At 37.0% G+C, this 124896-nt stretch overlaps 1 protein-coding gene and 1 long non-coding RNA gene across 2 annotated transcripts; one reads left to right on the top strand and one right to left on the bottom strand.

Moving 5' to 3' along the window:
• Positions 1-3245: 3245 nt before the first annotated feature.
• On the top strand, positions 3246-108093 carry LOC110471443 (uncharacterized). The gene is made up of 3 exons (XR_013339602.1): positions 3246-3488; positions 107135-107235; positions 108060-108093. It is a non-coding gene; the product is annotated as an uncharacterized LOC110471443 (long non-coding RNA).
• NOX3 (NADPH oxidase 3) lies at positions 6564-44762 on the bottom strand. The gene is made up of 13 exons (XM_021532112.2): positions 44718-44762; positions 43953-44048; positions 43640-43750; positions 41768-41852; positions 33313-33458; positions 30102-30283; positions 27243-27372; positions 23987-24079; positions 22706-22959; positions 19098-19260; positions 11910-12056; positions 8954-9078; positions 6564-6690 (listed from the first exon to the last, which is right to left on the bottom strand). The coding sequence occupies exons 1-13, from the start codon at positions 44760-44762 to the stop codon at positions 6564-6566; spliced, it is 1704 nt and encodes a 567-aa protein (XP_021387787.2).
• Positions 108094-124896: the final 16803 nt, after the last annotated feature.

Raw genomic sequence — 124896 nt, 5'->3', positions numbered from 1 at the left:
TAAGAAATAACCAGATACCCCTTTGCAATCCTAGAAAATTCTTGAAGTACAGGCAAGGTGACAGAAATCAGAAATGTGGTGTTGCCTCAAAATCGTCATAAAGATGATGAGTGCATCCCAGGAAGCTGAAGCAGAATGTTGCTTATTTATTTAGCTTTATTATTTTAATTGTATATTCTTGACAATACTTGTTTAAAGAGGAAGTTTAATACATGAAAATTTTCTGAACTGCCCTACCTGAAAATGAAATCTTGACTCTCCTGACAGTGTAATGCTGTGCTGTCTAATATTTAACTGGACCCTGTTATGGGACGCAACAAGTATTTTCCTGTGTTCTTTGCTCAGAGTAGGATATGGCTTGAGTCTATCATCAAAATCTTGTTCAGATATTCAATAATATTTCTTAGTATTAACCCCAAACTTTGTTTATTTTCTGTTAAATATTTTTTGCTTGCTTTAGATCTCCTATTTTAACACAGAAATCATTCATTGTCTGCTAGAGGATCCATTTTTCATGTGCATGCTTTATGCTATCTAGGAATGCAAGTATGAATCATACTGGTCCTGAGAATCAAAACATTTGCCTTTCAAACCATGCTGCTCATTAACAATAGAACAGAAAATTCAAATCAGTTTTATGTTCATTTGGAAAGTTCACCTATATTTTTAAGGGTCATGTCAAATATATGTAATAGTCTATAAGAGAGGGAGATTGCTGTAACAGTTCAAGGTATGGTCTTTGTCCTGAAAGCCTGTTTAATCCTTGTCCTGACACTCTTTTGAGAGCTTGAGGCAAACCACTTAGCATTTCTGTGACTCAGTTCCTCAACTAAAACTGGAAGTAATAAATTTTATACCTGATAGTGGCATTGTGAGAAAACAAACATTCAAAGCATTTTGAACTCCACTTAGACTTTATTCATGGCTATCTATATGTACAGCAATAAGACTATTGTATTTGCTACATGTATAGCATGTAGCAAAGCAATGACTATTTCATTATAAACAAGTCAGACAGCTTAGAATTATTTTTTTTTTTCTTTGAAGTTCAGTGTTAAATATTTGCAATATATCATTCAGCACAAGTATTGACTAACACCCAAATTCTATTGTCCTCATTTTGGCAAAAACTCTTGTTAATTTTGTTGTCTGAGTTCTAAAGTTTTGATTCTGCAGAATGCTGAGCAGATACAGTTTCTTTTAGTTTTGCTAAAAGCACTTTCAGTTCAGCACCTCCCAAAAGCAGACCATTTTTAAAGCATTTTCAGTCTCCTTTATGAAAGCACAATGTTATAGAAGGATGATGGACTTGCTTAGATAGATGTTGGGTGGCCAGCATTTGTTGCTATGCTTGATGTTTCTTACTATAGAAACATGTTTGTAATGCCAAACACATAAGAAAATAGTTGATGTACATTCCTGTCAGAGAAACTGTATTTGAGCATGTTTGTATTACACAAAGTCCAGTTCAGTCAAATCTATCTGTTCTCCCCATGATTTGTATTTGAAGTAACTTCAGTGTTGACCAGTATCACAGAATACATTTGTTTGTTTTGTCCTTTGATATTATATTCAAAGTTGTCCAACTGTGCCTCTTAACTATCTTCCTCTTGCCAGTGTGTAAACAATCTAAAAAAGGGTGATCTTAAATGGCTAACTCTGCATTGGTATGCATTCTGAATAGCCCACTAATTTTATTAGCAGCACAACAACTCAGAAAATTGCATGGATATTTTACTAATATTAGTGATAAAATAGTGGGCATTCTTCAATCTTAACATTTTTATCTAAATGTAATGTAATTGCATGGTAATATATAACTAATGACTGTGATATGTTGCAGGTTGATTATGTGCCTGAGACCTTTTGAATTCATCTTTCCTTTTTTGAACCTTGATGAATTCCTTGAAACATGAGAACAAATTCATTGTGCTTGTTACAGTAAGAGGGAATTGTGTATGTGATATCTAAAGCAGATACGTATTTGCAAATTTCCTGTGTGCATCCATGCTGCAACTACTGAGTGTTAGCTTGGGCTTGTGCACACATCCTTATCTTTGTTCACAAAGTCCCATTTAGTTCAGTTTTTTGACAGTAATGATTTCTGTGAAGGTCTTTGCTGCCTTAGCAGCAGGAGGAAAAACATGTGCAAAGAACCTATCTCAAGCAAGGGCACAGGAGGTTCAGCATTAAGACAGTGATAGTGGGGAATGGTCAGTAGTACACTGAATTCTGATTCAGAGGACAGGCTCTTATTTGGCCCCCTCCTTATTTGCATATATCCACAGAATAAAATGTTCACATGTTCAGATCTCCATATTCATCATTTGGCCAAAATAAAAGAAGATAAAAGCTCCCCCCAAGCCCACTTTTCTTTTCTTTTTTTTTTTTTTCATAATAAAAGCTGCAAGACCATTAAAATCCAGGCCTTTTATTAGAGTGTGTAAGTGCAATCTTATCTGTGTACCTTAAGGCGAGTGTGATTGTAAGTTATCTTTCATATTCAGAATTACTGTACGAGAGAATTGGTCTCTAGACAAGTATCAAGACAGTCTGGTAGTGCAATAGCTGAATAATAGAGATCAGCCTTCAGGACCCAGCCTTAAGCCTGACATCAGTCCTCTGTGCATGAGCTTCAAAGGAAACCATATTTAGTCCTCCAGGATAGTAAAAAGGTTGTTTGAAGTTAGTAAAGCACATGTGTAAGTATTGGCAGGCTAAGGGCTTTTATCCTCAATGAATACAAATGTCTTACCTTGTTAGAAGTCATTATTGTTTAGAGATAATAGATGCAAATATTTGAAGCTGATAGCCTTTGAAAAAATTTACTGGTTAGAGTAGTTCGTTATATTATACAACTTTTGTTTCCTTCTGTGTATTCTGAAAGGATGCTAATATATCTTTTAAAGAGTTTAAGCTTTTTTTGTCCTTTCTTGCTTTTGTGAAAAAGTGTGTTTCCATGTCAACTAACACGTTTGTTCCCATATATTGAGACCCATTGTGTAATTGAGATTTTTTTTCACTGCCAGATATGACTTGTTGAAGGACAAGTAGACTCCTGTTAAATAGACCTAACTGGTTAGAGTTTTAAAATGCAAATCATCAGCCCACTCTCATTTGAACATATTCAGTAACATGTAAGTAGACATTCTTAAAAAAATGTGGCTGCAGCTTTAATGAAATGGACACCCAGTTTTATTCTGCAGAAATGCGGAGTTTCTCAGACAATTAAGTGATCACACAGGGGGAGTCAGAGTTGCTGCTGCAGAATAGAGGATCTGACTGAGGTGGGAAAGCCTCAACTCAGCCAGGTTGCAGCACTAGGAAGAGTTAGGACAGCCAGTCCTTGATAAGATGTCTTCCACCTTGTAAGTGGTCACCAAGGTGACTCCACACGTGGTACGTGATTGCCTGAGAAGTGTCAGGAGACTCAGTGAACTATTGCACCTTTCAGCCCATCACCTTCTGTACTGCTTTGACCCTCAAAGGTTTGCATTCCTCATTACTTGGTTGACTGTGCATGTTTCATTTAAGCTTTTTGTATTTATAGAGCAAGCTGGGTGGAAGCATTGTCACTTTTTTCTTTTTCTTTTTTCTGTTCCTGAAGAACTTCAGGTAATTTTCTATCAAGAAAAAAAAAAAATCTCTGAAATTGTTAACCAGTTGAGATTATAAATCTACCATATAATTTAGTTTATTATTTTTCTGAAGACAACTAAGCTGCCTTTGAGGCAGTTCTTATAAAATCTCCTGCTAATCAGAAGCACTTAAACCTTTGAAAAGTTTGTCACTTTTTTGCAGTTAACAGTATTTCCACTAAACCATTTGATTACACCTAAAAGCAAGAAAGAAGCAGGAGAGCCCTTGTAATAATGTTGATATGGCACAGACATCCTATGATGGATTTTCTGTTAAGAGTGACAGTTTCTCTTCAATATTTTAGTGTAAACTAAGGAAAAAAATTACTAAAATAATTTCTACTACAGACAACTTAGGAGAAGGGGGAGAGGGGGGAAAGCCAGAACATATAAGCTCATGTATTTCAATTTACAATTCCTAGTGAATAAACTTAAATTATCATAACAAAACTTCAATCATTATAATAGCACTCTTTTTATTGTAAGAGCCAAAGTAATTAATCTGTATATTTATGATCCTTGTCTATGATTAGTTTTCTGTCACAGGATGTAGTGAGTCTGTGCTGTTATGACTATATTTTATTTAATAATATTTTCCTACACAGTGCTGAACACTTCCTGCTGAAGCAGCTGAATGGACAAATCCATGAAGATATCTTTCATTTTCCCTGACAGTGAATGATGTTTCCATATATAAACATAATAATAGAGTCGTTACATATGCACTCAAATTATCATAGCTGCTGTGTGCTCAGTGTTATTCAAAACAAGGCAGGAAGCCAAATTTTCCTAGTTCCCATTTTGATTCAAATTGCATTTGTAATAAAGGGATTTTCATTCACCCTAAATGCAGTTTCATCCTCATCCAACAAACCTCCCCACTTTTTTTTTTTTATTATTATTATTTTTCCTTTATTCTAGGTCACTCAGTCTTGATGCAAGAGAAATTCTTCTCTGGTGGTGATAACAGCAGTGCTACTCAATGAACTATAACAAGGGCTCTAAATGCATCTCCTGTAGCATACCACAGTGATTTGCAAAAGTGGGAATAAATCAAAGCAGTGAAGAGATGCCATGTTGAGCCAGAAGCTAAATGTTACATCTTGTTGCATGAGGCTGGGGGGAGAACAGATCCTGTTTTTCTGGCAGCACAATATCTTTGTGCTTGTTACCTCCGATCCAACCCCATTAAGACAATCATTCAGAATCTGCAGGAAATTGTCACCTCTTTCTTTCATGCAATGGCAGCTGGTATTGGTGCCTACACACATTTCTCATTTCCTTCAAGATTTTCAACACACACAAAAAAAAAAAGCTTAATTTATATTAGAAAATGTGTCAGCTTACCCTGAGGCTCAGCATGGGCACCAGGGGAAAAAATAAAAGATAAATGCCTCTAGGTGAACTGGCAGAGGCTCTAATTCTCTCCTCACTCTGCTGCTAACACAGTATGCTCTGCATTAATCATTTCACATAGTCAGGCATTTAAAAAAAACTTCAACTATTTTAAAACAAAGATGCGTTGCCCTAAATTCTACAATAATAGAACTGTATATTGTCAAAAAATTTCAGTTCACACGTGCCATAGCCCCTAGTAGAAGACATTTAAAGCAATATTGGAGTCTTCTCTGGCATAATTTTTATTGTTCTGTTTCTTTTGTCTATACAGTTATGTCCCCTCTCGTAGGTATTTTTTGTCTGTGTGTAAGGATACATACATAATGTTGCCCTCTGTTTGTCATTCAAATGCTGACATATGCAAGATGTTTCCTATAGCCCATTTTTATCATGTGGCTGGATAAATGCATTATGTGATGCTAGTGAACTGTTACACCTCAGTCCAGCTCAAATATGGAGCGTTTTTACTCTCTGTGCTGGGATAGAGGGAAATATTTTTTCTCCCCTTTTTAGCTTATGGGAATGTTGTGTGATGAGGAGGGAGTAGATGACCAACAATCAAATAAGGAGGTGGTGGACTGGAGCACCAAATAAAGCATACAGGTTGATGTGAACAGGAGAGATGTCACAACAAAAAAAAAACAGGGCAGAAGGGGTCTACTCCTAAGCATCCACACAAAAGAAAAATGCATCCATAACTGCTGAGCGAACTTGCCATTCTTTATTTTTGCATAGTGATGGTGATTGGGAGAAGGTTCCTGAGGGATGGAAGAATGCTAATGTCGATTCTCTCTTCACAGAATCAGCTCTGAGCAAGAGGTTTGGAATAGAAGCCAGGGGTGCCTCCCACCTCAGTTATTCTATCATGAAACTTTTTTCACAGTTTCAGTTGCATGTCTTATGAAATCTGTTTAATGCGTGCAAAAAATCTCTGGAGTTCCCTTAGCCTATTAAACCTAAGTACCTATTAGTCCATGGGATACACAGACACCACTCCCATGGAAATGTCAGCTTTAAATGGTGCATAACTTGGTAGAGCAAAACAAATTTGCTCCTTTAGAATTTGACAGAGTGTATAGAAATAATATAGCTGTGGCACAAAAGGTAATGCCGATATAGATGTGTGTGCAGTGGGAGTATAAAACCAGAAAACCAGGAAGGAAATGCTTTCAATGGGCATGATTTAAACAGCAGGGATGTATTGCCTGCAATCATACACAACAGCAAAGTATAGTTCTAAATGTCCATTTTACTCATGCCTTTTCCTTCAAAGGTTATAGTTTGTGTGTGTTTTCACACAGGTGTAGAGGGATTCATGGCATCATTAAGTAAACAATGAAAAGGTTAAGGAAAGGGTCCAAATCTAGCTGGCATAGGATGGCATTTTTCTACTGAAGTCAATACACCTATTTCAATTTCTAATTCTTAATATCTGGCCTGAATGATGCAGAATGAGTAGAGGATGGGAGAAGATGGGGATAAAATACACAGCCTGGTAATATCTATTATACAGTTAAGAAGTACAGCCTAGAAACTTTCTTTGTTGTAGTGAAACTGGACTCCTCTTGGATCAACTGATGAATATGAGTGGCATGTCTTCTGCAGGATCTTAGAGAGCGCCTTGGGTCCACAGAAGAATACACCAATGCTGTTGCTGGAATCACAATAACAACAAACATGAGAATAGCAGTAACAAACATGAGAAATTGATACACTATGCTTTTTGGCTGCCTTCAGCTTTGCATCTTTTCAAAGGGCCTTTTAAGAAATACATTTGAAACATCTTGTGTTACTGTATAATTTCTATTATGTACTGTATAATTTGTGTTGCTATATTAGATTATAATAATTTTAATACTTTCATGTTTATTATGTCTCATTACATTATTTGTTAGATTGCTATATTAGAGGATACAAAATGTTTTAAATGGTAACTCTTAAGTTTTGATCTTTACAGCTTTTTCAATCAGAGAGGCAAACATACTGCTTGCGCTGAAAATTTTAAGTGCTTTTTCTCCAGTTGAGTTAATTTTTTCCTGAAAAATTATACAAAATGCTGATTTACTTCTGAGTTTTCTTCTCCTGTCCTCCCCAACCCTGCCCCTGTGCCACCTAGTCTAACACCACCTAGTCTAACACTTTTCTGTCCACAGCCAATTTTAAAATGGCTGATTTAATAACAACATTTGTTAAGTTACTTCTTATAAAATAAGAACATGACAAATGTAACAAGCAATTGTGTTCATACATGCACAAGCACATAAGGAGCTGGTAAACCTGGTTGTCTGCTAGAAACTAAAGGGTTTGCCTCCAAGTACACTACACACTGTTTGAAAACATGTATGCATACACAGATTCACACATCTGCTGTGCTGCTGGGGAAAGCTCAATCTGCAGAAATGCAGAGGAAGTGACAAGGGATAGAATGAGTTTAAAAAGGTTTGCTCATGTAAAGGAGAGGCTGTGGATATGATTTTGGTGCCCATGCCATAGCCCCCAGAAGTCATGCCCAAATTGCTCTGGTGCTCAATTGCACCAGGGTTAACCTGAAGTGATGTATTCCTGCTAATCTGCTAAAAGACATTTTTGCATCCAGGGGGAACTCTGTCAACCTGGGCCCAGGGACCCAAAATTTAGTCAGATCCTAAAAGCTGATTGTTTGAAACTCTTCCGTTTGACTCGTTTGACTCTTGGATCTTCTATAATTCAGAGCAAGAAAAATCTTCTTTTCTCATAAGATCTTCTTTTCTCATAAGGAATACTTATTTCATTGCAAGGTTTTCTTTGAAATGTTCAACACTGACCATAAACATGGGCATCTAGGCTCACAAAAAAAAGTGGAGATTTTTCTGTCAGTTTAGGACTGGCTTTCTAGGGAACTACCTCAAGATCCAGTAGAGAAAGCTAATGCCCATATCCCCCTTGAGCAGCAGAAAAATAATTTTTATCTCATCTGTATCTACAGTTGCGGAAGTAAGTAATATTAAAAAGTAATGTTTCAACTATAACTTTGAAAGTTTTGTTTATATAGTAGAATCCTATGAAAGGTCTTTCAAAAGTCACATTTTCTATCTTGGCCTTTTTACGCTTTTAATCTTCCATATTTCCTGATTGTATTTATTTTGACCTCCATCAAGTGAATTCTCTATTACTGTTATTTTTGCAATTTTATGGTATTCTTGTAGCTTACTGTATTCTCTTTGATCTCCTCCCTTTCGGCTTTTTCTTGGGTCTTTTTCATCTTTTAAAAGAAGTTTTCTCCTTTTTCTTTTTGTATTTCTTGCATCCAAGTGCAAGCCTGTATTTTGCATTAGCAGGTAAGTGTTTGGAAATCACAAAGTCACAAAGATTCTGGAATTTTCTACTGCTGAACACAAAATATTTCAAATTCTTGCTTCAAAGGCTTTCAGGAACAAAGAAGCTTTTCTCAGACCACTAGCAAATCCACCAAGTTCAAATGAACTGTCTTTGCCAGCAGAGATGAACTAATAACAGAACAGCATAGTCTTGCAAGAGCGGCCAAATATGTTAGGGGAACAAACATATCCTTGACATCATAAGAAAAAAAATCACAGTTTATCTCTTTAATAACCATCTTCAAGGGAAATTAATGCTACTTTGTCCTTTGTGCAGAACAGTAATTGGATTGTGTGTTTCAATTATATCTGGACAAAGGCCAGGATATTGAAATACTTCTAAATATTAGATTTTCTTGTCCAAAAATTAGATTTTATTGGCATTCTCTTTCCGAGATTTCTTCATTAAAATCTTCATTAAGCATAAATCTTCTTTCCACACAGCAAAAAAGAAGAAATTGTTTTAAAAGGGTCATTTAGAAAGGTTTGCTCTCCCCCTCCTCCCACTGTTTATGCTGAGAGAAGAGTTACCTAACAAGGTTAGAAACCAGCCTGCCTTACCTAGGATGGTTTTCAGCTAGTTGCTTGAACTCATTGTCCCAGTTTGGCCTTCCATAACAGGTTTTCTGTCTCAAACCAGTAATTACATCCATCTTGTCATCACAATGTAGGGCTATGTGAGTAGCCTAAAGGCAGATTTACAAGATAATAATTTTAGTGTAAAAAACATATACTCCAAGTAAGAGGCAAAAGTAACAATTCTGGGAAATATGGAATGAAGGAAAGGACACTCTGCAATTATCAATTGGGAGGAGAGGGAGAGGGAGAGGGAGAGGGAGAGGGAGAGGGAGAGGGAGAGGGAGAGGGAGAGGGAGAGGGAGAGGGAGAGGGAGAGGGAGAGGGAGAGGGAGAGGGAGAGGGAGAGGGAGAGGGAGAGGGAGAGGGAGAGGGAGAGGGAGAGGGAGAGGGAGAGGGAGAGGGAGAGGGAGAGGAGAGGAGAGGAGAGGAGAGGAGAGGAGAGGAGAGGAGAGGAGAGGAGAGGAGAGGAGAGGAGAGGAGAGGAGAGGAGAGGATGATGAGGGGTCTGGAACACCTCTCTTATGAGAAGAGACTGTGGGAGCTTGGCCTGTTTAGTCTTGAGAAGACTGAGGGGGATCTCATTAATGCATGTAAATATCTCAAAGGCAGCTGTCAGGAGGATGGTGCCAGACTATTTTTAGTGGTGTCCAGTGGCAGGATGAGGAACAACAGCCATATGTACTACTCTTGTGTAGGAGTAATATTTCCACTAAGACTACCATCATTCCTGTCAGTATCAATAAATTAACTGAGGAAAGTAAATTTAAAAATGGACTTTGCATTTAGTCCAGGCCCTAGCATGAACTAAGTATCATAATCATCTTTTGCAGAACTGGTTGCTAAAATTTAGATCCATTTCCTAGGAATACTGTATATTTCTTCTTCTAATGAGTCTTACATATTCCTTACCAAAACAATTATTCTTGTTAAGCAAAGTTGTTACAAGAGGTCGTGTTTCTAAAAGCTTCTTGTTAGTTTGAGCCATTGTCATGAAAGATTTGGAATAGTCTAAGAAAGAACTTAAAGTGTTTAGTAGGAGTGGGAGGTAGAAAACCACAGAATTTTTGAATTGTTTGCAGCACAGTTGTCCCACTGATGGGCTGTTCTCATTAAGTGAAAGTTTCCCAGGATTTTTGATATTAGCCTTTGCACCTGTTCACAGTGCTAAGGGTGCCTAGGAGTCTCCTCAGGGGTACTGCAGAGAGTTTGTCCAAGCAGGGGCAGATCATGTGTGTTATGTGCTTAACCATCTGTTCCCAGCATGGAACCTGCAAAGAGGTCAAAGCATTGAACAAACATGTCTGAGGAGTAGACACGTGTCAGGAAAGGAGGGTGTGCTGGAAGGTTTAAAATGCCCATCCTCCTTGAGTTCAACTTCACTTGACTGCTGGTCATCTATATAGTGAGATGGAGAGAATGCTGAGAATGTTGCTTTATTTTTTTGCTAGGGGAGAAGTAAAATATCACTCAAATATTGGTGCAGAGTGATGAGGGGGTGATGAGGATTTTAGCAAATTCGAGGAGCGATGAACAGGAATTTACTAAAAATAAGTCCTGTAAGACTAGGGAGCTTTGCATGTATCTGAAGAAGATGATTTTACTCAGCATAATGTCCAGATCAGAATGGGAGAAATATCCACTGAAGAACATTCCTCTGACAGGAATCAGGAGAGAGTATGAGGTTAAAGGGAGGAAGAAGTCCCTCCAGAAAAGTGCAGGGCACACAAGTGAAGAGAGACAGACACCCCAGCAAGAAGAATGGTCACCCTACCTGACTTTTGGCCTGATGTTTGCCCATGAGGGAAGTGAGGTGATAGTTGAAAGATAAGGGCAACTTTGTGTGTTTTTGGTTCCCCAATAGCTTCTTTAACAGCAGGATTTATGTAATACCCTGTGATATTGCTAATGCAGAGCAGTAGTTTCTATAGCTGGCATCTACTTCACAATGGGAGTAGATTTTTCTGAGTACAACTTTATGCACATACCTCATTACTTGACAGAAACTCTAAGGAAAGCAGAAAGAAACAATGGGGATTTTATATCAGCAGAGGCAGAAAAGGAAAAGCTCTATGAAATCTGTATTTTTTTCATCTCTACTAGGCAGTCCTTCATTCAATAGAGACAGCAGGAAATAAAACAGTAGAGCAAAGACTTCCCTTTTAGAGTTTTTACCTGACTTACCACTGCATCATCTGAGTGATCCATTAAAAAGGGAAGAAAGAAAGAGAGAGAGAGAGAGAGAGAGAGAGAGAGAGAAAAAATTAACACATTTGTGTCTAGGTAAAGACTAAAGAGGTTGAATAATATTGACCCAGTCTAAGAATTAAGTGCCTGAGGTGGTATGATCCAATGAAATTATGAGATGGCAAATTTAAAGTTAATCAGAGAAAATGTCTTTTCAAACAACATGAATTAGACCATGGAGTTCGTTGCCAAAATTTTCCAAGTGGAGTACTTTTCAAAAATGCACTGGATATATATATATGTGTGTGTGTGTGTGTGTGTGTGTGTGTGTGTGTGTGTGTATTTATGTATATATGCATGAATTACTACAACAGAAGTTGTATTAAATAATAAGAGTAAATGAAACCTACATTGTTTAGACAGTCCTCCACATTTCAGCACAAAAATGGTAGAATCTAATGAAAGACTTCCTAAGACATAGATAAAATATCCCTTGATGAGCTCCTGAAAGCTCTCTGTACTTTTCTGTGAGACACCCGGTAACCATCTTTGCCCAAGACAAGATGTAGGATTGGAGGAATCACTGGCTTGATTTCTCCATTCCTGCTTTCCTAAATGTGAGATGTAAACAGACATCTTAGGATCTTTATCTTTGTCTCTCTGCTTCATCCATCATTTATTCAGCTGTTCCGTATGTTCCCATACTGGAAAAGGAAGGTACATTAACTCTGACTTGTAACAGTTTCATTATTACCTGACTTTCATCCCAGCCAGTAAGAAATATATGATAGCTTAGAAAATCATTTTTCCATTTTTCACCCATTTTTGTTTCCAAATGGAACAGAAGATCAGCAAACCACTCAAATGCTGATGGGTCTCGACAAATCCAGTAAAAATAAACCTGTCAGGTAAAATAAAGAGATTTAATAAGAAGCAAACTTTCCATAAAACTTTGTAATCACTGGCTCAACTCATTAACCATATAGTGTGTGATTCTTCTTCACATTAAATTTATAGTAGACATAATTAAACATAATTTTGACATTTTAAAATTTTGATTGTCATCTTAAACAATGAGTGAATATATTAATGTGCTAGTGAAAGTAGGCAGTGGACAAGCTTCCCATATATCCTTACCAGTACATCTCTGCTTTGACTTTTAATACCTAGCCCTTCATTTCTTGCAAATAATTTGATTATTATTTGGAATTTTGTATTTATTTCATTTCAGTTGTATTCAGCATCAAAGCAAGGAATTCCTTGTTTCTCTAGACCTTATGCTATAGGCTAACTCTTGATTTTGCCAAAAGGTACTTATGTTCTTCAAGTCATATGCCCTGTATAAAATAGGTGAGAAATAGTCCCTATTTCATTTTTAAAAATGCATTTCATGTTTAATTTGGAGCATCTGGTTCCTAGAGAAACCTGAAACTAAATTTACAATTGCCAAAGGGGTAAAATGATCAGTTTTCTATTCTTTGAAACCCTCCTCTCTATCAAAATTAATACAATTTCTCTCATCCTGATTTATTTAGTTTCACTTTTCATCTTTTTTGTTTGTTGTCTATTGGGTTGGGGAGCCTCTTATCAAAGTTTTGTTTTATGGGTAGAAATTAGAGAATGGGATCAAGTCATCCTATAATTGTGTCTATGGCAAACCAAATGTTCCTGGGATCACTGCCACCGAGAGGCATCCTTTAATCATTCCCAAGGCTTATTTTTCCTACTCTATTGTAGTAAAACAAAAACATAGCTGAGTGTGGGGGTTTTTTGTTTGCTTTTGTTTTTTGGTTTTTTTTTTAAGAAGCTAATTTATTAATATCTCGGCATAAGGTAATACTTGCATAGGAATAAAATCTTTGAAACAACACTGTTAGTCATTGTCCATATGATGATGAGTCTATTGCAAGAGTCCTTCCTCTGGTATCTTCAGCTGGAACAGTGGGAGTCCACAAGAACCTTTTTCTGCCCAGTTTTTATAGCCAGCTGGCCCAGGGATCATTGTGACCACTCCTGGATGTGCATGATCTATTGTGATCTGTTGTCTTAACTGCATATAGAGCATCTTCTGACTAATTAGCTGTTTCTAGAAGTCTGTCCTGTATGACCACTTCTGCAGGAATGGTTTCTGATGACCATTTGCAAATGTCTTGTCTGTGTACAAGTGAATAAATTTTGCAACAGGAATTGCCTCAGGACTGATGAAATTCCCTTGTCAAGATCTTACTAATGCACTGAAACTCAGTCACTCCTAGGCCCATCAGGAATTACCTTAGAGAGTCTTCAGCACATCTTGATTTCCCAGTTGGAAATCTCCTCTAGCAATGCTGTGCTGTGTAAAGGACTGGGACCAGTCCATCCCCTGGACTGGTTTCAGCTCAGTGCCTGGTATGAAGCCAATACAGATGTGGAGATAACTCAGCTGTGAGTTCCTGTACTACCCAGAGGATGAACGTCTGAAATTCCCAGGCTGTCTGCCCAGGCACTACCCTGAATCTGAAGCACAATTATAAGATAAATCTGATTGCAATCCCTATTACTCAAATTCTGTATCTCTTGCCTTACACTCTACCATTATTTTGACCAGATGGTGCCAAACCTTGAATGGGCCTCTGCAGGCTGTGTATTTTCATAATTTTTCCAAAGAAGAAATTCAAAAATGTGAAGGAAGTCTAAAAATACAAAATTTCAGATGTGAATGGAACAGCAGGAAGGACTATGTATAAGTTTATAAAAACGGAATGATTGGTACTTATTGTGACTGGGATTCTTATTTTGTTACAAAATCCTTTCAGTTTCTCCAACTCATCTCCTTCTCTGCTCACCAGCCCCTCTGTTTTTTATTGTACTGCAATATCAAAGGTGATCTGGAAGGTATGTTCCCAAGGCAATCATTAACCCTTTTGCACAGGATCAATGAGGTAAAAATGTGTATTGGACACTTCTGAAATGAAAAACCAGAGAAAGAAACCTGAAAGCTATAAAGAGATTTCCCAAATATATAATATATTAGGTTGTCAGACCTCTGGTAAGGTGGTGGGAGAAAAATGTGGTAATACCATGCTTCAGTGGAGATTTGGTGAAAGACACTAACAGTAATTTGAGATGTTTCCTAGATCTGAGTGTACTGTAAGAGACCATCTGTGGTTTATGTAAGAAATATAAATGATGTATGATCCCAGAAACAGGGATAAGGCATTTAGGGTTAAGTAGGGTATTTTTACAGCCCAGGAATAAGACTGTCTGAATAGAACTTCAGTACTAACCATCTTGTTTGCTTTTTCCCCTTCTGTTTCAATATTTTGCCTTAAATATGATCTCATTGCTTTATGAAGGGGGTTGCTTCCGATTTACTGGCATAAGTTATAAGGAAAAAGCCAGCCCACTGATGTTATAGAATTTCATATTTGTGGCCAACAACAGCATTATTTTAAATTACCAAAACTAAGTAAGGTTTATAGCCTTAACCTGTATGTGTGTTTTTTGTGTCTGAGTCCTAAAGTCCCCACTTGTTCTATATACTCAGCACCTCGAAAATCAGCCCACTGAGTGCTGTCAGTCTGTATCACACCATTACTGTTGATTTGTAGTGAGAAATTTCTTCCCCCAGACTCTACTTGATCATCTTATTTCTCAAGTCTTTTCAGCAGTTCATTTAATGGAAATGTATATTTAGTACATGTTGTGGAGAGGAGATATGGATTTCTAAATGAGTAAAGAATTGTTCATTAGGTAGCAACTGGGAGCTTGTGGGCAGGACTGGGAGATAAGCACATTCTGGGAAGGAGGAAGAAAAGCTAGCCAATGACTTGAGACAATACAGTCTTCAAACTGGGGAACTGATTTCCAGAACATATTAAAGGACTGCTTTTAGCTGTTTGCAGGCCTGGCTGTCACAGGAACAGCCAGTCCAACTGGTTGGAACAAGTCACCTCTGGCACACTCCTCTAAGGAAAGGATGCAGCTTTCTGAAGCTGCAAAAATTCCTTAAGCTCATCCCACGGCACCCATTGCACTGCCTCTGATTTTCATGTTAAGAGGTGGCAGGCGTTTGGGGATGAAGAAAGACTGTCATTATTAGGAGTATTTTTGGCTGCGATTATAATCTTAGAAAGAAAAGAGATAGTGAAGAAGGATGGCCTATGGGTAAAAGGAATTAGTTTCCCTTAGATCAAAGAGGACTTCTAGTCTAATATGTTAAAATAAATGGTGTTTACAAAAAATTCTTCCTTTCTTTACACTGGCTGCCCATAGCATAGCACAACATATTACATATATAATTAAAATACAATAAATGCACCAAAAAATTAATCCTTATTAAAACAGTAAAATAAAGTAGCTCCAGTGTATTTATATCATTAAAGATTATTCTGAATCCTGTTTTTTTCTTGTAAGCCTCATACTATTAACTGACTGCAATTAAAAATCTGGTTTAGATTTATGTTTCATTAGTCTCCACCCACCCTACTGCCATCAATTGCATTTATCAGCTTGATGGCTTGCCCAAGTAAACTGTCTTAAATTTTCCAAGTGCTCTTTTTGCAAATTGAGTTAGATGCAGTATTGCTATTAATCAGATCAAAGCAGGGGTTTGAATAGCTGCTTATTTCTGTAATGCTCTGCTCCCTTGCAATTAATGGATATTTATCCTTCAGTTTCACACGTCCCATATTTTTTTTACAATGGACAAGAGCAAGAGCTGTGTTACCTCTTTCCTGGAAGGTAAAAGAACATTCTTTGTAAATCAGTTTCCATCATGAGGAAGTCATTAATAATTATCTGTTGATGAGCATCTGTTTCTCCCTGCTCCCTGAAGGCAGAGTTGGAGCTGGAGCTCTGGGAAAAGCCAGCTTTTCACTAAAGGGCTGTCCAAGGAGGACACCCCTCATCCCTGACTCTTGCTGCTCTCTCCTCGGCATGAATACCCCTACAAAAACCTCTTACACCTGCAGCTGGGCACCTCCCAGCAAGCATCCAGTCCTTTATGCTCTGTTGGCTGTAGCATACAAAAACAAACAAACAAACAAACAAAAACCCAATGAAAAAAAATCAGAGATCATGCAGGAGGTGGGGGTTTGGCAGCCTACAGGAGACACTGACTTAGGGTGGCAGCAAACAGCCTTTCCCATAAATGCATAACAAGATTCAAAATTATATTCCTAGATTTGAAGCAAAATACTTAAACTGTTATCAAAAAAGTCAGAAAGATGGTTACATTTGACAGAACAAAGAGCTTAGGTTTTTAGGTCTTTAGGACAAGATTTTTGTGCAGAAGGACTAGAGACTGGGGCAGATATTTACCTCAGGTGTGGAAGCCAGTCCCAAAGCAAATGGAAGAGGCTGACTGTGTTCTCTCAGTATGTAGCTGAACTTACTGCCACAACATGCTATGGTTGTCTAAGGTCTACATGGATTCAAAAAACAATTAGACTACATAATGGAAGAAAAACCCACAAAGGGATATTAAAGACACAAGTAGAGCTCTTTTATCAAGGCGCTACTGAGCTATGAGTTGCTCACTGGTGAGGAAGTGTCCTGTAAAAACCATCCACCATCTGATTTTTCTGGTCTGTATACTTTTCTCTAGCTGTTCATGAAGAGTCACTGTTGCAGACAGGATATGGGGCTAGATGGATATTTGGCATTACTCAGTAGGACCTTTCTTATGTCTTTTGTAGGGAAGAGAAAGTGGATGTTTGCTAACACTAGGATCTGATGGATCAGTACAATTTTATCAATTTCAGTAGCAATTGATCTGAAAAAATGAGACCACTAATGTGAAAAAAAAAAAAAATCATATTATGCATAATTAAAGCCAGTAGAAACTTTCCAGCCATGACTGGTAGTACATGCAAAAAATGATGGGGAAATGAGGGCTCTAAGGCTATTTAATTGTGAAGAATCAATTAGATAAATGTGTACTCCTTTTGATTTGTTGTTTTTTTTTTTTAAATTATACAGCTGCAGACATTTGGAAACTATGAGTATTTATATCTCAACCATATGTGGGCAACACTAAGAAATATTAGTTCAATAACCATAATGATAGCTGTACTCAAATCAAAATGAAGTTGTTAAAAAAAAGAAAAACCTCTTATTTATTTCCTTAATAGACATTTCTATGGTACTCATCATGGCAAAAAGGGAGTGCTGAATACTTTGAGGAAGATTAAATTATTTGTAATTATACCACAAGTAGAAGCTTTTAACCAATGGAAAAAAAAAATGGAGCTACCCTGATATTAATCTCTCTCACTGAGATGACTGCTAAATTTTTTTAAGTAATGCTGTGAACTTCCCCATGACCTTTCATCCACACTTTAAAAATATTTTACAAGCACTGATGAAATTTAACCTCAAAACACCTGTGAAAAATAAACATCACTATTCCCACTGCACCAATAAGGAAGCCAAGATATAAAGAAAAAACAAGTAGAAATCTTGATAATTTTGTACGTCACAGGAACTCAATAAAACTGAACTCTATAGCACAAAACCCATAACAGATTGCATGATGCATTTATCTTTGCAGGCACACTTAGCTGAAATTCTCTCTAATTCTCCCTATGAATGAACACCTTCAAGTATTCCATTGATGCACAGTTAAATCCTGTTCTTTCTTCCTTAAGATAGCAGCAATGACAATAATAACAACTTTTACTTGTATACATGTAGAATATACATAACCTACATATATAAAGTTTGCATGCATATGTGTAGCTCTCCTTCCAGTGAAAAAGATCATCCTGGTACAATCATAGTGTTTGCAAATGCACTTCTTTTTTCAAATACCATGTATTTCCATTTTTATTTCCCTCCCTTCTCAGTGCTTTTTCTGCCTCAAAGATCCCCCCTGGCAATTTGGACCTGTCCTCAACTCCTCAGTTACTAAAATCCCAGATGCTTTTTCAGTGGCAGCTCGTCATTAAGATGCCAGTTTTAACACTCTTTCATTTAAAAAGATCAGCCCCTTGGTCCTGCAATCAGCTCCATATGTATTGACCCTTTCAAAGGTCTGTCCCTTCCAATACAATTTCAATGTTTGTCCTTAAATATGAAATGTTGAACAGTTCCTGATTCAGCTTTTACACTGGAAAATGGCCTGAAAGCTGTAGGGTCCACAAACTACCACTTGCTGTGATGGATATGGAAGAGAATTTTTAATAGATTTTTTTTTATGCTATCTTCTTGCCCTCACCCCACTTCACCTATTATCTCTTTATCACCTATACTCCCCAGTGCTGCCTCACATGCCATTAGCAGAAGGTAGGTCTATAACAGGTTAGAAAATTATGAGTATGTTAATTAATTTTGTGCCATCTTTACCTTATAGATCTGAACATATTTTTTCAGTAAAATAATTAAAGTAGTTTGAGGGAGTAATATGCATCTTGATATATGCATTTTATCCGGAGCTTAAATGCCTTTTATATTCCCTCTGTGCTGGTTAATATCCCGACTTTGCAATGTGAGAAAAGCAGCAAATGGTTGCTGAATGCAGCCTTCTGGACCAGGACATGAAGGACCCTTGTGAAATTTGCACCTGGACAGTGAGCAAGTGCTGCCCTTCACTTCTGACTGAGATGACATTGAAGGATTTATTTTTGATAAGAAAGAGGATATGTTTCTCTTGTAGCTCCCTAATTATCTATCTAGCTGTGGAAGGCATTCCACAATTATCTCCAGTTACTATTGAAAATCTAATCCTTCAACTTTTACTAAAAACATTGCAGCTTGTGCTACCTTCTTTCTTGGGGAATGACAGTGAGTTCAGGACACTTCACCCCACAACAGTTCCTAAGGCAACTAGAAAGGGAGAGACTGCTTCTCAGAGCAAATTAAAGCACTCAAGTGAGCCCCTAACTTTGAATTGCCTTTCTCTCCTGGATAAGTAGGCTCACTTGTGGAACTTTTTAATGAAGCAATAAACTTTTCCACCTACCTTCTGCAGTGCCACTACTGTGTTAGGGTTGCAGCATTTGTACCAAATGGATTTTAAAATAGAGGCAAATGGTGTGACTCCAATTCCTGCTGCAATGCACACACTGACTCGGTAGTGGAAGATGTCTGTGGTTGCAGATCCATATGGTCCATCCACAGCCAGTCTACAGCAAAAAAACATTTAGTCGGGAGTCAACAACACATAAAGTGACAGAAAGGTTAACATTTGTTGGGCTACACATTGTCAAAACTGAATTTCTGTTAAAATAAAAGAGAAAATACATGTCTAAGATGGCACATAAATTGTCTGTACAAATACATTTAATTTTCAGTGAGTGCCATTTAATAGCAAAGCAACTGTCTTTTCTGAAATGAGAGAAAAAGAGCACCCATGTGGATTTGGGGCCTGGCCATCTATTTAAGCATGCAATTGCAATTTTCTGGCTTTCTGAAATGTGATTAGTCATATAATTGCATGTCCAAATTTAGCTGTGGAATTTGCATATTTAATTATGAATTACTGAAAAGCATCCTGTTTTAGAGCTTTATTCGCTATATTGTACATATCAAAGTAAAGAAGAACAGATTATATTAATCATTTTTAGAAGTTCTGTATTTGAGTTAAAGTAATAAAAGAGAAGGCAAGAAAAAGGTCATAGCATGCAAGAGAACTACTATTTTCTCAGCTCTTTCTGAAAAAGCAGTATTTCAGGAATACATTTTTGGCATAATACTGTACTCAGTATCTGATGTAAAGGCAAAAATGCATATGCAGACATGCTTGTTGATATTACTGCCTCCTGTAATCAATGTTCCTGATGCCAAGAAATTAATTTTGGTCAAAATCAGAGATGAAAAATATTATTGAATAGTAAGATTCATTCCTTTAGCAACATGAAATGTAAATACACAGAAAACTTTGGAGTTCTCTTTCCAGCCCTCTCTTTATACAACATACATACTTGGAAGATGGTTTCACCAACACCAAGTGCTTTGGGAAAAAAAAAAGGTTTTTTTCTTCCCTTTAGATTTTCTATTGCTTTGTACTCTTTACTGCATGAATCATCCTTAAAATTTATCCTTAAACAGTACAAACAAATAGGCACACATAATAAGTGTTTTAACAGGATAAGAAAGGGGGATGCCCAAGCAATGCTACACAAAAATATAGGGATACAATGTATTTCAAATTTTATTGTTACTTTTTTAAAAGCTCTAAAAAATATTTGACATTTTATTTCAATATTCAAAATGCCCTGCAAGTGCAGTAGCAAACAAAACAGCTACTCTGGCATAATTGCTGGAAATTTGACCCTAGACATCAAGAATTTTTTTTTTAATATGAACAATTATTTTGATTATTGCCCAGCCCAGTATGTTTTGAGCATTCAAAAATTCCTGTAAAATAAGGTTAATTTATGGTATATACCTGTAGTGCCTAAGAACAGCTTTTAGATAAGCCTCCTATGTAGTTCAATGTGAGACTGGAAGCAATTCTCATTGTTGTCAGTAGATTGAGGAAAAATTGATCTGGAAGAAATTTCAAGGATTCTAGTCTGTTGCTGTGCTATAAGACAGGTTCAATTATTTCTGAATCATCCCTTGAAGAGATTTGTCTTGTCAGTCTGCTCCTAAATCCTCAGGTGACAGAGATCCCATCATTGGTTTGAATGCTTTACTCAGCCATAGCTATGCAGCTTAGCCAAATACAAAGCCTCAGAGAAGCAGGGGGGAAAGAGGAGAAGGAGAAACTGAGCTATGAAACTCATTCATTTGATCTAGATAGTATGGATGAAGATAGGAAGATAGTACACAAAGTGACAAAAAATGTTACATTTACATTTGCCGAAGACATGTAGAAAATAGAGCTATGGACTTTCTCACTGTGGACTGTACATATTCTTCCTATCCATTTCATTAGAAAAGAAGTTAGATTTATGGGGAAGGCAGGAGAAATATTTAGTTTTGAAGAAGTATCATTAAAAGATCATCTGTGATCATTTTTAGAATTTAAACATTTGCTGATCACCATGATGATTGTGTAGTACCTCCTGTCTGTAAAAACAGTTAGCTTTTGGAACAATGTATTAAACCAGCAATTAAGTAAGCCAAAATCCTGAAGAGATATAACATGGAATTTAATTATTTTCACATTAATAGTCTATTCTATGGTTTTAGTTCCCAAATTTGTCAGAAATCACAAGTATCTTTGCTACTTATATATATGTATGAACATTTCATTTTAATCCTCTTTAAATAATTAAAAAACACACACTTTATTCTTAACCCTATCTTATTATTCAGCTGCTATGTCTTCTGTCTTCCACACAGTGTCTGCTATATATTATTTTTTAATACAGTCACCAATTTGGTGTGTAACTTTAGATAGTGAAATGTGAAAAAGACCAGTCTTTTGCTTTATGGCTATTAACTGTTGAAATAGTCTTTTAGTATATTGCAAGAAAGAAACTGAAGAATGAAATTAGGCACCCTAATGAGATTAAAAAGAGGAGTGTTTATATATGACAGTATTGTTAATTTCAACCCTGCATTGTGGCAAGCAACATTTGATAACTTTTTTCTCTTCCTCATATTTCACACTTGCTGTCAATCACTTTGAACAATTTTTTTCTCCAGTTCTGCTGAAATGGCAGACTTCTCATTCCATTTGACTTTTAACAAAGGCACTGATTACATTTTTAATTCTTATTAACTGATACAATGCAAGGACTGGACCAGATTTTCCTGTCTGCGCCGAACTCCAATAAACCTCTGCAGCTCAGTGGTGTCTATGAATTTTCCAGGGGGAAATCAGTCCCTGCAGTCCCAGGCCCTACATACTCCACTAGAATTTAAATGATCCTGTGCTGGACTCTTCTTTGCTGAAAATCTCCCCTATTCCTGTAAGCAGTGCAGAAGTAGATCTACATGGTTGGAATCCATTCTGTATAGAGCCAGGTCGTTGGCTGGAGTAAGTCAAGATGGCTCCTTTGACTTCAGAGGATCCCCACGAAATTGGAGCAACAGAGAATCAACTTTTTGCTTGTATTATGATGTAAAAAATACATAATTTGGATAGAAATAACCTTTATAAAGTGAAGCAGGGTTTGGAAAATAGAGACAAGGTCAAAGGAGACTGTCAGAAAGAAGTAAGGTTTGGGCAGATGTTTCACGAACCGCAAGATATCTAAGTAATTGAAAGGGAAAAACTGGAATTTTGGATATTAAGTGATGGATACCATAAGCATAGAGGCAAAAATCTAGCAGATATCTTCCAGTGTCATTTATTAAACAACCATCTTCCAAAATAGATATCTTTAGGTGTAGATATAGGTGTTAGACATCCAGATGGTAGCAACAGAGATAAGGATATTGATATGGACTTTAAATCTTGAATTAGTCATCACATCCTCTTGGTAGCTTCTGGCCCCAGTTCATGGTTATTTGTTTGTGATGTTTTTAGCATAATGTTGTTGTTTAAGAATCCAGAACTACAATCTAATAATGTATCAGCAAAAAACACATGCACAATTAATTAAAGTTAAAATGTTAACATTTATTTTAAAATGTAGAAATAACATTTTAAAATATATAGTCTCTTATTCAAACCTTGGTAACATCCACAATTCCTTCAAAGATTTTTCCTCTGCTCCAAAGGCCTTGAAAAGGGCTGCAGTCCAATCCCCTACGAGCCGTATGTGGACGCTGAAGTAGTCCTCCTCAGGAGCTGAGGTGAGGGTGAAAGGGTGCCACTCCAGCTGTGAGACAGATGGGCACTGTAGAAATATATATTGGCCAGCTCCCATTTTAAAGCCATGTTTCTTCATGTGGAGTTCAAGGACTCCAGAGGAATGTGTCACCACCTAAAGAATGATAAAGGGACAAATTTTATTTCCATTCAGAAGGGTAATTGTTTGTTTTCATTAGATCACACATATCCTAACCTGCATGTTGCAGTGTTGCAGCCCAATGGCTTGAGAGCATGTACTGTATGTATTGTGGGACAGCCTGACTTCTGAGTGCAAGATGTAGAGAAAAGGCTGTAACAATTCAAAAGTTTGACAATTTTCTTGGTATAACCTGTGCAAAAGTATTTCTTAATTGATTAGAATAATTCCTTAATTCCTAGTTTTACTCTCATGTAACTCTGCTAACTCTGTGGGATTACAAAGAAAAAAGCACAGTGAGCTCAATTCTAATACACTTTTTTAGAGAGGTATTCTCAGTTAAGCAGCAGTTTTGCATGTCACATGTAATATACTGAGATTCTCAGATCACAGCCACTCTGTGAAATCAGCAACAAGACTTACCCAACATCCCGTTCCACTCACACAAGATACACCTGATCCTGATCCCTGGCTTGACACATGTGGACTCAGCTGCTTCAGTAGCAACATCCTCAGTCTAGTCTGATGTTATTTAAATAGTCACTTGGCACACAAGTGGGGGAAATTGTTACACTGGTATTAGTGGAGCTTTAAGCTATATGTGCTAACTGATCATATAACCCTTCATCTCCTTGGAAGCCTCCAGATTTTAAAGTAAAAACTATATGCTGCTACTGAAGTCAAGGCAGTCTCTGGCATTAACTGCAGTGGAAGACAGTTTTAGTTCATTAAAAAGGGAGACCACAAACAGATTTTTGTGTTATGGTGGCGTGAAATCCGGTACTTCATTAATCAAGTTTGGTCCCATATGAAATATTGTTATGGATTTGCTATTGGAATAAATGCAAAATGTACAATCAATACTTGGCTGAAAACATTGAAAAGTTGTTGAAGCTAGGAGTGAAAAATGAGGTTCCTAATATAGAGAAGTTACCTAAAAACAATAAAAAAGTCATTGACATAATGGGGTTTTTTTTGCAGATATGTGAGCCTTGTTACATACCTTAGTAATGACAACTTCCTGCTGAAATCTCCAAAACCTAACAATTCTTTCACAGATGTACAACACCATAGGACTTAAAAGCCACTTCCAAGCCTGTAGAAAATTCCATATTAAAAAGCAATGTTTATTTGAATGTCTACAAAAATGTTTTGCTTTTCTGGTTTAAATCAGCAGGTAGCCTAAAATTAAATTACTTGATTTCCTGTAATTTTTGGTTTGTCTTTCTCAAGAGAGTATTTGTGTTGCTGCTGTAGCTGTTCTGGCTTTCTTGTGGAATAGACATATGGGACTCCTTCACAAACACAGTCCAAAAGAAGTGCTAATATCTATCTGTACTCTGGCCAAAAAGAATCCTTTAAAATCTTTTCCTATTAAAAGGCAAAGGATTAATCTATTTAGGTGTTGTTACATATAGTTTAATTGGACTTGAAGCTGTATAGATACATACAGTTATACAATATTACCCATAGAATTACCTTTTTTTTTTTTTTTTTCCCCCAAAGTCTGAAGTATTTCAAAGCAGGCAGATAGGGGTAGGTATTATTGTCAGCTATGAGTTTTCTGATGGTGTATGAGAAAACATTAAGTCCTAAATATTCAATTAGAGAAATGGGATATATTTCCATTTAATCCATTAGTCAACTCTTTATCAATAAAAGAGGTTTTTTGATCTGGGATACTGAGTTGGTCATACTTTTAAGTATAGCAGATGATTGCTGTGTTTGTACTTGCTAATCCTGTGTAGTAATCACTGTAACAATCAGAGGTATGTGGCTATTCAAATATTTGACCTGATCATTTCACTAAGTTGCACTGGTAGCTGAGATAATTAGGTATTATTTTATATTGATGATTTAAAAAGAATGTTTTTTTTTCCCCGGGAAGAGATACTGTTTTGTTTCCAATTCCCTTAATTACACCTCTAATTCTAGCAAACTGGATACTCCACAATCATGTGGCTTTTAAAATTGCCAAAGAGTAACTTTACTTGCTGAAACATTGACTTTGCTCCACAAGCTGGGTAGCAAGGGTTATAAAGTATCTTTACGAGAAGCAAGCCATAAAATGATGCGTCTTCCCTGGAAAGTGCTAAGAGGATGGAATGGCAATTTCCCAAGGTTAATTCTTGAAAATTAAATAAAATAAAATAAAAAAAAAGCACAATTTAATAATGGGAAGAAACCAGCATAAGTCACCAGACTCTCAGCTAAAGCAGAAACTCAACACATCCGTTGTCCCTAAATACTACAGGTGTCTCTGCGCAGTGGGTAGTCTCATGTCTTGAATACATTTGCATATATCAAGGCACAATAATGATGAGATCTGTTTTTCCTCCTTTCCATTTGTGCTACCTGTAAATAAAAGCATGTGACAGGAATGCTAAGGTTGCAGGCTACCCTGTGCAAGAGCTCAGCTGGGATTTTAAATGTGCCATCACTCCAGTTCAATGGAGCATTCAATCCAAAATGTCTCTTGGCTGGGTTGGGACAACGGGGCATCCACCATGGGCTTCTAAGCTGCACAGCTCCTGTCTGGCTAATCAGAGCATCAGTATTCTTGCCAAGCAGTGTTTCCTCCTGTAATGAGAATGAACTGAGACAGGGCTGTGATGGCTCAGGAAAGGCTGTGAGGACAAAAGTCCAGACACCATGGGTGCAAGAGAAGTGCTCCATCATCCCCAGTAGGAGCCAGACTGGGCTGCTTCCTACCTGCTGGGATATGGAGCTGGGGAGCAGGTGTGTCATGAGTGAGAGAGGGCCTCTGTTGTTGTAGCCCTCCCCCAGGCACCCTAATCAGTGTGTTGTGCCCTCTGGTCACTTCACAGTATCCCAACCATGCACAAACATCCCAACATGCTGTCCCTTCCCTGCTCCAAGGCTGCCCCAGCTGCACCAGCCCCTGCCAGTGCTGCACAAACCTCGCCATGGCTTTTTAGCTTCTGAGTGAACCTGTGCTATTTGTCTGTGGTGTCTATCAGGCATCTCACATTGCACATCCAGCAAGGCACCATTCGTATAGATGATCTATATGCCATATGGTATTATCACAATTCATTTAAAGTAATGTAACTTTGCAAGTATGGCCCTGAGTAGGCACGAAAGTGTGACAAAATAGGTTTAACACAGAGAAGTGGAAGTTCTTTCCAGTTAGTTTTATGATAATAAATGTCAAGACATGCTGTTGGAAGCAAGCTTGTGTCTGTATTCATGGTGCATAGCCATGTATTGATTTTTATGGTGACATTGTAGCTGAAATTTTTAGAGAGGCATTCATTTTCTCATTAATATGCAGGTTGGATAGTGGCTAACAATAGTTTAGTTTAAGAAAAATCTATGTCAGCCATTAAAAGAGCTACCAGACACTGAATGCTAATTTTTCTCCTTTAGGATTTCCTTTGGTATGTTTTTTCTTTTTGGAAGAAACAACAGAAACTTGCATATGAGCAATCTAAATCTTGAGCTGAAAATGTTAAATGATTTTGTTTGTATGCAAGACATCTGACATACTGTACAAGTCTGCTACTTAATTACCCCCTGTGGATTTGCAATCTTGTTCTAGCAAAATCACCCTTCCGTGGGACATTTTTCTTGCCTTTTGCCTTTCCCTTTCATAATTCATTGTTTCAAATTCTCTCCTTTTTACCTAACTTGAGACATCATGACTGGACAGTATGAAGCATGTGCCCCCAAGCAAGGACATGATTTTCTCTGCACCTTATTCTCCCTTGGTATCTAAACTACTCATACTAAAGTACTCTCAGTTAAAATAATAATATTAATTTGCATCCCTAGCTTTAGAGCTAGGGATTTTCTGTATCTCTGCCCTCATAATGTTTTCACTTAGAGGCTATCTTTGTGCAATGAGCACATCAAGGATATTAGTGATATTGAATTATAAAAAAAAATGCATACAGCAGATCAGAGAGAGTACAATTTTGACATTCAAACCCTTCAAAAAGAATGTTAGTTAGTGTTTTATAACTAAAGCATCCTCCAGAAATAAAAATTGCTGTTAATTATACCAAAATTATATACAAAACTCTTCACCTGTGTGTGTCAGTACTGATTACAGAGGAGCTTGGGAGCACTATCATAATACACAGCGAGAGATCCTGGAACAGGAATGTGAAACTACTCTCCAAACATGACAGTAAGTGCCAGTTACTGGCACAGGCTCCAGCCCCCTGCTCTCTAAGACATTTGACCTCCTAAGAAAGGACAGTAAGTTAAAAGCAGAAGACAAAGATCACTCTTACCACAGGTTTGTTGCCAGAAAACTCTGGCAAAGGGCACTGAGTGGCGTTCTCCCATTCCCAGTAGTGATCTTTGCAGTAGGTGACATTGTGAAGCAGCAGACTCTGGTGTGTCTGACCTCGGACAAGCTGACTTAAAACAAAAAATGTTCATCGATGATATGCTTCTTTCCAAGCGTTCTGTGTTTCTCTAGGTTTTGCAGTAGTAATCAAATGCCAGTTCTGAGATAAATGAAAGTTTGAGAACTGGCCATTTCATTTCAAACCTGTTCTGCTCTCCTGTTCAAATTATCTTTCCTTTAGTTTTTCAGTGAATTTTTGACCAAAGGCAAGAAGTGCACTGTAGTATTGGTGTCCATCAGCACAGCAGAAATGGAGAGAACTCTTGCATAGAAAATGTACATTTTACTGTATGTGGCAATATTTGATTTCCAGGTTCTTTAGAGTAGTCTCTTTGACCTCCTCTGTATTTGAGCATCTGGTAGTGTTTAGGAAGGTGACAAAATTTGATAGTGACAGACCTTCTTCTTCTATTGCTTTCTAAATGTATTTTTTAAATGTTCTGAATAAAATTGGAGGAGTGTAATTAGATGTATACTGTCTAAATATTCTGAAGTCTACCTTCCTTACTTCTGAGAATGTTAATAATGTGAATTTAAAAAAAAATATCTCAATCCTGACTGTTAAGTTTAAATGCATTTCTCCTAGTGTTGACTATGGGCAGAGAAGGAAGATTTTTATGGGGAAACTCTGTTTGTTTCATATTTTTTCTCTAAATTTTCCCTTCCAAACTTAGGCTGCCTCTGCTGCCTGTTCAGACAGAATGAAAATAAGTTAGTTTTGAGTGAGGTTTGTTCAACCACCTGGGAAGAAGAAGTGAAAGGGGGATGAAGCCTTGGGTTTTGACTCTTTCTCATTAGCAGGGGATGTTCTGGGGCAGGAGGAACCTCTGTTGTAGTGCAGTCCCAGCCTGCAGTGAGCAGAATGCTCATTGAAGGTATTGATAGGGCTCTTCAGCTAGTGTCTCAGTTCTAGGGCAGTCTCTGGCTGAGTAGTGCTGGTCAGCTGGTTAGCCAGAGATGGTTTAGAAAGCTGAATGTTTTAAAGGGTTCATTATAATTATTTGAAGTGAGATTCTAAAAGTTTTGCCAGAGAGAGAGTGGGGGCATTTTAATCAGGCCAGGACAAAGTCTATAGCATTTGCTTGCAGCTCTGCCTTTGTAAAATGGGACTAATTAATTGGGCCAACTTCAGGAACACTCAAAGCCAAACTGGATATGGCAACTCTCAAACCACAAGGAAAGAGGTAGGGAAAGTAACACACCACAAACCATTGTGCTGGCCAGTTCCCTGCCTCATGATGAAGCATCCATGTATCTCCAGAGAGCAGGCACATGGCTGTGTGAGCTAGGAAGCCACTGTCAAAGAATCATGGTCTGTACATACTTTAGTAGTGGGCAATAACATCTCAATATTTCATGAAATAGACATAAAAAGTCTATTATGATCACAAGGATAGGCTGATAGGGATTTTAGCAACCTGGTCTAGTGGGAAGTGTCCCTTCCCATGGCAGGGGGGCTGGAACTAGATGGTCATTAATGTTCTTTACAACACAAGCTATTCTGTGATTCTGTGAACACAAAATGACTGCCTTTGTACAGCTAGCAGCCATGTTCACACAAGCTAGCCAGCAGGAAAAGATCTATGGAGCAAAGCAGTCTTTGTTGAGGGCCCTTCACAGGACATGACTTAAGGCTACCTATGGCTTAGAAGTAGATCTGGCTTGGTCCTATGAATGGATTACTTGTTAGCTCTTGGAACACAGCAATGCATTCCTGTCAATGTATTTCCACCCCAAACACTGGGTTATGCAGCTCAGGGACTGTACCATGGTATGAGCCAAGTCCAGGGAGTGAGTAAGACCATGAGATTTACATCAAAACTGCACTCCCTGAATTAAAATGTGAATGTAGATTAATATGAACACTATCGCACAGAAATGAGAGAAGGAAGTGGAGGATAGCACACCAGAGAGAAGCAGATGATGCCAGTGGACCTAGAAACAGAAGACAGAAATGTTTTCAGCTCTAAGCACCTTGCTCCTCTCACTCTGCATTGACAGAGGACTTATCAGTCCCTGAGCTTCTCAGGGAAGATCCCGTGCATCTGTCCCTCACTGTAAGAACCAGAGTCCTCTACTAAGAGTACAGACCTTTCTTTTGTGCTGAGAAACAGGGAGACAAACAGCAACCAGGCAGTCATCTCTGTCCATAAAAGTCATCTGGCTGGGCTAGTCATAAGCCTGACTTGTTTGTTACTGTAATCATTTAAACGTGGTTTGTAGTACAGCACCTAGCACTACTACAAAATATGTCTGTATGGTGAGGAAATTTGGGGTTCTGGTCCTTCCAGTGAAATGTCAAAATCACTTTACATTTATAGAGGCAGAGGAGAATGGCCACAGAGACACCTACTTTAGGGTAGATGACATGCTGAAAGCTTCTCAAGCTTCCACAAGGTCTCTTGCAAAATGCATTACAAGAACTATGAGCGTAAGGTCTATCCCTTACTAATTTGAACCTACAAAGTTTTGATTCCTGATTTGCAATGTTCCCAGTTCCCAAGCATGAAAGTTCATTCATTGATAAGGTACAGCTTGTAAGATGGTAGAAAAGTTGGTGAATAAACTGAAGAATGCTTTCATTCCTCAGAATGTATTTTAATTTCAGAAAGGTTTCATTTTGTAATCTCACCAAAGATCCCAGCAGTTTGTTAGTAGAAAAGCATGGGATTGTAGATTTAGATGGTGTTTCATCTTGAACTGTGTACATATACGCCATGTAGTTTACACAAGTACTTACCCCATACCATGGATTATTAAACCAGTGAAGAAAACCACAAAGAGGTGGTGGGTGTACCAGAAAACCTCATAGCATGACCTTCTGATGAGCTCAGTGGACGAAGTCATGATCAGAATTAAAGCCACCGTTATCACAACTCCAGTTATTCCAGCTATTGTGGTTAGTAATTGTCCTATTGTGCTCTAGAATAAGAATACATTATTAGTATTGGTAGTAGTAGTCATTGGTGTTATAACTGTTATTTTTATTACTATTTCTGTTACTTTTATTATTGTTACTGTTGCTGCTATTACACATGAAGACAAAATCTTCAGCATAGGAAAAAAAACAGAACAAGACATGGAGGCAAGGCAATCCTTCATTTTACCAAAGAACCATATTGAAAGACATCCCTCTGCTTCATTTCTTCTTGGGTTTATTCCAAACAGGTATTTAAATATTTGCTGCCACTTACTTGTTTCAGGAATTGAAAGGAAGAAATTAGACAGTCTCATTTGTACTTTGATCAATTTTACTTACTTGCACACTTAATGAAAGTGTGTCACAAATAAACAAAAATTATTAGAGAAATTAGAAGATTAAACCTAGAAGTCTAATAAAGAAAACAGGACTAGAAAACAGCTTATTTTTGTGAAGTGATAATGTGAGGTGCTAAGACACCTGCAACTGTAGAGGTGTGGAACTCTTTTGTGCTTACTTTACTTCAAAATTTGTGAGGCTGTAGCAGCCCAGAAATGGTACACAAATGTGGTATACTCTCATTTACTTAAAAATACATCTTGTTTAGCTGTTCCTTACATTTATTTGTAGATACACTGCATAATACTTAGGTTTATTTTTAAAAATACATATTTATATTAACATTTTTATACTTGTGAATGAAGAAACATTAATATGCTGGGCTGGAACATGTTCCTTCTTGTTCATGAGCAGATGTCATCACAGGTCTGGTATATCTGTCTAAACCCACCAAAATAAACTGAAGTGAGAGTGAATATGTATTTTGAACACAACTGTCAGATGTTGCTTGCAGTTATAAAGTGTAAATCGTGAAGAACAGCAGTAAAAATCTCATACACAAGATGAGAATCAAGCTAAGTATGCCATCAGAGTGTAAATGAAGTCCCTATTTGGCCTACAAAGCATGTATATCTGTTTTCCCAGTGGTGATGCACAGGAATGAAGAGCTCAGCACATCTTCTGGATCCTCATTTGGTTCTGCAGCTTATTACACTAGGAGAAAAAAAACACAACCCTCTATTGTATTTGTAAAGTGCACTCATTTGATATGGAAATCCTGGAGGTGATAAAATTCCACAATGCCATTTTTACAGTCACTTTTTACAGTAAAATCATTCTTTCAAATGCTCACACTTGACAGCACACAGTACATTTTCAAATGGGCACCTTGAAGAGCGTGTTCAGATCCTATTACATATTAACAGGATTGATCTAGGTGATATTTTGAACATTTCCACTACAATGGCTAGTTTGGATATTGAGATGAGAAAAGGCAAAATGTCAAAGACAGTACATGGCTTCAATGGCAGTTGGATGAAACTGAAATAAAGCCTGAATTGTTGATCTAAGAACTTTCTCCTCTGAAGTTAGAAACAATCTTTTGTTTGCTTCCCTTCATAATTTATTAATTCTGAATTTAGCTACTGAGACACAAGTGAGCAATAAAAGAAATATAAATATTAGAGGTTAGAGTAAAATCTAGGCTGCAAATTGAAAGGTAATTGTGGAGTGTACTGCTGTGAGAAATCTAAGAATCTCAAAATATCCTAACCTTCTTCCTCAAGGGTATGTAGGATCTTAATGCTAATTAGAGGCCTACCTTACAATTATATCATTATGGGAATGCTTAGTGGGAAAAAAAAATGCTTACTGAATGATGGTAAGTTCCTGTTCAGAGCTGGGAGTTTTGTTCTGCTCCTGGGGAGTACCTCATGGCAAAGCAATGGAAGTGGTCACTGGGTGTTCTGAAAGACTGGAAAGCTGAGACCTTGGCTTGCTGTCCTGTTCTGATAAACCTGACTCTTTGTCAATGCTAACATGAAGACTTTTGCATTCATAACATTGACTGAAAAAATTTGCTTGATTGTCTTAAAATTTGAAATTGTTTTCAAATGCTATCTAAAGTGGAAAAGAAATAAGCAAAATCAGGACAAGCCTTGCAGCTTAAAAGCCCTGTTGAATCCTATCAATGGTTGTCTAACCATCTTCTCACTTGGTTTCTTGTTTCAGTGGAAAACATCACTGTTCAAAAGGACACCAATCCATGGTGCTCAGGCAGTCCTTATTTCATGCCGACTGTGTGGTGAGCAGAACAATATGTGTGGGAGTCTCACTGGGGCCATTTCAGCCCTGTAATTTGTAACTGTGAAACAGGATGCACAAGGAAGCATCTAACATAAATGTGATGTGTGCTGTAATGGAATACGGGAAAATAACTGATTCACCTTTGCATGGTTTGCACGCATTCTCTGCATTCTCAGCTTTTTTTTATGTTGTGAATATTATAAGGGAGAGCTTATAATGCTGTTGTGGGTTATCCAAGAATAAGGACAGGGGGCACAGTCACTCTCTTCCCCAAAACAAGCAGAACCATTTATAGGTTGAGGATCCTGTAGCTCTGCTAGACTCTGAAGAGCACAAAGCACCTCTAGATTCCCCCTACACTGCTTCCTGTGTGCAGCAACCCCCTGGATGGTTTTGAAGGTGCTCTTCCCTGAGCAGCCACACTCGACACATAACAAGGCAGAGTCAGCCCCCAGACCAGGAAGGTGCTGCACCACCATGGGGAGAGACAAATCGCAAATGCAAAAGAAATATTGTGAAATGCTATAGCTGTTTGGTTATTTTTCTTTCTGAAAAGAAGTTGTGCTTGTTCCATGTATTGATAGTTTAGTTTTGGGGTTTTTTTTTAATTCTTTGCAGGTTTATTTAATTGCCTGCTCTTCACAACACTTTATCCTCCCCCCACCAGCTGTCTCCTGACAAACTAATTAAAATACTATAGATATTTCTTTGAGCTTAGTAACCTGAAAATTGCAGCTCTGAGTAAGTTATTTCAGCTGAAATTGAAGTTAACCTTTGGCAGCACCTTCTCGCTCTGGTTAAAAGGCTTTGAAATATAGTTTTACCGACAATAGAATCCACAGAGGAAAGCTTTTTAGATGAGGAAACCTAAAAAGTGACATCTTACTGTTTCATAGGTCCTGATTGGGTTCAAGTAGCTTTCATTTGGACTCTTGCCAAGACCAGAAAGTTTATTCCGTAACTCGCCAGCTTCTTTTGACTGGCTGGAATGATACCGCTCAATGTTGATGGAGTGGGCAACAATATGGATGGCTGCAGGAGAGAAAGAGTGTTGTGAAATTACAGGCACACTTGTATGTGCCCACAGTGCCAGAAGGAACTTCATTATGCACACTGTGAACTATTTGAAAAGCTCAGGCATAAATTGAGAGTTTTGCATGAATTAAGCTGACAATAAAAAGAGAATTTTATCAACTGCATGTCTAATATGAAGCGACTGCTTCACAGTGGAGAGGATAGGAACAGCACCAGGCTCACCTCCCAGCTTTACAGTCAAATGCCCTGCAGTCTCCAATGTCATCAAAGGAGGATCTCTTGAGAGTTGATATAAAAGTGTATGCCTGTGACTTTAAATTGTTCAAAATTAGGTAAACTCATTAAAATTCCTATTTTTAATTAATATACTACTCTGTACTATGGCCTTGCTACACAGGACACTAAATTGACCGGTTTAGGCATGGACCAGTTTGCAACTTACACTAGAGATGCTTTCAAAATCTGTCCCCTATTAACAAGTAGCTGTAGCATTACTTCATGCAGGTGGGGCCTGGGGAATCCATGAGAACTATGATTTAAAGGGAGAAGAGCAAATCGCAGTGTTAGATCTGATTTGTCTGGAGTATCATATATCTCTAGTAGGCCTCTACTTCTGGCCTGCTCCCAAAAGGTATATGAAATGGTCAGTTGAGAAAAATGCCTTAGATTGAAGTAAAAAATCCCCTATAACTATTTTCTTGGGTGGAAAGATTATAATTTCAAGAGTGGAAAAGGAAGGACTTTGTTTTATTGTTGGCTTACATAGATAAAGTTGTAATCAAGCTAGGTGCAGAGTTTCATTTTTCAATATGAGAGACTCTCAAACCACTACATGCAACTTGTAATTAATGCAAGATACTAAATGCCAAAGGATGAAAAAATGACAATGAAAGATAATTATATGTTTACAGCACAGCTATTTCTAGTTTTTATAATTAGCTTCATGTTATCATCTCTCCTTCAGTGGTTATCTGTTTCTGTCCCTGACCATTTAAAAAACATTCTAAAAGGTAGTATCTGTAGTAAACCAAATATGATCTTCCCTGAAAAATATTCTCAAAAAATCTCTTACCCTCCCCTCCCAAAGGACCTTGGTATTGCTGGTCATTTATGTGCCAAACCACTTAGTGAGCTCACTCACTCCACATGCTGGAGTCCAGCTCCTCTTCAGCACCAGGGGACAGCTTGTGTCCATGGGAGCTTGAGTTAAAGTAAGATGCTAGTCATGGAAATGCTTAAAGCAGCCATTGCGAGAAGGTAAAATACAGAAATAGTCTCTCTCCATGTGTCCACGCTGGAGAGAGGCTATTATCTCTCTGTACTTCTGAGGTGATCCTGCTAGAGCAGTAGATGTACTGTGGTTGGTTGATTGTCAGGATGCACTTCATTCAAAATATAATCTTAACTTAGGGACTCCCCCCACCACTTCTTGATACCTCATTGCCTCATGCTTAGATATTCACTGGGAGATGAAAGACCTATTTAAAAATCCTTGTTACATTAAATTTAAAGAAAGTCTTTAAACCAAATCACATGTCCTAGTCACTGGGTTGACTGGTTATTATTCTCTTTTGAGCTGTCTCTTGATGAAGCCCTTAATAAAAATAATCCAATATTTATTGACATAGGCATCCCAAGTGAATATCCTGAGCATCCAAACTGCAAAATCAACCTCCCATTTCTCCTGAATCTTTGGCCCAATGAATAATAAATTATTTATACAAGCTGGAATAGTTTCAGCAGGATGGAGACCGAATCCAAATGGATATGAACTGCAGAGAGATAAAATGAGCCTGGAAATTAGAAGACAGATTCAAGCCATCAAAGGAATGAGACTCTAAAATAACCTTTTGATAAATGGGATAATGGGATCAAGCAAGCTAAGCAGCTTTCAGCCAAAGGTTGGTCATTTTATGAAACGGTGTGCATGACATTACTGAGAGCAGCAGAGGGTACTGGACTCAGTGGCCTGGCATGTCCTGCACGTGTTGTTATGGGTTAGGTGCTGCATGTGAAGCAGCCTTGCCAGCATCAGGTGAAGGATGCTTCCTGAAGCCTGTGCATGAGAGTGTGCTCCCAGCACTCCAGCAGTTCTGGGAGCACTGGAAGGAAGGTGACATTGGACCACAAGCAGCAAATGAGATGTGTGGATTTAGACTGCCAAAACACAAGAGCCCAAGCTCTGAGCTGGATGGTTTAGGTGGCAGCTGTGTGGGGGCTGTGGCAATCTGTTCCCCAGTGTACAACTGATGCATAAACAGTATACAAACACTGTTTATATATTTAAGTGTAACAGCACATTTAAGTGCTGAGTGGGAAGGGGGAACTGTTCCTACAAGGGGCTTCTTTCAGAACAGATGTATTGGCCTAGTAAGCATGTTATCTGATCCAGCTGGAAGGGAACCAAGTCGCTGCTTGATGAGGACCTGATTTCTTTGACATCTGAAAGAGCTCACTCGTAGGACAGGAGTGTGGGGTAACAGATTTCTGTCTTTGGTAAGTTGTGGAGTTACATGCTGCACATTGGCTGGTAAGAGCTAAGGGAAAGAGGAAAGAAAACTTTCAAAGGATGGAAAACCCTTGCAATGAGCCTCTAAGTGGACTTCTACTAAGTAGTTTTATTTTGGCATCTATGAATGATTACTGTAACTTGGGCCTCTTGCCCTCTATACCTACAGGATGCTCTTTATAACCCTGGTATGATGTAATAGTCCCCATAGCCTACGGACCAAGAGAGTTTCACACAGTTAGGATCCACAGTGCTGTTTTACCAGAGCTTGCTTGCAGTCTGTCAGCTGCAGGTTTTGGATTATCTTTGCTCATTTAGAATTGTGACACTGACTAATTGTGGAAGTTTGAATCTGTGTTCATAGCAAAATGCACTTTCTTCTTTAACCTTCAAAACAATAGATTTTTTTTAAAGTGATACTGCAGACTATAAGATATTCACATGAAATTATGACATTTCTGTTGTTTAGAAAGCTTCAAAATCTTGAACTTTCCACAAAGTGCAGGATTCTACATGATTTGCACAAGTTCTAGTCATGTCAGCAGAGACAGGAGATCTAATGCTATCTGGTAAATGCTGAGTGTTGAGAGTGAAATGATGTGCTAGTTTTCTCCAGACAGAGTTCCACATTTCCTAACAGAGCATTTCTACTCTTGGACAGAAGAAAAATTTGTTGAATGGATATAGTTTCTCAAGGAGGTCTTGAAACTATAGTTGATGAGGAGTTCTCATGTTGCAACTTTCTCCTGGAAGAAGAGATCCAGTTCTGGCAACCTAGCCTAGTAAGGTTTTTCTGCAGGCTATCAGAGGACACTGTCTTTTCTATCTGCACATTGTTCTGTTTCCCTGCGTTTCTGTCAATGGAAATATCATAATAGATACTTTGGGATCCACCACACCTTCCCTTCTGGGTGGCATTCTCTCCAGCTTTCATCTGATGGGTAGAGTATATTACAAGTGTAGAAGACTTCCAGAATGAGCAGGGCGAGAGTTGTTGTTTGTTGTTGTTTTTATTTTCAGTAAGCTATTATGTGGGAGATGTTAATGTACAGAGAATAATGATAAATTAAAAAATACCACAGTCAAACTAATGATATACTGAATATGTTGGTTTACCTGAGTCTCCCATGATCTTAGATATTGCCTGGAGTGTTATTAGATTAATACTTCTGATGGGGTTTTTTTTGTGCTGCTAGCAAAAAATGATGCAATCTAAAAATGAATTATAGCTCGATGGTAAGAGTAATGCAAAGATATAATTCCATTTTCAGTGTGGTTCATTTAATGTATAATAGTTGTAGCAGAATAAAAATTCTGGCACCGAACACATTGCCATTAACTAAAATATTTTACATCCCTAAAGTGCATTTTCTGAAGGTCTTTGCATCTGCAGTGTATAGAATTTACTAATTCCAAAATTACATATGCAGATTTCTGAAATCTGAGCTTACCACAGTTGGTAGTTCTTTCCTCTGCACCACTTATCTGAGTTAACCATGAGGGCAAAGTTTAAGGGACTACATCTCAGAATTATCGGTTCAATTTTTTCCTCATTCTGCATGTCCAAATATAACATATGGAGTAAATCACCCAATCTTTTAAACAAAGCTCTTTTTTATAAGAGTTTATGAAGAATGAAGGATTTAATGACATCTGGAACCTCTGAAGCACTTAACATACATTAATTTGTATTTGACCCTGAGATGTTCTATCTAGTCCACCTCTGAGATCAAATAAAAGGCTTTATTGGAAGGAGAGAGGGAGGAAAAGGGTTGCTATTAGATCATGGTGTTTACTGTACATATCCTTAAATACAAAGAGATGTAATTAAATTATCTTGAAAGTATGGTCAATTTAGCTACTCTTATTCAGCCAATTGTGCCTTCAGTGAAGCATGCACAACTTTCATTGAACTAAACAGAAATTTCATGTGTTTATCTGAGGACAAGATTTAACTCTATCTTTTTCTGCATGCCTTTACAGGATAATAAGCAAATTGGAGCTTGCTGCTAGCAGTTAAACATTTTTTTTAACCAGCCTATCATGATAAAGTCAAAGGGTCAAATCCTGGTCTTTCTGCCCATAGCAAAGAGAACAACTTTACAGGCAGATAACCCAGATGTGGAGAATTCTGCCCCTGACCAAGGCTGGGGTTCTTTTGCCACCCATTGTCTTGTGCCATTCCTAGTTATTCTGAACCCCCAATCCAACTTCATGATATCTTTGTGGACTGTATAAAAATTAAAATAGTGACCAAAAATGTGCTTGCATTTTATTTTGTTTTTAAGAATGGTTATAAACATCAAAGAAGAACATGACTTGGACCATTTTCTAACTCAGCTGGAAGCCTACAATCTTCAATTTAACATTGTTTCCTTCCTTGTACTCGCACTAAGTCTGGATTTAAACAAACTGACTGAAAAACAAAAAAAAGATATTTAATAGAAGTTTGAATTTCTGTAATTTCTGGAAGTACAACACTGAGGTATCAGCTAGTCCTCTTTTGAAGATAGGCATCTGCTCCCCTGAAAACTTAGTAATTTACACAAAAATGTGGCCTAGGTCACCAAAGCCATTCACATAGTTTACCAAAAAGTTGTTGAAAATGGAAAAGTTTCCTAGTAATTTTAGCTATATGTTTTTCAGTGTCAGAAGCCAAGCACGCCTGGCATCACTATGCTTCTTTCTGCACTTTGCATGTTTTTAAAGAACACATTGCTGTAATTTTTAAGGAGCAGAAATCACCATTTCAAACGGCCTAACTCCAAACAACCTTGCTGTCCTTCCCCTGTTTTCCCTTAATTGTTAAACTTTATTCATATCATAATTCAAAGATTGATGGAGAAAAATATCCATATGACCTTTCTGCTAACACCAAAGAAATGCAAGTAATTTATTCTTTAAGGTAAGCCAAACATATCAAAGTAAATAAAGGAAAATGCCCCCAACACTCCCCACTTCAGAAAATGTATGATTATTTTTTGTACGATTGTACGATTTTTTGAGAGGGTAAAAACAGTAAGAAGTAGGTGTTGTAGAAAATATTATTACTATCTCTTGTGGTGTCTTTAAGTTTCAGGCCACTGTGTTTCAACTGAAAAGTCTCTTTCCAGTACAAAGCACAGAATTATTTGCACTGATCAAACTGAGAATGCATGAAACTCTGATTTTCTTCTAGCAGAGTTACGGGTCTATAAGGAAGATTTATTAGTGGCTGAATAACTTCCAGACAGCTCTTATCACAGACAGGCATGCAGAATGCAGGAAGCCAAACTAAGCAGAATTCCCTTTACTGAATTTTCAATGACGCCTTTGATTATAGATAGCGTTGTTTACCCTCTCTCTTTCTTCCAACTTCCCTCTTCCACCAGTCTCTAATTATATTCCTTTATGACCTGACCAATTAAAGCCTGCTCTTGAATTTGTATTAGAGATGATGAAAAATTAAAGGTACAGATGTACTCTTTCCAAGGCCAGGCACACCTCAGCTGAGCTAGCTGCCTGTAAGAAGGCAGAAAATACCAATGTTACACTGACTATTTTTAGCACACTATTAAATAAATATGCTGGAATAACACCACCTGGCAAGCCAAGATGAATACATGTTGCTTTAATAATAAAGGAGTTTACAATTTTATATTGTGAGGCTAAGCTTACTGATCTGATCTTCAAATTGGTTTAACTTCTTGCTACCACATTTAGTCTATTGATCATACAGGGTTGAACATCCGTTTAACTGAGAATTACTAAATTGCAATAGACTAATAGGAGTTGACTATGTTTTTGTGTAATAAAAGGCAATATAGCTAGTACTAGGATAAATAATGTGTCAGTTGAGAGGAAAATGGCATCTATTTACACATCATTTTAACACTGTTAGATTTTATTGAAAAGGATTCAGTGTACATGTGGGTACCACTCTGAAATGCTGCTTTTCTGTCACAATGTGTTCTGTAGACTTTATTTTTCTATGAACTTAAAATTGAATTTCAGGAAATTGAGTTTCTGGCCATTCTTTACGCAAGTCTAATGCTATTCAGTGATGTAGTGTTTTTCCAAATATGATAAATGTTTCCCACTTGACTGTTAAGGAAGCAGGAATTCATAGGTTGTCTTGCATTGTTTATTAGACTTCCTTGTGTTCTGTTTTCTTTCTCAAAATCTCATCAACTATTATTGCATTTTATATTTTAGAAAAAACAAAAAACAACCTAAATAACAACCCAAAAATGAAACTTTGATTTCTCCCTATAGAGTGATTTAAATGAGAATTATATGATCATGCTTTCTGTCATTTCACATTGGATTCTGTGTCTTTTTCTTGAAATTAGTGAAACCATTAAAGTAATCACTTTTCTGATAGACTTGCACTTCCCAAACTGTCCACATTAATGCACTAGCAAGCATTTTAATATTAATGTAAAAACCAAAAACATAAAAGGTTTGACTCTGAAGCTTTTCTTTCTCTTTGGAACATGACCTATTATACACCAAGAAAAGTTGTTCAATTTATATTCCTGGGTTGATTTATTAATTAAAGAAGCAATGTTGCACTCTCTAGGAATCTGTTCTGTAGTGAAACTGAACTCTGATGAATGAGTGGACATGACAGAAAAGTAATTCATCAGAATACACTGCAAGATGAATGTATATATCCCGTAGCCTTCCCCTTGGAATTCTTTAACACAACATACAGAAGACAAACTTTAGCTATTGGTTCCTGTTGGCAATCCTGACTTCAAATTCTTGTCTCACGGCATGAGGTCATTAACAGCCTAGACACACAAAAGCAGCTCCCTCACTCAGGCTGAAAAAGATATTGGGACCAGAATCCACCCTGAGAGCCTGGGGGGGGGGAACAGTTACCCTGCAGTGTCTCATGCTTGCAAAAGCCCTGATTAATTCCTCTGTCTCCTTCCCATTTTTTAACAGAACTATCTATCTATCTATCTATCTATCTATCTATCTATCTATCTATCTATCTATCTACCTATCTATCTACATCTACCACAGATATCTCCATCTCTGTGTGCTCATGTCCTTCACACTGGCTTTTGTTGTTGTACGTCCTTTTTTCTCAAGCTGTCTCCTGTTCCCCTCATGTCCTCTGAATTCCTACAGATTTCTCCAGGTCCTTTTACTACTTAGAGAACAGGAAGGTGCCATGTCTTTTTCCCAGCCAGGTGAACAAGCACCTCAGCGAGTCACTAGGAGCAACAAAATAGATAAATTTTGATCTCAGGTTGTTGTTTTCCCCTCAAAGAGGCCATTATTTTACTGGATCAGTCACCTACTAAAAAAAAATATCTAGAAATCCTTTGTTTTTGAGACACCTGCCTCTCTCAAATTCAGATTAAATTTATTACCTGGTTGAAAATTTAGTGAAGATGTATGGGTGGGCAGATTTGTGGTGTGACTTATAAGCATAATTCCTTATAGAATCAGACAGTAATGCTATGTCATCTCCCCAAACATCTACCCTCAGGGACTCAATGAAAGTTACTTACACTAAATTTTAAGGGCATACAATTTGTTCAGATTAACTAAATGGCAACTGGTGTTTACTATTCAGATTGAAAGTTTATTTCCTTAACAGTCAAACTCTTCTCAAGCAAAAAAGATTACAAATGGTTAATCAGATGGGACTCCTACACACATTTAAAGCTGCAGTCAACAAATGATTGCACTAAAATATCACATCTCAGAGCTGATGGAGATTACAGCATTAGGCAGAATCACTATGAAATTCAAAGCAGTTCAAAGGCAAAGAAGAAAAAAAAAATGAAAAAACTCTTACTTGCATTTAACGCTATTCCATAGGCAACCATCTTGTGAAATGTGATGTTTTTGTCAAGCTGTCTCCTCAATGCTCCTCCACAGTACTTGGTGAAAAAGCAGAACTTGTTTTATATCATTCCTATTGATGTTTACATCTCACATTTTGGAGAGGAGAAGAGTTCAGTACATTTGAAAATGGAATGCTGAAGGAATTCAGTGGAAGTTTAGGGTTAGTTTTAGGACTCAATTAACTTTCCTGAGTGGCACTCCAGGGTTTCTCAAGCTATTCATCCTATATAGAGGCTCAGAAAAGGGTTTGATAAAGCTCTGCTACACTTAGCTATGATTTGTGAGTGGTTTATCTGAGTTGACATTAACTCATTTGCAGGTATAAGGCTGGGCCACCACTGCTTTGTGAGCTTAGCATAACAGAGCTGAAGTGCTGGCAAAGCCAGCTTGCAATGAAAACATTTTCTCTGCTTTCAGAAAATGCACACCCCAGGAGGGGGAGGCTGTCTAGACCTCAGGTGGCTGCACGCTGATGTGTTACTGAGCCGTGCCCCCATTATTGGAAGGGCTCGGCACTGGTGTGCTCATGGCCGGCTGCGTGCCCCAGTGCGGAGCCAGCCTGGGGCCAGGGGCTGGCTGCACTGAGCCAAAAGTAACACGCTCTGCTGGAACCCAGACAGCGCTCATGGACAGAACACAGTCTCCGAGCGGTGGTGTGGGTGTCTGGATTGCTCACATGACCTGGCATGGCACCACGCCAAAGATCCTGGCATGTATCCATGCTGTTTCCCAGCTAATGAGTATTCAAAAAATCTGGAGCACCACAGTGTGTGATGTCAAAACACCACACCTCCTTGGAGAGGCACTGGATCCAGCCTGGTGCTGGCCATCCTGAAGCAGTCAAGTTGCTCTGTACCATGCTCCTCAAGAGCAGAATATTGCTCAGAATAGCCAAATATTATCTGTGAGAAGAGTTCCAGTTCTCTGAGCTTTTATTCAGCATCTAAGTGGGCATGCATATATCCTGTGCTGATTCATAAACTGGTTCAGAAGGCTAGGACACCTTTTCTCCTTTTTTTTGGTAAATGTTCAACTCTTGAACTCAAGCAATTATATAAGTGTTGATTCCCAGCCTAAAGACTGCTCAGCATCTAAGCCTAAAAATCACAGAAACAAAAAACGGCAGAACTGAAATAAGAAGTATCTTACTATAAAATAACTGTATATTACCATTTTTAAATTCCTGTTGTTCCTGGTATCATGAAGTGATCAGTGATTTTTTTACCTAAACATATGGCATTGGGATTCCTCTGACTCTAATAATTCAATGCAAGTTGAATTTATATTTGATAGAGCTAAAACCTTAAGTACTTCCTATGTGTCATTCCAAGGTTAGTGTGAATGCCTGTTGCAAAAATGCATTTACCTCAAATGAAGACCTGAATGATGGCCACTCAGACCGAAGAGTTTAAACATGTTTATTGTTATCCTTAGAACATTTTTATCTAGCTGAACATTTTATTTCTCTGATTTTCACTTTGCATCTACAGAGAATGCGTATGATGGATATGAATTTTCCCCATTTGGCCAAGTGGCATTATTATGTCCCTTTTTTGTGGCTTCTCACTTTTCTCTTCATGACACCATGCTATGCAGCAGCTGCCAAAATCAGTGTTGCATTTAGAGCACTGTGTTAAACAAGTCATTTGTTTCTCTTCAGTCATGAATACTGACAATTTAAATGGTAATAACTAGGCAATAGTGTACAGGCTTCTCTATCAAAAATTAAAATTCCTTGGAAAATGTTTGATATGGATAATACTGCTGAACAACAGAAATAAAAAAGAGAGAATAATATGGCTATTTGAGAAATGGTACTTACAATGCTTGCTCCTCTTAAGAATGAAATAAGGTTTCTACAAACTGGTAACAGGATTAGCATGCAGTTAAAATTAAGGCACGTTGCAGAAGCTCTTGCCCAAGCCAGGGTTGACTGTACATATAACAGCATAAAGAAATTAAATTACAAGCTTGGTATAAGAAGAGCAAAATAAAGAAAATACTATATAAATATAATGTTCTTATATGGGAAAATTACTTTTGAAGCATCAAAAGTTTTATGAAGGATGTAAATAAAATTAGACTATGAATACATTCTTCTTGTGAAGCCCTTTAACCATCAAACTCATACTTACTCCCAGCATAATCCGTGTATAAATGTAAGCATTGTCATCTTCATACCAGTGGAAGGTATCAATAAACAAATAGAAGTTCAGTCCCAGCCACACCAGCTATGAAGCAGAGAGGCTAAAGATTAATGACATTTACAGTATTTCTAAGTACATATAAAACTGGCTATGGTTATAGTTTTGAGAGAATCTGAGAGATGTTTCAAAATCAGTATGCAATGCAGTTCTTGATCACAGATGATAGAAATCAAAGGTACTTGCTGGAATGAAGCTGTATTTTAGCAAATTCAGGGTTATAGTCCTACCCCCCAGATCTTGAGTAAATTATATAAATGATTTTTACTGTGTCATAGTAAACTTGCTTTTAATCACAGGCCTTAACCTGGTCTCTAAAAAGGAAATAAACACTAAAATTAAAAAATAACAGAAATGGTGGGAATTAAGAGCTAAGGAAATTCCTTTCTCTGCTTCACATATACAATTCACCAATCCATCTGAAAATATACCAGAATATAATTTCAATTATAATTGTAAACCCCTGCTCCCTTTATCTGAAGATTAAAGTACATTGACTTAAAAATAATTAAAATTAAAACACCAAGACTTTAGATTGTTTTTAAGACTAGTTATAAAAAGGCTGCTGAATATTTTATAGCAAGTTTTACATTAAGCTTGGGAGTATTACTGTAAGCAAACCATAAAATGTCTTTTAAACAAGCTTAAAATATTTATATATATCCAATTAGACTTTTTAGTGCTAAAAATACTCACTAATAACAGCACTGAGAGTTTTTCATTGAAAATCCAGCATCCCATCCTGAGTGTCTCTCTCTATGTAAGCAGTAGGTGACTCTTGCCTTTCAGTGTAACCTGAGTTCTCTGTCCATTCCTTGGGCTTTTCTACTGATCCTTTTGTCTTTAGTTTTTAATAAGCACCTAGTAGGAGCATGAGTTCTTTCTAGGAATTTTCTAATTAAAGACTGCCTGACAAGAACAGATCACCCGAGTGACATGTCTCATGATCTGTGTAAATAAAATGCTGGTCATTTTCCAGTTCTTTTTCTCTCCAGAGTTATTTCTCAGCAAATGAGAGATGCTGTCATTAAATTGTCCTCTTGTACTAGCATGTATTTGGGTGGGGTTTTTTTCTTTGTTTTTGTCTTTTGAACAGGGTGTAACAGTTCTTCATGGTTTGTCTTTTAATTCAGTAGCAAATGGCACTATCCCTGATGTGTGTATAATATGAGTGTGTCCTGGTGAGGGCACCGCATTTACCCTTGGTTCCCCCTTGCCAGAAGCTGTGCAAATTCTGCTTGTAGTAATCTCGTTTTTTCTCTAGTAACATATTTTCCTTAAGGCTTTCCTGACTTGACTGTGAAGGAGACCTTTCTGTGACAAAGTAACCGAAAATTTCTGAAAGTTGAAATGCTATCAAGCTCAGCTACTTTTTAAACCAGTGCTAATGGCTGTTTATATGGGTTAGCAGAATCATGAGTCTGTTGTTACAAATGCTTTCAATGCAAGCATTTATGAGGGATTTGCTTTGAGCTTTATTTTTCTTGGATGGTGCAATTAAGTATTATTTAACAAACTTCATGACAAGCCACGTGCAATAATTGGCTGCTGTCCATTATGTAACTCGATATAGGCTGTCCCCACAACCACCCCCTTTATAGTGATTTGGTAGTGCAGGGGATAACAAGCTAGTGAATCTTGCTGTGTTTTTCAGGGGTCAAAAGATGAGGAAATAAGGGAGAAGGGAAGAAGAATGTGCAGATGGTAAGGAGAAATACTAGTAAGGTCAGATGCCAATTTTAACTACTTAAAAAAATAGGAGGGAGAGAAAATCCACTATCTGGATTAGCTGCACTTCAAAGGGAAATGCAGCACTGCGATGTTCGGCTTTGAAGTTCAGCCGATCCAGACAGCAATTTTCTAAACTGAGTTAAAACTGGCATCTGAAATAGATTTTTTTTCAGAGTACAGCAGATTCATATGCTGGTTTAGGCTCCAAAATTTGTCTGGATCAGCAGCTGTACTTCAAAGCAGCACATCTCAGTACAGCATTTGACTTTGAAGTGCATGTGCTCCAGATGCCAGTCCTCTTAAAGGAGCCAATGAATCAACTGCACTTTAACTTTTGTCTGTTGAAACAACTATACTTTTTCTCATATATAATGGTAATGTGTGTGGTCTTGAGTATGGCATCTCACAATAAAAATATAAATTTAACAGAAAAGCTCTTTATTACTTCATTTTGTACAAAGGAACTGGTCAACAACATTTTATTATACTGATTTGCAGTGATCTCGGAAAATTTCTAGCACAAACTATTCAGACAAGACTCAGGAAAAGACATTTTATTGATTAAAAATGTAATGGTATTCCATTTTGTTATTGTTTTATCATTATGAGCTACAACTGTCCTAAAAAAGACAGAAAAATTATTAAAAAGCATTCATTCCAACAGTTGGGTAGAAAGAAGTGTTGGCCATGCCAAGTTCCCATGCAAGAGACAAGCAATTCTGTTATTAGCTTAAAAGGTCAGTTTTTGCATGGGAAAAGGTTTATGAAGTGCTGAATTGTTCCATGTAAGTATCTCAGCATTAATGTCAATGTTTGTATCAATTACTGCTACAGACCTCAATCACTGTTAGTTCTATTCTATTTGACAGCAACCTCTATCTGAGATTGTTAGTAATTTTTTCAAAGTACTTTGAACTGTGCTTACCCTTTGCAAGACTAATTATTAGCATGAGACTGCACACACATACCCATACATATTTCATTTTGCTAGGCTATCCTATTTTTATTATTAGATATGCCTGCCTTGTTTCTCAAAGGCAAAATTATTTCAGTTATCTCTGAACTCTGCCCTAGCCCTTTCATAGTTTTCCTCTGTGCTTGACTTTGTCTGTTAGTAACCTGAACTTTGTGAGCTTCACTCTGCTACTTACATGGATGGATACAGGTAAACAAGTGATCCTGAGACTCAGAGTGCTGTTCAGTTTGCAGACCAGCTGAAGCCATTTAATTGCTGACTGTATCAGAGGATATGCTTTGTATTAGTCTGTACAAAGTGGTGGCATGTCTGTGTTCTCTAATTTTACATTATCTTGGCTTAATATTTCCCAAAAATATTCAAGAAGTGAAAGGCAGATTTGTCTTTGATGAATGAAGCCGGTGAGCATTATAATGGATAAAACATTCACTTTTGTGAATAGAGAAACTGCTGAAGATAATTAGAGATCAAACCCTTTCCTTTTGTTTTGTTTGGGGTTTTTGTGCGTGGGGTTTTTTTGGGTTTTGTTTGTTTGTTTCTTTTTCCCTATGAAGACAACTTTGAGGGAACAGAGGTCAAAGTACATCTTTTCTGTAGTGCTCTGATTCTAGCTTTACAAAAGAAAACTGAAATGCCATGAACAGTGGCTGAGTGACTAGTAGCATTAAAAACCAGCTATATAATTTTTAGAGATTTTCTCATAGTGAGGCTTTATTTTTTATATTTAACTGCCTCGTTAATGTTAATGGATTTTTTTTTCTTTTATAAACTGCACTCATATTATGGATGGGGGAACTGTTTTGCAGTTTGTGAACATTCATAAAATCCCTAAAGCTCTGAAAGACTAATGTAATTCCAGCCTTGTCAGTGCCAGAGATTCAAAAATTATCAGAACGTTCTAAAATTTATGAAAGTAAAAAATAGAGAGTGTGCAGTCTGGGGAACAGTACTGAGACTTCAAGGGCATCTGGCTTCCCATTTACAGCTTTTTGTCAGTAACAGTGTGTTTATTTTTGAATAAAATATTAAATATCTTGGCCCTAAACATGGGCTTGAGCAACAACAACAAAAAAATGCAGTTACCAAAACACTTGTGATACAGCTGGTAGAATTAGCAGGGGTATTGGAAGTATTGACTATATCCACAAACTCAGTCATTTGTCACAAGGCAAAAAAATTCAGAGAAAAACTTCTGTTTTTATCCAGAAAAGCAGAACAAAGTTTCATAATTCCATTAAAAAGAAGAAGAAAAGAGTTCTGGTTGTAGATCCAGCTCCTCTTGAACTCCATAAACCAGTGCAATAAAGCAGCTCCTGTCCCTCTGTTAGCAGACCTGGTACTTATATTAGGGATATTTCACCTGATGGGCAGTGCCAGCATCCGGAATCACAGTGTATGCCAGGGATGCCTGCAGAGTCAAGAGCAGGAATCAATAGCATGGCAAAAATGGAAAGGGTCTGGGGTCAAAATCATGTTGGAAACTAAAAGAGAGTTTGTCACTGACCGGTGTGGGAACAACTATTGTTTCTGCCTAAAACAGGGCTCAGCACCCTGTTTTAAGACTCTGGTTCTTTCCTCAAGCCAATTAAAAGGTTAATCAATGAGAAACATAACAGTTCTGTCTTGGGAGATAACCAGTTCCCAGACAAAAAATATTAATATTTGAATCCATATATTTTCTCTCTCAAGGGACTCCTTTATTGCCATGTTCACACTGTAATCAAAATATATTCAGGAGCAATTTCAGATGTTCAAAAGGTGTTTGTTTCATTAAGTGCCAAAATCTCCCAGCTCTTGGCTGTGCATCACCAGAAATAAACTATCATACCTTCCTAATTACATGTGCAAAATTCTAGTTTTCCCACAAGAGCTGTTTTACACCTTAATAACAGGAAACAATCCTTCAAAGCAGCTGAAATCTTGTACAAATAGATGTGTCCACAGGTTACTCAGAAGAATTTTCGTCTTAGCTATTTTGTAGGCAGCATACTGTGAAAACAGTTGAAAAAAGGAAAGAACAAGGAGAAGGAGGAAAAAGGGATACATAGCATCCATGATTTACCTCCCCTAGAACCAGGGCACCACCAATGGAGAAATTATTGAGAGGCTCCATATGGGTATAAAAGGGTTGTTCAGGTTTCACATCAGCACACAACCAATTCCTTTATATTACTGCACATATCTAATCCTCCCAATGCTCTCCAGTGTTGGTCAGATTAAGGATGAGACCTGGTGAGAAAGGACACAGCAAAGCTGAGGAGCTCAGACCCTTTTTCACCTTAGTTTTTACTGGTAAAACTGACTTTCAGTTATTCCAGGGCCCTGAGGCAAGCTGGAAAGTCTAGAGTACAGAAGGTATACTTTTGGTGGAGAATCAAGTTAGGGAACATTTGAGCCAACAGGGCATATGCAAGGCTTCAGAACCTAATGGAATACAGTCAGGAGCTGAGAACACTCTCCATCATCTCAGAAAAGTCAAAGCTGCTGGGTGAGCCCCTAAGGGCTGGAAGAGAGCAAGTGTCACTTGCTCCCGTGAGAAAGAGCATCTGGCAACCTGAAGTGGTCAGCCTCAGCTCAGCTCACTCCCAAGGAAGGTGATGGACCAAATCTATCTGGAAACTGTTTTGAGACAAGACAGGAACAGCCAGCATGACTTTACAAGGAGCTCCGCTACCTAGTGTGTGAACCACATGTACTTATTGCAATGAGTCCACTCAGGGCCACAAAGATTATTAAAGGCCTGGAGCATCCTTCATGAAGGGAAAAGCAGGGAAACTTTTCAGCCTGGAGAAAGAATAGCAGACTCAAGGGGATCTTGTTAATGTGTATAAATACCTGATGGGAAGATCCAAGCTAAATGAAGGCAGACTGTTCTCAGAGATACTCAGGATCAGAGGCAATGGGCTCAAACTGTAACAGCGGAAGTCTTGTCTGAACATCAAGAAACTTTTACTGTGATGGTAACTGGCACAGATTGCCCACAAAGGTTATGGACTTCCCCTCCTTGGAGATACTCAGAAACCATCTGAACACAGCCCCAAGCAACCTGGTGAAGAGGACCCAGCTCTGAACTCTGAGAAGGAAGGTTGAACAGAGAGATTTCCAGTGGTCCCTTCCAGTGTCAGACAATTTGGATGTCTGAATTTTCCACTTAGTTTACCAGAACAAAGTGAAGGGAGTGTTCTGAAGTTTCTTACCCTAGACTATGTGCATATTTAATTTAACTAAATTAATTTGTCTTTTGTTAAAATTTTCATGAAGAAGTTATTAGATTAGTCTGATTTTATTTCTGGCTCTAATTCAGAACTTTGTGATCTCATTAGCAGTCCATTTTTTTATGAGGAGGATATGTTTTGGAGTGTTAGATTGAGTGTTTTCAGTGGAATATTTATGGCAATTTTGGTTGATGCAGTGTTAAATTTTTCACTGGACACACCAAAAATAGAAAGAAGGACACATAGGTATTTAAGAAACTTCATATACCCTTAAAATGAATAGCAATGACACAAATAAAGACTTAAATTGAATTAATATAAGGACTTGTGAATAGGTATATTTTTATGACTGTGTGCTACAAATAATTTTTCAAAAAATACATCATCATGCAAATTCCTTATTTGCATAGTAGTAAAATTACCAGAGGTGATAAAACATTATGTTATTTGAATGGTTTTCAGTGAATGATTTCTCCTCATTTAGACTTTATATTTTTTCCTAAATTCATTCCGAGATTATTACTAAACCCTGTTTCATGTTAAATTAAAAATTAAATACAGTTTGCCCAGCATAGGAGCATTAAAAGGTCACTCCTATGTACTCCTTGGTGTCAGTAATCATATGCACATGCAGGAAGAGTAACCATACGTACAACCTTTCCAGATGGCTGTTCACAAGTGTGCACAGAACAAAGGTCAAGAGCTAAGAGTTCACCCAGTTGAAAGCATTTTTCTAGGATGTTCAAAGTGGAAATTGTATTTTAAAGTAATTACAGCCCATCATTTTTAACACTGCAGTATAGAAATATATAAAAGCATAAGCTGTAAGTGTTCTGGACTTATTTCTCTGCTAGTGAAATGTTATTTGCCTCTATTACCTGAAATTCAAATAAGTTGGTGTCATTGTCTATAAAGTATCTCTCTGTTGTGGGAAGAAGCCATGAAAAGGCATAGACAGGGGTGAGTAATGAGGATTGAATATATGAAGAAGAGGTGAAGAAACAATGAATAAAGAAAAAATGGGAGGATTACATATTTATGAAATATTTTCATAGTTTAAGCAACAGGGCTCTTGTGAGTGAATGTTTTCAATTGATGCCTTTCTCCTTTCAACATTTTCTTCCCACATATTTCTCCCTTATCCTAAATCTATTCTAAAAGCAGTGGTTTTGCAACTAAGAATAATTAGTCCTATGCCAGACTTCTCTAATGTCTCATGCCAATGTGCCAAGTAGGTAAGAAGCCTTGCAATTTGTGGCACGTTTGATTTAACTTGCCGTGGACAAAGAAACAAATGTATTTTTAGGATAAAAGCCTTAGTGGCTGCACGTGTTTAAATCATCTCATTATTTGGTCCTTGCATTTAAATTGTGAGTGGTTCCTTCTAATAAGACCCTGATTTCATTCATTTGCACCTGTAATGGAGTAATTCCTAATCTGTGGGGCCATAAGCATGGAAAACAAAGCAGCCGACCAGCTCAGGCTCTTTTTTCACCCCTCTTCCCCTTTGAGTGTGGTGTGAGGACTTCTTCCTCCTATCCACAGCATACACAGGCTGGCTCACTGCCATGCTTTATTAAGAAAGAACATAAGCAGCAAAATCAGCTCTCATCTCCTCCAGCCAGACCGTGACCGGCAGTGTCCCTGCTGATGCAGCACCTCCACCAGCACCACCCCATTGCCCTGGCCCCACGCCTCACCCCACCCGCCCCTGCTGTCCACGGGCATCGCCCCTCGCCAGGATTCCGGGAAGTCACCCCTTACATCATTTTGCTCCTAATTTAGATTAACGATGCAAGTTCTTCAAGGCTTTGAGATGCCTGCAATTTCTGTGGAACTGTAAATTTGCCTTATTGTAAGTATGAACATAAAGGTAATGGCAAGGACGTAGTGATTATAGTATTTAATCTATGCCTGTTTATACTGTAGTTGCAACTTAAGCTAATGAATTCAGTTTCTTTAAAGGCTTTCCCAACACAGTGCTTTAAACCAGAAGAGATTAAAGTTGGTTTATATTAAGATATTGCTCATTTCAGATCTTGTAAAGGTTCTAACAACTGCCTACAGTTTGAGAATAAAAAATTAAAAGACACTTAAAGGACTATAAGTAAACTGCTACTAATTTAAAAGCGGAACAACATTTTTATAATGTATTTTATAGAAATATAACCTTGAGGGAAGCCTATTTACAAATCATGCTAATTTTAAAATTGTTTTAACAGCAATTCAGTTCAGATGTTCTGTTTCATTTACTTCAATATTCATTTCATTGTATTTGAATTCTATGTACTTTACTATATAATTTTTAATTCCTCTAATAATATAGTTTTATAATATAATGATGTATTTTTCATTCAAAATATACACTCATTTTTGGTGGCTCTTGCCATGCTAAAAATGCTGAAATGCTGTTCAAATATTTGTTTTTAGTCTTAATATAAAACTTTGCAAGACAAAGATGAGTTATTAAAAGAAAAATCAGATGGGGAGATTAAGTGACTTTTCAAAGAGTAACAGCAACTATGAACAGGCTGTGGCTCATAAGCAGTTCATAAGTCTTTTGCTATTTGTATGCTGTTTTGAAAAAAGCTGAAACATTATTCATATAAGACATTAAAACTCTACTCTCAATTGTTATTATAGTAAAGAAAATGGTGATATGTAATCAATATACCCAAATGTTTTTAATGTGATTAGATAGATCACTTGAGAGAATGACAGCAAGAAACAAAAAGGAAGATGACAAGAGATTTATTGCTTAATTTACTATTTGTCTTCTAAAGATTTTTGAGCTCATGTAGTATTAATACTTTTTAAATGGGAAACTGCTACCATAGCTTGTCAGATATGCTCCAGCATCCCTGTCCTGACATGACGGTTCATACAGGCACTGGAGACTGGGAACTTTCCCTGGGACAGGGTCTGCTGTGTAGGGAGCATGTCCATCCCCTGCCCAGCCTGGGGAGGAAATGCCAGACAGATTCACATGCTGTTTCTTCTTGCAGCCTGGGCCATTTCAATCAAAATGCACTCTGGATATCTGTTTATATATGTAAGAATAAAATTGTATACACAGCATGAAGCTTTGTTTCCTGGCATGCAGCGACTTGTGAAAAGTTTGTGGTTTTGAGTAGAAAACTGACTCATTCTGAATGCCTAATACAGTGGCTGAGACAATGTCCAAATGGTTGTGGGAGTCCCGAGTAGGAATATGACTTGATTTATAGCATTGGTAAAATCAGTAGAGGAAAATGCACCAATAGTCAAAAATCATGTAGAAAGACTGGTAACAGTAGAGAAGATGGCCACAAAGATCAGGGCTGAAGATCACGCCATCATTTGAAAAACTTCAGTTCTAAATATTTTTCACCCTCTTCCCAGGAACAGTGTTCAAGAATGTCAGCTTTCAGTTGACAAATAAATGAACCGCATCCACAAGAACTTCTTGTGGTGACAGCCTTGAGAATATAAATCAAGGATAAACTGATCTAGTGAGGATTTCCAGACCTTAAAGATGTCATGGGATGATTGCTGAGGACCATGAAGTGTCCTACACATATGAATGAACTATCAAACCTACAAATGACAGCCTATGGTACACTGAAAACTGAAACTGTATGGACAATACTCAATAAAAGTAGTTTCAGACACAACATATAAATCATGCTGTGCACAACAGTATGTATTGCTATATTTAATCAAATAAAGTAATCCTTAAAAATAAATGTTTGACATAAAATTCTTACCGTATTTCTAAAATCACAAGTAGCTTTCCTCAGATCATGCTTCCAAGACAGATTAGTCAGAGCTGTGGTAGTGAGTGATTCCATCACAGCTGGCCTAAGTTTATTGCCATCACAGAGTGGCAGGCTGTAAACTGAGCCTGTCAGAGAATGGGTGTATTTATTAAAACATGTAATTTATCCCTGAATGTAGAAGCTGCACCAGACTGGTGTAAATGTGAGATGGGGCAGAAGAGCCTACAAGAGAAAAGCAATGATGAGGGTAGATAATTAAAGTTCTAAAGGAACAGATTTTGACTTACACCATCCCATAATTTGCTTTTCCTTTAATGATTTCCCTCTGTCTTCTATATATGTAAATTGCACTATCTGAATGTCCACTGAATGCTAAATTGTAATTTTTTTTTCTACTTCATTCTCTTTCATCCAAAATCTGGTTCTCAAAGCCATAAGAAAATTTATTTTTTTTCAATTTTCCACCACAGAATAATATTTGGTCTAATCTGTATTGGTCAAAATTATGGCATTATGTTTTGCAATATTTGTTCACACTGATATTTTATATTCAAAACCAACTAATGTTTTATATTTTTTGAATTTTACATTTTTATTTTTCCCTTTGAAAAGAAAACTGTGAGAAATTACATTAAAATAGTCAAACCCAGATGCTTCTATTTTGTATAATTAAAGTAGTTTAACTGTCTTAAGAAGCTTTGAAGATGAGTTTCATGAAAATTGTTTCCTCACACTGTTTTGAATATAAAACATTTCACAATCTGAATTTTTTTTGCAATGCAAAAAAAATTGTATACAATATACAAAGAAAATTGATCATTTGATATGATTGATAAATGTGATGCCTCTCACTAAAACTGTGGAGCATATATAGTCATATGTCTGATAAATATTTCATAATTGTGACTCTATTTTTACTTATTAGTTTTGGCTTTTATCCATGAATTTTACAGATACTTTGATGACTTTTTTAATGTGAAAAATACCTGCAAGTAGTCAAGTTAGGAGGTTAATTGTGTCTGGTGTGGATTATTTTCCTGTTGGTATTGAACTGACCTTAGACTTTCTGTCTGTAATTTTCTTTCTTTGAAAAGAATGGGCTGAGGGTGAGCTGGTTTGTACTTTATCTACTCCTTGCCCAGCTGTCAGTGAAGGATGCAAATCTGACCTCACCCTGACCTGATCAGTGTCCTGCTTGGGACAATGGTTTTAGGAAACTGTCTATAAAATGTCCTCGTTTTGGCTGGGATGGAGTTGGTTTTCTTTCTGGTAGCTGGTACAGTGCTGTGTTTTGGATTTAGGATGAGAATAACACAGTGATGTTTTAGCTGGTGCTGAGCAGTGCTTACACTAAGTCTAGGACTTTTCAGCTTCTCATAAGTGCCTTGCCAGCAATTAGGCTGGGGATGCACAAGAAGCTGGGAGGGGACACAGGCAGGACAGCTGACCCCAGGTGATCATCGGGATGGATATTCCACACCATATGGTGTCATGCTGAATAATGAAACTCGGAGGGAGCTGGCTGTGGGGGGTGGAAATCTGCTGCTTATGATCTAGCTGGGCATCAGTCAGCAGGTGGTGAGCAATTCCACAACTTGTTTTGTCTATTCTTTTAATAATTTTATTATTATTTTTCCTTTATTTTTCTGTCCTGTTGAACTGTCTTTATCTCTACCCACTGGTTTTACCTTTTTTTCAATTCTCTCCCCCATCCTACTGAGAGGGAGTGTGTGGTGTTTAGCTGCCTGCTGGTATAAACTGCAAAAACAGTTCAGGACTTAGGGCTGATGCTAAGAATTTCTCAACATATTAACTTGAACATAAAGACAGTTTTCTGTCCTGAAGAATTAAGATCAGAAAGGTACAGCTACCCTGTACCTAGGCTAAACACTGTTTGTCTGCACAGGTCCTCTATGAGCCAAAATGTCATTGCAGCAGGAGGAGCTCAATTTTTATGAATTGTCATTACCATCTTTCTTACCCAGCACCTACCTGCTGTAGGACAAGGAGGGATGGAGTCACACTGTAGGGGAAGTGGGTTGTGCAGTAGCACAGGAAAGATGTTTGTATAAAGGAGGGCACTTCCACTTTCATTTGTACACGCAGTTATTTTGACTTCCATTATTCTTTGGCCAGAGAAGGTTGCCTTAGGTTCAAGATTGCCTTGTAATTGAGAAAAAAAAAAAAATGCAGCTGATAGGCCTAAATTTGTTGTGCAAATGAACACACCTATCTGAATATCCACCACAAGCTGAGTGCTCCATCAAGCCTTAGAGAAAATAGAACACATCTCATTGACTGCCTGCAATGGAAGGAGGTCTGTTTGTATCTGGCCTAAAAAGGTGCCTCAAAGGGACTGGGCTGAACTAAATGCAATCCTTTGAAGAATAGTGTTGAGGTGATGGAGGAGTAGGTTGGAGAATAGGCCATGAAGGAAGAGTTTGACCTTTGCTTTGTTTATCTTAAGATGCAGCTCTCTTCAAAGACAGGACAGAAACACCATTAATTTTTACATGTATTTTTAAACATTAATGGATAAGTTGAGAAAGCTAAAATGGCCTAAATTACGCTTTTTTCTGGTGGCTTGTTTTTGAATGATTTGTCAGCTTTATCTTTCTTTGTCAAAAGCAATGATGCAAGCAAATGTGATCTCCTATGGAAATCTATGGTGCATCTGTATATACGTGTAGCTTCATTTCTCTATTTTCTGTGTGTTTATAGTGTCACTTCGTGAGATCCTTAGTGGAAATCAGTCAGCTCACAGGTTTGACAGGAATAATGGGAAAGGACAAATTTGTATTACGGTGGAGAGTGATAAAACAACTAGGTGATAGGAGCAAGACAAGGGGACAAAGCATCTCTTGAGAGCAAGCTCCACAGAAGCCCCTAACCAGCACAACAGCCCCAGAATGAGCAGAGGCTTTAAAACATGGACAGCATTTGGCTTCTGTTGAAGTTCTCGAGACTTGAAATATTTGAATGATGGAGTAGCTGCTCTCCCTGACGGCAAATGGTTGACAGGGAATGCTAAGCCAGATTCTCCTACAAAGGAATGTTTCAATGTAATTGCTAGAATGGTGCATATATTTAATTAATGGGTACTGTTTTCAAGGTTGACAGTGAATGCACCCTTTAATCTTTACTTCTATGCCTTTCATAAATATATTGTGAAAAACTTGCCATAGTTGTGGGGTTTTTTTCAGATTAAAAATGGCATTTGCAACTTATTTTTTAAAACTACTGTCTTCTCATGGGAAATTCTGGAAACATTTTCTATAGAAATAATTCTGTTTCTAGAGCATATATGTTTTTTTATCACATTTCCCTATTGATTACAAGATATATTTGCATAAAAATATGCACATAGGAATATATCATCTGCTACTGCTTTTTTCTGACTTGAAATAAAAATCCCTATGGAACAAATGTACTCCTAAGCAACAGAAAATTTCACAGGAGTATTTCATGTTAAATAAAAACAAGGAGAGAAAAAAATACCCTGAAAATATTACTTGCTTATTTTCGAAAATAGTTTTTACTAATGTCTTCCACAAAGCTCTTAATACAATAATCATGCTTTTAAAGCTCTCTCCTAATTTAGTTGCAACCAGCATAGAATAATGCAGAAAAATTGATAGCCTGTCCCACATTAATATTATTGTGGTCTTTTCAGAAAATTTTGCTCTACTTGCCAAGATACTATTGCAATTAAATGTTGTCTTACATCTAAAGGTGATCAAAAGAGTAATTTTGCAAAAATACCCATGCTAGGTGGAAAAACAGTTATGTTTTGTGTTTATTTTCCTGTAATATATTTTTAGTATTCTCATGTAATCTATAATGGCAATTAATTAAGTCCATATATAATAATTGTCTTGTCTGAGTGAACGCAAGCCTTTCTGGTTATTTACATCTGTTTCTTTAATAATAACTAGCAAAATGGAGATCCCTAACTAGCTAAGTTATTTGCAAATGCTTTTCCCCTGTTAAGAGGGTTGGTTTGGTTTTGGGGGTTTTTTAATTCTTATCTTAAACAGCAAGAACCTTATTCATAGCCTGAGACACACAAGAAAGAAACAAATTCAGAAAATATTTCACTGTGAAGATTTCTAAGACTTCAGGAAAAGGGCTAGACCAAATACTTCTAGCTTCATGTAACCTGTCTGACTTTGACTTGGCAAGGATTCTGCTTGGCAGTACATTCAGCAGTGACATTTTAAAGAACTGCTCCTTCTCCTCTCCACCCAAGCTCCTGTGTGATTTCTCTGCCAGCCCACCCTCAGGGCTGCTTCAGGGGCAGCCTGAAGGCACAATTAGAGGACAAAGTGTAAACGTCACCTTCTGACAGTGCGCATGATGGGGGAATTAACACCGGTTTGGCACAACTTCTCCAGTGAACTTCCATTGATTAGAAATGAAAGCTGAATCAATATAACACTCCCTAACTATCACAGACATGGTGGAGTTTTGATCATAGCAGAAATTTCATCTGTCTTTGGGAAAATCTGAAGACTAAAGCACACCAAAAATAAATAGCATATCTTTCTTAGGATTTTTACAAGAAAAAAAAACCAAGAATGCTAATGACAAGACAGCCCTCTTCAAGTTTATTTCCAGGCTCCAAAACTCTGAAGTAAGAGCAATTGGAAATCATTTGGCTGCATAATATCAAGTGGCACCTTGGAAAGATTACCAGAGTGATACAGACAGGGAATGTCAGCATTTTTCTGTTTAAAATTTTTAATTAAAAAAAAAAATCCTGTTGTGTCATTTACTGATTTATAGTCTATTATTTTAACTTTAGAAAAGTAAATCCTTCTTAATTTATTTATTTTAGAATATGAAATTAATATCTTAGATTTAGAGACTAACAGACTAATCAAGAAGTTTAAATTAAAGATTGAAGATCTATAACACCATAGATTCAATAAGCTTAAGGCAGAAGTACACAGTGGGGACTTATCTGACTTTGAATGTGGTCTTCAGAAAAGAGGGAAAACCAGCCATGTAGTCCTAGCAAGGAACAGTCTGGAGTGCATCTCTGCCGACAGAACCTGAACCAGAACCCCTTCCCTGTATTTGCTCTAGAAAAATGCTACTCATTTTTAGCTCATACCTTTTTTGGAACAACTGATTACAACTTTACCCTACTTCCAACTCTTTGATGTACAGGGGAAAAAAAGTAAAGAATGTCAGAAGAGAAGAAAATTCATCTGAGCTTCATCCAAAGGTGTGTGATGATTCCAACTGTACTGTAACTGATGAAACTGAGCTACATCAGCTCTTTGAACTGCCCCAAATGTCTGCTGTGTCACTCATCTCTCCCCCGATGTTTCCGAGGGAGATGACAACCCATGGATGCTTTTCAGTGTGCACCCCAGTTGATAACAGCAACTGGGGCTGAAATGTGTGACTCCTTGGAAGGAGTCACTTATACACTGCAAGGTGGAAAGGTATCAGAGCTGGTCCCTAGTGTGCTGACATAACTTTAAAAAAGATAGATTAAGACTATTAAATGAACTTTTCTCTATTAGGGAAAAATATTACAGAACTCTCAGCACTTAAGAACAGTACAGGAGCTCTTGTTTTTAATGAATTTTAAAGAGAACATTGATTCACTTAGTTCCACTTACTATCGAAATAACTAAAGGTTTTTATATGATTTTTAATTATATCTAAAACAAAGTGTAATTACATTTTGCAATTAGGTTAGTGATAAAAAGACTTTAATTTGGTGATTTCCTTCTAAAAGGACAATATGTAATCTTTTTATATTCAAGTGAGTAATAATGGGCATCTTTGCAACCCATTCTTCAGCTTAAGGTCAGTTTAAAATATCTATAGCTCATATATGACCTCATATATTGTTTTTATCAGAACAGCACGTTGACAGGACAAGTTTGGTGAATTAGTAAATGAAATGGTTTCATACAATTTTCCAAGATTTTACAAAGTGGAAGTAGAAAATTTAGTCTTTGGTATGATACTAATATCTGATACTACTGAGGCAGTTTTGCCCTCTATGGCATCTAAAACAAAATAAAGCCTGGAATATTAAAATTCTGCATGACATCTTATAGAATGTCTTGGTACTCCACCCAACAGTCCATTAGTGGCAATAAGATGTCCACAAGAGGTTTCTCCCCACAGAGCTTTTTTTCAGCTGCTGACATCTCTGAAGTCTGTCATACAATAGGCACAGGACTGACTTTGTCCAAGTTAAATCACCCAAAGTGATCTTTAATCTCTCTAAGTGCCTAATAGAAATTCAAATGTTTAGAAATACAAAGATATTTCTCTCTCTATGAAAGCAATATATAATTCTCTGATGTCTAAAATCAGATAAGAAAGAACAAAATACTGTATATGCAACTGAGAGGGTTTTGTCCAGTGATATCTGATTTTGTAATCATTGAAGGATCTCTCAGTCTTTGTACATTGGGGTAAAAAACTCATAGTAAATTCCCTAATGAGCTAACAGTATACAAGGTGCAAAGTCAAGCTACAAGTGTGCACTACTGACTTGGCTGATTTCTGGTACCATTTGCACAGTCTAGTGCTCCACTTTCCAGTCAGTATTTCATGTGATTTGGGTACTGAATTACTCAAAACCTACTTCACTATGCTAGCTTCAAACTCAGTGACTTTTGAAATAAAAGAACAGAAGAATACATTTATTTCACAATTTAGCTTTGTTATGAAGTGGTAAGAGAAAGATTTGTAGTTAACGAAGGTCCAAATATATGATTCAAATTGTTAGTTTAAAACAACAATTCTAGTTAATCATCTTTCACATAGGAAAAGAGAAAGCATTTACTTGAAGCTGGAGTTAGGAAGTTATTTCTAAAAGTATAAAAGATCATAAATTTGTCTCACAACCTTTCAGCAATTTAGATGTGTAATTGGGCCTTGAAGACACACTCTACATTGACATGTGCAATATTAAATTTCTATCACCGTGATTTATATACCTAGCTAGTAGTTCTGAAAGCTACTAAGTATAAACATTGAATTTAAAAGCATGCCCCTACACACAGGGATTGAAATTCAGTTACCTTTATCATTGACTCAAGCAGAGCAAAGTTATCACACAGTGGTTTTCAACTTGCCGTGAAGGTATCGGGGCTTTAAGAGAAAATCAAATTACATAAAACTAGTGAAGAAATTGCATACAAAACAGCAGCTATTTCACTACCCATTATAAAAAATGGCAATAAAGGAAAAGAAAAATGTAAGAAGAAACATTTTTTAAGCCTCTTAATTCCCGAATTGTAAATTCTTTCAAGAAAATAGGTAATCTTACTAAGATTAAAAGGTACTTGAGACCATCTCCTCAAATCTGATAGTGAAGGAATTCAATTACATTCTTTTTCACAGAATAAACTGATAGATAAGGTTCTGCCTGTGTTCTTTCTGCTTCATATTGTGTGTCATGCTATACTTTGACTCTGGCATTTCTGGTATTCCAAAGGGTAGTGTATCATTAGATTAAATTATGTCCTCCTGAGATAAATAAAACAAATATTATTTAAGAAACCCAAAACAATAAAAGATACTTTTCTAGGTATAATTCTGCCTTTAATGCAGCATGGAAACATTGATTGTAACAATACTGAACTTATTCCTGAACACCTTTATTTTGTATGGTTTTTTGTTATGTCTTCAACATATTAATCTGTATAAACACCTAACTGGATCTAAATCAGTTAGAATAATATTAAAATGTTTAAATTAATTCTATTATAGCTGCTTGTCTGAATGGGCATACTGGTTATGTCAACTTACCTGAACTGTGCAGTGGGAACTTGATAGAATTTGTGTAGGAAGGCTTTTTTTTCTTGTCTCAATATTTAAAAATATGATGCAAGTGCTTTCCAATAGCAGAATTACTTTGGAAATTTCCATGGGGACACTTCTCTGTCTGGGAAATAGGTAGGATATGTAGTTCTTGAGAAATGCTCCACGAGCTGATTGTGTTTTCTGGAAAGGTTTGGGAAGCTAAAGTGAGGTTCAGATGTGCTTCCCATCTTGTAGAGGGAAAAGAGGACAAAGGAGAGCAATTTAGGACTTTTGCTGGCAGAACAGAGTTCACAACTTTGAGAAGGAAATAGTTTCAAACTGGGGCTTTGCTGTAAAGTAACGGATTTTGCTGGATAACCTTTAAAGTTCATTTTCAACCTAAACTATTGTATGACTCTATTAAAATGGGCTCCTCAGCCTCAGTTTGTGAGTTAGATGCCATGATATCTTTGAGATCTAGAAATAAATGTTTTATGTGGGTACCTCCAAGATGTTTTTCTGCATGAAAATTAAACCATTTTACAGAGAAACCACATACTGACAGAAAAGAAGGTACAAAATGCTGAGAGGCATCTGCTTTGCTTTTCACTGACCTCACTGCCTTTAGCTGTTCACTCTAAGTGAAATCAGCACTTCTGAGAAATTATTAACAGCATCAGGATGAGGTAAGAAAAGGAGCACACACAGACAGTGCATTGACTAGTTGAACTGGTCAGTTTCTCAGAAATTACTAATGTTGCTCAAAAAGTTCAGATCAGGAGAATAAACTTCTACCCAGCACCACTCTTCCAGCCTTGTGCTTCCTCTGAGTTATTGTTTATAGCCTGTGATGTAAGCAGCAGGCTGTGGTACATCATACCCAAAGGAGAAGGAATCCCAAGGGTGTATAACTGTTGTTGGAAGATGCACACTTCCACTAACTGGAAAAGTTAATATTTGTTATTATAAGCCGCCCTTTTGAATAAGTCTATGTGAAGTGGAATTAAATGGTTAATTTTACTTATAATGTGTCTGCTATAAACTTCAAGTCTATTTATTTAAAGGGCAACTGGTTACAGAATGCCATCTCTGGCTTGTACCACATGCTTCAAATTAATATTACAATCAGTGCCAAATATTGTTTGGAAGTGATTTTGAATTTCTGTATCATTGATCCCTAGGGAAAAAGAGAAAAAGAGAGAGACTGGTATATGCTGTTTCACTTTGGTGAAAAAGAGCATTTTTGTGAGTAAGCTTCAGACTTCTTGCTGCCTGAAAAAAAATTGTCTTCAGGGCTCCATCTTTATACATGCAGTCATTTAGAAGTAAACATTTTACTTGTCAAGTGTCTTGAGAACAGAAGATCAAGAACTGAAGCTCTACACAGGGGGTTTCAGAAGAGAAAAATTATTTCATCTGCTTCTCCCCTTCAAAAATAGATTCTCTCAGACACCAGGTTATGACTGAGAAATTTGTGGAGATTTATGGAGAGTTTTATAATATCTTTCCTCTTACTTCTTGTTAAGCACTTCTGGACAGGAATTACAATAGATGAGTGGGCATTAAAAATAATCCATAATACTTGTAAATTGACTCAAAGCCTCTGTCTTTCCTACTTCTATCTTCATCGCCATTACAGAATATTCATATGAACTTCTCCCATGTAGGAATAGATTTGTTGTTTCTACTAAGAGAATAAAAGAAGAATTGACACTGATTCCTCTTGTTCAGTCATTCTCTTCTCCACGTAAAAAAAAGGAGGGGAACTGAATACATGTACTTCTCATTGATGACCTACATATATTTCATTATTCATAAAACTCATCTTCTACATGATGACTCCTGATTCAGTAATGACCTTTCTACAAACCATAAATTCATTGATACCAACACCAGCATTTACAGCCTCTCTTTTTAATAACAAGTCATTTGTTTAAACTGAGGCTGCAAAGTACCTCTAACACACTTTGGATGGTTTGTGAAAATATCACAGTTTTTTTATAGTGTAAATGGTGTTGTTTTCTTTGGTAGGATTTTAAGTCAATAAGAACAAATCACATATAGTACCACACCAACTAAGCCAATCTGTAAAATAATTATAAATTACATTGGCAAAATTTCACATTCACAGAACAGATTTTAGACCATATGTCTGTTGGTGATGCAACTCAGAATGCATCTTTAGTTCTCAGACAAGATATGTGTAAAAGTACTGTGTCATAAGGCTTTTTATGTTAGGCATTTCCATTACAACATTTTCATGCCATCACTTCAGATGCTTTCAATCACAGGACAAATTAGTCTACTGACCATACATTCATAGCAAGATATGTAGGTACAAGAATTTGGAATACTACAATTCTGTAAATATTCTGTGTGGGAAAATGTACCAAAGAAAAAATTATCTGACAAAAATCTTGGTGCTTCTAGACGAGTACTGCAAAGAAAAGAGGGATCAGCCCCAGGAAACAGATCATTGAAGTAATTGAGCAGTATTAATTTAACTCCATTTTGTTGCTCCATCTGGGAAAATAATTCAAGTACTTAAACAATATAGTAATGAGGTACATAAGCATACAAAGAAGGGTGAAATATTTTGGCTTACTATACCCCTTTCCTGCAGGATTAGTAAAGATAGACAGACTTGCCATTGGTAGAGAAGCTACTGCAATCTTTAAGAGCAGAATTCTTGAGAAGTCTTGGAAATAATAAAAAATAATTTCTTACAGTGGGGAGGTATTCAGATTTCCTTGAAACCGGTGGCTAAATGCCTTGCAGGTCACTTTTGCTGGGACAAAGGGAATGCATCTTTCCCTTTGTCTCCACCTTCTTTGTGTTTTGTAGGAAATGGTAGTAAACTCTTCTGCTCTAAAATATCCTAATTGTTTTACATTTTTTAGAGCTCACGCATTTGTCTAATCCTAATTCTGTAGCAACAAAAACAATTCATTTTTGAGACCTGGGAGATAATTCTGTGCTTGCAACCAAGTTTTACGCACCTGTCTGTAGAGACACTATGTGGTCAGGACTTGCACTATACAAATGTCAGCTGAATTGGATGCAGGTTCTGTGACCTTCATTTTCCTGGCAGCTGGAAGAAATCTGATTCTGTTAGCTAGCAATCTGATCTTCCTTCTTCTGAAGCCCCTAGTTATGCTGTCAATTTTATCAAATGCAGCTCACATCCTAGAAGCTAAATCATTAGCCATCATTTTCAGCATTTAATTTTATATATTATTGTGTTCAGTACACTGTAAAATGTTTAATGTTAAAGAAAATTCCTGTGTTCATCCAAAGAAAAAGAGAAGGATTGAGCTGCTGCCTATTTTTGATTTTTGAGATTTTTCTATAATCCTATTTATCTAACATTTGGTTCACAATTGTTTCTAAATACATATATTTGGAATGCCATAAAAACTAGTTATCATCAACCCACTAACAAAGGTAAAAGATTACTTTTATGTTTTTCCTGTTAATTATTAGCAATTCAGAGTCATTTTACTAGCATGCATTTTAACTTAAACAGTACAGCTATTACTGGGTAAATGTACTCAAAATAACCACATTTGAAAACTGGTAATTTCTTCGCACTTAATAACTGCTTTGCTTGATCGCTGAAAGGGATCTAAAAGTAAGATGTTCTAGGCTCTATTTATAGCTGCAGCTTCATAACTTTTTTTCATTTATTCACTGAATATTTTTCCTGGTAGTTTCTAAAGTATGGTATTTTGTATGAGTCTTCAGACAGGGACACTCAATGTATTCTGGTGCTAATCAGTCCCAAGAAGTCCCTAGTACCTCAGTGAGGTAGACCTATGCATGAAACTGAAAAAAACATAGAACTAACCTTCCCCCTTTGCTAGTGAGCTGATGGAAATTATTGCGTTTTAAGTCTGTCTCTCTAATATCCTCAATGAAAAGTCTATTGGTCACTTTTCCTGATTATTTTATTTTAAATATGCCAGATAGATCTGAAAACTATTTCTGCCCTTATTGTAAAAATAGATTGATTACCCATTTATTTTCTGTTACACAGAGAATTTCTGTTTGAACAGAAACACAGGCTAAAGTGGTTTTATTTGCTTACATATAGCTGTCGGTCAAGGAACCACAGCCTTTTGTTATTTTGGAAATTTTTACTTTTATAAGAAAACACTGAGTCTCCAATGACATCAAATCTGCATACACTGCAATCCTCCTTGTGTCACTTGCACAGCAGCACAAAAGAGAGGCAAAACCCTCGAGAGCCGCTTGTGCAGAAAAGATGCAGCACTGGCTCCCCTGCAGCCACTCTTCTGTTCTGACTGTGAGACAGTGGCAAATTTGGGCTTGGGATACCAATTCTGCAGGGTTCCTTTCCATTCCTTCCCTAAGAGATGAAATTTTATACTCAAAGGTCTTCTTTCTTTTCATTGAGCTGTAATATCCAATGGTGGACAAATACATCTGAATAATCATTATTTTGTGAGGACTGATGCAAAGGGAAAAAGCCCCAGAAGTCTCTTCAAAGCTCTTTAGGTCACTAAAGCCTTCAGAAGTCAATAGAGGTTCAGGAGCTTGATATCTGAAGATATTTGAAGATCTGGGGATTAGTATGTACCTGAATGGCCTTTGACTACAAATTTCAGTATGTATTCCAGCTTTTACAGAGACTGTAGATGATACAGGCAAAAAATTATGGGACTTTAAAGGAAAAATTACTGCCCCTTATTTAGTGAAGGGCATTGCTGTGTGTTTTGACATATCTCCAGGAAATAGAGTGAGATAATGTCTGGATATCAGGACTCCTGTAGCTCTTCCTTTTAAGTTGAACAGATGCATGAACTTAAAAGAAAATCTTTCAAGGTTTTTGATTTCTTTTTTTCTGATATTTAAATTAAACAAATTTAGCAAACAAATCATGATCCCCAAAACTGATACAGATCAATTATTATCAGTTAGACTTTTTTTTATATAAGCTGAGTATTTATTCAATTTTGACATATTTAGCAATCTAGAGCAACCAGCAAGTCTACTGAAAAAGGAATATTAAAATAAATGTTTGCCTAAGAATAGTTACAGAACTCAGATAGGAACATTCTGTCATGCAGGTGCTCATCCAAATGCTGGCAGACATTCAGTTCAGTACCAGAGGAATCCTGAGGGGGAAAGAATATCAAGATGCCACCCACCTACCTAATAATGTGTAGTTTTTGCTGTATAACTTGCTATAAGCACTTTGAGGCAAAGAAGGTCCCCCAGAGGTAAGGACAGGAATGATGGCCCACCTATTGTTTAAGAAGCAATTACATTGTCTAAGCAAAATATACATGCTGCTAATAACCCCTTATTGAAAGGGCTTTTAATGGTACCAGAGCTCCCAAAGTCTCACTTTATTACATTTAAGCCTGCAATATTCATCCACGCTATTTTGCGCCTCACGTTACAAAGGCAGGTGTGCAGGATGTGTGCGGGCACAGCCCAGATTTCTATTCTCTGTCTTGGCTCAGCTGCATTCAATGTGCAGAGGAGGCTGGAGGATGCAAATCGCCCTCTCCTGCTGTGCCCACAACCCTGAGACAAGCCGTCACTGCATTGCTCCATCCAGCTGTGGAGCTTTCTCCTGGAGACATCCCCTGCGGGGGGCTGCGGAAGGAGCCTGGCGGTCCCCGCTGCCGCCGGCTGCGCGCCGCGCTCCGCACGAGCAGGACAGGCGGCTGCCGCCAGTGCCAGAAGCGGAGCCCAGTTCCGCATCCATCAGTTATAAACACTTAATATTTACTGGTCTCCTCAAGTATGAACCACAAATTGTTTGCAGAGCCTCATCCAATTTCAGCTGTCCTCAGAAATTCAGGTAGCAGCCTTCAACTTGTCTTGAAAACCAGTTTAATGGGAAATATAAAATTGAGGGCCTTGATTCATTTTAGTGCAAAATCTAATTTGAACTTGCTATAATGCAGGAACATGAAGGGTTAAATCAGTGTATTGTTAGTGCAGCAACAGAGAAACTGGGATGTTCTACCTAATATTTTATAGCAGGTTACCAATTTCTCTTTTGAAAATTATAACCCCCCTTTTTTTTAACTTTGGAATCCTTCATAAATGGTTACTGAATATCTTCCTACACTGCTTATACTACAGCCCATATTCCAAGATGTGCTAAATCTTTATTACATTTTGCAGCAAGACCAAAAATTCCACATTCAAGTTACAATTGATAATCTTGTTAAACTCAATTAAGTAAGATTAAAGATTGACTGTGTATTGTTAATGCATTTGCTAAGTACTACCTTTACATTGTTTTTCACATTTCAAAGCACAGTCAGTACTTTCTGTTGACTGCAATTATTAACATATAGAATTGCATTCATAGGAAAATCAGAGATGTAAAGCTGAAAGAAATTAAATATACAGAAGTATCCTAAAATGAGTTTTAAATGCTGATATTGAACTCAATAAAAAACAGGGTATTTTGAGTGAAACAAAAAATATTATTGGTGTATCAGTTTATTTGGATATTGGTAATTGCAGATCACAGGTTTTCTATCATATTATTTCAAAATTGTTGACAAGTCAGAAATTAGTTCATATATGTTTTTCTCATTTTCTTCTGTGACAAATTTTTGCTTTTTGCAGTATTACTTAAGATATTTCTTTAGCATTCAAAAACTGTGGCATTGCAATTTTGAAAACATCTACTTTTTGGATTTATAAAAAATGTCTGTGGGTACTTATGTCCATTTTGGCTAGCAGAAAAAATAGAACTGACTTCAAAAGCTAGTATTGAGTTTCAGCATGCAAAAAATGGAAAAAATTAGCTCCAATATAAACAAATTTTTGGTTTACAATTTTTTGATTTGTACCTTTGTATTGTTTTGAAATATTTACTGTATTGACTCTCATTAAAGCTACAGTAGCAGCTGATGAAAGTTCTTACACTCACTAAGCTTTTGTTTCAAGTGCCAATTACAATTCAGCTAACATTTTGAAAAATGTACAACATGTTCCTTTATGAAATGAGATAGCAGTGAGTCAGAGAATATAAATCTGTAAGTTTCTATACATTTTAACATATGACTGTGAATTATTCAGTATACTAATTACTCTTTTAGCTTCTTATTTATCTTGCTTCTTATGTCTAAGAAGTATCTTGTACAATTGAAACAGTGCCTTCTCCTGCTTGGCTTTCAGAAAAAAGTTCTGCAATACTTTGAAAAGAAACATGAAAGGAAATGTTTTAATGAAAACATGGTTGTAGGATAGCTACAATGGGTTAGCTGTGGAAGGCACCATTTACTTTGTACTGTGATATTTTTAGGTCTAGAATTAGAGTTTGTTTGTGTAGAGTAGCACTGTCTGCCAACAAAATCTTTTGTACAGAAGAGCATTAACAGAAGACATCAAAAGTTTAAGTGCATTTGTATTTTGAATATTGAAAACTTCCATTATTTCATGACTCTGTGCAAATTTGTATTGGATTAGCTAAAAAGCCATGTTGAAGAATGTTTTAATTGCCTCATGAGTTTGCATTCCTTTATTAGAATTTAATTTCCATTGCTGTGGAAATGACTTTTCCTGATTTACTGTTCTTAAGATCTGTTATGTATTTTAATGCATTTGGAAAAAAATATCATTTATCACCAGTAGAAAACTGCCTGAGCATCTTATAACTTTGTTGTAGCTCCCTTGCATGGAACTCATATTTCATACAAAGCATGAGTGTTAAGTGAAAGATACTTCTGAAAATATAAAGTATTCAGAAATTAGCAAGTACAAGTTTTGCTGTGCAGTCATATTCCAAATCCTTTTTTATCTAGCTTTTGATAGGCTTCACATTTTCAGTCTGTGATAGAACCACAATTACACCCAGCTTTCCTGGGCTTTCATCCTGTGCCGTAACAGAAGGTGCTTTTTTCTTACTGTAAAACACTCTTCCTTTAATCACAGTACATTCTGCACACTTAATGAGGAAGGGGTATGTTATCATGTCATTAAAGACTATATCATGATATATAATAAATGGGAGCTGATTTAAGACTGCATTATCTTTGATGTGCTTGAATTTGCAACTGTAATTTTCTTCCCTTTTGTATGTTATGTAAATATAAACCCAAATTCTGTTATATGCAACTACATTGAAATCATGTAGATCACTACATGATTTACTCAGGCCATCTACTTTCAAAGCTTTTCATAATGTTTGGAATCATAGGTTTGTAAATTGATTACATAGTATCTTATAGATATCACCCTAGAAATTTTTCCATGGGTGATCATCTGCCTAGGTTTACCTGCAGTACATTTTTTTACAGCTCTGTGTCATCCTTTTAAAAATATAATTACTTCAAGATAAACAATGGTACCAATATGATAATGAATTGCCCATAATGTTTGAGTCAATGGTGCCAATTCCTTGGTGTCCCTAAGGGAAAAAAATTCAATTAGAATGACAGACAGATTTTGGTACTGGTAGAGAATATTTTACTACAGGGAGATCCTCCTCCAAAGATTGCATTGAAGAGAGTGTGTAGGCAGGGACTAGTTTGAGGTTGAAAAGGTGCACCCACAGGTACCCAGGGCAGGTATATCCTACTCTAACCTTCAGATTAAATTAGGTTTACTAATCTTATGTTGAATCTTGACCATCATGCATAAGGATTGCTTTTCAACACTATTTCCTTTATAGATGCTACCTTAAAAAAAAAGGGTGGATGAGAACAAAGAGAACAGAAAATTTGCTTAAAATGTAGAAGTGATTATTTGTTGTTCTCATATAAATTATTATTTCTTTCATTGCCAAAATATGCAGAACAAGTAGCAAATTTCTTTGCTCCAGTTACCAATATTCAAGAATCAGTTTTCCAGCCAAATGAAAGACAATCTAATAATTAAGAGGGAAGAAATTTCTGTGTCCAAGGATCAGAAGGAAAGTCAGAATCTAAAATAGTGAATTATTCAGACCCCAAAGACTTGAATTACTGGACATGAAGGTACACAGAACAGTGTTAAAAGAACAAAGCTACAAAAGGACCACTCAAAAGCTTGCATTCCTTATATCTAATCAGTACTTTTACTATAAATAGAAACAGGTTATTTAAACAAGGTGTCATACTTTCAACACCTCCATTTGGCTCTTTTCTTTTGAAATTGCCTGCTTTTAAACCACTCTCTATCTTGACATTGTTTTCAACCCTAAAATTACATCAGTAGACAATGTACCAAATCACTCTTCTTTTATTTCGTTCTATTTTCTACTTTCAGATTTTTCCCTTGCTTTTTTCTCAGAAACTGTCTTCCAGTTTGTTCACTGTATAGCTTTGATGCTGTACTTACAGTAATTGTTTTATATCTGAATCTGTGTTGTCAAAAAATGATCACCCGTGCATTCTTGTGTATGTTTGACCTATTGATCTGGATACAGGAGGTGCAGTGACAATCTAATTACTTTTTTGGCATTGAGTTTTTGATTAAAAATGGACAGTGTAGTCCAGATGTCATTTTGGGCAGGAATGTAATACAATTCTCCATTCAAAGAACTTCACTCCCATATTAGTGGAAAAAGCTAAGTCACACAAAGCTGTCTAATGATGCATGCTACTCTGAGGTAGCTTCACAGTATTTCCCTGCCCTGCTTTGACAGGCACAGCTGTAGTCTGTCCATCTCCAGAAATAGCTCTGCCAGTGCATGCATCACTTTTCTGATGCTTGACATACCCACCTGTACCTGTATCTGTTGCCAGATGCAGATCAGTGACCACAGACACCTTTCTTTCTTCTCCCTCCAGGAGCAATGTCCTGAGGGAGCCACCTGCCTTCTCTGTTTCTCCCATAGGAAAAGTTTCCTAAATTCTCCAGGCTGAACTGTCGGATGAAGTTTAGGGCACGGTAAACCAAACTGATGCTTTGAAGATGTCATTTCAGCAATGTGAGAGAAGCAACCTCTCTGGACTGAAACAGCTTGGGAAAATATTTTTAAAAAGAGGAAGCATTATTCCCAAATTAAATTTATCACTGAGGGTGTTGTCAGCACTCTAATGTGTGGTGTAGATATAATACTTGAATGACTTTGAAAATAGCTCCATGCCATTTCAAGAAATAGTTTTAAGTAAGACTAATTAACTTCAAAGAAAGGAGTAAAAAGGGTTTTCTTCTTTATTTAGTTTTTAGCTAAGTGCTGTCTCAAATTAAATGAGTCATGAAAAATTCAAATTGTTAGAGTGCCACCCCTATAATTTGATCACTATTTAATTTGATTTTTTGTTTTATTTAATCAGAGCTACAGGAACCAGCTCATTTGTACTGTAAATTACACAACTTCTGCCCTTTATTTCATATATGGTTGATCACTTTTGGCAGATATGATTGGATTATCTAATCATTGGCTATATGAAATTGCCATTTAATCAATAGGGAAGGTCAAAATTTCTCAATGTGATCCTGAAGCAAAGTATCTAAGGAAGTTGGAGGCTGGTGAAAACCAACTAAACTTTTATATGTTTGCAACGTTATTATTGACTATGTCTTCATTATTGCCGTAACAAATGGCTCTTTTATCTTCTCTTGCCACTTGGAGTTTGATGGCCAAACCTATGGCTTTGGTTATTGATTACAGTTACTGATGACTTGATGGATTTAGCTTTCTTCCTCATCAGTGTATTTTATAGTTGTTTAAGACAGGAGATAATGAGTTTTATACTCCCTGTTCTGCAAATACATAGTTAAGGGGACATCTTCAGTCACTGAACATGTCACTGTGAATATAAAGCTAATTTCTTACTGTTTAAAAAACATATCCACACTTACTGTTTGTAGTCTGCAGACACTGACAAACTAGTAGAATATGCTTCATCCTTTTTGCTCCATCATTTGTTGTATAAGCCAAGCAATAATATGGCATCCTGTGCTCTACCTTTTCAGTTTTCATTGTCCTAAATGGGGATTTTGCTCTTTGCTACTCTGCAGGAATATTTGACTTTTTTTGGGATGCCTGATAGCCTTATCAGGTTATGGTATGGTTCATGACCAGACTAATTACTTCCTCTAACTTCTATCACATATCCAAATGTTTGAAATATATATTAGGATATTTAGTTTGAATGGATGCAGCTGTATGCATCTCCCACTTTGAGGACATTTCATACCCTTTTCATCAGCACAAATCTGCATATATTCCCAGGTGAGTGAATCTAGATAGTCCATTTTATTTCAGCTATTCATTTCAGTTGTTTTATTATTGTTGTTGTTATTTTAATTTTATAGAGTATATTTGTTTGTAAGAGGGTCCATTAAATACAATGTTGGCACACACAGGTGAATAGATGACTGAAAGCTTAATTATAAAAACAAAAACATCTGGCTACCCATGCAAAGGATTTTGCTGGCCTGTAGAAAGAGTGAAAGCTTTAGTGACTACTGGTAGGGAAATATATTGTTTGGAGAGCAGTCTCTTCCTGGCACATATATTGTTCTGTAGAGTGAAGGATTAGGAATAGTGACTGCAGTTTGCTGTTTGATGGTAAGAGACCCACATCTAATAGCTAGGCAGAGCAGAAAATATCTATATCAGGTCTTGCTTAAAATTTTCTGGGGAAAGGTTTGCTGTTCAATGACGACCCAAGATCCTACAACTCTTTGTGAAGAAGGAACTGAAATGGATCATAACAACAAGGCTGAGAAAGTTTTACAAGAGCAGTACTTGCTTAGGCTATATGTCATTTATTTGGAGTTTTTGGTGTAAACTGATATTCTGAAGGCAGCAGATGAAAGAAGTCAGAGAAGCAGGACCTTTCTACAGAAGAGAAAAGTGATGACAGCTGGATCATAGCAAATATGTATGTGCTCTGCTCTAAAACTATACTTAGGCTACATCAGAAACTCTTTTCAAATTCATGGTTAAAGTGGCAGTTAACAGCAACAGTAGAAGGGTTTGGGTTTGTCTCCAGGCAATCCTGAGGCGTGTCCTGACACAGGAATTGCTACTTCCACTGCCCTGTGCCTCAAAGTGATCAAGAGTCCGTAGGAGTGTGTGGAGTTAAGTCAAATGGCAATGGAGTACATGAATAGGAAGAAAAGCCATGGGACTTGGATGAGCATGTTTCTTGTTCCAGCTCTCATGGCATCCTGCTTTAGTTCCCCATTGAGCAGAGCAAACCCTTTAGTAGTTCTCCATGTTCCTTTCACTCCATGAACATGTTTTCTTGCTTGCACATGTTTTCATTGGTAGGAAATGTGTTAGTAACCAAATGCCTTCACTTCTAGATCACAGGCAAATACAGGAAATTTTTCTGGCTTTTCTTTCAAAATCAGCTGTACTCCAAAGTCATTAAATAGAAATAATTATCTGCTAATCTCATATGCAGTCAGACCCCTGCTGTGATCATTGTGGACCAAGTTCAATGATGACATAGTGATGCCTTTTTGGCCTTAATGAGTCCAACATTTATTGGCGCTTTCATAGGATTTTTTTCTTCCGCTGCTTTTCCTAGTGTAAATTTGGTTTGTTTTTTTCCAGTTTCTGGAGCATTGTCTTCAAAGTACATGACAGGACAAAGAAAGAAAAATAAAAAACAAACAAAACCATTAAAATACTGTGACATATATGACATTACTAAATTCACCTTGCTAAAATTTACGTGTCTCATTATTTTAGGGGCAATTTTACTGGGTTCTTGTCAATAAAACTGTAAAACTAGCCCCTCAAAAAGTTCAGTGAACTTTTTAATCTCCAAGTCATAAAAACAGACTGAAATAAACACATGTATATATTTTCTACAAAAGTTTAAAAGATTAACCAACAGGTCAAAATCAAGTTGCAAACCTCTCAAGAATAATAAGACAGTAAACTTGATGTTGCATGATATTTGACATACAGCAAATCACTATTTACATTTTATCCCAAAACATTTACCTGAGAAAAGGTCATGGCGTTAAATTTGGAGACATTTACAGCAATTGCCAAATGTTTACTATCTCCATGAATGTCATGCTTCTTAGTCAAAAGAAGGTTGATGCGCTAAATGTCAATTATTTCAACTTGTTTGATGGCAGCACAGATTGCCAAGCAATATAAAAAGAGGTTTAATAAATATTATATACAGTGTTAACCATTAATCTTGCCTAACTCTAGAGGTTACAGTTTCACACAGAGAGGATTTATGACAAGCAACTGTGCAGGACATTAAAACTCAATTATTGCTGTCCTAGATAAAGGCATTATCATTAAGTTGGGGAAGCACTACCTTGCTTCTTCTGATACTGCTATCAAAACTTAGGAAAGCATCAGGGGCAATTAAATTACTTTGGGAAATCAAGCCATTATGCTTCCCCTTGCAATATTTTGTCCTTTTCTGACTGAAACAACTAGTCAGTATCCTTTGCAAGAAATCTAGAAATTCAAGTGTTTCAAATCTAGAAATGCAATATTCAGTGTATTCAATAATGAGCAAATTTTTGCTAGGACCTCCAGCTCTTAGAGCTAACCCAAACTTTATACCTTTAGGAATACATGTTAATAACATCAAAGTTTTATGTCTATTAAGTAAATGTCTAAATGTCTAATATGCATGTTTAATAAATTACACATTCCAGAGCAAATATAACCATAAAACATTGATTGGAGGGCAGTGCTTTGTCAAGTTAGAACTAGAATCTTCTTGAAAAGAGTTGTAGAAACAAAGCAATTGGGATTTCAGCCTTAGAATCTGATTCCTATCCATATAGTGAAGTTCAGAACATTTAACTGACCTGCTACACAAGTCTGAAGTCCTGGCTTATTCCTAGTGGAAATAGAAAACATCACTCCAAGAAGTCTGGACAGAGTACTTAAAATATATGTCTTTGGAAAAACTTAATTGCTTTTTAAAATATTCATGTGGTAAGTTGTAACATTCCCTGTGCTAGCGTAACTGCTGCAGAGGGTTAACTTTGTTTTCTATCTCTTCTTTGCATCATGGTTTTTCACATTTTGGTCTGACAGTCTCGGTGAAAATCAACTTGTTGCAGGTGATAACCACAACTACTCCAAAGATCTTTCAGACCACTTTTTTCCAAGATAGGCATTCAAATTGTCTTGTGAGTCCCCTGTACAAGTAATCAGATATCTGGTCTGGGACATATCTGAACTTTTGGCTGATGAAATCTAGATTTCTTAAGTAGATAGATTTTGCTAGTCTGATAATAAAAGAAACCTTGTGAAATGTTGACTGCTCAATTTTTTAAAAGCCTTTGTCTCTTTATCTAAATGTGTGAACAATCATACACTATTATCTCTGCACAATTCTTTTAGGTCATCAATTTACTTGTGCAACCAAGAGATTGTAATCCTTTTAAATATTTTTTTTAAGATGTAAATTGATTATTGATTCAAATACTTAATCTAAATGTGGTATCTTACCTTCCTTACATTTCCTTTTCCCCGGAAATTTAATCCAGTTGCCAATAATTGAGTGGAATACTTGGTGGCAGTTCTCTCTGTTGAATTAGGAATTTTCTGTAAGATACAATTGGCAACACCAAAAGGAAAATGAAAATGGCTGATCCCCTTTCTGAATTCTTGAACACACCCCAAATTCACAAAAACTGTGAGAGCTCCCACTGTTAACACCGCTGAAAATAAGTTTTTAGTCTTTTAGAACATAGGATGAGCAGCAGCTACCATGATCTTAGCAGCACAGCTAAACAAATTCAGGGTAGCAGTGTTTACCTAAAAATTTATATTCTGTCTTTTATTGTTAAATAATTGAGGAGGTATCAAATAGTAATATTTCAATTATTCATTAAGTTATTTCACTTAATAAAAAGATGGCTGTAGGCAAATGTGTCATTTGTATTAAACAGTGAACATCTTCATGAGATTTGCTAATCAGATCTTCAGTGCTTAGACCACAAAGAGTCTTTATTCATATAGGAAACATGGTAAAATTACTCAGTTTGGACCACAGAATAATTCTGAAAAAAGAACCAAGATTTCCCCTTTCTTCCCTCTCTGTCTTCTGGTAGATGAATTTAAAAGTCTTGTTTACTTGCTGAGATTGGAACACTGATTGTAATGGGTATGAATTTTTCCATAAAAAATGATAAAGTTTCCATCCTTCCCACCTTCAACAACCAAGACTTTTAGCTGAGGGCCCTTATGATTTGTAGGGTAAAAGCATATTTTTCTACAGGAAAGCAAAGATACCATTCCACTGTATATGCTTGTGGCCACACCTATACTGACTAATAAAGAACAAGGACCAGAGGCTGTTCTGGTCCCCAGGGCAGCTGCATGTCTGGGCTTACATCTGTCCATCTCTTCCTGCTCTAAACCAGATGCTCTCATCCATACTGCTTACTGGATCACTTCCTAGTCCAAGCTTTCCAGCAGTCCAGGGTAGGGCCCTGTCTGGGAATATGGTATCTGGCTCAGCCACAACCATGATACAGTCTGCTAAAAATTATGCGCAGAGCATTTGCATGGTAGTATGCAACCTTTGGTCTTACACTTCAGTTTATTGTAATACATGCAGTCTCTAGATCCACTTTTATGTTGAATGCCTTCTCTATCCATTAATAAACAGTTTAAGTCCTCTTCTCTTCTGGGTTTTGTCTTCTGTTATGCATTTTATAACATTGTTTGCAGGTCAAGTTAAATCTTTATTTATTCCTTCTTTGCCTTATTTAAGTAGCCACACATTGTGAGAGTCTGTAAAGATCCAGGCTTCTTTGCCAAAGTTTCTTCCATTACCTAAAAATGCATTCTTTCATTGCTCAAGTGTGAATAATATTTGAAAAGTCAGTCAACAACTGGTTGAAGCAGAACAGCTTTACCCTCTTTTAATTTATTCAGAACACCTTTCTTAAGTCCCCACTACAGCATCTGCAATGGGCTGGCAGAAGGTTCAATAAAAATAGCCTGGGACAGCAAAGATAAATCAGATGCAGACAGGCAAATAATTTCCATGTCTGAGTTAAATCTTTCTAGTACATTTCATTGCATTAGCTATCACAGTGATAGGCTCACTGTAAGATGCTGAAATCTTTGAGCTTCTGTGTTTGGTGAAATTGTTTATGGCTTTTCCCTAATTATATTAGCAAACACCTACATTAAAATGTAATAGATCAAAGCATTCAAGAGTGTGAAAATGTAAGTCAGGATGCTTCACAGAGTCTTTACTCCACTGTCTTATTTATATGCATGAACACATGCTATTGTTTCTGAAGGATGTGTTTCTTCTTGGGTGGGATCCCTTTCTCTGTAAAGGCTGTGGGTTTCGTTGTTTTATGAGAGTTATTAAGAGAAGGCTGGACCTTAGGGAGATGAAAAACTAACTTTTTTTTTACCAAATTAAAATCTTTAGGGACTGTGACATAAATAGAATACAGATTATTCACCCTTGACATAAAAGCCACATTCTCTTGTTAATTGGAGTAGTAAACCTTATAACGTGTTGATTTGTTAGGACTGGAATGTGTTTGGACAAAGTCAAGAGAAATATTGTTTTGAGAGTGATGAAATATGATGTCTTATCTTTTGAACCCTTAAGATATATACATACAATTTTCAATAAAGATAACACTATTATTTTAATGATTCTATGCTGAAAGTTCAAAATGAAGCTGTTCTTTTCCAATTTAGTAATAAAGCTGTTTATTATGGAGCCATGACTATGGTATATACTTAACTAATTAATAGATCATTTAGCTGATTGGGAGATAAAAATAATATTTCCAAATACTGGAAAAATTTTAATACCTGCTCTCCATCCTATATTTGTTAGATGTGTTTAAACAGTGTGTAAAGAGCAGAAAATGCCCAGTAAAAGGAAACATGTTAAAAGATCTTAATCATTAAAATCAAAATACTAACAGATCACTCAGGTTCTCTTCAAAGTCCTGGCTTGACAGAAAAAAGATGTAGGTCAGGTATTAATAACCACAAAAATTTTAAAAACTTTAGTGAATTCTTACACATGTAAAAATGTTGGTTTGCTTTTATGCAGATCATCTGAATACTTTCATAATCAGTAGGAAAATAAAAAATACATTTCTAGAATATGACCCTTGAATGCAAAATTTCAAATCAGGTGAAATTATTTGCTCTTTACAACACTTCTTTCTCTCCATCAGATGTAAAGAGGGTGAATGGTGACCAGATCATGATGCTGTAGATTTGTAAACTTACTGAGATAAAACTACCATCCATCTAAAGACTCAGAAAAAAAATGGGAAATTAATAAATGTTTCATTTTTATTATTTCCCTGTTGCAGTTTAACAAAGAATGTTGCTCTACAATAAACCATCTGCACTGAACAAAGCAGCTTCTTTTGTGAATGCCCTAAAGGACAGAAATTACTGTATTGGTGCATGTGTTCAGGCACCAATGTACATTGCTTCAAAGTAACACTTTAGTGTTTCTATGAACTGCATAGTGCACTTGTTCCACCAGGAATACAAGCATCCTTCATAAATGCACTGGCAGAGTGTTTACAGCAGCTTTAAATTAAAGTTAGCCAGAGGGCCTGGCTTCTCACCAAGGAAAAGCCAGAAGAAATTGTGGCTTATGGCTTTCCTCAGCTGGCACAAGCATCTTCTCCCCCAGTCAGGGAGGCCAAAGAGCAGTTTGAAAAAGTATTCTGTTATCTCTTTGCCACATGCCTGATGTTTAAGAAAGTGTTGATGTTATTTTGATCCTCCCTTCCTCCTTACTCCCCTTTTTTATTATCTTATTGTTCCCTGTCCACATGGATATGTATTAGAGAAGAAGCTTATTAACAGATAGTAAACTAAGTATATGGAGGCAAAGAAAAAGCAAATTGATCATTTTTTAAGTGCATACCTTTGTCAGAAGCACAGAAAAGAGAGATATTTCTTTCTTTCAACAATAGGGGATTTTAACACCAAGATCCTTTTGCTGTTTATGTTGCCAGGAATTGTACTGACTCCAACTTAAATCTGTGAATCCATCTTAATAAAAAATCCCACTGACTTAAAACAAAGTTTGGGAGAAGCAAACTTGACTTAGCAGTTGCAGTGTCTTGGTCTAAGGAACTCATTGGAATGAAGATGCATTCAGGGTCAACAAACTAAACAAATGATCTATTAATGAGTTCTTTCAAATTTGCTCTCTCTTCTTACCTCAACCCTGTTGTCTGTTTATGAATATGCATGTGTGGACACACGTACAGGGAAGACATAAGGCTCTTGCTGTAATTTCCTGGGCCTTTCTTGAATCTTCCCTCCAAATTAAGACTGAACAGTGTGGATGCCAATGCTTTTCTTAGCCTAGTGTTAGAATATCCCTTTGTCCAGCCACACTTGGGGTTTAAGCTTTCCCCACATATGGAGTTATTGTGGATCTTTATACTTTCCCAGGTATAGTTGTCTCCAAAGGTTGTGCCTGTACTGATTTTAGACAGGCTCTTTCTCCTCAGTTGTGGTGAATTGCTGTCAAAGGCTGCTGAGATCATAGTTGTCCTACCATGAGACATTTTTCATCTCCTTTGTTGTTGGCAGCTAGTGCCAGAGAGTTTGTTAAGATACAGGTCTAACAGGCTGCGATCTCCTAGCCTATGGCTGGTTCGGGTACCATGGCAAGACACCAAAGATCATCTGGCATTTCTGTTCTTATGTTGGAGTGTCTTGTGAAGAAAGAACTTAATTGTTTAGGCATTTATGGTTTAGTGGCATTACTAGCTTTTTCTATGTATCTAAGGGGTTTTGTTTTCTTGTTTTGTCATGGTTTGAAAAGCTTGCAGCAATAGGCAGCACTATCAGATTAAATTTTCTGATTTTTGTCTTCTGCTTATATATATGTGTAAATTAAGCCTGTGGTTCTGTAAATGTCCTTCTGTAGACTAACAAACTCGGCAAAACCTCTTAAGTATTCTCATTTTCTTTGGCTTGCACTAGTTCAGGCTGTTAGTCACAGGCATGAAATCTCAATTCTTTGTGACCAATGGAGTTCCTTGATTACATATGGAGAGCCCCTAGCTGAAACAAGCTCATCATAAAGAGCAAGTGTGATGCACACTGCCATGGTATGATTAATCCCAGTGCTGAATAACATGGTTGAATTATTAAAAAAATTAATTTTCAATAATGAACTAGCAGTAATATTAGTTCATACAGGTCCATCTCTGGCCACTTGTTGCCAGGCTCTGCTAGAGTAATTACAAACTATTTAAGGTTCCTTGCAGCTTTGTCCTGATATTTTGCACACACAAAACAGTCTATGAGTAGCTCTTCTGACTGTGCATATGTGCTAACAGTAAGGTGTTTGTCCGGTCCAAGTTTTATCATGCAGTGTGCACAGGTATTTAAAGACATTTTCTTTGGGATCACTATTTAACCTCCTTGAATGATAATAGTCTATTTTACACAGTAAGCCTGTTTTTCATTTGAACATGTTTAAAATGGCAAAAAAACCAGCTTGAGAGCAGTCTTTTTATTTTCTTCAAAGAAAATAAAAATCTAGTATTTTATTTCTTCCCATTTTTGTATTTTTTACCAGCTCCATCATTTATGCACTGATTTATGCACATATACAAAGATATTTTATAGTATCATGTAACCTTCTTCCTCCCAGAGTCTTCCTCCAAGTTTCAGAAAGTCTTGTCCTCCTGTTGCTGGAAAATATCTGTTAAACACTACTTTCTTTCTGTTTTGATATGCATTCATTTTTTATTGAGATGTTTTTTACATAGCTATCGTACATACTGTCAGTACACCTTTTCCAAAATGAAAGGATAGCATTGCAACTATTCCAGCTGATGGAGGACTGGAGATTTATTATATTGAATATACTTCCTCTGAAAATCCTGTAAATGATATCACTGAAATTGGGGAGGCTCGAGCTTTGGCTCCATTGGACCAGAATCTAGTGCTGCATCTGTATATTTATCTTCCCTGTGTCTTTCCAAGACATCCTTTAGAATATGGCTCTTCCTGTTGATGGCAGTCACCCTGGCTCACATGCCATAGTACTGTTTGAAAATAGATGCTAACTCAGACAAAACCCAGGTATATTTCTGAATTGAATCAGCTCTACAGAACTGGAAGTGTATTATCAACAGGTTTCCCTGGACAGACATTTTCATAGAGGATTTTTGTATCCAGATTTATTATTTCTTTTCTCCACTCTGGGGAGTGTAAATCTTATACTGACCTACTCTCCTAGCTGAAAGTGGTGTTAGCCATGTTATATGAACCTATGGCATAGAAATTTATCTTTTCACTGAGACACATCTTATTAGTACAAACACAGAGTTTCATGGAATTTTATTCTGGTTTTCTTCTGCACCTGTGAAGCCAGGCTTTCCTGAACATCTGTATTGTAATAGAAACACAATATATTTAGTTTTAGTCATGTGTCTTTAAAGAAAAAATTCTCTTTCTATATATGTTGTTGTTGCCTTTAAAGTCACACTTTTTGTCAGCTCTCATCGAATACTTCTTTCAACCACTGTCTTATTAGATCCATTCTCCTGGTGCATTCTTGGTTATTACACAACAATTTCAGTTCTACAGAAGAAGTTCCACAGCAAGAAATGGGCTCAGTTATCTCAAATAGCCCATGAGTATTTCTCTCTCATCGGTATCAGTCTGCAAATATCAGGCCAGAAGAGAAAGATACTGGAAATTAAACCCAGAAGGGCTTCATATCACCTTCCTACTGAAGATTTGGAAAAGAGTAGTTTCATTAACATTTGCTTAATTTTCTTCTTATTGCAATTTTAAGTACATAAGCAGTATGTAATTTTCTTTATAATTCGGATAACATGTTTAAACTGCCCATAGGAATGGACATCCACATAGGATAGACTAAATGAAACAAGCCTTTTTTTAGGACTTCTCAAACATAACCTTCAGTCCTCACCATTCAGTGCCACACGTAACACCTCAAAATCATTTCCTGTGCATCTGCTAAGGTATAATAACACATCAAGTATCTCACTCATTGTGTCTAATAGAACAATTACAATGCCTCATTCAATAGAGGGGGAATCTTTATGAGCTGCATGCATATGTGCATGCTTGAGGATTTCACTGAAAAAGCATTTTAAAGACCATCTGATTATATAGATTTTCAGATATCGAAATATATACAGCAATTTATGTTAAAGAATAATATCCTGAAGCTCCATCAGTTCTTATATAGGAAAATGAACACTCCTCAAGTAAAATATGTCGAACTTCCCTTTAAAAATAAAGTATGTTCTGTTGTTTTTGTCAGCTACTGTTTAGGATTTGATGGTTTTAATGAAACTACAACTGTCTAAACTCCACTTGAATCCACTGGTAAGCACTAATCTGAAAACTTTTATGTTTTGTATTAACACAAAGGCCTGGGCCATCTTCCAAATCACATGAAATATGTCCAGGGACTTGGCCTGAAATTTAAACCTGAGCATCTAATATTAGGACTAGATAAATGATACACCAATCCCAATATTTTTGTTTGTTTGCCTAATAATAGCACATTGTATGTTCTCAGTGGGAAACTTTTAGAGCAAAAATGACAGACCACAGTATTTTGCCAGAATGTACTGACTTTTTCCTTTTTTTTTTTTTGGCACCTCAACTTGAACTAAATTGTCTATTTTTCTGTGATAATATGTAATTTCTATTGTTACAAATCAGGACACATTATAGTATATTTTGTGGAATCTTTTAAAAAACACTTCATTAGCCCCTTCCACAAAGCTGTATAACAACTTGTTGCTAACAATCAGTTTTTATTCTGTGGTATTTATGAAAATCTTGCACAAGGGTTTTTCAAGATGTAATTTCTGTTTAGATAATTGGCAAAATCCAAATGCTAGCAATTAGGATATCCTATGGTTCAGTTTATAGCAACAAGATAGCAAGTTTCTCCCCTATAAGCTAAATTCCTGGTAAAAGTGGTGTTAGGAATTCCATTCCAAATAAAGCAGTCAATCAATATTCCTCTTCTGTTTACCCTCCAGTCTTTGGAACTGATGGTTACACTGGCCAGATAGATTTACTTAAAACAGTGAAAGACATTCAGAAAGTCCATCCAATTTCTTGATTTATTTGCTAGTGATGCATAAAATAAGCTTGTCTGTGAAATAGCCATGTTGAAATTGCTATTCTCATGCATTTTTCATTGTTATTATTCGGCTAGACTGACTCTTGAGGGTCAGATTAAAATTCATTCATCTGAAGCTGCACTGGTGACAAAAGATAGTCTCAAATTAGCTCTTCCAGTTAGTATCTGTACCAGCATTTGGAAAACCATCAGTACTGAGAATATTGTGATTGGGCAGCACATGTTTTTAAGAGAAATTCTTTTAACCTTTTGTGCAATGAAAATTTAAAGAGCACTTCTTGATATCCTACACATTTAATTCAGCCTCTGCTAGCAGAACATTGTGGTCTTTGCAAAGTCTTTTATTGCTGGTGATGAGAGGTCATTGCTTATTAGATAATCACATCCCTTCCTTGCAATAATGGTCATACACATTTAATATAATTATAATGCTTAACACTTATATAGTGCTTTTCTTCCAATTGCTTTACAGACATTATGTAATTAAATTCTCAGCATTCTTGGGAAATAAGCTAACTCCTTATTACAAACAGGAATATTGGGCCAGAGACAATAGCAGCATTTTCAAATATAGTCTTTGATTTTTAAGCTGGCAATTGGAGCTGAGTGTGTCTGAAGATCAGGCTGTGGCAGCAAGATTAGCAGTCATTTTGAAAGCTGTGGTATAAAATGTGCTACCACAGGTCACTGAAGTGGCTGGGGTGAGAAATTGGATTGAAAATCCAGTCTTGATTCTTCAGGCTTAGAGTGAGATACTGAAATCTTTCTTTCATGTATTCTTTCATGGATTCCACAATCTGTACTGAGCCAAAATGCCAGCTGCCTTTGACTGAGTAAACGCAGGCAAGCCCTGTATTGCTCATCCATCACTTCCATCAGGAAACCAGAAGGTTTCTGATGAACAGTCTTAATGCACCATCATGCTTCAGCTATATGTCAATTTACTCTGAACCTCACTGAATCTTTGCCTCACAAGAGCATACTCGAGAGGACAAACGAGGGCAGAAGGAGAGCAAGCTGGTGTCCCATGTACAAAATCAGGCTTGTCCACAGGAAACCAGAGGAGGCAACATCTGTTTGGAAGCTCAGTCGCCACCTGTGATCATTGTCCCTTGGCATCATCAGTTCTGACAGAGCTGGCACAGAACAAAGTATTGGCTTTTGTGGGAGTGATAGTACAGAGTGGCATCATTCTCCTCTTTCTCTGGGAAAAGTGACAAACCAAACTGAAACATTTCATGGACCACACTGAAATCACTGGCTGTCAACTGAGCTCCACAGTATCCTTTAAACTCCCTTTCCCCAGACAACAATAGTCCTTTTTTCTAATGCCCTCTATTTACTCTCACCTTCTTTTTTGTCTACTTGCTTCCATCACAACCCATCAGTTCATGACAGTATGTTCCCTGACATTGTTCCCAATTCCCTATGGAACATTTGCCTCTCCTTCAGCTGTGGCTTCACTTTGTTCTTATGTTGTTTCTTCAAAGTCCTTCTTGAGACCTTTACTACCGTGTTAAAATAGGTTGTACTTAAGTAACCCCATCCCTGTAGACAAATGCCACATCCATCCTCCTTCATTTCTCCTTGGATTTCAACATTCACTGCTTGGATTTCAACATAAGGTAACTGCCTTGAAATATTTTCTTCCCTTTGTTTTCACAGCTCAGTTGTGTACTGTCTCATTTCTTATCTCTCAATATCTATTTAGGTATCTATTCAGAAAACTGATTGGACACAATTTTTGTTCAGGGCAAAAATGAATCATATACCTACATGTTTAAAAGATTGAATAAAGGTGGCTTTCTGACCCAGAACCTAAGCAGCTGTTGAGATGTTCCTCTTTGCCATTTTTGCCTTTGGGATCAATAATCCACTCTTCTGCACAATTGATTTCAGTATTTCACTTTCCTTCTCTGCTCCCATCCTGCTTCCCAATACCAGTGTTGTAGGGAGATTTGCTCATACATTTTTGTAAATTTACCTTCTTGATTTAATCTTCTAATGGCCAAAATTGAACTAGACCTTCTTCCTTAAGAACTCATTTTGCTCCCTTCACTCTCCTCTGTGAAGGATTTCCAGGGTCCTAAGTTGCTCTGTGGGTTCATCCTCAGTCTGAAGTCATTACTCACTTTATTTGAGATTATAACAAAACAGACAAGATTATGTCCTTCTGAGTTGATTGCTGTGAAGCTGTTTATTATGTTCTAGTGTTTATGTATTGTATTACTAATTTCTGTATAGTACTTTACTATAGGCATATTTTAGGCAAAAAATAAGAACAAATATTCCCTCACCAAATATTATACTCCAAATTAAAGCACATCATTAAATAAACTAACTTCTAAGCTCCTTGCTGAGGGATGCAATACAGTTACCATTGCAGGGATGCAATGGAGTTTGCTTTAATGATCCTGTTTTTACTCTGATACTGTTTTTTTTTTTTAAAAAGAAAATATTTCTGTTACGTGTTTTAGTATGTATATAGATATATAAAATTCATTATGGAATAAGGAAGACCTGGCAGTAATGGCACTGGGAGGAAACTAAACACCAGGAGTTTCAAATACTGCTGAAATTAGTGATTCTGCTCCCTTCAGTAGGCTTTCACTCATATCTCAAGCAAGGCAAGTGATTTAGTACAGAAGGTCTCCTAACCAACTAAGGTAGATAGTTTCCCAAAAAATGTAAAAGACATGGAGGATTAAATTTTCAGAGGTGATTATGTAGAAATTAGGAAAGAAGAATTTTCAATTCTTTTCATCTACTATAGTTTTAATTTCTTTATTTTCATTGAGGAAATTAAAACTATAGTAAATGAGAGTCTTTCTGAAAAAAACATGAACAATTGGATCTGAAGCAGCCCTCACTCGGAGCCAGCATGTGAGAGACTGTTGGTGTAGTGTTGCCCAAGCTTGAGAGAAGGAGTGAAAGAGGTTGTGGATCCAAGTGAAGTGACCAGGGACAACATGGAGGCTTGTTGTACCCCACCACAGAATTTCTGCCAGGCTTTTTTGGGGCTTAGTTTCGTGTCAGGTGTCCAGTGTTTGGGTACCCAGCACAGGCAGTGAGGTACAGCTGTGCTTGGTGGGTGCACCCAGTGCACAGAATCCATCTGCATGGGAAAGCATGCTGCCAGCAGGCCTGCAGATTTGTGCTAGCTGAGCTCTAGTCCACAGGGCATGAATTGAGCTCCTTGGACCCAAGCTGTCCTGTAATGAGCCAACTGATGCTTCTCTGCTCCAGAGTATCACTGTACCTTCCTTTGGCTTGGGAAAGGTGACTGACAGCAGTGGTGTGACAACTTCCATGGTGTGACTCATTGCACACGCCCTGCTGGTGTGAAATGTATGGCTAAAACTTTACACATGTGATTTTAGATTTAAAGATTCCACTCTGGACCTTTTATTTTGGCATAAACCAAAGTGTAGGTTATCTAGCAGAGCATAAGCTAAGTGCTAATAAAAAAATGTAAACACTATTGCCATCTTGTGGATTGAAGTTGCGTCAGCAGACTTTTTCCAAGGATTATACACTCCCTCTGATGTTCTGTAAACATAACACATTTTCAATTAAATAGACGAATCAAAGTGGCAGAACACAGAAGCAATGTCCAGACCCGCACATCAGAATCAATTACAGAAGTGGAGAAGCAATCCTGTTTGTCTAGAAGGACTAATCACATGGTGAGCTGTCAGGAACACAGAGCGTGCAGGTCATTATTGAATGAAATAGCACTAGGTATATTTTGTTCCACTGAAACAAAAGGACATTCTGCAAAAAATAAAACTTTTGGATGACTCACCTTTTTTTTTTTTTTTTTTTTTTTTTGAGGAAAAATCACTCATATATAAAGTATGAGCCTGTGATGTTTAAAGCATATACTGCTCAGATTGCAACAGGGGAAATATACTACTTTTTAAAATAAGTTCTGTATTGTATAATATTAGCTAGACAATGCTATAGGCATATGCATGTCTTAAGGAATTAGTGTTTATTCTTTGTTTTCCAGGTTCAAACCTGCTTATGCAACTCATCCTCTGAGCACTGTTAGAAATGGGTTACAGTATTAAATATGGAATGCTGTCCTAGATCAGATGGGTGCTCTAGGTATTTTGCACACGAGTTTATTGGAAATTTAATGTTGAATGATAATTCCACAAATAATTTAAGTTTTGTAAATTGTTAACTGGATAAATTTTAGGAAACTATGTCAGGGCATGAGATTTCATGTTCTATATTTAGTGACCATCAGCTATGGAATAGAACTGTGCAGGAAACAATGCTTTGTCCCATTAAATTTTGATTCTTCAGGACTTGTCCAACGCTGCTTGTCTGACCTCAGACTCCACAAATTTTTTCAGACTTAGGAGAAGACATTGGCTGTAGGGTGGCTGATAGCCTTGTATTTAAAACATTTGTTCAAGATGCTAACAGCCAAGACAAAGGTCCTCAGTTGCTGTTCTCATACCCCTGTATTCAGTTTAACATTGTTCATTGCAACACTATTCACTCTTATGGGATTTTTATCTGTGCTCTTGATCAGAAATCCCAGCCTAGACAGAAAAATATTGGCAGTAATAGCCTTTAGGGGTTTTTTTTTCCCATGCAAACTTTGTCTTGGTTTGGGTTTTTCATTACTATTTTCTTAACTTTTTTTTTTATTATTATTTAAGAAAACTTTTCAGCTTTAAAAAAAATTTGTAACAAAAAACATGTGAACTATTTAAGTGAGACCCAAAAGACTAATGGCCAATGACCCACACCTATAAAATTCAAGTATGAGACATTTTGATCTGTTTAATAATTCCATTTCTTCAGTTTTTCCATTTGGGAAAACTGCATTCAGAGATAATTTATATTTATGCACATTCTGAACTCCTTCTCTATGTATCTATGCCTCATTTGTTTGTTGTGTGATTTCTTAGAACCCATTGAAGCCCAAATCCTATAGATCACACCCATTTGATTAATGTAGAGCCATGAATTTATTTGTTTGAGACACACACTGTAGTTGCATAATGTAGTATAACAGCTAGGAATTTGAGACTAATGAAGAAAAGAGTGCAACATCTAAAATGCATAATACTCCTTGACAGCTCTCTTTTAGAAAGTATTTGCCCTGGTAATATCAGTTTATATGAGAATGCTACAGTGACTCTTGCTTCTAGCATGAGTTGCGTGTTTTTATGGGAAGCTGAGGTTTAGGTTACTTGTAAGATATTGGTTACATTTTTGTTCTACAATGTTCTATTGAGGCTGCAGCCTCCACAGCAGGAAAACAATATACTGCCTAGATTGAACCAGGTCCTTATCAGCACCTAGATCCAAATATGAAACTGTACCTAGTATTACAGCACCCGCTGCTCCTGGCGTGACACCTAAACACAAGGGACAAAGGTGCCAGACCTTCACTAGGAGGCCACTTAAACCAGTTGATAGGAAATCTCAGGAAGGAGGATGCTGCCTTCTGGCCAAATAGGAGCTTTTCCCTCCATGTCAGGCTCAATGCAATAAGTCAACTTCCTTTAACTGGGGAGCAAGAAAAATTCTTTGGTTGTTAGATAGTTGCTTTTTTTGTGAGACCCAAGTTAGAGACCTGTTGTAGTAAATATTTGTGTCTCCTAATAACAGAAAACCAGCTTTTTTGAGAAAATGGAGGAGTGTTCATCATTCACTGTTCAAAATCTAGTGGCCTGAACATTCTCTAAGAATTAGATGTTCTAAATTACCATTGGGAAGGATATCAGTAAATCTGTGTCAGTTTCATCACAGGCTTATTCTCTTCTGCTTTGCTGCATTTAAGGGTTGGTCTGTTAGACATGTTCTAGTAGGTAAAATGGGCAGCTCTTGTTGATGAACTGTCCTAAGATAAAATCTTTGAGTGCATCAAGAATGGCCAATACCAGAAATTTACTGCCTTGGGATTGAGATCTTCTGGTGCTGAGGACACAGATTGCATGTTTGGAGAACCATTAGGTTTTTTATTCACTTATCAGTTAGTTCCTTCCTGGATCACATCTACGTAAACAAATATACTTTTCCTTTTTATTTTTTTTTTTTAATATGTCGTATTGAATTTTACTGGTTCAGTTAGTTTCATCAGTCTCACTAAGAGTACAAATACTGCACAGGTAGCTTGCTCATGTACACAGGAGACAGTTTAGCAATTCACACTGAAGTTGAATACAACCTTAAAGGATTTTGCCCAACATTCCATTGCACATTGCTGACAGATACTGCATGTACAAATCCAAAAACAGGTGACAAATTGCAGGTTATGGATGAAGCTGTTAGATTGCAAATGAGTGATCTAGACTGCATTGTTTTAGTCCAGGTTTAAGAGGCATGCAGCTGTGACGTCTCATGAGAAGCTTAGAGGAGACTGTAATTCAGAGCCTTGCTTACACTCCAGTTTCTTCTTTACTCTCCTTTCAGTCTCAGCTCTTTCAGCTGGTGTACAGAAAGGAAAGCAGAGCTATTCCACAGCTCTTGTGCACTGCAGGGGATCCCTCATATGCTGTGATGTGAGAGTGCATTCCTAGCACCCCTCTGTCACTTCTCCAGCCCTCTGCCTCCTGGCCTCTTTGCTCAGGCAGGGCTGGGGAAGGACAAGCCAGGAACAGGACAGTGTACGGAGCTGCCTGAGGGCAGAAGGCAGATGACATTCTGTTTCTAGAGAGTGACGTCAGCATTGGTCTGATGCCATTGAGGCAGGACAGTATGAAATGACTCCACTTCAGAAGGTGAGAGAGTAGAACTCTGATATACTTCAAATACATCTCTATTTTTAGAGAGTATCGTCTAGACCCATTCTATTGGTCCTAGAGTAAAAACATCTCAAACCATTGGTGTGCAGTGAATGATGCACAGTGGCAGAACTTATCTATAAACAATGTGAACAACAAGAAAGATAAAGAATTATTTACAATCTTTCTCAACTGTTTCCCAGGCTTCTGCCTGGTCAAAAACCTTTGTTTTCTCTCTGACTGAACTGAGAATATCCACACTGGTCAGTTTTAAAATGCCCATTGCTATCATCCATCCATTTGGAAATATGCTGACCCCAGCACATGCTGCAGAATATCCAACCCTGGGGACTTGCACCACATCCTTATTTAATAAGCATTTGTTACATGTCTTTAGACAAAGCCCTTGGGCAAAAAAAGCCTCTTTGGGAATTGTGGTTTTTTCGCCCCGCCACCACAAAGTGATGCCCACTTTTTAGGAAAGGATCCTTGAAAAGCATATCATTATGTACACATCTATGCAGTAACTTAGTACTTCAGAACAGAGGATACATTTTCTACACTTCTTTTTAATGCTTTCCTCTTTTCAGCTGAACAAGTGTAATTTCTTGGTTTAGATATTATTCTGTTGGTAATCCAGTGCCAGACATTTCTGATGCTTGCCTTGGGAAAAACAGTTATTTAACTCAGTGTATAAGGCAATAAGGTTTTTTATTTCATTTTTCATTTTTTGTTTTCTCATAATTCATTGCTGTGGAATATAAAATATTTTCCAATATTTCCCATATTAATACACAGGTGAGAAGAACAGAAACATGGTTGGTTGTTTTCAGTAAGATTCTACTATTCATGCTAAAAATTTGGCAATGCCATTTCACCTTTTGACACCTAGAAGCTACTGATTTACCACTGATGTATGCAGAAAAAAAAGCAGCTGCAGTTTGGAGAACAAACAGAACAGGCCATTCTAGCTACTGGCAATCAAAATACATGAAAGATATTAATTGAAATTTCATTAGTATATTTAGAGTTCAAAAGACATTATCTTGCAGTGGTGGAATGAAATTCAAACTGAAGCTCTGATGACATTTTAATCCCATTGCTGGTTATAATATTAGTGGGGTCCAAGGAATTTTTTTGTTTAATCTTAAAACAAATCAAGTATATTAAAAATAAAATTATTTGAATATGTTATATATTGATTATTGTAGCCATAAGACAGGACTAATAGTTTGCTATAAGCCTTAAGACTTCAGGAAGCCACACACCTCATGCTCATGATAATTACAGCATCATACACTTTTGTAGGAAAATGGCTAAAAATAAAGTTGCTAAAAATAAAATTCCTGAAACGTAATTTTATCCAGTCTGTACAAGGATAAAGGGTTCTGAGTAGCTGGGCATTAGTTACTTTAGAGAAACATAGTTATTTGCACTAGAAGTGAAATGAATCAATGATTTCTGAATAAGATTAAAAAGGAGTTATGGCTTCACTGCAGTTGATTCATTCAGGTCTAGCAAATATAGGTTGCCTTTTAAACTAGGACAGCAAGAGCTCTCCAAAATGTAGAGAAAAAATATGTTTAAAATTCTAGCAGTATATAAGCCTATTATTGTGTATTTTGGAAACCTACAAAACTTAATTTCTCTCTCAAAAGATAACAGATTTTTCATCAGGTTCCTGGAAAGGTGCCATTTTGGAGTCCATGTGCTTTTTTTTGTTTCTTTGTACAGGAAAAATAATTAAATATTTTTCTTCCTTCCCCCATCCCTTCCAGGATAGTTCATAATTTCATTGAGTAAAATATGGCAACATCTGTGCCAATTTTAAAATATCCAGTTTTGACATATCAATTTTTTTCAGGTTTTTTTTTTTTTTTTTTTTGTTCCTATGAAGTTTTTGTTTGCTTTGTTTTTTTGGTTTTGATGCTGTGATGGTTTTTTTTATTATTATTATTATTATTATTTGTTTCATATGGGCCTGCCATAAAATTTGGAAATGTGTGAACTTGTCTTTCCAATTAAATGCCTTTTTTTTCCTTAATTGGGACATCAGTGTGGATATGGCTACCACTTAAATAGCAAGCAGACCGATCGATAGCTTCTCTGTAGGGTTCACAACCAGATGGTGGCAAATACCACTTCACTCAGACTTCAATAGCTAATCTGTTTCCAATGCCTTGGGATGCATTTTTCAGTGAGCAAAAGATGTTCATAGTGTGATTGAAAAGAGATGAAAATGCCCTGGCTGAATCAAAGGGCTATTTTTTAAACATTTCAAGACTCTTCTTTGCAGAAAGCAATACTAGCTTGCACCAGGCCAGACACAATTCTTATGAGAGCTCCCTCTCTCTCACACCGTATCCCTTATTTCATAGAGGCACAGCAGGATTTCACTGGCAATTTGAGATAGGGTTGCTACTACCTCACAAGAAAACCTGCCACTACTTTTCCTAAAAAGTTACAAAAATAAATGTAGACTGTGTCTAAAATGTGGCAGTTATAAAGCGGAAAATGCAGGGTGAATTCTTAATCCAGGAAGCAAGGAAATTTCCAGCGATTTGCAGATAATCATAATTTCTCAAGTTTGTGTTTTCTGAAAAATTTTCTTATAAACTGAGTGCTACATGTTAAAGAGAGAGTGATATGCTGGTGCATGCTGAATTACTGCTCAGTTCTCTGGGTAAACGTCCTTGTCCTTCTTGTTTACTTTCCCTAGTGAACAAAAGACATTGAAAGATGCTCAGTATTGCCCAAGTCTACATAAATTACTGAAAATCTCAGTCTGGGAGATCTAGAAACTGAAGCAAAATTGTTCTTCTATAAATAGGGTCTGGGAACAAAAGTGATACAAATAGAAACTTACCACTTTGCTTAGAAAAAAGTCAATTTATAGTCAATGAAATGTTTACTTTATTGAAAGGATTTAACTGCTGAGACAGAACAGAACACCAAATTACCTCGAGCATTTACCATTGCAGACTTTCCTTAAAGGATGCTACAAACAATACAGAAGTTTCCTCCGGCTTTTTTGCTAATGTCTGCAAGAAACTAAGCCATCATTTAGAGAAAAGACTCAAAAACACTGGTGTAAATGCATTTAATTTGAAGTGCAATTTCAAATAGCAACTTGCAGCTTTTTCAAAAGCATTTTTTTACCTTAAAATGGACACTGTTTTCCTGTTCTGACAACTGGACCAGTTACTTGAAATGTACATTAACAATTTAGATAGCAAAAGTGTAGTGTTTCCAGGCAGATTTTAATGGAGAATGAAATGTTTTACTTGGCCAAGCTTTGGAGGAAGTGTATCAATTTTGGCAGGCTGATTACACCAAAGAAATCTGAGCCAGTACACAGAGAAAGAATTGGGGCAAATATGATTACTGTTGCAATTCTTTCCCTTTGTCTCTTTGGTTCAATGATTTGTAAGACTTAAGAATTATTTTCCTTTTTATCCACATCTAATAGTTAAGGTATGTGTGATGGTGACTGCATGTCTTCCTGCATGAATGTTGTGGAATGAGGTTGTTATTCTACAAAAAAATTTTACACATGTATTCATTGACATATTTTAGACCATTTTGAGCCTATTCCATTCAGGGTGTTATTCATTGTGGTAATTTCTCCTGTTTACAAGTATAAATTGAATCAAGGGCAGTTTCATATTTCCCACAGAACCACTGGCTGTTTCATATTGTCCATTGAAAGATGGTTATTAATGAAGTTAACAACTTTATCTGTAAAACAAATACCTTTTCCGCTATTTTGATAAGGAAAAATTTCCAGCAAAAAGATAAAGTTAGGTGCTTTAACTTTATTGCAGTCTCAGAGGCAGTCCCCTTGAAGAATGAACACTGATTTCCTCATCATGTTGGAGCTGTAAGCTTGAATGATCCCTTAGAGTAAGAGCTGAGCCAAAACACTGGACTACCCATGTGAAACAGCTTAACAATGCATATTAATAGGATGCATTTTGTCTCTTAATCTAAGTAACACATTGAGGAAGAAATACATCATGGCTTGAGAAATAGTTTATCCTTAGTGTCCTGAAGCCATGATAAAACTGCACTCACAAGACTTTGTCAAGAATCCATAATATTATGCCATCATTTCCTCTGTGTATGCTATTTATTCTTCCCACCTCTATAAACATTTTAAAGACAGAAAATGTGTCTCAGTGCTAAGTGCCTCCCTCTGCTTGAAGACATTTACTTGCTTCCTATTTTGCCTCAGGTTTGCTGTGTGATCTTAGGAAAGTCATTTAGGCTCTTTGGTCTTTCTTTCTAACAGGTCATGAGTCCCATAAGGCAATAAAAGATGTTTGCGCTTAGTGTTTAGAATCGCAACCAGTGGCACCTTAATCATGCTGCACCATGTGTAAACCTTGTCTCAGCCCTTTAGTTATCACTGGAGTAATGCACCTACCAAACCCTAGAGCAGGAGATACGAATATGCCCTTCTCTACCCACTCCTACTTTAGAAGATCATCATTGCACTAGCAAAGTGGCATGAAAATATGTAGATTTGGTTGTTTGTTTGCTTGTTTTCTATTTTCTTATAAATTAAAGCTGTCTTGGGAAAGCCTTTCTGTCACAAGGGAAGAGAAATTATAACCAATATATTGAAAATGCTTCTAAACCTGATCTGTGCATATGAGTACCTTAGAATAAACTCCAGTGTCACCTGCCCTTATTGAACAAGTAACAGTGTTAGGCTGTCTCCTCTTTCTGATAACAGAAATGTCTTGTTTCCAAATCCACAGAAAAGGAGTGCTACTACTGGGGGAATGCATCTCTTGAAGGTTGGTTTTCATTGACAGGGGTGCAGTTATTTGCATCTACCAGTTGAAAACAAAACTGAAGAGATGAATAATGAGGAAGAGTGTGCAGGATACAGCAATTGTGGAGTTTTCTGTATATTTTTGTAATAGAAGCTGATTATTACTATCTCGTGTATTTCTCTGTGGTTGAGAAATTCTTCTTGCTGAAGACATAGCAGCATTACCTGTTTTATGCATATCACCAGTACATCTATTTATTACTGTATAATCACTCTAAGAATTGTTTCTTAAGATATGTTTGTTGTATGTCGGTTGTCTTTTAGTCATAATATCCAGTCAGTAAGTAGCTGCCTCTTCCTACTTCTAAATGACTTGATCAAATGGCTAGATTAAGCATTGCCATTCTAATGATAATGCAATTTTTGTACATATACTTCTGAAAATTTTTTTTCAGAGAATGTCATAAGAAACTTTTCTAACATTTCCTCTGAATCTGCTTCTGAAATACATTAGTGTGAAAAAGATGGAGCAGCAGATTAATTAGTGAGTAAGTGAACCAGTTAATTAATATTACAATTAAATCTGCCTGAGGTATGCTTATAGCATCCTTGGCACTTTTCAAGTAATGAAAAAGTGTTTGCTGTCTCTCCTTCTCAAAGCTCCACTGAAAATGTGGCTTGTCTGAAACAATGCTTCTGTGAAGCTGGTCAGAATGAGGTACACAAGTGGGTTACCATGAGGTCAGAATTATTTTGTGTTCTGTGATAGCGCTATTCTGCTGTTCACAGGACTGAAATAGAATAGAAAATTTGTAGTTATGTACAATATGCTGCCAAAAGATCAACTTTGTTGCTTTTGGCAATCACTAATGATTTTTTTATTTTGCAAGAGCAGCATAATATTTTATTTCTGCCCCCATTTTTCATAAAAAGTTAATTTGCATACATTTCTGCAAGACTGAACCATTTTAGTATGGGGGGGAAAAGGCTCTAAGAATAGTCTGAGAGGATTTACCATAGTCTGAAACAGAAACAATTTATCATAACTAGAAAACCGGAAAGAAAAGGTGAAATAAAATCACATAACATGTTTCAGGGCCAGGCATTCATGCTATATTAAGGTTATTTTTATCTCTGATGGTAAATCAGGCTCCTGTTTTGTGTGTCTGGACATCACAATGGGGGCTAAATCCACACTGATGAGCTATGATCAGTACTGAGCTCTGAACATATGCTCCCCACAGCTGGTGATGTCCCCAGAGTGGTCCCCAAGCTCCATGTCTAACACAATTTGACCCTGGAATTTAGTGAGGCCAGATAAGCAGTGCATTTAAAAGAGTGCTTAGATTGCTCTCCCAGAAATAGTCACCTCAAACTCTGGGCTGAAGTTCAACACTTTATTCAGATTCTGTTGTGGGCACACAAACCTTGGGAGGCAGCAGCAGCAGCCTTGGTGCTTCTTGGGGCTGTTCTCGTGGGATTACAGTACCTGGTGATCATACTCTGCATTTCCTACCAGAGTCAGAGCTTTATCTTTGTTTCCAAACAGGCAGAAGGACGCAGCCTGAGCTCAAAGGGATTGCAATCAACTTCATTTATTTATTTACTTATATACTTACTTATTTAATCTTAAATATAATGATGAAAGCAATGAGTTGGAACAAAAAACACTGAAGAGAGAGAGAGGCAGGGAGGAAAAACAATGGGCTTGGCAGCACTGGGAACGTTGCAATATTTCACACCTACCAGTGACAGTGAAAATTAAGATACCCCCTTCTGCTGTTAATTTGAGAAATGGGGTAAAGGGAGGTAAATAATGTTTTGGGTTTTTTTTGCTGGTGTGTTTGTTTGTTTGGTTGGTTGGTTGGTTGGTTGGTTGGTTGTTTTAAACAGAAGAAAATATATTAGGTCTTTCTGTTGGTATTGGTCGGTGCCCAGACAGAGATGTACACTGATGAACCCACCAACCAGCACAGTCTGTCCAGCACACATTGTCCCACTGGTGTGATTTGGGAGAGGTCCCATGGCAACAGCATGCCCACTCAGGAGCCCTGTCCAGGCTGAGATGCAGAGATGCTGACACATGACAATTTCATCTACCTCCATCCAGGATTGTCTGCCTAGGAGCTTCAGAACTGCAATATCTAACTCCTGGACCTGTACCTGTGGCCAGGCAGGAACTTGACTGGGGTTTTATAGCTGGCATCTGTGTCCCTCTACTCTTTAAACAGTAAAGACAACCTGCTCACAAAATGCTCACAAATCTGTTTCCAAATTCTCCTTCACTTCTGGTGTTCCTCATGATAATGATGTAAAAAGGATAAGTGGATGTATTAATGTGTGTGTGTGTGCCTTAAACCATTGTGAAACCATCATCGTGATTATTTGCAACTCTTTTGCCAGAGATGCTAGCTGTACTCCTTATGAATGTCTAAACTATAGATACAAACAAAACAATTGGCTAGAGCAAGAATTTCCTCAACTAATCTCCCTCAGCTGCATCTAAAAGGCTGCCGCAATTGTTGCTAGAATGATGTACAAGTCACAAGAGAACTAGAGGGAGCTACATAAAAAGAGATTAAAAAGACCAAAATACCAATATACAGGAATATATGAGTAATTTGATAAACTATTTAAAAAATCATTGAAATTTATGTACTAAATTTTAATTTTCTACTTACAGTCTGAATGAGACTTCAGAACAGTTCCCCACTTTTTAATCCTGTGATCCAGCTCATTTTCCCCTTGCTGACCCCTCTCTCTCCCACTGGGGACCAGACCCACAGAACAAAACAGCTCGTCTTTTAAATGGTGAACCAAGCGCTGGTGAAACATCCATATTTTAGTAAGGCTTTCCCAATAACACTCCTTTTTTATTGGTATTCCAGAACCTGAAAGAGTCTGTAGAAAGAGGAGCAGGGCCTGCAGGAATAATTTCTGCTAGCCATGCTTTGTTTTGTGAAACGACCTCCATAGGTATCTGCCCTGCCTGGCTTGTCTGCTTCTTCTGCTTGCACTGAAAGGATTTTAGGCTTGGGTAGAGAAACAGGCTGCTATCATAAAATTATTCTTCTCCAAGATTTCTACTTGCTTTAATAGAGATTTGCCTTTGAGTTAGGTTTTCCAGAACCCTGGAAAACCTAACTCATATTCATAAAACTGATTTTCAGATTTCTTTTTTCTAGATTAATATAGGCTGGAAGGATTTATCTTTCTTCCTTAGTCAACTATCAAATCAAGCAGGATCTGGTTGTTTGGAAACTGAATGCTCACAGTTTGCATTCAGCCCTTTATATTTCACGTTTTCCCACTACTTGACTATATTGTTTTTCAAATTTTAACACTATTTTGAAAGGAAATGTGCAATTTATGACAAGGAAAAGGTGTGAGTGACTAAATCAATGCCATCATTGATCTCACTGACTGAAAAATCAAATGCTCAGTCAAAATGAACACCTTGGAACATAATCCTACAGACTTTATTCAGATTAAATCCTTGTTCAAAACACTGGGGAATCTGGTGTAAGCCTTTCATTATCAGAAACCCAGACTGCCATTGCAAAAACCATTTCAAAACTGCTTCTGGCAATTAAAATCAGCTCTTTTCCCAGGATAAAGTCTTCATATAAATTGTTTAAATAGAACCTGGTTTAAATATATGTTTGGAGGGATGAGGTCATGGAAAATAGATTTGTTGATGCATAGGATGTGTCTGATAAATTTCTGTGCTATAACAAAATAGTACAGCTAGAATTTGTGCAAAATAGAATTCAAAGCAAAGTCAAATGGTAATTTTGGGGTTCAGTATAATCATATTTGATTTTCACATACACCAATCCATGAGACATTAATAATTAACTTGAAACATTTGGTAAATTATGAACTGGATCTTTTACTTCTATATGCTCCAGAGGAGGGGTTCTTTATATTCAAGGTATTTTTGTTAATTATTCATTTATATTCTTGGAAGTACAAATTCACTACAAAAGTCTGCAATGGCTGTAGATCTTATTTGATCTAGGTGAGAAGGAAGTGACTAGACAGTTAAAAATTAGTTTTACTTAAACAACAGCTTTGAAATAATTTTTTTCTTTTATTAACACAAACCATACAAAGGATCTGAATATAATTTCTCTATTGTAAATCATAAATTATTGCAACTACCGATACAGATTCTACAACACCCTTAGAGTATGCACACTGATGAGAAGCATTTTTGCAAAAAATACACTTTGCATATGACATTTAAAGCAGTTGATTAAGGAAAAAGGGTAATTAAAAGTTGATAGAAATGTTGGATTACCATTTATGCACTCTCTATATTTTATAATTGCATTAGTGTTACACAAATGTATTCCACCATTCCTGCAAGCATTAGGACTGACTTGCTAGATTATTTGGAGTGAAAATATTTTAAATATCTCCAGAATCATGTTTCCTAATATGAAAGACTAAATCTTTTTAGACTATGAAAGGCTAAATATATATTTGTTGGTGTAGTACACTTGCCAGTATAGCGACAGAACATGTCTAAAGGGTATCTGTAAGAAAGACATGGTCAGGTGTGTCCTGGTGCACTGAATGCTAATGTGACTTCAGTAGAAGCACATTATGCTTTTATTTCTGACTGTATACTGAATTATTTACACCTTCAAGGCAGCTGATTGAACTGTAGCATCAGTCAATTAGCAAATCAAAAATTTATATGATTCCAATTTAGCATGGAGTCCTTCTCTCTTTTTTTTCTTTTTAGATTTTCACCCTGACAGTGACAAATTACTCCTCTGCTGGCTGAGATTGGAAATTAAAAGCATTTAGAGCTGCTCATGCATTTATGCTAATGAGAACTTCTGATATGATTTGCATGCAAAAGAGGACAATCTGAAAGCTCATCAGTTTTTCATGCTTCCGCATTTTGATGTAGTAGGATTTTTTCTGTTTTCTGCAGAGCAGAAAAATTTTTCTTGGGGAAACAATACTCTATGTGAACAAAAAGAGTTTTTCTTTTAAGTCAGAAAGTTCCTTTTTTTTTTTACCCTCCAGATTCTTGTCAAATCATTTGCTTTGCTGTTTCAGAACTGCAGCCCACATTCATTAGCATTTTAGATGTTTATCAAAGGAACGATCCAGTATCTGCCATGCAAGATTATAGCTCAAGCTTCATTTTAAATTCAGCAAGAAAAAAAGACCTGAGGACAGATGAGAAGAAGGACGTGCACTCTGACAAGCTTCTTCACAGATACCCGAATTAATCCTATTTGGAACAAAATTTGATTAATCATCAGCAGTGGTAGCTTAGTAAAGTTTAGTGAAATAGTTAACTCTGACAAATTTTGGGGTCCTCTTTGGCACAGCCTTTCTGGGATGCAAAAAAAAGACAGGCATTACAAATGACAGAGAAGATAACTTTAAAATTCTTTTTTAAAAGCTCTTGTTTAGTAAAGGAACTGCTGCCATTTTTAGGCAACTAGTTTTGCTTTCCAATTTGTTATAATGAAAGGCAATGTGGCAAGTAAAGCTCTGGAGGTAACAGACAACATCAGCATTTTTACTTTGGTTTTGAAGTACATAGACTAATGTAGGGAACGCTGTACTCCTGGACGGCTTAGATGGATGGAGACGAGAGATCTCTGAAGGCTGCTCTTAGGATATCAGATTTATTAGGGATGGAGAAAGGTCTTGCTTGGAGCTGCCACATGCAGCACGTGGCAAGGCCTGAGGGGATGGGGGAGGGGAGAGACAAGGGATAGGGAGGATGCTCCAGGAGAGGGTGGAAGTTCCAAGAGAGCGTCTGGCCCCTTGGAGACCCCTTATCAGGGAGCTTCAAGGTGGGCTGGAACAAGACTTGAGCCAATGGGGTCACAGACACCTGATGTTTCAGGGGAGGGTTACAGGTGTGGGATGAACCATACATTTTGGGGGTTGAGATAGAACAGTCCATTTGACTTTTGGACCTATCTGTAGATAAGGGCATTGTCCAACCAGTTGAGGGGATTGTTTTCATCCTGGCTGTACTATTGTAAATCTTTTGCCAGGCAATTATATTTATTCATCCTTCCCAACAGCTCTGGGGCTCCTAGCATAAGAAGAATGTGAACCTGCTGGAGCGAGGTCAGAGGAGGCTACAAAGGTGATTAGAGGCCTAGAGCACCTCTGCTATGAAGACACGCTGAAGGAATTGAGGCTGTTCAGCCTGGAGAAGAGAGGGTTCCAGGGAGACCTTTTAGCAACCTTGTAATACCTGAAGGGGACCTACAAGAAAGCTGGAGCAGGGCTTTTTTCGAGGGCATGTAGTGATGGGACAAGGGAGAATGGTTTTAAGCTGAAAGAGGGTAGGTTTAGAATAGATAGACTATAGAAAAACTTCACTATGGGAGTGGTGAGGCACTGGAGCAGGTAAGTTACAGGTGCTCCATCCCTTGGAGTGTTTACAGCCAGGTTGGATGGGTCTTTGAACACCCTAGTCTAGTGAAAGGTGTCCCTACCAATGACAGAGAGTTTGGGACTAAATGATCTTCTAAGTGCCTTCCAACCCAAACCATTCTATGATTCTATGATTCTATGATTTTGTATACTGCAGATAGTAGAATTAAAATAATTTGCCATGTAAAAGGGAATAGTAGTTTCCTGATTATTTGCCATGTTTGAGAAGATTGATCAGGATATATCTGTGTATTTTTAACTTTTTGTGAATGTACAGAGTTTTTTGTTGGAAGTTATCCTTTTGATACTGACATTCTGAAAAACCCTAACAGTTGTCCTTAATTTATAAAAAAAATTGCTGTTATAATACTTGCTGAGCATAACCACAATCCATTAATTCTTTCAGCCCCCTAAAGCTAGTATTTAGTTTTCATTAGTTTCTATCTTATCTTTTAATTTATCATATTCTACTGTATTCTTTAGTAAAAAAAGAGAAACATATGAGTTGTCTGTACATCTGAGTTAAAATTAAGAAATTTAATTCAGATTGCAATATATTTAAACTATTCTTCCAGAATGCCCCTATACACACTGAATCACTTTTTACCCCCAGAAGCGTACAACAGCACTGAAGGCTTTCTGCATTTCAGAGGTGTTATAGAAGAGAATTTCACTCTGACTTGGTTAGCATAGCAGTGAGATGCTTTACAACCACTCAAAGGCAGCTAACAGCAGGTGTATACCATTTTGTAACATCTCATGTCTTAAGGCAGCATGTTGCTTCCTGTACTTGGAAATAAAATATCTATTTCTTCTACAGTTGAAGTAGCTCCCCTTTTTCTTTTGCTGCATTGAGGCTGGGTAGTAGATACCTTATTTCCTCCCTCAGTATGAAAAAGAAGGGTGTGGTAGGGTAATCATGGAAGGGGAAACAGTATGAAGTGTCAAGAAAGGAAAATAAGAGAGAAAGGGTCACGTAAGATCATTACTTAGTCCTTCTTGTCCTCTTTGACAGGGAAGTTATGGTCCACTGGAAAGTGTTGATACAGTGATAGTCTTGCTGAAAAACCCTGCTGAGATGACCTGTTGGAAAAAAAGACATGTGATAGGACAAGGCATAATGGCTTTAAGCTGAAAGAGGGTAGGTTTAGATTAGATATTAGGAAGAAATTCTTCTCTGTGAGGGGTATTAAACACTAGAATAGGTTGTCCAGATAAGCTGTGGATGTCCCATCTCTGCACATGGTCCAGGCTAGGCTTTGAGCAACCTGGTCTAGTGAAAGGTGTCCCTGTCCATGACAGGAAGATGGAACTAGATGATCTTTAGAGTCCCTTCCAACACAGGCCATTCTATGAGAATATAAAATTATGAACAAGATTTTCCTAATTTGGTATCTCATGCAATCTGAATTGTCTCTAGAGCTGGTTTCCTAATCTACACTGAAATTCACTTTGTCTGCAAAAATCTCCTGAGCCAGGAATCTACTTTTTGTGGATTTAATCCTATCCTTGCAAAGATATGTGTATTGCCTATTGTGAATACGGTTCTCTTCAATGGGAGGATTTGAAAAGACTTACATTCGATGACGCCAAGTTATACTTCCTTTGGTTTTGATTGAAATATTTTTTGCTTTACTGTCCTCAATGATCATTGCGTGTGGTAAGGAAGAGATTTTGCCCTTCAGATTTTTCTTCTTCAATTGATTCTACTCAATTCAGATTGAGTATCTGAGGGCCTTTAAACCAAAGCTAGCAGCAAAGAAAAAAATTATTTTGGAATCATTTAGATGCCATCTTAGTTCTGCAACATAATGTAGTTTGTTTCTCATCAATGGTAGGAAAGCATGAGTCTTTGCTGCTTACAATTCATGCATATTGAGCAATATCTCTTTCCCTCTCTTGGTGAAATGTAATTTTCACAAGGTCGTCATGACCTGTTTTGGGGATGAGCTGTTACATCTTCATCCTCCAATGACACCTTTGTAAATCACCTTTTGTCCTTCAGAGAAACAGGCTATCAACAAGTATTGGAAGATTATTTAGAAACCTCTGGTCTGGAGGTGTCATAATCATTTTGGAAATCAATTTTGATCTTCTTCCTCATCACCTCTTTGTCAGTAAAGATTCTAGCCAGGTTGATGAGTTCAACTGGGACATTTTCTGAGCCCTGATATTGAGTCTCCTCGGGATTTATACATTCATATCTTGGTGGACAGCCTTCCTTGGAGCTAGTTCAATGTTTAAATGCAGCAAATTAACAATAATTACCTTTGTGAACAGAGGGTCACCCTATGATGCCACTGTCCGATGCCCTAACTGTGGACATCGTCCTCTGTTCAGCAGGGAACTAGGAATATTTGAATACAAATTTACCTGACTGCTCGCAACATACTGTCAGAAGATGCTTTACAATCACTTATTTGTCCTGGAGATTTCTCAGTGCTTGCAATTTCCCATTTATAGATCAGTTTCAGTCAGTTATTGCTAAATTTTATGTGTGCCAAGACCTCTTCATATAGATTTCTATCTGGCCAGCTTTACTGGAAAATTATTTGCTTTGGAATCATAACGTTGCAAATTTTTATTCTCTTCATAACACACAAAGTAGAGTATAACAAAAGGTTTTACTGGGAATAATTTTCCATTCTTCAGTTCACATCTTAACACCAATGTAGACAAAGTCATGAATAGTTATAGGAAGTACTTTAGAAGTGTTGTGTTATATTGCCATGTTCTCTGTGTGAAACTCCCCTTGAAGTCATTAAGAGTTGTGTATGCTATTCAGTGGCATAATCAGGCAATAAATTATGAAAGCTCTGCAAACACCAAACAACAAGCCACAAACAAATGACATTACCAAGTGACAAAAATGCCCAGTAAAACAGTTGAAGCTAGTAGCTTTGAATGTGATGAAATTCCTATGGTTGGTAGGATTTGGTGACCTCTGGTAAGAGGGTTAAGAGGAGAAGCTTATCTTGTGCACGTGTCTACTGCAGTGTTTCCAGGCTTTCCCACTCAGATAGTGAATCTCAATTGCAACTATGATGGAAAACAAGGCTGAATGGAGACTTGTATGCTTCAGAATTGCAGCATTTTCCTGCTCTAGGACACCTCATAGTTTGTTTTGTTGGTGCTCAGATTTAATTTTCAGAAGAGTTTAAAACAGATCTAACATAAAATAACATTTTAAGTCAGTGGTAATGCTAGATGTTTGAAATCTTCTCCCAAAATCTTTGCTTCAAGAAAAGCTGTCTACAAAAAGTGCATGTGAAAGCCTACTTTTTTTCACAGTACATTCTAAATAAAATGTTGAAATAGAAATTTTCAAAATGACCACTTTAAGCCCATAATCCAAAATGGAATTATTAAAAAATTTAGAAGATCATGACACAAACAAAAGGGACGGAGAAATGTGAGCCTTGTATTGATAACAGTGACATTCTGAAATTGTTCTCTCAGATCTTAAAAGCCAATTAAGAATAAACAAAGGATCCCAGAGGTCTGGGATTGCTGTAGGCTTTAGAGCTGAGTTTGACTTACAAGAAACAAGATCTTTGTAGAGTACAGCCCTGCTTGTCCTTGGAGTATTTGTAATGGCAAGATGATTGTGTGCTGAAACGCTACAGCTGTTATCAGAAGCCAGCAGTTTATCACGAAGCAAAGGAGACAATGGCTCTCACTGCAAGGGTTTTTCTGCCTTTGCTTTTGCAGGATGCACCCATGGCAGTCCCTTGGACAGCAAAATTTCTGACTCTGACTATAAAAGCATTATTGCTTTACTGCTTGCAGAGTAATTTTGAAGCCCAGGCTATAAGTGAGGATGTGGAGCTCCAGTCCTCCCTGCTTTTAGAGCAGTGCAAGACTGGCCAAAATAATTGAGTTGACTCAGCCTCTTCTGATACCTTTTTCTTTTGGCTAGAATAAACTGAAATTACTTCAGGTAATTTTGTTTGAAAGAAGATGCATGACTTACTGAAAGCCAGATTCAGCCAGCAGCCCATCCTGTGCCAAGTGGTCTGTCACTCTAGGACAATGAATCATACCATCCAAGCACACAAGGTTTGACCTCACACATCCCAGGCATTCTTGCTCCTCTTCCCTTGGAGGGAGCAAAAGAAAGGGTCATTTTGGGAAATGAGGATAAGGCAAAAAGCTAGCAGAAGATAGAGGAGAGCTCCCACCATCTGAGGGTAAAGATGCTCTCTCATTGAGGAGGTCCTTCTACACATCTTAAAATCTCATTCCTCTTTGATCTCACTGTCACAAGGCTGAGCTCTTTATTTGCAGGAACTATTACTCACATAATATTTTGATTTCATGTAAAAAAATGTGATTTTGTAGGCAGATGATAAGCATTTTTCAGTTCTTGCAAAATCAAGGGCTCTTATAGGAAAGAAAGCCCTGTAGTAAATATTGTATTCTGGTTATTAATCTTTTGTGAGCAAAAAAAAAAAAAAAAAAAGTTTGTGTGAACTTAATTGATATTAATTTGATCCTTCATGAGTTACTTAATTTCTTTAGAAAAAAAATAAAGGAAGATGGAGGGAGAGGGGGATGTATAGTTACCTAAAAATATGTCTAAGATTGTTTTTTTCCCCACAATTCAGAGGTGTTGAGAGCAAGAAAATATCTATTACTGTGCTAGTAATTGAAGAAGAACTTTGCTTCTGTCTACAGTTTCAAAAAGACGGTGTGCATTTTTCATGTCTGAAAAAAATTATTGTGGACATTTAGCCAGCAATAAACTTAGATTTATAAGCAGGCCCTATATTTATGAGAATTACTTTTATGTGTGCCAAGACAAATTTGGCCTCCCTTTGTATTTCTGTTTACCATTTACTGGCTTATACTGTCACAGTAGTTGTTTTATATGAAAGGGAGCATGGAGTATTTTTTCGTGTTCCACTCTGGGTGATTAGTTTGCTACAGGTTTAATGCATGTATTTCGTAAGTGCTCCTGAACAGTCTGGAAGGCTTGGAATATAATGCAGCACTAGGACAGGAGACAACGTGTGATTGCTTATATTTCTTAAAATGTACTTCACATCTGCTCCAAGGTAACTTCACACCTCTTCCAAGATATCATTTTTAATCACCCAATTTCCAGGACATTTAGATTCATCTCAGCACTTGGTGTTAGTTGCTCTGTGTTCAAGCTGGCCAGAAAACAAAATTTCTATTCTACGAGAAATCAAAACTTTAGAAGTTGGTGTTGTTACATCTGTGGATAAAAATGAGGCCTTCAGAAACTTCTTACAAAAATAAGGTGGCAAGACTGGGCCATCGTTCATTTGCCAACAGTTCACTGGTTAGTCCACTCACCGATTTGGAGTGGCTTACTTTACCTCACTTTGCCCTCTCCCAGGCATGGGAGTTTGTTGTTTACTCTCAGATCAGTGGATATTTTTTCTCCCAAGCAGGGCTTGAGAAATTTTGCAGAGGTTTCTGAAATGTTTGTTCAAATAATCCGACCAACTTTACATCATTTTCTCCATGCTAATTGCTCTGATTTTTCAGGAGTCTTCCAGAGATTTTCTCACAAAGGTATTCCATATGTTTCTGTTCTCAGAAGGTGCCTTGTGTGAAACTTCTGATGGGAGCTTCATAGAGCTACTCAAGAGTTTGTTTTTGTTTAATACAATTTAGATTTGATTCTTCTTCAACAATATTCTAGGTCTCCCCATAAGAATAATCTTTGAAGGCATGCTCAGAGCATAATTTGTCATCTGGTTGCTGAGTAACTCCAGCAAAACTCCTCTGTTCTTTGTGAAGCTGGTGAGTCATTTTGCATGTTTTTTGCACATGTTCTTTGTGTAGATGAGGTATATTAACCTGAATGCTGCTCATTGTCCCCAAAAAGGGGGTAAAGGTGATAATTTTTTATGTTCATTTCTTGGATATATGTAACTCTATAGCTGAATACAAGTTGTTGGTTAGTTTCTAGTGACTATTTAATGAGTAAATAGAATAAGGATGAAAGAGAGATGCTTCATCTGTATTAATTTTGTGACATAGCTGACAGCTAGAGTGATATCTTCTTCTTTCTTTTTGTTACAGCAGCACTAATCACACCACACAGAGACACATTTGTCATTATATGTAATTATGTGCAATATGTTTATATTATAATATTTTATATTGGAGAGGCACAGGCTTCATAATGTTTTTACTCCAAATTTCTTTCTGCTACAGATTATTTCAGTTTATACATATTTATAAATGATTTTTAAAAGTACAATACCACATTAATTATAATAAAATGTTAATTTGGAAATAGGAGCTACTAGAGAACTGATATAGATGACTGCAAATCTTGTGGCAGAGGGGCAACATTTTGTTAGGGCTTGGAGAGCTTTACTTTGGCTCCCTTAAAATGACCAGAGAATTATTCAGAGAATGACCAGAAATTATTCAGACAGCTGAAATTCTTATGCAGTTAAAACAGGTCAGAGAAAACCTTGACCCTTCAGAAGCCTTTTGAAAGACCTGTTTCTCTATGGACCTGTTACTACTCCTGACAGCAATGGGGTTTCACCCTCTCTCATCACCACTTCCCTTCTTTCCACTTCCTCCTCCTTTTTCTCCAACCCAATTAGCAGATTAGCCAGCAAGCTCTGAAGCCTGAAGAAGGAGGAATTAAATTGACTTTTATCACATGCCAAAGTAACCATGGAGTTGCCCAAGAGCACAGCCATACTCTCCGAGAGTCTTATCCTTAAGGACCCCTAAGGGTGCGTAAGGAAATCAAAGGTACCGTCAAAGCCCCCTTCAAAGTTATGACATTGTCCTGCACAAAATCTCCTCCCAGTGGTGTGCAGTGAGGCCCTGGTGGCATGGGTGGGTGACACATGCTGGGGCCAGCAGCAGTGGGACAGCAAGGGACTCTGTGCAGTCAGCCCCTGACAAGGGTGTGTCATAGGGCTGGGCAGCGACGATGAGGGGCAGCAAACAGCAACAACTGCAATCAAGCACAGTTCCTCCCACTGGCAGAAGGAATTTAATTGTGGGGTGGTTTTTTTTTACTTCCTATTTGCAAAGTAGTGTAATATTACAGTGTTGACCAGGCAGATATAGTCAGTAGGTTTTAACAGATTGAGGCAAACTTTATTATTTATACAATGAAGTAGGTTCTAACTAAAGTAGATTTTCTATATTGGTATGTTACCTCACATTAATGGGATAAATATTTTATCTAAATGTGAAAACATCTTCAATTATGTACCATTCAGGCAACTTGTAGGATATACTCAAAGGTAAAAGCCTTTGACTGTTGCACCCCTTTATCCAGGTCTCATCAGCTGTTTCAGATCCTACTTGGTATATAATTGAATACATGATTATTGTCTAGATGGTAAGATAGCGGACCGTACGTGAGCTGCTCCTACAGGTGCAAAACAATTCTAAGATTGCCAAACAGTTTGAGTTTGAAAATGTTTGGGGATGTACTGTATAAAGTACAATTCCATAAAGTAGCTTAAACCAAACTCTTTCTGCCTTTCTGCACATAGAGAAATGAGTGTGACTGGGGAAAGCAAGTATTTTACCTCCATAAGAGAGGAGGTAGCAAAGGGGGAGCCATTCAGCTATGGGGTGCACTGGACCTGCTCACCCCACACCATCTGGGCTCCGATAGTACCCTTGGATCTACCACACGCTTTGAATATTTTCACCTCTAAAACAGACCACTGGATGTCTACCTGCACACAGGGGATCATACCAATGTGAAGTTTATTTCTGCATACATAACAACTGAAAAGCCTTCTCTATCTGTCCTGTGGCTTTCATCTGACTGTTAGCTCTGAATCTTAATGATGACACTGTCTGTAAAAACAAATAAAATAATTGTAGCACAAATACTTTGCTAATGAACTTTATTATTAATCCAATCATGCTGATAAAGAGCATTCAGTGTGAGTATCTTGCCAAACTAATTAATGTTTGAGGGTTTATTTTTTTCTTATCTTCATTAAATCAGAGAAACACAGAAGATCCAAGAATTGGAAAGATATCTGAGGAGAGGAGCAGAAGAGCTGAAACACAAAAGGAGAAGACAACAAAAAAGAATTCTGGAAGAACAGAAAAGTAAAGGAAACCTTTTAAAAAATAATTTTTGTTAAAAAGAGAGGAAGAACTTTTCATGCATATTTATAGTTTACTGTGCATTTTTCTGGTTTGGTTTGCATTAATTTACTTAAACATAAGCATACATATTTTGACTGCATGTTTTCTAAATAATTTTGAGGAACATGTGGGAAAATTCAGCTAGGCAACAACATCCTGTAAAACTTCTAATGGTCCAATTGATCCATGCACAGAAGGTTAACATAAATACACAAAGAAACAGACAAAAATTTGACGTAAACATTGCATAAGTTGTGAAAAACTGTAATAATGCTGTGTCGTCACATTACACTTAGGGAGGATGTGCCACCAGAGTCTGGGAACTGATGCATTTTAAGCTTCAGAGGAAAAGACAATCTTATTCCTATACTTTACAGCATAGTGTGTCAAGTTCTACTTTTTTTTGCTTTGCATAAGCCACTGTGGCAATTTATTTCATGCGTGCTATACAGAGAGGGCTTACTTTTAAATATATTTATGGCTAATAAAAATTAACTTTTAATGGAATACTGATGTTAATCATCTCTAAATGGTTACAAAGTTCTGTGGAAAAAGAAAATTTAAAAGTGGAGGATAATAAGTGAAGACTGAATATGTACCATTCTCCTTCTATATTCCACTTGTTCTCTTCATTTCCTTAACACAATTATTTTGTAACAGACTCTGATAAAGTCTACACCTAAAGCATTGTCATAAAATATTCAGAAGTTACTATATTTTATTACTGCTGAGTAAGTAGTTTGCTTTTATTCTCTGGTGGTTATAGTATGGAGCTGTATGAAAGGCTAAACAGTAAAAGAATACAGACTTTATCCTAAAACTCTGGCAACAACATGCACACACACACTTTTAAGGGCATGTAAGTCTTGAAAAGCGAGGTACTGCCAGCAGGTGCTCTGGCAGGTTGAGGTCTCCTGGGAATAGCCAGTTGCAGAATAGAGAAAGTGAAAAAATGCATGGCTCTGCCAGTTTATAATGAGAAGTGCTGTATGTATGCTGTCAGGGAAGAGCTGCTCTTGCTGATCACTTTCTTAACATCTTCACTGCACTAGACCCCAGCTGTGGGTCCAGTCCCTTCCATGTACAAAGGACACTGACTGGGTAGGAGGATGACACAATGTTTAATAGCCCTTTTAAACACTGATCTGCAGTGTTTAAAAGTGTGTAGTGTATAGGTTCTTTTAAACACTGATCTGCAGCAGCACTGCTTATGGCCCCTGCAGAGGGGCATAAATTGGGAATTATCTGTTAGTTTTCAAGAGATTTGCACAGTCCCAGAAATCCATTTCTCACTTTTTTTATGCCTCTGAATTGTGCTGCCTTGAGGATAATTTCAGACCTTTCTTTTATTTATAATAGCTAAGCCTTTTCTTGCAGTAAACAAAGAATCCCCTGTTATATGACAAATATTCCCACACCTTTTGTTTGTGGCAGGTTGCACTAGTCATAGAGAAAAGAATCCACCTTCAATGCCCAGGCTTTGGAAAGCAATAAGTGGCTTCAGTTTTATGTATTTTGTCTGGCTAATGCCATCCATGATTGTGCCCATATGAAGCCCATGTGCCCATGAAGCTGAGATCTGTTTGTTTAAGAGAATCATATATGAAAAAAAATAAGTAAAGGGGTTCTAATCCCAAGCTCTTGGTGATACAGAAATTTCTAATGAGAAACTGTTCCTTTCATCAGGACAAATCTGGAAAACTGAGTGCTTCTACCCCTTAGTTAATGAAGAGGTCACAAGACTGTTAGTTCTTAAGCATGGGAACATGCTTAAGATTCCCAACCATTTCCAAGAAAGATGCCACCTCCAAACTACCATGGGGGACATAAGACTCAGGAAGATGCTTCAAACTGTAGAGAGCAGGAAAGAAAATCATAATAAATCACAATGTGAAAAAACAAGCAGATTTCAGGTATTAACAGGACTTTTGAGAACTAAAAGATCACACAACCTCTCTCATCCAAGTCCCCTCTGGTTCTTGTGGCTGGTATTGAACTTCTGAATCTTGAGGAATGTTCTGATTTCCACAAAAATTCAAATTACAATGATGTATTCCAGACAGATGGTTTAACGAAACACTTTCAGATGGTTCTTACGAATGATGTCCAGATCAGCTTTAAACAGAGTCATTTTCCACAGTCCACCGAATCCTAGGGAAAAAACCCAAAATCTGTACTGAGGAGTGGTAAGGACTGGGGCCGAGCACTGCACCAATTGTGTAGCTCTTCCTCTTTCCATTACCCTAACATTAAGGGGAGAGACATCTGCAGTCCTTCCTTTCTAACTTGCCTCTCGCCATGCTCTGTCAACAGGCCTTGTCAGCAGTCCACAGACCTTTCATTTCCAGCAGATGTTAGGCACAAACACATTCCTTTTGTTCTTAACCCAGCACAATAGGTTAAAATCTCCACCTTTGCATCAGCGACATTAAGGCGGAATAAATTCTCATGGAAAAGATGATATTCACATGTCCTGACACCTTGAAATAGTTATCAAAGAGCACATCATATCATCCAGCTGCATCTTGATTGCCATTAAATGTGGTTATTATTATGTTTTTCAGCAAGAAAAGGCTTTTACAGTGGCAAAGACACCTCTCCTAAATCATATTTTGATTGTGTGTCATTATAAACTTAAGTAATTATGGTTATTTGAAATGAATGCAAGTGTATATTTTCCAATATCTCAGTTTTGGTTTAAGCTTTGCCATCCAGCCCACCCTGCTGTAGACTGCTAGAAAAAAACTGTTGCAAAGATTTTTTTTTTTTCATTGCCTTTGTAGGTATTCCACTTTGTATCATCAGCATCTTTCAATCAAAAGCATAAAGAAGTTAGGACTAGGAGCTATAGCATTTAGGCCACCTAGAAATCAAAATATTTGAGAAAAATTAAATGAGTTCTCAAACAATACTTTATTTTTAGGTTATTTTGAAAGAAAAAATACAAATTTTGACTCAAAAGGTATTGATAGTTCTTGTTCCCAAACTGAATTGCAAAATATAATTTTGAAGTTCAGACCAAATTAAGCTATTTTACCTCATTGAACTTAACAGTCAATATTTGTGATATTTGTTTCAAATTGAATTTTTACAAGGATTATGTAAACAAATAAATTTTGAATTTATAATTATTACAGGGGAAAAAACTTCATTCAGAGATGGTGCTATTTGGAGATTCCATCTCTTTTGCCCAGCCACCCAAAAGCCTCAGGAATCAATGCTCACTGTTTTAATATTCTATTGACTGTAAAGCGTTACAGAAGCATAAATAAAATGAATTATGTTCTTTAGTCTCTCACTTTGGTGCTCAAGGAAAGGAGAATAAAATGGAAATCCTCCTGGCCCTGGGAAAGTGCTGTTTACAGTCTACTCAAACCTTGGAAAAAGGGATTTGCTTTTATACATACATGACGCCGTTGCTCAGAGCCGCTAGAGATGAAGCAGCGTGGTGAAACCTCGCAGGGCAATCATTCTGCCTCTCCTCCAGGGCTGCTTCTCGCAGGGTGCAGGAAGGGCTCAGCAGGAGCCCTTCTCCTGCTGCCTTTCTGCTGGCTGTGTGAAGCAGCACGAAGCAGGGCTGCAGCACGCTCCGGGTCTGCTCCTCTCCCAGCCTGACCCGAGGTTCCCTTGCCTCTTGCTGAGCCCAGCAGCGTGCTGCAGTGCGCCAGGTCTCTGCAGCTTGGCCACGGCAAGTTGTGGAGACAGCCTCTGCCTGTCACCAGGGAGGAAATCCATCCCCTTCTGCAAACCAAAGTGGCTGCCTCTCAGATAATAGGTGGTGTCTTTCATCTCTCAGATAAGGCAGATGATTCTTGCTCCTTCTTTCTGCTGAGTTGGGCATACATGGCCAAAATATCACCCAGCTGCCTCAACCTGACAGCAAGCACTGGGCAACACAAATGTACCTAAAAAAAAAAAGATGAAGTAAAGTAACAATTGTATCTTGATCAGATAAACAGAATTAAAAAACCCCTTTTTCACTTGCCTTTTGGGAACAAGGTGCTCAGATGCAAAATGACATTTTTCTGTGATGGAAGATTGCAGGAAAGCCTGAGGAAGATCACACTGATGTGACTGCAAAAGCAGCTGACAGATCCCATCCTTTGCAGAAGGAGAAACCACCCTCCTTTCAGAAGGGATTCAATATTTAATGACCATCAAGGCATCATTGTTGAAAGTGAAATTTAAAAATGGAGGGCTAGGACTTAAAAGCAAGAGAGTGAAGAAAATCAAAGTACAGAGCCAGTCATTTAGTTCAGGTATACTACATCTTTATTTCTGATAGCATCTTTGTTTCTTTCACTCCTGAAATGTGCTTTTATAGTATGTGTATAACCGTGCATGTGGACATTTGTGTGTGATACTGATCAAGGCCTACACCATAAATGGATTTCCTGTATTTAATTTAACTTACTGAGGATTTATGATGGAGGTGCTCAAATCCTGTTTTCCTTCTTTAAGACCTGAAACTTATGCAAGAAGCAGCAGTGATGGTTTAATAAGCAGTTGTTCCAGTACACAGGTCTGTCAGAAAATCCTGTTTTAAAGCACTGTGCCCATCCTGGTATCATGTGGCCAAGCAAATAGGGATGATATGCTCATAATCCCTGAGCCCTTCTCATGCCTTCTGATAATTGTGCTTTCATGTGTTTCATCATCTGTGTAGCAGTGTAAACCAGTAGTTATTAGTCAAAAAATGCTTGGGATTATTTCTGAGAGATTTCTGGCTAGTAGTTTAGCTCTGGTGAATGTCTTTGAACAAAAGCATTATATTACGTGATTTTAAATGTCAACCAAAATGGGGATGAGTGTAAACTGTTTTGTGTGTATGTATAGCTAAAAAATTCCCACTTAACTTGGTCACCTCCAACAGCTAAAAACAAAAGTCAGATAATACTCTTGGTGAAATAATATTTTAAAGTGAAGCAAACAGTAGACCAAAAGAATCTCCAGAGACAAAAAACTGAAAAATATTTTTTGTAGAGCTAGCTATGATAGAAACTGTGTTTTTTTTGGTGGAAAACTCTAATCTAGATTATTGCTCTATTGTATTCAGCCACAGAGAAATAAGATTAAGAGAAGGTAAAAAAGAGATTAGCAGTTACACCTGTTAGAGGCTTGCAACTCTGAGTAACACTGATGAGCCAGAGCCCTGTAAAACTGGCTTTTTTATTATGTGCTCTTGGGAGAAGTAATGCAACTGAGTTAAGTACAAGGCTAGCCCAGCAGCTGGTATGGTTATGATGAAGTTTCCTAGGAAGGTGAAAAGTTGGAGTTTTGGTATGGCAATTAAAATGTGTGATACTCTTTGCAAATACTTCTCTTATCAAAATGGTTTTATTTTTCTTAAACCGCTCTACATCTTTCTTCCAAGTACAGTTTCAAAAATACATTGTCCAGAATTTCCTTCTCTGATCTTAATTATCCATCAGCCAGCTTCCCTCTTATTAATTAGTACTCAAATTTTAGCAGCAGTTTGAACCGGGTCACTGTTCACATGTTGAAACAACAGATGCAAAGGAGTTTGTGAGTGACAGGATAAAAATTAGGCACCATCTTGGCATGAAGTTTGAGAAAGATGTTAAGAAATATCTCTGCATTTCATATTGGAATCTATTTCACATCTCTGAGTACTGTATATACTGTACAAATGCTTCATTTTAAGTCTGCCAACATTGCCTCTCCAATTTGTCAATCCTAGAATTCTTTTTAGTAAGTGCTACTAATATACAACTCATCATTGTTATTATGTTCCATTAGAACACTTGCCAGTTTTGAGTTCTGTCAGATATACGTGATAGCATTTGATGAATCACTGCTGAAATGATCCACTACAAATAACATCCAATTTTTTGGAGTGCTTTCTACCAGTATTGATAAGTATCTGGGGTTTAAATGCAATGCTGTTTCTACACACTCAATCATATTGGTTGTTGCAAACATTTGGGATGAGTTCGCTATTGACTACTTAATTAATCATCTTGGCTCATATTTTTTTCTGTCACTCAAGGATTGCACTAGTCTACTGCTACGATGATACTTTGTCAGAGAAAAGGTAGCACATTCAGTTTCACGACTGATTTGGTATCAGGTTTCCAACATCGAGGCACTACAACCACAGCACACCTTCATTTGCACTTGAGGCTTGCATTTTTTTTCATTTGTAGGGCATGTTCAGCATCTAGGTTGCTGCAGCAGACAGGTCAAGACATTGTAAATATGCACACAAACTCCCTTGAGCAAGTCATCGATCCAGAAAATGTCCTGTAGAGCAAAATCTGCAAAGCAGAATGCCTCACCCTGTAAACATACCTCCTCAGATACAGCTTTGTTTAAGTCTTAGGGTAGGGAAAGAAAAAAAACATTTAAAAAAATAAGTGGGGAAGGTACAGTATTGGTAAAACTGCGATATCTCGATATCTGTGTTTTTTACTTGTCAGTAGAGATGAAATTATTTCAACTAAAAATCATCAGGATTCTTAGAAGGATTTCTATAAAGCACATAATCATAAAAATTTATTTGAGTAGCAAGCTGAAAGCAATTAGAGCCTGGTAAGATACATACAAAAATGAAGTCAATAAAGAGTTATATTCTACAATATATTCCAAAAGCAGTGTGTACACCTGGTTGTACTCATAGTTACACAGTCAATACATCTTTTGTCACTTCCTTGTTACTAAGGAGGGTTCTCTTATTTTCAGCTGACTATTTACTAATTTATATTGATTTGCCTTCTCTTTGGACTAGAAAAGACCTGATATTATGATGTTAATTTACTGCATTACCAATGTGCCTAGGAAACCCAGAAAAGAACCAGTCCCCCAACTGGTGTGGCCCTGACCATGTGCAGGTAAAAAAATGGACTCTGACCCAAAAGACTTGCTACCTGAATTTAGGGCAGCATCAGTGCAAGAACATAAAAGAGGACAGACAAAGGAGTCAGCTTTGTTTTCTGTAACAGAGAGGGAGGAACCAATCAAGGGATGAAAAAGAATTACTTTTCACTTTTCTTTGGGAGGCAGACCCTAGAGAGGCAGGAGAACCATGAGAGGTTCAAGAGGTCAAGAAAGATGGCATTTTAAGACCATGATCAACTTTGCTGAGAGCCTCAGCTCATACAGAATAAAGACAGATTTAAAAAAATAAAATACAGAAGCTAACGGCACCATTTTTTAGTGAGTGTGCTATTTCAGTACATCTTGAAGCATGTTAGGCCTTACAAACGTAAAAAAATAAGATAGGAGCCAAATCCAGAAAACTAAGATTTTCCTTAATATTGGGACTGTGGATATGTTGATTATGATATTGATTATGAAAACATTTGATAACTTTGCTTGTTTTAAATCCCAGTGCTTTATTTGGACAGCTGAAAATACCACAAAATTAGATATATTTGATTTAGATATTGAGGAAATTACAGATCTTTGTAAAAAATTTAATGCCCTTCTGTCCATTCTTTACTTAAAACAATAAAATAAAACTCTGTGTTAAATCTCTAAGCTTTTTACTTTCTGTCATTAATTTTTCCTACCATCATCATTGTGTTAGTTTTAGTAATAAGCTTTCCCTGAGCAATGTCATTTCTTCTATCATAGTACCTCTTTTCTGGGAACAAAACTATTTCTTTTTCTGCATTATGGAAGGAATTACTTCTGCTTTATAGGTCTTGAACTGACATAAACAAATTTGCCATATGTATGTAGTGCAATTCACATCAGAATCAGGAACACCTCTTCTGAGAAGCATTTTTCCCCAGTCCCAAGCTTTAAACCCATAAGATTTTTACCCTTTTATTTTTTTTCCCAAGAAATACTCACAATTCTTTTCAAGCCCTGTCTAGCAAAGAGTATGAAATAGAAATATAGACTGCAAAGAAAATATCTTCAAAGAATCAATAAAACAGGTAGCTGTACAGCTACCTTCAACAATTTAATATATACCACTGGCTTCCACAAATAGTTCTGCCAGATTTTAAAGCTACTACCTCCTGCAAATTAACTTTTAGAACTTTCCCTTCAACAGTCACATTTTGCTTCCTTTCTCATTTATACACAAGGAGGTATAATTTTTACTCCTATTTCCTGATATAACTTAGTCATGCTGTGCAGTCATCCAAATCACATCTTAAGTGATGTAGGTTGTTCAAACAAGATAGAAAACTAAGAGGTTTTACCCACTGGTAGAGTATCTCAAGGCATCTCCTGAAGTTCCTCAGTCATATTTTTTCTTTTCTCCAAACTCCTTGCTGGCTAGGTCTCTCTCATTGATAAATGGCATGTTTAAAACAGGCACAGACTGTGCAGTCACCTAACAGCCTACCTATCCACAGACCCATTCAATTGATGTCCCATCTCTCAGCTAAATACTTCTGACTTTTACTTTCATCTTTGCTTTCTGCTATGTGTTTTCTCCTTATTCCTTGAATCACCTTTTACCCCCTTCAATTTTTCCCAGTTTTTCCTCATATTTTCTGGTCTGCTGCCCAGCAGTTCATTACTGTTTATGAGTCTATTATGACACAACTAAGCACGATGTCATCAGTAACGTCAACAATAAAGGCAGCCTTGGAAATCAGAATAATGGGGCCCTGACTCTGCCTCCAGGTCTGATCTTACCCAAGATGATAGGTCAATCCCTGGGACCTTTGAATCAGCCAGAACTACCTGACTGTTGGCTTTGATTTTGTGCATTTTCACTCAGCATATGCTACGCTCTTTCTTCCTTTAATTTTTTTCCCTGTGTTTACCAAGACAGCCAGTGTTGTTTTAAATCCATGGAGACAAATGCATTTTCCTTCTGCTTATAATTATGGCAGGGGGAAGAGGAGCCGTATTATGTGCAACAAGTGCAATGTGAAATATAGCAGAGGTGTAGGGAAAAGAGCAGCATTTTGGTAAATGTAGTAATATTGTCAAATCTGCACAAAGTCAAAAGGGTGTAAAATATTTTGGACTATACCTTAGGAAAAAAACCCATTAGTTTTATTTAAAGTATCATCTTCCCCTGCTTTGCATAGCCTGCCAGCATTGTAAAGACTTGACACAGCAGCCCATTTTGGAAGTGGTCTTAATATCCTTCTGCATCTGACTGAGGTTTTGGACCTGTCTGCCTGTTTAGCTTTTGCAAGAAAACCTCACAACCTAGAAACACACCTTACACTAGTAAAAGACCACTGATACTATTCTGGTGGCCATAAAACACACAGCAGCTCCCCCTGAAAGTGTGAAAAGATCACATACTTCACCAAAACAAAAGCTTCAAAACTTTCAAGCACAGATAAAAGCATGGGAAAAAAATACTCTTTGAGCTAGGTGAAGGAATGATCAAAGTTCCCTGAACACAGAAATGGTTCTGTCATAACCTCAATCTCAGGCTGAAAAGATCTGAAGGTAACAATCACCTGTATCCACACAAGAGTTTACATGGTATATTCTGTACAGATATGGTATTTCAAAGAACATTGAGCAATAAGGTAGAGCATTTGCAAACCAGAAAATGTCAATATAGTAGAATTGTTATTGTAAACCATCAGAAGATATAGCTTCTATTAAATAATTCATGCAATAATGAAATTAGTTGAGGGAATAAAGTTGTTTCCAGTAGCAAGCAAGTAACCTTATCCTGCCAAAATGTGATCATAATTTAAAATTCCACCAAAGGGGATATGTGGGATGTTCCTGGGAATAATAAAAAAGCCAATTTCCACAATAACCACTTTTTTTTATATGGTAACAACAAACTGCAGAGGAATAGGCATACAACCATGCAGTAAATATTTCCATCAGAAGAGGCTTTGGATCTCATCCTCACCAACACCTTGTGAAAGATAAAATGAAGTAAGAAGTTAATTTCTGAAATCCAAGTCTGTTGCTGAACTGGGAATAAACAAAGTCCTCTGCCAATTTTATGACCCAAAAGAAAGGAAAAGAAAAAACATAACCTGAAAGGTAAATTGAAATGTGTCTAATAATTAAGTGGCTGATTGGTGGTGTCTGAATATGATGTACACTGAAGCTAATGCCTTCTAACAACATGCTTTACAAATAGACCAGTTTGCAATAAAAATATTAATTTTTCATTATAGAGCAGTATTTCATTGATGAAATCTCAGGTGGAATAAGAATGTCTTTCATGTATAGCACTTGACTCAGACTAATATGCAACAACTTTATTGCTTATGCAACTTTGGTTGTTCACAGGGCATTAAGCTGGACACCCTTGACATGTTAAAGGATTTTCCAAGTTTTTATAAGCTTTCTAGAAGTTCAATGAATCTGTATCTCCTCCTCTAACTACATCTAATATCCTATAAAATTTCTTGCATAATCAGAGTAGATTGTTTGCTAATTGTGGCACAGTTGCAGTTACAAAATGTAATGCAGATGAGTGAAAAATAGATGATTAAGGTCCACAGACACTTTTTCCTGTTTAAAGTCTATTTCTTTCAGAGGCAAATGCAGAACTCAGGCATTTAATAGATGGGACAAATAATCTTTCCTATCTTCAAATGCCAAAGACCAAAATATCAACAAAAAATCCTCAAAAAACTTGGATTGGTTGGAAAAATATCTAATGTGTTGAATGTTTTGAGATTGAAATTTTATCACATTGTATTTCCTTTTACACCACTTGTATTCAGCATTGCAATAATCTTATTTTAAAGAATTCAAGGTTTGTACCAACAACAGCCCAACTTCAGCAGTCAGGAAACAAGGAATAGTGTATATCAAGAAAGAAAGGCATAGGAAGAATTAACTGTATTTAACTGAATTCTATTATTAGACAGTTTATCACATTTAGAGAAGACATTGGCAATTCCCAACCTGTAAGACACGAATAGAACAGGGTAATTTATTTATATTTTGGGGAAAAGAATTCATTCTTTTTCTGGGTCTGAGCCACAGACAAATGAGGTTTATGCTTAGATAATAGTTTCTATCAAAAACAATTTAAAAAAATACTGTGTCAGAAAGGTTCACTTCAATATTCCTCAAATTTCTAAAACCTATGGATTCATAGACTAAGAATTGGATGTATATTTTGGTGCAAAGCAAGAAAGGGAAAGGATCTTTTCACCCTTAAATAAAAGAATTTATTGATTTGGGAATGAAAAAATGGCTGGTTTAACTCCCTCTGTGTGATTTTATCCAGAAGTTTTAAAGCAAATCATTACTGTCTTTTTAATCCATTTACTATTTCACAAGATATTCAAAGCAGAAAACTTTAAGACAGTACCTGCAGTGAGGAAGATATAAGTCTCTTCCATCTCAAGTGTATGTCCTGGGTATTTGTAAATAACTGAATTACGATAGCACTTGGAGTCAAATGTTAAATTTTGCCTTGCTGAGATTAAGTACAATGGATAACCTTTGGCAGATGCATTAAGATGTTTGTTGCACCAGTAAACTGAAAAAGCCTGAAAGATGCAAATGAGTAGAAGTACAAATGTATTTGATATAGCATGATTATAAGCAAAACTAATTTGTTTATTAAATCTTCTTTTATATTCTGCCAGACTTCTATAACTAAAGAGCTACTCTCATCTTCATGTAGTTGTTTAAATCCTTTCTTAAACTCAGGAATTTATTTTAAAATCATATAAACTGTGATCCACAATTTATACTTTAAAAGAATTTACTTTCTGTGGACTTGTCTGAACTGAAATGTAGATGATTAGCTTGAAATTAATAATATTAAATTTAAAGGTAATACATATTTACTGCTATAATGTGTTTCTTCAGCACCACCTGTTACTTGTTAAGTCAACATTTCTCAAGTAAATTAGAAGGTTTTGTTAATCAAGAATACTATTTATGATTGAGTTCCATTATGCCTTTATGCAGAAGTAGTAACAATTTCTACACTGACAAAATAAATGTTTGTTATCTTCAAGTACAGGGACAAAAGTGGCCTTAATTTGTCAGGTCTTTTATAAGCAAAAAACAACAAAACTTCTATTTCTTTGCATCAGCATTGAGTACAGCTTTGTAATATATCTTTACTATGTCAACTAATGTATTAAAATATCCTGCAAGCTATGCAGAACAGAAAAGCTAACTTCAAACTTAAAAAAAAATGTTGCCTGAAATTAATTGCACTGTACTTTAGGCAACGACTAGTATACCTGAAAATAATTAAAGTCATTGTTTATTCCCAGCTACCATAAACTGAATACTGGAAAGTTCACCAAGAGTTGAAGTTCCTTGACTCAACATCTGAGTTTTAATGCAATTTATACATGTATGATTGTTTAAGATAATTGTAACTTAAACTGTTAAAACTGTTAAAGCTGTTAAAACTATTTCAATCTGTTGTAATTTGAGCAGAGTTTGACTCTGTTAAGATATTTCTATGGTGGAAAACTTGTCAGTTTACTTATCATGTATGCTTGCTTCCTGTCTGCTTCATACAGCTATTTTTCCAATAACACCAAGACCCATGGGTTTTCCTAGACACTTCCTTATCCTTTCATTCTCCACCTTGTTTTCATACCTGCTTTCTGCTATTTCATACCTTGCACATATTTTAGATTCTGCTCTGTCTCTGCAAAAACCAGACCCAAGGAAACCATTGGTCATGGAGACTGTACCTGCAACAAACATCCTCAGGAAAAACCTGGTACAGCTCTACCTTTCCTTTTCTGTTCCAGATAAAAAAAAAGCCATTTGGAGGATACCTGCACCTTCTATAAATGAAGTTGCTGCTCCTCTGAGCTTCACCCTTGTGACCCTCCAGCTAAGGAGGAGCTACTGGTTTTCATTATCCCCAGGCAGGGCTGCTGTGCAGAGTCCCTGAGAAACCTGGTTCAAAGATGACCATGCTTCCTTAGAAATACAGGTACTAGATGTCTGTGCTAGAGCTTTCAGGTGCCTGCTTCCTTGACACTAGTCCTTCTGCAAATGAGGGTGTTTCCTTTGTTTGTCATTTCTTTTTTTCACAAAGTTGATTCAAATTTGTTGCAGCAAATTGGTATTTTCACTATGAATTGAAATTTAACATCAACCACTTCATAACTTTGGAAGTAAAAGCCAAATGCAAAAATTTTCATAGTACTCTCAAGAGTTTAAGGAGTTCGATGGGAGGCTGAGTTGGTTGCATTTTTTTCTGTCTAATCATGTGTTTTTAATACCTGAAGTGCTACTAACACAGAAGATTATGTTTAAGCTAGAGTACATGGAAGAATGCTTGGAAAGGCCCACAGAAACATAAAAGATTGTTCAGTGAGCAAGAAGGGAAGGCATGAAAAGTTTGGTAGAGACATGAATTCCTGACCAAATGAGGCCATGTGTCTGATATGTACAGAATGCTTAATATACAATACACTGGGCAATGGCTGTTTAGGGAAACTCGTAAAACTGTGAACATCTTTATTACAGTAAGTGACCTCTCTCCATATTCCAGTAGAATCGTGCACAGAAGAGAGTTCCAATGTTTATTTCCATATTTATATTACTAATGTTTTTATATTGCTTGTGTTTATAAGTAAAAGCATATCTTGATTTTTCTTTTTCTTTTTTTTTTTTTTTAAAATTTTACAGTGCAGATATTTCATATTCTATCAAGCTATGTTCAAGGGATTGTCTTTACATTTACTGGAATGTCAGTGGTGCTGTTTTATTATATTCAATATGTGTTTATCAGTAGAAATACATTCAGCTAACCAGTATTACCTAAGGTGCGTAGTTGGCTCATATGCCCTTCCTCGATTTAAACATCAATAATATACACACACACACACTATGGGTCCAATATCAAATATGAATGTTTTAATGGAATGTCTAAATCTCAGACACAAATGCTCAAATCAGCACTTAGATCCACAGAGTGAGCATTTACACATCCAAGTGTCCATGTAAGTACCCAAATGTACAATTTGAATATCCTATTAAAATGCCCATATTTGAAAATTAGGCTAACTTCCCGGCATTTTTGGCAACATGTTGTGCAGGGATCCTGGAAAAATGCAGGGGTTTAATTCTACTACGCTAAGGAGTGTTTGATTGTTTGTTAGGTTAAAAAAAAAAAAAATTACCATTCTAGAAATAGATTTTGCTCTACTTTTGCTTTCAGTTGTTTTATATGGTCTTGTAACTGGATACTGGGTTACCAACTGAACACTGCTGCCTGAAGTCCAGCATTGTCAAGAAAAGGAAGTTCTAATGTCTCAGGGTATACATTGAGATTTGTCATATTTTAATATGAAGAATTATAAAATGTGCTACTGCAGGATGCTGCAAGTTAAGTTGCTGAAGTAAAAGAGTTAGGTCAACCCTCTGTTTTATGGACCCTTAAGTGATAACTGGGTTGCACCTTATGTGTACAGCTATGAAACAATATATGCAGCATTTTTCTAATTCTTTAGAGAATCTGAGTGAAAATCTGCAAATTCAGTAATCTCATTGGAGCAAGAGCACCACAAAAGTCCCTGACAGACAACTGAAGTCAAAGTAGATGCATTGAGATTATTCACCACCTTGGAATATTTACAGGGATGATCACAAAACATTGTGAGCCATTTAAAAAATATCTCCCAACTTTATCATTTTATAAGGAAATAAAGCCTTTTTTGGCCATCAAGTCTAAAGCTTTTCTTCTTAAGATAAGGATAATTACTCAAAAGAAATAATTCAAAGTAAAAACAGAAGTCATAAAGAAAAGAAAGCCTGGCAGTTTCTACTGAAATGTATTTTTTTGCTTCCATTTTATTTATGAACACAGAAGTACCTGCTTTGTGACAGCCATGCCAAGATTTTGCTAGGTTTCAGCTACTCTTACAGCAAATCTGAGGCAATGTGCCATTTTGGTTCTCGACATTTTTACACACGGCACCATTTTATTGCTCCAAGCTATTGTTTTAAGCTTCTGTTTCACTTCTGGTGTAGTACTTATAAGTTTGAGAGAGATTATTTTTTTCCCCCATATCATAAGGAGATAAAGTATATTAGTCCTCCCACAAACCGTGATTTTACAAGAAGTGTGTATTTCACAGTTTCTGTCTTGTCAGTCTAATAAGAATTTGTAAGATAAAAGTTCTATCTTAGATTTTGCATGTTTTTCTATGCGTTATGTTCTATGCAGTCTTTATCAGGTTCTCTGTGTTTTCATCTCTCATTTACAAGATCACATAGTGCCTTTTGGAAGAGAATAGTAGATTTAACATTTATTTTGTTTCAGGCAGAATTTCCCTTTTCAACTGCAAAGCCATTCTCTCCCCATTTCAAAGCACTTGTACTCCCAGAATTTGTTAAATGTGCTGTCTTTTCTTCTTTATCATGCACTACATGTGTGAGGATGAACAAATCCTGCACCTCTCT

The sequence above is a fragment of the Lonchura striata genome, chromosome 3, assembly GCF_046129695.1.
Source record: "Lonchura striata isolate bLonStr1 chromosome 3, bLonStr1.mat, whole genome shotgun sequence".
Taxonomy (NCBI): Eukaryota; Metazoa; Chordata; class Aves; order Passeriformes; family Estrildidae; genus Lonchura; species Lonchura striata.
The sequence above is the reverse complement of the archived record's forward strand: the minus strand, read 5'-3'. Positions and strand labels throughout refer to the sequence as shown.

Coding starts and splice junctions, on each gene's coding strand:
- NOX3 (XM_021532112.2), bottom strand. CDS start 44,762: ATGGGATGCTGGATTTTCAATGAAAAACTCTCAGTGCTGTTATTA. Junction 43,751..43,952: donor ATACACGGATTATGCTGGGA/GTAAGTATGAGT, acceptor TTATATGTACAG/TCAACCCTGGCTTGGGCAAG. Junction 24,080..27,242: donor TTTCTGGCAACAAACCTGTG/GTAAGAGTGATC, acceptor AATTTTCTACAG/GCTTGGAAGTGGCTTTTAAG.